The sequence below is a fragment of the Haliotis rubra genome, unplaced genomic scaffold (assembly GCF_003918875.1).
Source record: "Haliotis rubra isolate DU_JTF1 unplaced genomic scaffold, ASM391887v1 Scf48, whole genome shotgun sequence".
NCBI lineage: Eukaryota > Metazoa > Mollusca > Gastropoda > Lepetellida > Haliotidae > Haliotis > Haliotis rubra.
The window spans coordinates 95,132-234,440 of record NW_025767168.1 but is presented as its reverse complement, the minus strand read 5'-3'; the positions used below and the strand labels follow the sequence as shown (position 1 = coordinate 234,440).

Here is a 139,309-nt window from a genome sequence, read left to right as displayed (position 1 = left end):
CCATATGGGTTTGTATGTTAGCACAAATACATTACATATGTACTCGTCGTAGCTAACAGTAAACTGGTTATCCATAAAAGTGTTATGTCTGCAAACTGAATTGGTTTCTTTGGGTTTCCTTTTTGTTTCGGTTTGAACAACAAACTGACGATATGTGTAAATATTGGGTTTGTAGTTGGACATCGTCAGTATTAGTTTGCTAAATGACCAAAACGTAGCAACACAATATATCAATATATATATTGATATATCAGCATATTAAGATTTTTTACATCTGTCCCTAAGCGTTTCCTCGAAACATCTTTGATGCAAAAAATCCTCTCTATCAAAATCCATTTGGGCCGTATCCTTCTGACTCATACAATGACATATAGTGGTACCAGGTTGACTGATGTGTAAGTAATAACACTCGCAGTTCAGATAGGGTCAGACTCGGTGATTTCAGGAGATACGATGGACCTTATGAATTGATTAACTATTTGTCAGTGCCATTTAATAATCCGAGAAATACATCCGAGGTCTGATAAATTCAACACTCCAGCGCCAGAGAATCATCACTCTCGATTTGGTGCTGAAACAGATTCCTTTGGGTGCTTTTAGTGATGAAAATTATGCGAACAAATCACTCAATGATGGCACCAGGCGAAACTTGTAAGCACATGATATAAGACATTGGCGTTTTAAAGAATTTTGTGAAACAAAAATTGTTAGGACATAAATCTACATCGCTGTTTATATATACATGCCATGATTTGTATCAACCCTAGATATAAGCGTCTTCGTATAGAGGTGACGACAGTTATGAGCATGGGAATACCTAATTATCCTATAGGATGCCCAAAGAAACATATTTTCCCTAGGGGTGGGGGTGACGACCCCTGTGCGGAAGGTCAGGGATTCGAACCCATACCAAAATACATTAAAACATTGTACTTGCTGTTACCCTGCCTGGCGCTATGCGGATGCGGATAAAACAAGGACTGTTCGGAGTAAGTATATTGTGTATCATCTGGGTGTCCTTGTTAAACTGCGGCATGGTATTCCATTAAACCTGGCAGCCACACACGTGCATGCACGTCGTTGTAGAAGTGCATTGATCTTAAACCCAATTTCACAACCTCATCCAATCATTCACTCTTGGGACTCTTTCATGCATGATGCAAAAACTACCAACAGTTCACGGAAGAGGTTTTCAGAGGATGATTAGAAATTCCCATTTATGTAACACATACAATATTTACCGTTCATTTGCCTTTAAGTTTTCTATGACACGTGTTTTGTGTTATTCATGAACACCTGCTTACTCAGCAGCTGCCCAGTAACAGCTATTCGAGTTGATTCTCACATTTCCTCCTGTCTGTCAGATATACCGACACTAGTATTGATGCTTTCACAACCAGTTGTTCGGTGACAGGTGTTGTACTACAGTCGACACACATTAGCGAAATGATCCCTAGAGAATACAAAATACAAAGTTGTGTTTCTCTTATTAAAATTATCATTTATATATTTAGCATTCACTGGTGATCCGAAGTATATCTAGTCCTTCATTTTTACTACACGTACGAAAGCGAAAGCAATAAAACCAACCTGAGTCTTTTATGTCAACCGGGTCATTGTGACATGTCATTTAACAATCAGCGTCGTCTTTCAACATGTTTCGTGAGTTTACAGCAAGAGGGAAATAAACAAACTGTATGAAAAAGTATATTACAGACATAAAGTTGTAAACGATTTAGGTGTTTGTGTGACAGCATTGGCATGTCTCTCCATTTGACTGACTTGCTGAGAAATCTTGTAATATCAAAACGCGGCAAGTGGAGAATAAACTTGATTGGCGTGAGATCCTTCTGGAATTAATAGGAAATATGGATGTGATGTTCATCGACTGTTATGCTGGCATATACTGACATATAGCAGAAATACAGAACAGAAATCAATTTTGATGAAGCCAAGCGATATGCATTAATGTCTCTTGCGAACGTCAAAACACCAAACAGCAAAGCGAAAATGAAATCTAGGATGCTCTATTATCTGAGATTATTTTTTAAAAAGGACCTAAGAAAAGGCGTTTGAGAGGAAATATGGAGATAACTTGGAAATGGAATCCGCTTCAGTGGATAATCAAACCTGGATATTATCATGCGTTGACGTTTTATGTATGCAATTCGTGATGAAACATAGAAGAGACACAACCTTTCAATAATCATAAAACAAAACACCAACACCAGAGGACAATCAATTTGGATTATCTGACGAAATGGGCGTAAATGGAAAACTGTTGTGAACAGCATATGAATGGCTATATGACAATCTCTGATGACATCAAAGGATTCACAGAAAGGGATAACGTTTTCTGCGTTACAATGACTACCCAACCATCATGGTCGTTTCCCACTGTAACATATACATGCGTTATTGTATCACTATCTGAGAAAATGTACCTGGAGTTAACACATTGATAATGAATGACTTCTTCATTATTTACAAGGTCAGCTTTAGAATTGGTCTTCAGCAACCCATGCTTGTCGTAAGAGGCGACTAACGGGATCGGGTTGTCAGGCTCGCTGGCGTGGCTGACACATGTCATCGTATCCCAATTGCGTAAATCAATGCTCATGGTGGGCATCACTGGATTGTCTAGTCCAAACTCGATCATTTACAGTCCGTCGTCAACAAGCTAGAAAATTGCTGAGTACGACGTTAAAAAACAAACAAGTAAAACTTTGTCAGCTGAATACTGAATAACCTTATCTGAGTCCTGGCTTACAATTACTCATGATATACGATTCTATTTCAGATAAACGTAAAGACAATAGCTTTCCTATTGAAATTGTACCGATTTACAAATCTAAATGTACACAACATTCGTGCGTAATGAATGTAATTAGAATTTCGTTCTATATCTTGCGAATATCAGAATTGCATAAGTTAATGATAAAGTTAAGAAGTAAGTTATACTTCAACGATAGCAAAGGCAAAACTTGAAGATAAACTTGTTTAAATACACCTTGGAACAAATAATATCTCTGTAAAGATCGCACACGAATTTGAAATCAATTTCTGACATTTGTCTCAATGACACATCATCCTTTTACTTACTGGTCAGATCACATCCCGGATATCTTAAGTTGAAATTTTGTCTTAAAAAAGCCGACAGAAACTATTTCCATGGTTACTGCCACCCTACTCACACATCTATTAATTTTTAAAACATGACTACTTTGTCTGTGTGTAGGTGCCAAGTACACACCCTTGTAACGCTGACCTTCGGCATATAATCAATCATATGCAAACATAGCCCTCATTGCACCATGCTGACCAGACATATAGACCGCCAAGAATGATTACGCCATAAATGGCCTGACATAAAGACGGTTTTCTGAAGACATGCAGCACCATCGAGTCAACACTGATGGCTATGTACATATTTAGGACTGTGACGGCTTTATGTGACCTATCCCATTCCTGGATCCAGAATCAGGTTTTAGTGTCAGCGAATGTCCCTTTTATGTCATATAAAAACAGAATTATTGCATCATGCGCCCCTTTCATTCCCTTTGTGCCACTGTTTTTGGGCATGCCAATTTGTTCTCTCCGCATGATTAGGATGAGATTGCAGCGTTTGGTTACTTTCGTTACGTTTATGGGTTTAATTTGTGCAATATGTAATCATCTGTAGGTAGCAAATTTTGCCTGATCCCTTCATATTTAATGGTACCAGCTGACCAGATTAATTTTCCCACAGGGGTGTCTCCATCAAGCACAAACACATCAACAAGTTCCATGTATGTGGAAAACAACCATCATGCGAAATTTGGGGCACCGGATGACCAGATCCAGAGAGATCTACACTACCATTATTCCTTTTAGATATATCTGATGTGACAAGATAGTAATGTGGTCGATCCAACGCTTGAGTACATTAAACCCTATTTGTCATGGGTCTTTGATGGTGGAACAACGAGACTTCCCCTTCAAGTCGACGTTTTCCTCACCATCATACAACATGAACCTCGAGACTAATCCAACCAGATGCAACTACTAGGTGAATGAAGACATTCTTTTATGACCCTAGATGAAGATGTCAGGTGTTATCGTTGAAAATTTTACACAATTTGTTTACTTATTTCACCTGATGCGAGAAATGATAGCTTGATATCATACATTCAGAAAGGCAACAAAGGATTACAACATTTAGAAGTAGAAGCCACAAAACCCTTTCCACATTCATAAGAAATCTCTGCCAAAAGCAGAGTCGATTGGATTGTACAATTGTAGCTATATCATGAGCAGATATTTGTTTCAGCAGTATTACAGCTGTATGATGTTGTTTGTGAACAAATCGGGTCTGAACCAGACAATCAAATTATTGTCACCATGCGATACGATAACAGAGTATGTGTTTATGAATCATTATGAAATAGTGATGAAACCAGGTGTTCGCGAAAAGTTGAGCGTATTCTGCCCCATCGGTGGCATACGTCATAAACATATGCTAAGTCTAGTCATTTGTTCACCTGAAATAATTCGGGAACGTATGGTATAAGTCAAAATAGGGAATTGCATCGGACATTATTTTGTCACTGATGCATCAAATTTGGAAATTTCCTCCACATATCTACCATAAAACTTCTTGAAAGTTTTACTGTGGCCTTGAGGTATAGTATACACTACTCAAAAGTCGTCCCTGCATTCATTGGACTATAGTTAATCTGTCATGACATGACAAATTAACTAAAGAGATAATGAGTGTTCTGTAACTTGTTTTGAGTACTGGATTTTTAAAAATGATTGTATCAACATTTCAACAAATAATCTCAAGGAGTAAGATGTCGTTTTGATTTCTACAAGCCTCAGAGAGTATTCATTGTTTACGATATATTTCGAAAATGAATGCAAACCATTATCAAACAATCCAGAAAAAGAAGCCAAAGTATCAAAACAATACTCCATAAAGTTGTATCTATATGTTTGATGGGCTTGCACTTGGGTTCGTAATGGTTGTCAGTTGTTACTTGCTCATGCCAGCAATAATAACAACCATATCGATCAAACTTAAACCAGTCCATCTGACTCATACAATGATATATTGTTGTAAAACTTGTGATTGATATGGAAGTAATGATACATGTATTTCAGATAATGCCTGACATCGATATCTAATGACTTTGTAATGAGAATTGATGAACTCTTTGGTCAGTGCCACATGAACACAAAACATCTGACATCTACATCAGAACATATTCCAAAAATTGGTCACATTTAAGATACCTGACGCACTCTCCCCCTGCTCTCTCTCTCTCTCTCTCTCTCTCTCTCTCTCTCTCTCTCTCTCTCTCTCTCTCTCTCTCTCTCTCTCTCTCTCTCTCTCTCTCTCTCTTTCTCGGCTGAAGTGAATATATACTGAACAACATTGAAAAAAACGCACCACCTGTAAATTTTGAAATATGGTAATAGGATTGTTTTGAGAGTGAAAATGAACGTTGGAAATGTTGTTAATAGCACAAAAGACAATAAATAATGCTGTACAGTAAAGAACGGATTGCCCGAACACATCATGGAACACATCACATGACAACAACAAAATTCATGCACAACACACACGAAAAGCACAAATTGCATGCGTAAAACATGCTGATTAGGGGTATAAATGACCGTCGGCAAAAAACCGTTCTCATTTTAGCTGTACCTCCGCAAGTAAAGTTTAGTTTGCAATGCCAAGATTGTCACCAGAGGAACGAGAACGGTACCAACAAACAGGAACCACCAGGGACCGCCAACGTCCTGGCCAGGCACGTGTTACCACCCCTCGCCAAGATCGAGACATTGTTCGGCGCCATATTCGGGATCGTACGTTGCCGGCTGTCAGAACCGCCAACGCTGTTCAAGGCCGACGTGGTTTGATCAGTGCTTCCACCGTCCGACGCCGTCTCCGTGCGGCAGGATTACGGTGTCGACGCCCTTATGTTGGACCCATCCTGACTAATAGACATCGCCGTGAACGCCGACGATGGGCTGAACAGCATCGTTTGTGGTTGTTACGACGTTGGCATGGTGTTGTGTTCTCCGACGAGTCACGTTTTCACTTGCGAAATGCTGGCGGGCGTCAATGGGTATGGCGTCGACGGAAAGAACGTTACCATCAGGACTGTGTTGTGCAAACAGATCAGTGGGGTGGAGGAAGCATTATGGTGTGTGGTGTGGGGGTGGGGTGGGGATCAGTTATCATCACAAAACCGCTCTGGTAGTTTGTCGTGGCAGAGTGAATGCACTTTACTACCGTGACACCATTATTCAGAACAACGTCATTCCCTTCTTTAACCAACATCAAGAAGCAGGACATTGCTCAAGCGCACACTGCACGTGTTGCAACACAGTTTCTGGCAAACAACAACATTCCTCTACTTCCATGGCCTGCATTGTCACCAGATTTGTCTCCCATTGAACACTTGTGGGATTACATCGGCCAACGTCTCTCACGTCGCCCACAAATCAACAACCTTGGGGAACTTGAGAATGCCTTGCAACAAGAGTGGAATGCATTGCCTCAAAACATTATACAGAGACTTATCAGTTCAATGAGGAGACGTTGCACAGCTTGTGTTGCTGCTAACAGTGGTCAATACACTTTACTGACTTTCCAATTTGACTCCATCTTTCTTTCATGGTCAGCTGAATTAAAACTTCACTGTTTTGCTGGATTGGTTCTTGTTTCTTTTCTTTACCAATCATTGGACTACAAAAGTATGTAAGATTTACACCTATTGCTCATTTATGCTCTTGGAAATCCAAATTAATACAGGTGGTGCGTTTTCAATGATGTTCAATATATATAGTATGCCAACAAGAGACGACTTAAGCTGATTGGAATACCCGACTGTTGCTCGCAAATTCATCTAAAAATAGTTATGACGTCCTGAAGACCATATTGGGTTCTCTATGATTGAAGTAGAAGTTAAGCTCTATGGAAAAATAGTGAAGTGGAACACACTTAATTGAAGTGAGGTCCTACTAGAAATAATCTGAAATATTGACGTGACGTTCCACAACGGTTAAATTGATACCAGATAACAGACATACCGGAAAGCAATCAGTTTTAATGAAACAAAACGATGTGCATTCTAATCTACAGCCAATGCCAAAACACCAATCAGCAAAAGAGGAATGGTTTTCGAATTCATTATTACATGACAATAATTTTAATAAGTCAATAATACATAAATGTATGCATAGGCTGGGGGTTCATAACGCCATGAAAACAACACGTGTCAAAGATATACCTATGGTAGACTATAAAGCAACTGCAATGACACTGTACAGATGCCTTGAGATATCCTGCAACAGTCGCCAGGAACGCAATAGTTCCCGGCTTCACCGTACATGTGTATCATAATCTATGACAAGGAACATCTGTAATGGTATCTCTTTTGATAAACAAACACGATTTGCAAATCAGCTATACGCATGAATTAATAAGCAACAAAGGTTTGATCAGATGATGGCGCCAGCATATCATGGAACTTGAGGAAAGCATCTTGTGGATGGCATGGCCCATTATCGGAACATTAATGTACATTACAGGCACAGCAGTTGCAGATTTTTGTCTCATCCTTTGAAAACGTTCGAAACATAAAACATGAATTAATTTACTCACATCTCACGTTTCATTTATCCTGAAGATATTAAAATTAATTACGCCGATACATACTTTAATTCGTTCTGAAATCTGAGACAAATGACAAGCAAAACTCGGTTATCATTCGGCCATAAACCTCTCCACAGCTATTTGTTTCTCACTTATGAATAAACATAACAAACCGCTACTTGAGTAGTCTTTTCCTAATTATATAATAATTGTGTGTGGATTAAGTCGCATGTGTCGAGGGAGCAGTGTTACAAATTCTAACATAAAGTTAATTGGTCGATGACGTTATATGACCTAATACTTTAAAGGTTCAGGAAAATTCCTTTCAATGAGACTTTTCTCTCCATATTGTACGTACAGGTCAAGTTGACCTGAACCAAATCATTCGTAATTTGTGTCATGGACATGACAAGCCATTTGTCTTCATAATAAACTCTATTTGGTAATGTCATTTATCGAAGTCAGAAACAACCATTAACCTCCTCGTTAGTAATATATACCATTTACTACAGCTTGTTCAGCTTGAAGTGAATACTAATGAATTGCGTGACCGTGTCACAACTGGTTGGGTCTATTATTGTGGAGGGGTGCACCTTTGTCAGATGATTGCTGTAAACGAGTGGACTGATTGTTGCGCCCATGTTGAAAATTTGGAAAGCGACTACTGGGACAGAAATATTGCAATTGAACATGAAATAGAAAAAGTGCTAATTGAAATGGGTGTAGAGAGTGATAGCGAGAGTAAATCGGATTGTGAAAGTAACTGACGTCTGTAAGTTGTAAAGTTAGCAAACCAAACTAGATAGCATATGACTGTATAAACAATTCAATTTAAACATGACATGATTTTGGTTTTTTAAGAAGTGTTGTTTTCCGGGACAAGTTCTGTAACGAATCTATGTATGCATGCTTCGCACGAACGCAACATTAAGAACATTCACTGCACCCCTATTAAATGAAACTGACCCGATCTGCCGTTTGTGCCATTTGACCTTCCGGGTCATGCATATGTAGAGTAGCTCAGGTCAAGCTGAACAAGTTGTACTAGGGGCAATGCGTACTTTGTCCATGTCTGCTGGAGAGAGGCTCGCATAACCTGTGCCTGCGAAACACCTACATGATTACCCGTCACTTAAGGAAAGCGTTTCTTGGGAAATATCAATGAGATGGGTTTTGTTATTTTTTTTCAAGATGATTGATCGTTTAATACTACTTCACTGCGTCTCCCTCAGTACTACGAAGATGTGCCCAAAAGTAAATTAAATCGTCTGTTCACACAGAAACCACTTTAGTGCGCCATCGTCAGGCGCGATGTATCATTAGCTTGGCAGTTAAAAAAAAGGTATAACCGCCGACTAGGTATTGCTCTTACATTGCAAGCAAGTTTATGTGTATGATATGCCAAAATACTTTGGACAAAGTTCCATCAAAACAAACTACATTTTGAAGTAGACTTTGAAATGTCAAAAAGTACTTCTGATAGACTGAGTTCTGTAAGAAAGGTCATGCAAGTCGGTAGGATGACCTTGATATGTGGGAACATTAGAGTGTACGTAGTAACCGAAGCAATGTGTACATTTTATTCATATCAATTACATCATAGCACAAATTAATTGTTAATTTGCATGTAGTAGAATGTCTTTACTGACAATTAGCCCAGTTGTATGAGGTGTTGTAAGTAACTGTGAACAATTATCTCCTTGTGGCGCCAGAATCACGGGTTTAGTTGCCCAATTTGTCCTCATCATGATCAGCAGGTGATATTAGTTGTGGTTTCGAATTCAGTTCTGTAATAAACATCTTGCACAACATTGTGGGAAAAACCATGGTCGAAATGAAATACTGCCTGCGTTCAACACAACTAAATCACTGAGTTACTCACTCAAATACTATTGCGAATAAACATGCTGTTTGTAGAGACAATCTCATTTTGCATGTAATAAAGTTTCCGAAGATGGTGTCCAAATAGTGTTAACCTTCTGTGTGTATCGTACCGGTGTGTCAGATGTACTTTGTTGGCTGCTTGTTTTCAAGCACAAACCAGCTGCTTCTGCCTTTATGTTTAGCTGTACTTGGGACAATGTTAAAAGTTCAAGCGCCTGTAGTTAGTGAACCGAAACAGTGAGTCCACACACCAAAATTAAACAGCTTCTTAATAAAACTGTTCCTCGACAAAGGGCATAGAGGAATGACGTTCTTAACATGTGTCTCTGCTGGGATAAAAAAAATAATCTTTAGAACGTACATGATCAGATGATCAGATGGTCACTCTGGCTTTGATAAGGAATGTCATTGTTCTAAACTGTGTAGAGCATGAATTGTTTAGAGATTCCTTGGCATCCCCTGGTATTTTTGTGATTATTCGATCAATCACATCAACGTAACGGATTTACGCACACATACATGTATATGGGCCATACATTCGTGCAGATTCTGGGTGACACATGTTTGTAAGCAATGCTTGTCGTGTCAGATGACACGGATCGGATGGTCAGGGTCACTGATTCTGGATACAGGTCATCCATCGTGCCCCGATGGCGTTTTCAGTTGCAAATACACCTGGTGATAGGGAGGGCTGACACAGGTTGCCGAGACACATGGGGTTACATATCGACCCTACTTCCGTTATGTCTCCATATCATGTTTCCGACTGTAAGATACACCTATTTTCGTCACGGCGTGTATTGATTTGAACATGTAGGCGCCAGTGAAACTGACTGTGTTTTATGTCACAACAATGTATACAACGTCAGTGTATGGACAGTAATACCGCCTGGTGAGATCACCCAACCCAATCGAGTGCGTGGTCTTTAACCGATGGTCCCATATGTACCTTTACAACTGCCGACGCACAGATATCAATAGCGGGTATTTTATAAGGTCGCGACAACAAGATGTAGCCTCAATGGAGGTACGGTTAGTAAAGTAGTCGTAGGTTTTGTAATTGGACGCGAAGAGTTATGTGCCTTAGAGGAACAGGATTGAAAGATTATGCGCTCTAATATTTGGGTTCCTCTCGCATCTCTTGATAAAAATGCTATCCACCATTAACAATATGGTAGTAGAGTTACCTGTAAGCAAGGTACATGTACGATGAATTACTAGACAATCATCGGAACACCTCACATATTGTATTACGCTAAAGGTACGTATAATCATGCTTCCATGGGTGAGATAAGATGACTATAAATGTCAGCCTCAACTAATATGTTCACGGGGAAATTCATAAATGCGTTCCACCCACTGGCTCTGACAAGGCAATTATCATATTGGTTGGATGCGAGGTTTGAAATATGTTCTAATAAAACAGATTGAGGACAATTGATTTTTGGAACTTTGGGGAGTAGATTGAGTGAACACAGCTTACACAAGGTATCGCATGCATGTATATCACTCCCGGTGAGCTGGTTGTGGCAGTAACGTTTACCATTTCGTTAAGTATGGTAGTGTATAATAGCAAATGTGGGATTCAACCAACGACAAAGGAATCTCGGTACGATCGGAGGACGTAGCTGTGTCCCATGAGTCTCCGAGATGCCTATTACATGTTCTGAATTGTAACATATCATTAAAGTCATCATTACTTTGTATTAAGAATATAACAGTAATATTCGACGTTGATAAAGACACCGGCGCCTGCATCATTCTTATCGGATGGGGGGAGGTGGGGTAGCCTAATGGTTAAAGCGTTGGTTCGTCACGCCAAAGAACCCGGGTTCGAATCCCCACATGGGCACAATGTGTTAAGCCCATTTCTGGTGTCCCCCGCCGTGATGTTGCTTGAATATTGCTAAAAGCGGCGTAAAACCAAACTCAGTCAGTCTTATCGGATGGTTGGTTTGTTGTTTAACGTCGCACTCAGCAATAGTCCAGCTATCTGCAAATAATCAAGTCTGGAACAGACAATCAAGTGATCAACATCATGAGCATCGATCTACACAATTAGGATACAATGACATGTGTCAACCAAGTCAGCGAGCCTGACCACAGTATCCCTTTAGTCGCCTCTTACTACACGCATGGCTTGCTGAAGACCAATTCGCACCCCAATCTTCAAGGGTATCTTATCGTATGGAAATAGGATTTGGTAAACGGGTGTCATCATCTTGATAGATTCCTTTATTTTGAATTCACAAATACAATGATTTAATACCTATTGCTTCGGTACGTTCGGGTCTATGAGCACTGAATGATTGAACAGAGAAGCGCATTCAGTTAAATGTTTCTTAACAACAGGTACATGTTGCATATGTCTATTCTCCTGCTGACGTTAAAGTTACCATTGAAGTGTCAACCACAATACCGTTTGTTACTACAGAAAACACGAGCTTCAGATTTCCAAAATCTTTGTCTTGACATTGCGGTCCTGAATAGCGATAACAACGGTGTATTCAAGGACTTCTTTTACTATTAATGTAATATCATAGTTCAACATAGCTTATTAAGAATCTATCTTCCGATAATCTTCCGTCACAAACCGTCAAGCATATCAAGTTCTCATGACATAGCTCTACATACTATTTCCACATCCATTTCGTAGTGCATGGTATCGTGATATTGACAATGCGGCTCATCCCATCAAACAATTCATTATGTGTATGGAAGAGAGAGGGCGGTGACACTTCCTGTCTATGTTGGTATTGCGTAAAAAACACTTCAAAATTAGAATACAACGACAGTTTTCTGGAGCACTGTATTATGGGATTTGCAAAAATAAAAGGTTGGAATTATCACATCTTTTCATTTGATCGAAGCAAGATGAGGTGGTAGACCTTTTTTGAAACCAAAAGCAATGAAACCAACAATCTGCAATATGGGCATCACGCACTATATTAATACAATCGTACCATCTCTCATGCTAAAACGGTTGTAAGAAACCGGATAGCTCATCATTGTTAAGATACGAACTGCATTCAAAACTGAAACAAATAAAACAAACGGTAAAAGAAATGTACAAACTCCATTTGTCTTTCGTGGCAGCCTTTTATTTGATAAATAAGATCAAAACGGAAGAATTACTTTGAAATGTCCATATTTTGCGATCGGATCGGCGATTGCTCCATTATGATCACGTTGCATGATAGGTTTGTGACCACGACGTCCACAGAGCATGTGTATTTGTGGGAGTGTATATCTAGTGTCTGAGAGTGTACGAATGAGACGTTTGACACACAGTGAAACCGGGCAACTTTGAATGACCGTCAAAAGTTCGAAATGTCAGTGTACAGCTTCACACATTAAAAAATGATGCCAAACTCCCTGACAGTCTCTTAATGGTTTAGGCAGATGTGAATGTCAGTCAAGTCATAATGTCCATCAACTACACAGTCGATGTTTTGCAACTTTTCACACCGGCATCACTGTTACGTCGATGCACGTTGGCTATGTGTGGCAACAATAGCTTTTTATCCACTTTCCTGACGTTTCCGGTTCATTCTCTTACGCAGAACTGCTGGCACGGTATATGATATAGACTGGTGTGTATGTGCGCACTATGTCCACTACCATTCTATTCATACTACCGGTACAATACAGTTATATTGGAAATTGCATGTCATTGTCTTAAATACCACAAGTGTTCATTACCTCTCATCATCTCGACATACAACACAGTATGGGTAAACATACGGGTATCAGTGGTTCATGTTTAATGAAAGGGGTGGGGAGGTTATTCTGGTTCGTACTTAATGGGGGCGGGGACAGCCTAATGGTTCAAGCGACCGCTCGTCACGCTGAATACCCGGTTCGATTCCTCTCACTCACTCACTCACTCACTCACTCGTCCTTAATGGATATACGCATCGGGGCGTGTCCCGAACTCAGGACCGTCTCTACTAATGCTACATAAGTGAGTGAGTGAGTGAGTTTGCTTTTACGCCGCTTTTAGCAATATTCAAGCAATATCACGGCGGGGGACACCAGAAATGGGCTTAACACATTGTACCCATGTGGGGAATCGAACCAGGGTCTTCGGCGTGACGAGCGAACGCCTTAACCACTAGGCTACCCCACCGCCCCCGCTACATAAGAATTGTACTTATACTTGTACATGATATTCATGTTTATGTGTTCAGCTTATGTGATCAGTGGGTTGAACCATCCATAATAAGGCTGGCATCCGAAGATACGCTCAAAGGTTGACATAATTAAACGTACATTACTGTGCTACTGAGTTTCATAAATGTGTTCCCCGTTTGAATCTTTAACGGTAATTAAAGAGTGGAAAATTGAATATTTTTCAGGAGTTGCGAGACTGGTGTATTAAACACGCAATAGAATCCTCTACACAGTGACTGCAAGTATTCTTCAACAATATGTACCTCCACTCTCAAATCAGTTCCACAAATACGAATTTGTTTAGTGCATTGTATGACCCACAGGTGTGCTAACGTGCTATAGCTTGTTCACCATATACAGTTACGTACATGTGTGGTTACCCCCCTGAGTGCTGACAATACTGGTGTTTACCTGACCTTGTCGCCACTTGCCAGATTGGTTTCTCCAGTGTCGTCAAGGCTGATCGCCTCATTGTCAACAGGTAGTGAAGCACATGAGAGAGAGTAAAGACTTGGTATGTAGTTCGAAAGACATTGTGACTTCAAGCTAGCAATGATTCCTTTGGATTTAGAGGAGGTTGGTGGTTGCCCAGGGGTAAAATATGAGAGGGATTTAGGTAGGTAATAAACAATACTTGAATGTTATATACACCATTCGTTAAGAATACTTAGCTCCCCTATGAAGCAAGAACATGCATGCATGTATTTTACTCATTATCCAAACCACGTTGATTACATGTCCCTCTCAAACTCTCCTTGAGTGGCTGTTTCCATGGAGGTGCATTTAATACAGAACTTCAAGTTCATGTAGCAAAGTCTCTGTCACATTATGGCCAGAGAATTTGAATTATGTGCTCACTTAAGTGTGTGAAGTATCAGCACATACAGCAGCCAAATGTGTTCTCTTTGAATGCACATCAATCTCTCTTTATTCTGGTGTATGTAGGCCATCGGCCCGTAGTACAATATTACTTCATACAGCCAACAAACGGCTTGTACGCAGCTCATTCGCATAAAATAGATACATAGCTAGATTTCGTAACACAGTGGAATTGTCTACAGACATTAAAGTATTAAATTTGCATAATGATGGGTATGTATAATACTTCACAGGAATATAAGCTGTACGCAGATGATCATAGGCAGAACATATTAGGAGAAAATGATATTCATTTTCAATGTAAGCACCCGAACACATATGACATAATCTGAGATTCCTTGGCTTATTAATATATCTACCCGTCTCAATATTTAATTGATGAGAGCTGCAACGAAACTGTGCAAGAGCAATGCGGAATGTTTTCACATTTATACAACTTAAATATGTCTCGGGGGCAAATACATTTATACAATGAATAGGAATAGGTTTTAGAATTAGATGTTAATGATTCATGCCAACCCTGTACATACATATTCTGTGCCCTAGTAATGAATTCAAAAAGAAATGAGTCTAGATTGTTAATACACTGGCTCTCCCATACATTACCAAATCCCATGCTATTTAATAAAAACTTAAGTTTTGAAGCCCAATTAATTTTATCGTGGGAAACATCTAGCAACATTAAGTTATAACATTTTTTAGGAAAACGCGATGCCGGCATTTTCAACAACTTATACCAATATTTGACACAGCGTTTGTACGCATAAATATATATGAGATATCTGCCACATTCCCCACGAACAACCTTATTGGACGTAGATGATTTAACACCAAGTACATTATTACAGGCCAGCGTCTGAACCCTCTCCACATCAGATTTTGATATCACAATCTAGCCCCATGACTTCAGCGCCATAAAGCAAAATTGGCGTTATTTTCGAATAAAAAAATTTGAAAAATAAATGGCATTGCAAAATGGCATGAAAACCATCATTACCTTAATGTGAAAGACGTGTTTAACAGTTGCTGGAACACTTTGAAGGTTAAATTTCATATTTTGAAAATAAAACCTGCTACTTTTTCAGGCATAAACCGAGACGTTGTATTTACATAGTATCATTTAAACCTTCTGTTACTGAGCAAAGAACATCCCAAGTCAGATGAAGTTAAAATGGCAACGTATCACAGTGACTGGGTTTATTTGCACACACACAATTTGGTGCAACATTCGCCTTTATTGACCATCACGACGTCATGCTGGGACAACCACACTAGGCCTTTTCTGTCAAGTTCACCTTTATTACATGTTCGATTAGACAGCACGAGTTTGTGAAGATAGAGTTTACGACTATGTGAACAATGACGTGGATTACTCTCCCATACATTACCAAATCTCATGCTATTTAATAAAACCTAAGTTTTGAAGCCCAATTAATTTTATCGTGGGAAACATCTAGCAACATTAAGTTATAACATTTTTAGGAAAACGCGATGCCGGCATTTTCAACAACTTATACCAATATTTGACACAGCGTTTGTACGCACAAATATATATGAGATATCTGCCACATTCCCCACGAACAACCTTATTGGACGTAGATGATTTAACACCAAGTACATTATTACAGGCCAGCGTCTGAACCCTCTCCACATCAGATTTTGATATCACAATCTAGCCCCATGACTTCAGCGCCATAAAGCAAAATTGGCGTTATTAATAAAAAAAATTGAAAAATAAATGGCATTGCAAAATGGCATGAAAACCATCATTACCTTAATGTGAAAGACGTGTTTAACAGTTGCTGGAACACTTTGAAGGTTAAATTTCATATTTTGAAAATAAAACCTGCTACTTTTTCAGGCATAAACCGAGACGTTGTATTTACATAGTATCATTTAAACCTTCTGTTACTGAGCAAAGAACATCCCAAGTCAGATGAAGTTAAAATGGCAACGTATCACAGTGACTGGGTTTATTTGCACACACACAATTTGGTGCAACATTCGCCTTTATTGACCATCACGACGTCATGCTGGGACAACCACACTAGGCCTTTTCTGTCAAGTTCACCTTTATTACATGTTCGATAAGACAGCAGGAGTTTGTGAAGATAGAGTTTACGACTATGTGAACAATGACGTGGATTATTATTCATATCAATTCACAGTGAGCGAGCGTGTTTGGTTTAACATCACGTGGAACGGAATTTCATTTATATGTGTCAGCCCACTTTGGTGAACCCCGAAAACAATCGCAGTGACAAACCTTGATTAAAATCAGCAGAAGGAGGGATTCGAACCTACGATACTTGTATTTGGTATAAATTCTGTCAGCAGTTTAACATTTATGTTCATGTGCATTTACCATGAACCTAATCGTTGGTGAATGTTATTTTACACCTCAATAAACAATATTCCAGCTAACACATACTTGTATCAGGGGGTAATTGGAAAGTAATTGAATCTGGGTCAGGCAAACCAATGGCTGTACAACGAGGCCACAAGTTCATCATTATGTACTGCACCAGTCTGGACTCCATGTTGTTTGCCTCTACCCTTCAATATCCGCATCACATGTCCGCTCTCTATTGAGCTAAACAAACCAGAATATTATATGCTTCAACCTCCGTAGTACTGAATTGAGGGGCAGGAGTTCCATGTGGTTATAGCGTTCGTTCGTATCACCGAAGACCCGGGTTCGATTCCTAAAATGGGTTTAGTATGTGTACCCTTTTCTTTCGCCTGAATCTATTATTGAAACAAACCAGAATATTATATGCTTCAACCTCCGTAGTACTGAATTGAGGGGCAGGAGTTCCATGTGATTATAGCGTTCGCTCCTATCACCGAAGACCCGGGTTCGATTCCTCAAATGGGTTTAGTATGTGTACCCTTTTCTTTCGCCTGAATATATTATTTCTAAAATGCCATATTAAATTAGATTTTAGGATCAGATGTTTTGCTCATACCATCGTCACTGTAAAGGTTATCATATTAAATGTTTGAGTATGGTAATTCATCTTCTACTGGAACATGATCATATTTATGGCAATACTAATTCTCACAAGCGAAAGAGTTAAAGCTGAGAGCAAAGTCAACTGACGTATAAATAGAGGAACATGGTTCAGTGTCTAAATCTCCCTTGCCCTTCCAACTCTTAGCAGTTGTGTACATGTATTTGCAATCGATGACTAGCACATTTAAGACCTCACACACCGGCCATCATGTCAGATATTTCGGTCTATGCACGCCTTCCATCTGTCTAGACGTCAACAACTTCTGTACAGACCATTGAGCAAACGTTGAGCGGGGCAGGCTTTAAGGCCCTCGAAACATTCGCATCAGCTGCCACGGATAACGGTATGGTCTAACTGATCCCTCCTCGCCTTATGTTCAACGAAGCAATTTAATATTTAATGACGTGCCCTCCAGTTGTCATCACATCATACAGCTGTTTATAAACGTAATTCATCGCTTTCGTTACAAATATAAGTAACAAAATGAATGCAGCATTAGCATTTTCTTGCAACTTCAGTAATTAAAAAAATAGCACAATGTTGAATCTTGCATTAGTTTAATATTGTAAGAAATGGAATATAATAGACACTTCTTTAAAACTCCCAAATATAGGTTTTGAAACCCATTAAAATTAACTTTCCAATATGCCTGAAATTCCATATATGAAGGAGACAGATGAACGTATGAACACCTGTAATAATACTTATGTATATAATAATCTACGCCTTATTTGTGTGCCTTAACTCGTCTATAGTTGTTATGTAAGAATACACATTACATACCTGGCGTCTGTCCATTAAATGATGGCTCACGTACCGAAGATTTGAAATGGGATCCTGATATGCAATCAATTATATGATCCGTCTCTTCTTTTGAAGTATGTAAATTCCCTTGTCTGCACTTTGCCATTCCACCACGCGGGAGTCTAAATTTGCCCGTCTCAAATACAGTGTCTTGACAGACAATCCATCGTCAAACACCAGGGACAGTTGGCAAAGAAAAGGTTAGTTCTCGAGACTTTTGTTCATTTGGATTCTCTTTGTTGACGTGAATACGGGATAGAAATTTAATCTTTATTCTTCTCGCAGACGAAGCTAGTTCATTGATATGGACCAGACACTTCATTATGAGTGACAGTAAATAGATAATGGTGAATGTCCAGATTGATTATAGGAACGGGACATGAAATATGATCTCATCATAAATCACGTCTTGCTGATTGAGGGATCAGAACTGATTTCCATATGTTTATGTTTGTACATGTATTTACAATTTTCGCAAAACAGACTTTTGTATAATGGCATTTATACTTTTTTTCAATCTGGTTGACTTTGTGGTAATGTGTTGAGTTTTTATAGAGACGGCTCATTGATAATTGAAACGGATGGCGGTTTAATGTACCATATTATCACGTTTAATCGAGACATCCAAACAAAGACATGTCATGCTGGTTGGTGATTTCATAAATATCAAAACGTCAAATTTAAAAAGAAATGCACCATAATTTAAAAACATGCAGGGCGGGAGAATAAGCAGTCCCAAACTTCTAGCAAAACAGATTCTACCGGGCGTAACATATTAGTTGCGAACAATCTATGAATGGATTGGAGCACGCGTTTCTAATAATGCTATATATAATCGCACTTATCGATAATATTCGTTTCATCATCCTTTGCACTGTACATAATGTATTTTCACTCTTTCACAGCACAAGCATACCATGGACAGATACTGCTATTTTGAAGATTGAAACATATGCATACACCCTTACCTTCCATCCTTGTGGTGTATAGGCCAAACGTTGTCATTTCAACTCACGAATGTTGTATTTTTACAATTCCCAAAGACAACTACGTGACATGTTGTAAGGGCGTCAGCATATTGGGGAATGTGCTGGTAAACGACATTATCTCCAAAAAGCAATCCTTACCGTGAATAGATTTATTGTAACGCTATTGACGAACTTTCACAGCCTTCTCATGTTAAGTGCAAAACCGTCCAAAGTGCTTTAATTCCATTATTGGTAATATGTTTACCCTTGCTTTCTATTCCATACACGCTAACAGCTTAAGATTTTTACAGCAAACAGGACCGATCAGACGCTTTTGCCAGCTACCCAAATTAATGCAATTTGTCACAGAGAGCGACCATAACGTATGCAAGCATTACGCGACGCTGAGCTGGTATTGGGAGCACCCTCGGGTCACCCAAAACTACATCGTTTCACAAAGTTGCCTGGCTTCCAACATTTACATAAATAAACAGCTTCAGGGAAGAACGCCTAATGAAAGCAACCATACCTTAACCAACTGGATATGAATTTAACGGTATTTTTTGACAGACGGACACAATCATCTAAGCAGTCCACAATGTTGTAATATTCGCAGCTTATCGTGGAACTTTCTTTAAACTCCAGAAACACGTGCACCAGAACAGTTCTTCGAAGTTCAAAAACGTTTTCTTCTACATGTACAGGGATGTACTCACCTCATATTTTGGTGCATTTTACTGTATCTCGCTGACGGGTATTCTTTTGTAATTCTAAAACAATACAACCAAAATCCGAGACCTACAAAAGTGGAGATGAGGTGAAATATCGCATTTAAGATTATTTTGAGTGCTAACTAAGCTTCCTATTAGATACTTGTGAAGCCCATTTCTGGTGTCCCCCCGCCGTGATGTTGCTGGAATATTGCTAAAAGCGGCGTAAAACCAAACTCAGTCAGTCAGTCCTTTTAGATACTATGCCTTATATTGACTGAGAGCATACGAGCCTTAGTGATGAGCGCCAGGCGGGGTGACAACAAGCACCACGTTGCCACCAACCTTCTGTTCTCAAGGTAACGCTGTATACAATAAACGACAGAGACGGCCTAGCTTGGAAATGGAAGCGACAAATTCAGGAACCGTCAAATGTAACCGTGATCACGCTACATACTGCAGCCATCTTGCAATCATCCGCGTAATTACTTCACTGCTTCAATTTATCACGTCATTACCATATCATGTTGTTCATCGGGAAGAGACTGAATTTCATTTCGTTAAATCCTTTAAACTTAATAGCGTAATTACTAACATGGAAGTTGTTTGTTTTTCAAATTCCTGTTATTAAGGGAGAAAACAGTTCGATTACGATTGAATTCTTTTTAGCAGCGGGCAATTTAAATTAAATTGAAATTTAACAGTTAGTAAGTTCATTTATAAAATCTTCACTCAATTGGAGAGAGAAATTAATCTTGTCGTGTTGCGAAGAAGAGACATAAAGTACAAAATGTAAGAATAGATTTCCTGAAAGTTTTTACTCTTTTGCCCTGATTCCCCGGCAGCAAATTGCGGCCCAGTAGAGAATTCGATTCCTCTCTCGAGCGGGCAGAGGGTATTTGAACTTGATTACAAGGAATGTCTGAACATTCTAATACAATCTCAGTATGTCGCCTGTCACGCCACAGTAATTACAAGGCGTGTGTGCTCGGGGCAGTAAAATGATATGAGGTTTCTACGTTAAAACATTGAATTGCTATAGAGAAGTTCTGTCACGTCATGTTAACTTCGGGCAGTTGGCATATATTGGTCACGACACATTTTAAGTTTAACAGGTTTATAATTATATCATATTTTAGCTGCAGTGCAACGTGAAATATGATCACAAAATTACATCTGTTTATCCTTAATAGCCCACAAAGAGCGTTAAGAATGTCTTGTGTATATTTAAGACATTTTATTTCTTAAGAGAGTATTGATTCTCGGTTTCATATCATTTCATAATAGGGGCAGGTGGCTCAGTTGTTTGATGCGCCGTGATTCGATGTATACAGTTGCGCCCCTTTAGCACGACAGAAACCGTTCATGGATGGTTCGAATCCCGGTTATCAACCATCATGTATCCAGATATGCCAGAACCATAACCGTGCTGATGAATAGCCGTTGGAATGATCCAAAAAAGAACTGCGTTCTATGTACGTAATGTCCATTAGTTATTAATAGGAATAGTTATTAGGCTGACTGACAGAGGCTCGTGCGTGTCACCCTACCCCGAGAGTAAGGTATATTTATATGCCATTACAGAGTTGAACCATTGATAACAAAGGAGTAATCCTTCATATGCGTGTATCCTGCAGCGGTGTGTTCGATTTCATGGTGGACAAGGACAGTTCGCCGGAATTGGAAGAATACTCATGAATGAAGCATCGACCTCTGTGTTCATCTTGTGAAATCTTATTCCATTCCTTTCATCATGATTCCCATTGTTATTCAATGTCATATATTTATTTTATTTGTATTCATTTTATTGTAAATCAATTTGTCCTTTGTGGGGCCTATTGTTCAAACACAACAGCATTTCATAGAATTTCTCTTTAAAGATATAATATTAACCTACATTTACGTATTACAAATGGTACAGATATTCAACAATAAAATTGCACAGAAACATTCATTTTCGTCTGATATATTGTAGGAATGTGATCGTCTTTCAACAAATATCCATATGTCATTTAACAGTCGAATGGACCTTCACTGTGCCAGGGCTAATTATGCTCTCAACTCGATATAGAAGATATATGTCTTATGTGATGCCCAGACGGACATTGATCCCTATGATCCGATTATCCGTCTAGCACACTAAATAGAATGATTTACGTTTACAAGATTGGAATGGTTAACAGATAGTTCATTTATACTGAATGAAAAATTGGTGATTATTGGTATTTGGGGGATATTGTTGTAGGTACAGACAAACTCATATATTAATAAAACGGAAAACCCTTTCCACAACCATAATAAATCTCCGCTAACAGCAAAATCGATTACTGTCGATTGTACAATTCCGACTATATCATGAGCATGTGTTTATGATTCACTGTCCAATAGCGATGACACCAGGTGTTCGCGAAAAGGTGACCATATCCTGCCCCACCCACCGGAAATATTCACGATTCCTAACATTTTATGTTCCATTTTGATGAATGAGCAAGAACATCCTAACAGATCGTGGACAAATTGTCTGTTATGCATAAACATCAACCTAATGTACTGGCAGGTTATTTTGCTGTTTCTTAAGTGAACCGTTGCTAATGCGAAATGTTAAACATGCGTTTCTGATTTAAGGTAACTTACTTGAAGGTGTACATCTCCAACATTTCTTTTGGAGTTTTAAAAGAATTGCTTTCTGCTTTGTTTTACGTCTTAACACCAGCATGCACTTCATGCACGATGTTGTTTAACTAACTTTTTTGGACTAAATGGATTGCCTTCGTGTTTGCTGATGACATTGTTTACTTCTGAACCAAAAAGGGGTGTTATAAATGTCTGTAAACTCATTGTTTATGCTTCCTGTAACGGGGAAAACATGGAAATTTAATTATATTGAAAACATGTCACAATTTTGTATGCCCATCATAAACGCGTGTATGGTATATAGATGGTTGTATTCCACTTCTGTTAACAGAATACACATCAGTTATTTTTTCTTAAACATATTAATATTTTCTTACAGAAGAAACCCTGTTGACGATAACCATCTTCTTACAATTTGTTCGTGATGACCTTGCGCAGTCTCGTGCACAGGCCCTCCTGTCTTTGCTAGGATTAAAGATTAAAATAATGGGTTTTTGTTAGATGACCCCCCTAATCAAACTACTACACCGTACAATACATCATGAGGTATTGTACTGTGAAGCATTACGAGTCGGGGGTCATCTCAAAGGAGTCGAGGGCCTGTGGTGTCAAAAGGCTACATGATATATCCTTGTCTTAGCACAGTCAAACATGCTTCATTCATTTTTAGGACATTGTATGCTAAAACCACAACCGACCAATTATTATTTTTTCCGTGTGGCTGTGTTATATTTTATATATCTGTTCATGTTTGTACTATAGACATGGACTCTTTCGGTTTCATCAAGAAAACATCTATACATACGTGAATAGACGGGAATGTTTACGCATTGTCATACTCCCAGCTGATTGGGATGATGTTCATAATATCAACCCCTCGTTTAGTCTCACCCAGATTCTTTAACTTTCAGTAAACGTGTCAAGCAATACATTCATTCACGTGAAAACAGGTACACACGTATTTCCCTGCGATAGATGTCTCTGGTTATGACTGGTTAAAGGTGGTTAAAATCTTCATGTATTCTTTAGTTCATGGAGGATTACAACTGTCGCACGTATCCAAGGCATTGCAACCCTCTCCAGGGAGGATACTCTGCAGCGATACAGCAATATTGGATGGTGGACGGAAAGTCTACTCACTTGATAGCTGCGCCATGTATTCTGTTACCTCAAAAACCCAGACAGACATTAGTTTCGTACACAAGAATAGTGGTATCTTTGAATTCTATACTGCACCAAGGGTCTCCACAACAGCTGTGGACCGCCTCCGTGGTGTAGTGGTTAGAGCGTCCGCCCGGAGAGCGGAAGGTCGTGGGTTCGATCCCCGACCGCGTAATACCAAAAGACGTTAAAATATGGTACTTGTTGGTCCCTGCCTGGCGCTCGGCATTAATGGGTACAACAAGGACTGGTCGACTCGGAGTCAGTATAATGTGTCTGAGTGGGGTATTCATGCTTCACTGCGGCATGGTATCTGAGTGGGCTAGCACTATAAAACCAGCTTAAGTCTGGGCTAGTACAAGCAGCCGCACATACACATACACGCACATGCACGTCGTCATATGAGCGAAATATTCTCAAGTACGACGTTCAACCCAATTTCACCTCACCTCACAACAGCTGTGTTGCTTACTGAACCTCACTGACCTCAACACCAGCATGAGGCCTGTCTGGCAACCTGCTGTATAAGGTTGTGGTTCTGGGCCCCGTTCCTCAAAGCGATGGCAGCCCTACGACAGTCGTAAGTCTATGTTCAGGTATAGGCGTTACGATCGTCTTAGCGCTACGATGAGACTTCGAGGAACGGGGCCCTGGAGTCAGACACTCTTCCAGCACCTTCTGAAATAACAGTAACTAACCCCTTTACACGTCCATTAGAAACTTCTGCCGAAAACAGAGTCGACTGTAAAATTCCGACTGTATAATGAACATGTGTTCGCTCAGAAGTTGTTAGATCAAGGTTACAACATTCAAGGCCTCAGTAAAGCTTTCAAGACGTTTTATGGTAGACATGTGGAGGAAATTTCCAAATTTGATGCAGTGACAAAAATGATGTCCGATGCAATTCTCTATTTTGACTTATACCATATGTTCCCGAATTATTTCAGGTGAACAAATGACTAGACTTAGCATATGTTTATGACGGGTGACACCGGTGGGGCAGGATACGCTCACCTTTTCGCGAACACCTGGAATCATCACTATTTCATAATGATTCATAAACACATGCTATGTCATCGTATAGCATGATGACAATCATTAGATTGTCTGGTTCAGGCCCGATTTGCTTACAAACAACATCATACAGCTGTAATACTGCTGAAACAAATATCTGCTAATGATATAGTCACAATTGTACAATCGACTCTGCTTTTGGCGGAGATTTCTGGAAGGATTTTGTCGCTTCTATTTCCTTTTTTTTAACGCCGCACTCCTCATCATTACTGTTGAAGGGAGGAGGTCTGTAAATACTGATGTCTGGACCAGACAATCAAGTGGTTTACGTAATGAGATACGCTGACAGAGCATGTGCATATGATTTAGTAACACATAGTGATGATACCAGGTGAGCGTATCCTGATCCACCGGTGCCATTCGTCATAAACATATGTATAGGCTAGTCAGTATTCGGGGTCGTCACGCTGAAGATCCGGGTTCGATTCCCCACATGGGTACAATGTGTGAAGCCCGTTTGTGGTGTCCCCTGCCGTGATTTGCTGGAATATTGCTAAAAGCGGCGTAAACCTAAACTCACTCACTCAGTATTCAGGAACGCATGGTACATGTCAAAATAGGGAATTGCATAGGACAGCGTTCTTTAGACTGTCGGAACTGTATTCAGAAGTTATGATTGTTACAATATTACGTATGTAACACCTGTTATATCTGGCATTACACTCTCTCGATTAAGTATAGTTTCTATTCCTTTTTGGGGTGAACGAGTCCCGTCCGGGATTCTAGCCCACACTCTGGCATCTAATCGCCAGCACGCAAAGTCAGTGATCTAAACTACACAAATGAACTCGTAGTCAAAAGACAACTGGTAGTCTAGATCACGTACAAGAGTAAATTGGCAGAGAAAGTGAAATTCCCAAAATAACATATGTTACATTAGATCACTTTCTAAATGGCATTGTGGGTATATTTCTCATATATCGGAGTATGAAGAAAGAGAATAATAAGAATTTGTTTTCGAACAGTAGTCAAGGCGAGGCAACACATGATCAAATTGGGTATTGGCGTCACAACAATCTCAGTGACGATTTCTTCTCGACCTCACAGATGACAGAGTCGCGTTTGGAGGCGTGATCATTGGCGTTATCAGCAGAATACCATGACAGAGGAAGACCGACGTGGCTGTGGTTTAGTGCAGGTGTATCTACAGAAACTCGTCTGTCTTTATGGTTCATCCATGTTTCGTTATCGTAGTGAGCATGAGAGTTTTAGGCTTGTGGTACCCTGGTGTCCAATAGGATACCGTCTACCTACACATAAGTCGTGCATCTGCGATGAATTTCGACGGCAGTTGCTTCAATTTGCCCTGGCGCCTTAGCAGTGTGAACCAATTCATTGCTTCTTCACCAAATGAGTAACTTGGGATGGTTAGGGCTGCCATTTCACCCTAATCCATATAAATGGCAACGTGGGCTTCATATCGTGCATAAATTGGTGGAATGCATACGAGGGTTGATTGACGAGTTCTGAGCCTCACATCGAAGATATTGTGAAATAGTTTGTTGTGGACAGTGCAGTGATGTCATAGAGGCATATACCTAAATTTAGTTAGCTGGGCACAATGTTTCTCTGTGTCACTTCATTAAAATATGCAGGGTTCTGTGACCCGGAAACAACCTTCCTTGGATATAAGAGTTCAACACGTGGGACACATGCTTGTTGCAACTATTGGATAAGGACAAACTTGATGAACGTCCGACGAATGACTGAGTGTTATACTGACAGTTCATTAGGTATTTCCTCAAAGGGAATACATTCGATTATCACAGAAACCTTTGAAGAACGTATCAGCTCTTTGAGTTCCAAAGCCTCTGGCACCCGACCAAAAACGCACAAGACACAACAACACTGGTGATAATCAAGTGATATTTGAAGCTGATTCAGAAAGGTTCTTTTATCCATGTTAAACTATGGATGAAACCAGGATTCCCCACTTCCACTCTGGGTCAGACAGATTCCAAACGACAAATAGAAGTAATTGACGTATTCCACATCACGCCCACCAAGTATGACAAAGACTGTCGCATCAGCAAGAAAGGTTAAGGCCTCTGTGTCTCAGGATGCCAAGCGGGTCATCAAGAGGCTAGACAATAGAAGGATGGTGCACTTCAGAGGAATTTACGGGATGAAATTAGAATCATCTGAGAAGAAGTATGCTCTTCTATCAGGACAATGGGCAAGTGAACAAATCAGTCATTGTAATCGCTACAGTTCACGATTGTGACTTTTTCGGCACTCATCCTATTCTTTTGATCTGGAACCGTCAGATGTCCATCTGTTTCCAGAAATTTAGAAAGCTGAGTCTGTAAGCTATTTCGTCATAGCAACCTTGAAACCCTTTATGGCGAGCCAAGAGAAGTACTTCTCCAAAACTGGGATAACTGTCTCCAACATCGTGAGCTTACGTGTATATATGTAAAAGGGTACATGTTGGAAAATCTGCACGTTTTACGTTTGTATGTCAATTCTTTCTATGTGACTCACAGATAGATGAAATCTCTGCTATATTGGGAAAGAACATTGAGGCATTACCATTGCCCCACACCTTTGCACAACATGAAGTGTTGTCAGGACCTCGAAAGGTTTATTGTGACAGAGCGGTTATGTTTCATTAAAGGTTAACGTTAAACATAAAACACTACTTGTTCATTCGTTTGAATGCATAAAAGATATCTGTTTTCAAGACTATGCAAGTATGTACTGTAATCTACCTCTAACAGTCTGCCAACACAATACTGGGATTAATATGATCCTATGCTCGTCAGCACCATTGTCGCCCATGTTGGTTTCCTGTGCTTCTTAGCTTGTCCAGACACGCAATGTCTAACTGAAAATGGCTTTGTTCGAAAGATTGTTCTGTTCACCAAGACGTGGATGAGTACCAGGCTGGAAGAATGACTGTTAACCTTATAGCACCTCACGTGCATACTCTCTTGGAGCTGAAAATGCACACTGATCTTCACTTCTTTCGTCCACAAGAGCTGGATTGTCTGTGGAGAAGGCGGATTGCAAATATCCTGGACACAAGGCCAGTCTGGATTGTCTGTGGAGAAGGAGTGTGTACAAATGTCATGTCAAAACCAAGAACCATATTCTATATCTTATCTGAATATGTGCATAAATATTCAAACTGAGGGTCGGCTCTAGCAGAGTAATTTCGATTTTCTGTTCGTGAATTTCCCTCTCATGCTAAGGGATATACCTTAAAAGGCTCAGTCTGGACATGTTATGCCAGACATCCAGAATAATTAACTGAATACAAATGGCTTGTCAACAAGAGGCAGCCTAGGCAGAGACCTCAATATAGATAGACACCTGCATGCTAACTGGCACTAGTTTCATGAAAGTTTCTGAGTCGTGGTACCTACCAGCGCAGCAGAACACCCGGTGTCATCGCTGATTTCAGTGTTCCATACAGACATCTTTCATCACTATTTTGCCCTATGAAATCTGCTTCGGTAGAAAGTCGGGTATCTGATATTTCTCTGGCAAGAATTCTGTTGTATGTTACCAGTTGGTCTTTTACTTGAAAGTCTGCCAACAATGCCTGCTTTTCAATCGAAGGGAGATAAATCCAGTATAGCTTGGTAAATACTTTGAAACAGTGTGTACATTCATAAATCAAAACGTAAAATGCTTATACTAAAATGTATTGTCGTTGGATTACCAATGAGGTCACTTCGTTCATAGAAATACATTGAATTCCTCATGATGAACCAGTTATGTTTTGTGATACGTGTTTGTAGAAGCGTTTGTAAAATAATACTAATTACCAAACATTCTGACCTCTTATTGGACATAACACACGCAGTTCCTGGTACATGGTGCTCCAACTGTTGGTATGTTCGATCAGTTCCATCTATATACGCTATCTTTGCACCACTGCACCTTCTTTCCCACACGGAAATGGAATGTAAATGTATTTGGATACGACTGTGTGCAAGGCAAGCGCGTTTAAATAGCCTTTAACTTATCTGTGATTTATCCAGTGCACAATGCGGTCATATATCACCATGTATGCAGTCATAGGTTAATGGATATCGCTTCGGAACAGGCCATCAGAAATACATGGTTGTCGTGAGGGCGACGTACAGCACCGGGTTGCCAGGATAGGATCCCTGACGTGGTTGATGCATGCCATCGTATCCCATTGGCGATCTATGTTCATGACATCAATCCTTGGACTTTCTGGAAGACTTCCTGGAGGAGATACAGGTCGCTGACATGTAGCTACACTATTCCCGAATGTGGCCCTAAAAAAAGCAAACACAAATGTCTGCAAATTCATGTCTTCCTTGCATACCGAAAACGACGTACATATACACCTACAGTTCATACCGAATACAACATTAATCTCTTCCTTGCATAGAGAATACAACATACATACACATCTACAGTTCATACCGAATACAACATTTATGTTTTCCTTGCATAGAGAATACAACATAATATACACATCTACAGTTCATACCGAATACAACATTCATGTCTTCCTTGCATACCGAATACGACGTACATATACACCTACACTTAATACAGAATACAACATTAATCTCTTTCTTGCATACCAAATACAACATACATACACATCTACAGTTCATACCGAAAACAACATTCATGTCTTCCTTGCATACCGAATACGACATACATACACACCTACAGTTCATACCGAATACAACATTCATGTTGTCCTTGCATACCGAATACTACATACATACACCTACAGTTCATACCGAATACAGTTCATACCTTGCAACCGAATACGACAACATACACGCCTACAGTTCATGTTCTTGCATACCGAATCCTTGCATATGTCTTCCTTGCATACCGAATACGACATACATACACACCTACAGTTCATACCGAATACAACATTCATGTTGTCCTTGCATACCGAATACAACATACATACACGCCTACAGCTCATACCGAATACAACATTCATGTCTTCCTTGCATACCAAATACGACATACATTTTCACCTACAGTTCATACCGAATACAACATTCATGTTGTCCTTGCATAGAGAATACAACATACATACACGCCTACAGCTCATACCGAATACAACATTCATGTCTTCCTTGCATACCGAATACGACATACATAAACACCTACAGTTCATACCGAATACAACATTCATGTCTTCCTAGCGTAGAGAATACGACATACATACACACCTACAGTTCATACCGAATACAACATTCATGTCTTCCTTGCATACCGAATACGACATACATTTTCACCTACAGTTCATACCGAATACAACATTCATGTCTTCCTAGCGTAGAGAATACGACATACATAAACACCTACAGTTCATACCGAATACAACATTCATGTCTTCCTAGCGTAGAGAATACGACATACATAAACACCTACATTTCATACAAACGTCATCTTTGACAAGCAACAAGAAGACATGATTGCGTATTACCATGTGAAGCTTCAGTAAAATCCCTGCTAAACAGCGTTGATTGCAGAGCTATTGGTCCCCCTTTGTCTAATATTTACGTTACATAATTTCCAGACATAATGTCGGTAGACACCCTGAAGTGAATCATGTAACAACCGTTTAAACAATACACGCTAAATTGATAATTCACATTTCGGTATTCGCAAACATTATCCTGGCACGAATAAGTGAAGCAATTCAGTGTACATGTCTGCGGGGACTTCGATCACAGAATCGTTCGCATTGCTCGCTTTAACCCCTCTTTTGTATTACACACCAGACTGTCTTGCTTTCCGGGACATTCAGCGATTAACCGTAACCTGAATATACAGGTAGTCATAAACTTTGACAAGATAAAAACTATATGTGAAAAATGATTCCATAAATACTTAAGAGAATATGGGGTAATTAAGACAACATATTACAGATCAAAATAAGGAATTGTATCGGACATCAATATTGTCACTGATGCACCGAATTTGGAAATATCCTCTACCATGAACCGTTTTCAGTTGTTGTTTGGTTGGTTTTTTGTTTAACGCCGCACTCAGCAATATTCCAGTTATATGCCGGCGGTCTGTAAATAATCGAGTCTGGACCCGACGATCCAGTGATCAACATCATGAGCATCGATCTACGCAATAGGGATACGATGACATGTGTCAACCAAGTCAGCGAGCCTGGCCACCCGATGCCGTTAGTTGCCTTTTATGACAAGCATGGGTTACTGAAGACCAATTCTAACCCGGGTCTTCACGGGTCGTTTTCAATGCTTTACTGAGGCCTTGAATGTTGTAACTTTCATTTACTCGACTTCCCTGGCATATAATTCTCTTACCTTACATACACGTGAATAATCTGGTGAATAATGGTCTTCAGTAACCTTTGCTTCTCTTAAGAGGCGACTAACGGGATCGGGTGGTAAGGCAAATCTATAGATGGCACAGGAGTGCAACATGGATGCTTAAATTGCAACTTGTGATACTATCGTGACACTTTTTCTTAAATTACTACTTCCATTTCCAAAGCTAAATGCAAACAATAGTGGATATTAACAGTTCTGGTATTAACATGTGAAAACTCAACCCAAACCAGATGTTAGCCAATCTCAATACGCGGAAAAGCCACGATATGTCAAAAGTATAAAGGGGCATTAAGTTGCAATCACAAACAAAGTTTGTGGTTCCTAAATTCTAACTCACAAAATTTTGATATAAAAAATTTTTTTTTTCTGTGTATATTTTCTGTGAAAAACGAAATATTTAACATTTACCTGTCATACCAAGAATCAGTCTCCAAATACTATTATTAATGGCACAACGATTGTTGAACAGTGTCTACAACAGGAAGATGACTTCAGGGAATTCTCTGGCTTGTATCAGGGAACATATTTCAACCTCGGATGTGTTTTATTATGAACTGTGTTATCTGTAAAATATGTTCATTTCAAAGAATAGTTGTTAGTATATGGGAATCGAACATGGGCTTTAAGACACCACCTACATGTGCATGAAGAGTACATAAAATCACGAAATTCTTATGTCTTTTAAATAAAGGTTTGCTTCGTGTCGGCTTTTGATCAATGCAGATGGCGTTTCTGTGTGTATCGGATCCAGTCAGGGCTCAACGTTTCCCGAAGACCTGGTTGTAATTCATAAATACATGCTGATGATACGTTTAGAATCGTACAATACCATGAGACTTCTGAATATGGAAAGGGATTTGTCGTCATGTTTCCAACCGCCTAAGATCACTCACACCAGTATTACGTTCACAAATTGAGTCAAATTCAATTTTGAAATAGTCATAAGAAAAACCGTCTTGGCCATATCGGAATTTCGCACCGAGTCTTGGACCATTGTCAGTCTTCGTTAAAACACATTGATTGGTTTAGGGCACCATAGTCGTAACCCGTCATGAACAGGTTTTTAATACGTCTAAACAGAACTGTTTTTAAACATCGAACAAAAAGGATCGGTAATGCAATGCAAAGCTGAAAAGCTGTGAGAATGAAGTAGCTATTCATTATAAGCGGGGCGGTGGGGTAGCCTAGTGGTTAAAGCGTTGGCTCGTCACGCCGAAGACCCGGGTTCGAATCCCCACATGGGTACATTGTGTGAAGCCCATTTCTGGTACCCCCCGCCGTGATGTTGCTAAAATATTGTTTGCGGCGTAAAACCAAACTGTGAGAAAAAGTAGTCATTCATTATAAGCGTGAGTCAGCCACTCCACGTAAAGGCTGGTATTGCAATAAAGAGGCTTTCAAGATGGATCTTCATATTAAGAAGCATGCAAAGAGGCCCAGGTAGGAACCCAAGATCAGCGGATCCTGGTTATCTAAGGAATGCGTCTCTTCACACGTCATTGGACGACTGGGACACCAATGTCCATGGCACTGCACGGAAAGAACTATGTATCACCAACAAATGCTCAACGAGCCAGGTGTTATATTTGAACACATCATATGCAAGACAGTTAGTGACTACATGGGAAGGTGAAAAGTCCCGTCCAGTTCATGTCGAATTCTGTCTTAGAGATATGGCCATCATCTGTGAAAAGAAGAATGCATAAGTTCTTGTAGTTATACGATAATACGTTAACAGACCGATGTTTCCTAGAGTTTATTATAAACCATGTACCGGAGATAGCATGAGGTATTAGGGGACGTCCGTGGCTACACAGAGCTGCTTCTGTTATGCGCACAAGATACCTGTGACCGTAGTTAGACTGAATCTGTCACCTGTATCACTTATGGGGTTGGCTTTCACGTTGAGCTTGTAGTGGGTGATACACCTAGAACACTGTTAAAGGCGGCGTTAAACCCTACCTGATTCATTAAAACTATTTGTTTGAGAGGCATTCTAGAAGTTGGTGGTATAGAGATGACAAAACTAAATGGATGACCAACTTCTTTATATTCACAATAGCGACGTTTCGGTATAGATTCTTATACTGTTTTCAGGCATCCAAACCATGCTGTACTTAAGGCGATGTTAAAAGGCTTAATACGTTAATGTTATTATATTTAATATGTTAAAGTTATTATATTTATCTATTTCAGGACAAACGTCAATCTGAATCAATGTAATACCCAAATGAAGGTGACGAACGCGAGTGTATGGCGGTGTCGCAAATAATCGTACACAAATCCAGTAACTGACATTGTTTCTTTGTTTACCATGACACGCACTCAGCAAGTGTATGGACCTCGGTGTCGACTAAATAATCGCAAGGACACGACAATCCTACGTCAACTGACATAATGACCCCATCGATCTTAGCTACATCAAGCATGACACGCTGATCAACCAAATCGTCATGCCTGACAAGCTGACACCTTGATCGTCTCATACGTCAAGCCTGGTTTGCTGACGACCAGGTTGCAATACTGTGTATCGGACGTAAGCTACTGCACTATCCTGGGAGTAATGCCATCAGGGATTTTATACGAATTAATATGCAAACATGTTTATAGCATAGTGTGTTGCAGGTCAGTTAGAATAAATGATAAATGATACTATGTTTGAGGAGGAAGAGCGGATTTTCATATTTTGCTGTCTGTTTACAAAGTAGTCAACAGAAAATATTCATCTACATGCCAGGTTGCATTCATACTTAAACACACGCTACATCAGTGTCTTCGAGCAACCAATTACAATTTATCGAATACGTCACACAAACGCAATGAATATTGACATATCCTTTGGCCGAGGTGTTGCCGTTTTGTTCTTGTTATATGAAGAAAGATTCTTACCGAATTCTGTTACGAAGAATATATACGAAATTTAAATTTCTCTTTTTTAGTGATCGATACATGAAAAAGGGAAACACATTTTCCTGTGTTAAATTATACAACCTTTAAGAGACACATTTAAAACACCCAGCACGGTCTGTATTTCTAGTGGTCTAGTCGAGGTGAGGTAGGAAAGGGGTTTGACATCGAATCGCACTCATGTGCGTGCGTGCGTGTGGGCGTGGTGCGTGCGTGAGATACCATGCTACAACACTCCGAGCCAACCAATCCTTCTATCCCTTCCATGCTAAATGCCGGGCAGGGTCCCACCATGTTCATGGTGCTTTCTTTCAGCAAACTTACACTATGTTAGACAGGAATTTCATGTTCATGGAACAAATTGCAGAATCAGACCTACCGTCGTCGTCGAAGTAGTTACAGAAGCTGGTGAGCTCGCTTGAGTCAATCTGGCTGTCGACGTTGTTGTCAAGGTGGCGGAAGAACAGGGGAGTTTGGTGTGCAAAACGCAAATTCAGGAACGTCCATTTTAACTCGAACTCAAGTTTACTGATCACGTGGTCTCCTAAATTGAAGAAAATAATGAGCTCATTACGATTCACGAGATACATACATGTATGTCCACTATCGAACACATATTTGGACATATATTTCCATATGTGCTTATGAAAAATGTGTGTGCCTGTCTATACGTATTGTATTCTATATACACTTGAAACCAAAAAGAAACAGCCAAAATTGATGGCAGAGTTCTTAAAACAGTACCATTTGGTTTACGAGATATCTATTTATCTTAATGATGTTTTACTCGTGAAAATCTGGGTTAGAATTGGTTTACAGCAGCCCATGCTTGTCGTAAGAGGAGACTAACGGGATCGGATGGTCAGGCTCGTTGACTGTGTTGACACATGTCATCGTATCCCAGTTGCGCAGATCGATGCTCATGCTGTTGATGACTGGATTGTCTGTTCCAGACTCGATTATTTACAGACCGCCGCCATATAGCTGGAATATTGCTGAGTGCGGCGTAAAACAACAACCCAGCCCAACCCAACCTAATGATGTGGCACCAAAGTGGCAAACTTCCAACACCTTCATCACTTTAATCTTTAACTGACACACCATGATATAGATAAAACATTCTCAAAGCGGCGTTAAAACACACTCACTCACTCACTCACACGTTTTTAACATTAAATCGATAGAGACTATAATTTCTATAAGGGTATTGATATAGACGTGGCATTGCCATGATTGTGGGATTGTATGATATCTTAGGAATGCGACACAAATATTTGACATTTTAAATCAAAAGAAATGTTTCTTGCAGCGGTTCACCGACCATCGCCGTCGAAATGCAGCCAGAAGTTCCGACATTCTGAGTTGGTGAGCCTGGTGTCATTGTTTTTGTCATAGAAGCGGAACAGTTCGTCATGGGGTTCTTCCAGCTGACTGAAATGAGTGGAGAATTATAAAACAAGGTGACAAGTAGTTGGGAAATTACAGTAGTCAAATGTGCGTATACGTAATGGAGTCTACATTGTACACATGACCATTGAAATATAAGAACGTCTTCTGACTTCCGGGGCGGTGGGGTAGCCTAGTGGTTAAAGCGTTGGCTCGTCACGCCAAAAACCCGGGTTCGAATCCCCACATGGGTACAATGTGTGAAGCCCATTTCTGGTGTCCCCCGCCGTGATGTTGCTGGAATATTGCTAAAAGCGGAGTAAAACCATTCTCAGTCAGTCTTCTGACTTCCAACGAACAACACGTACATGAAGCTAAAGATGGTAGCCTGAGTACATACAGGCTACCAAAGCTGTACATATAGTGCTTCTTACGAACAACACGTACATGAAGCTATAGATGGTAGCCTGAGTACATACAGGCTACCAAAGCTGTACATATAGTGCTTCTTACGAACAACACGTACATGAAGCTATAGATGGTAGCCTGAGTACATACAGGCTACCAAAGCTGTACATATAGTGCTTCTTACGAACAGCACACATATGGACATAATGCTGGATAAATATAGCATACGTTAAACTAAAGTGGTACTTACGAAGTGTACACAGCAAAAAGCACAACTAAACAAACTATCTTCCACAACATACTGTTAGTTTCCTTGTATACCGTGTGTCTCCTACATAGAACAAGGTGAAATATTTATTGATAAGCTTTTGACCGGAATTATCTGATAAGGAAACCTGTAATAAAGATCGGGTCTATTTCTGTACTACGTTGTCTTGTATTGTAATCCTAATTTATAGGTTATAAATGTGTAACAAAAATGACACAAGCCCTTTGATGTATCTCTCTTGTTGAGAATAAACAATGACTGCATGGTTGAGTTGAGCAAATGTGTATTATTTCATGTACACAAATAGCAGTACAGCTGTATACGTATATAAGGAATGGGTGGGGAGTGAACGTTTTGTGCACTCTGCAGTCAACACTATTGCAGCTGTGTAACGAGGGTCTGTAATTCATCGGGTCTCGACCACACTAGTGGTTGACAGCATAAGCGACGGTCCCTGATGTCGTAAACGATGACACATTATCAGACTGTTTACATCCTGCATACAGCTTATTGTATTTATTCTCGCCAAATATGGAGTACTGGAAACCTCTCTCCCATAATGCATACGTTATATAAACATCACTCGGCTTAAAACATGAAAACACTACCACGATACTCGTATCAAATGCATCCCCGGTGAATAACTATACACAGAGAATTTAATTAAGCACCCCCTGTATCTTTGCAATGATACACGTACATCAACACGTACATTTAAAATCTCGTGGTGACCACGATGAAAGAACATGAGTTTTTCTGATCCGTATGATCCTTTGACTCATAAAAAAACCCGTCAGAATGTATTGGAATCAATGTTGATGTTATGATGGCAATTGCACATTGTAAGAAAAAAGCACTGAATTTAATACAAACCATACTTTTTTTGGTTTTATTTATTATTTAAAGGTCTACACTAAAATGAATTAAATTTGACAATCATGTATTCCTTTATTCCATAACATGAAGAAGTACGTGAAGCTGACATTTCAGCAACCGGAAATCAGTCTGTACAAGTCCTCGGAGTGAAAACAACACACAACAGAGCAATATGATATAACTAACCATTTATTCTAAAATGAACGATGCTTTCAGCTTAATATAAATCACTACAAAGGTATTACAGTGGCAGTACAAATTCAAAGACAGTATAGTATATAAGCAGATATTAGAGCAATAAAGACAGTGGTGGTAGTATTCACCCCATTGCAGCAAAGGTCAAGTTTCCAAAATAGGCTGAGTATCCAGGTTAAGAAAATCTCCACACAATTGCTGGTCTTCTTGTGAGGTGAGGTGAAATTGGGTTTAACGTCGTACTAGAGAATATTGCGCTCATATGACGACGTGCATGCGTGTGTATGTGTATGTGCGGCTGCTTGTACTAGCCCAGACTAAAGCTGGTTTTATAGTGCTAGCCCACTGAGATACCAAGCCGCAGTGAAGCATGAATATGCCACTCAGACACATTATACTGACTCCGAGCCGACCCGTCCTTGTTGTACCCATTAATGCCGAGCGCCAGGCAGGGACCAACAAGTACCATATTTTAACGTATTTTGGTATGTCGCGGTCGGGGATTCAACCCGCGACCTTCCGCTCTCCGGGGTCTTCTTTTAATTTTAGTTGTAATATTGAAGTAACCCAGTGGTTAAAACGTTCGCTCGTCACGCCAAAGACCCGGATTCGACTTCCCACATGTGCACAATGTGTGGAGCCCATTGTTGGTGTCCCCCGCCACGACATCGCGGGAATATTGCACAAAAGCGGCATAAAATTAAATTCACTCTTGTAATATGAGATGCGATTCAAGAATTAGCTACTCTTATATACCTACGAAACAGATGCCAGGAAATTCTCCAACTTACTGGATCAGAATATAATGGAAAGGCCCATGGGGTTGCAGCACCTTCTAAAACTTGGCCTAAATATAGCACACCAAATATACAGTGTATTACAACATTGTTACTTAAGGAATAACATTGCCACAGTCATGACACCATTAAGTTGGGTACTGATGTCTGGGTTAACTTATGTTTGTTTGGATAAAGACACGTGAAAATGTCCTGCCAGAACAAGAAACTTCACTGCGGCATGGTATCTCAGTGGGCTAGCACTATAAAACCAGCTTCAGTCTGGACTAGTACAAGCAGCCGCACATACACATACACACGCATGCACGTCGTCATATGAGCGAAATAATCTCTAGTACGACGTTAAACCCAATTTCACCTCAACTCACCTCACCTCATTTGCAATAATATGTAAGTATTAGTTTCCTGACTCCAGCAGTAGTACTATTGCCATGCTTCCCGGTTTGCGTTAACAAATCAACTTCTCAGCAGTAATACGATAGCGGATAAATCAACACTCCTTCACAATTGATGTCCGATCAATAACTATGTAAGCATAAAAACGGGTTGTAATTGTCCACAAGCAACAGTAATATTAACCATTGATTAACTCTTTCACAATCAATAAACCTACAACAGACAGTATATCACTTTAAAGTAATGATAAAGCTATAATACCTTTACCTCATTTATACCTAATCGGTAGCCATTATTAGGACGCCATGGTCAGTAGCAGTGGTTGAATTGGTGAATAATCAAACGTCAAACGGATCTGTTTCACAAAATCCCTGACGTTGAACATTATCCAGATATCACACAAAAGATGCCCCAAAATATTTTTCGTTGAGCTGATGCCAGACCCATACTTCCACTATGCCTGTTGTCACCTATACTCAAAGCACTGAAGGAGAAAAGAGTGTCTCAGAAGCTCGAGTACACAATTAAGAATTGAGTGAGTATGGAAGAAATCCACATACGTCATAAACGTTTTTCACACACATGGATAGTTCATGCAATACCATTTCATATAAACTGTAATTATTGTAGGCCAGCATTGTGATTCATGTGTAGGGCGTTGTAAAAATATGCATACTTTAACTATTGGCTACGTTTGGCATATACTGGCGGCTTTCTTGAAATATGTGACGTTGTGTTGTTATTCCTCGGTTATTGTTGGGTGTCCATTTGTATGGGCAAGTTAGGCCATGATTATGAGTGCAAATGACCTTCGAACACGCACACGACGTTTGTCTTGTGTACTGCACGGCCCCTTTATATGTCGCATGTTCTGTGGTAGGGAGCTTTGAAGTATTTCACAGCCTATAAAACACAACCGTAAAGTCTCATACAACAACCACTGAGGAAATGGTCATGAATGTTCACACACGTTTAGTGTAAGACTCCTGCCTATGGCATTCATGCTGACAAATGTTGGACTTCCGAGGTAGAGTAGATAACCCCGTAACTGTCAACACACGTAGTGACAAGAGTAGTTAACTCCGTAACTGTTAACACACGTAGTGACAAGAGTAGATAACTCCGTAAGCGTTGATACACGTAGTGACAAGAGTAGTTAACTCCGTAACTGTTAACACACGTAGTGAACACAGGCCCTTGTGTCTTTGCGAGGATTAAAGATGTTAAAAAAACATATAACATTTCAGATGACCCCCGACTCGAAATGCTTCACAGTGCAATACATTATGACAAGGCGGGACACATCGGTGTACCCTACCCGCCTGCTTTGCTGATCGCTACGCTACCTTTGCATGCAATCGATTAAAACCTAATATAGACATAATCATGGATGATTTGCCTATCGAGCACCACTCATGACACCTACCAATTCTTTATTGTTATTTCTGCAAGTCGATTGAAACCCGATTTTGACCACCAACTAAACGATCTTGACACAAATGGATGACTATGTGTCCGCACAAAACAGGGGTGTGGTCAAAGCAAGCCCTGTGGTTGGGTGATCCTTGTTTAGGAGACATTTACAACTGATGCTTTCTTTTGAGAAGCCATTGCTCGAAAAATATTCTTACATTAAGCAGTCGATGAAAGAAAATAGTCCCGCGAACTTATAAAGAATTGCAGATTTGCAAGCGTTGACCAATCAGAGGGCTTGCTTCGATCACACCCCCGTTTTGTGCGGAGATATCGTCATCCATTTGTGTCATGATCGTTTAGTTAAGAGTCAAAATCGGGTTTCAATCGACTTACAGAAATGACAACAAAGAATTGGTAGGTTTCCTGATTTGTGCTCGATAGACCAATCATCCATGATTATGTTTACATTAAGTTTTAATCGATTACATGCGATGGTAGCGTATCGATCGGCAAAGCAAGCGGATGGGGGTATACCGAAGTGTCCGGCCTTGTCACAATGTATTGTAGTGTGTAGCATTTCGAGTCGGGGGTCATCCCCCCAAAATATTCTTTTAATCGTTAATCTTCGCAAGGACACGAGGGCCTGTGGTAGTGACAAGAGCAGATAACTCCGTAACTGTAAACACACGTAGTGACAAGGTAGTTAACTCCGTAACTGTCAATACACGTAGTGACAAGAGTAGTTAACTCCGTAACTGTCAACACACGTAGTGACAAGAGCAGACAACTCCGTAACTGTTAACACACGTAGTGACAAGAGTAGATAACTCCGTAACCGTTAACACACGTAGTGACAAGAGTAGATAACTCCGTAACTGTTAACACACGTGGCGACAAGACGAGTTAACTCCGTAACTGTTAACACACGTAGTGACAAGAGTAGATAACTCCGTAACTGTTAACACACGTAGTGACAAGAGTAGATAACTCCGTAACTGTTAACACACGTAGTGACAAGAGTAGTTAAGCCCGTAACTGTTAACACACGTAGTGACAAGAGTAGATAACTCCGTAACTGTTAACACACGTAGTGACAAGAGTAGATAACTCCGTAACCGTTAACACACGTAGTGACAAGAGCAGATAACTCCTTAACTGTTAACACACGTGGCGACAAGACGAGTTAACTCCGTAACTGTTAACACACGTTGTGACAAGAGTAGATACCTCCGTAACTGTCAACACACGTAGTGACAAGAGTAGATACCTCCGTAACTGTTAACACACGTGGCGACAAGAGTAGTTAACTCCGTAACTGTTAACACGCGTAGTGACAAGAGTAGTTAACTCTGTAACTGTTAACAGACGTGGTGACAAGAGAAGATAACTCCGTAACTGTTAACACGCGTAGTGACAAAAGTAGATAACTCCGTAACTGTTAACACACGTAGTGACAAGAGTAGTTAACTCCGTAACTGTTAACACACGTAGCGACAAGAGTAGTTAACTCCGTAACTGTTAACACGCGTAGTGACAAGAGTAGTTAACTCTGTAACTGTTAACAGACGTGGTGACAAGAGAAGATAACTCCGTAACTGTTAACACGCGTAGTGACAAAGTAGATAACTCCGTAACTGTTAACACACGTAGTGACAAGAGTAGTTAACTGTTAACCGTAACTGTTAACACACGTAGTGACAAGAGTAGTTAACCCCGTAACTGTTAACACACGTAGTGACAAGAGTAGTTAACTCCGTAACTGTTAACACACGTAGTGACAAGAGTAGATAACTCCGTAACTGTTAACACACGTAGTGACAAGAGTAGTTAACTCCGTAACTGTTAACACACGTAGTGACAAGAGTAGTTAACCCCGTAACTGTTAACACACGTAGTGACAAGAGTAGTTAACCCCGTAACTGTTAACACACGTAGTGACAAGAGTAGATAACTCCGTAACTGTAGTGACAAAGATAACGTAGTAACACACAAGAACTGTTAACTCCGTAACTGTTAACACGCGTAGTGACAAGAGTAGTTAACTCCGTAACTGTTAACACACGTAGTGACAAGAGTAGATAACTCCGTAACTGTTAACACACGTAGTGACAAGAGTAGTTAACTCCGTAACTGTTAACACACGTAGTGACAAGAGTAGTTAACCCCGTAACTGTTAACACACGTGGTGACAAGAGAAGATAACTCCGTAACTGTTAACACACGTAGTGACAAGAGTAGATACCTCCGTAACTATTAACACGCTTCGTGACAAGAGAAGATAACTCCGTAACTGTTAACACGCGTAGTGACAAGAGTAGTTAACTACGTAACTGTTAACACACGTAGTGACACTGGAAAGAGCTGCAACGGGATCGTCCATACTACTCGTCCGCTAGGACTATTTAAGTAAGTTTCATTATGGAACGAATAAAGCCTGTCAATGCAAATAATAATCGCCGAACTCCTCATGTTGTCGTAACACAGGCATACTTTTCCAACTCATGTTCAACATGCAGTTCACGAACCACAAACTTAATGCATTCAGAGCACTGAATGTCGACGCTACCGGTAAATGTAACACTCGTTCCTCTTATACTATGTATACAATACGGTACTGTCGATACTATCGACTGCCTTGATTCAATACCAGCCTAGGCTCCGTTTAGCGACATATCTCTACGATCAATCCCTGTATAAGAGGGAGGTGTGTGGGTCGCTGAACAGAACGTCAACTAATCGGGACAATGTTAGACCGATCAAGTATCTATATACTTCTCTTACCAGCCCCAAAGGATAATTACACTGTGGTAAGTAGGCAGCAATCCATGTTGTTTTGTTATGTAGTAGTGTTACTGAGGTTTAGCATATTACGTGTTAATGGTGCTGCACAAACGGTTGCTATTTGCCTGTGTGGTTGTGTAAGGGAAGAATTAGGGTACCTATCCTTAAACACACATTGGAATGATAATGACTTTATTTTGATACAAGTATATACACTTTTTGTATTTGATCTTGTCATGCTTGGTGGTGTAGTATTCAAGTTATTGTCTCATAATATGTCATAAATTCAAAATACCGGTAACTGTATACAAACAGTATGTTACACAATACTTGAAACTTTGCCCTGAAGTTGTCGAGACACACACACACACGCATACAGAGAGAGAGAGAGAGAGTGTGAGAGAGAGAGAGTGTGTGTGTGTGTGAGAGAGAGAGAGAGAGAGAGAGAGAGAGAGAGAGATTACTTCTATGAAGTGGTTACTGATTGGCAAGTTTTGAAACTAATCACAGATTCCTCCTTATCATGACATAGTTTGTCAGAACCACACCAGTGGGCTATGATTATATACTGGTGCATTATAAAGTCCTCAATAGACAATGCAGTGGTTAATACTATGAGCAAAGGTTTAACCTATGTCGCCATGTGGCCAAACCATACCACCCGATCCGTTAAGTCGCTTCCTCCTGAAGATTATGTTGCTGAGATGCAAGTCTCACCCTGCATACTAGAATAACAACTAGTCTCTGAAATGAACATATTTTACTGAAAAAAGTTCATAGTAAAAGAATATAAAATATAATGAAAAGGAGCCCTGAGACCTTCTTCAAGCTGAGGAAATCTAGACTTGCCACATTTTCTAGACTTGTGTGGGCTTTCTTGGATATATTTGCTTCAGGGTCTGTACGAGAGACTACCGGCATACTAACAGGTCGTTCCACATCAGGTTGGCGCACTATAACATTACTGCAATACTGTTTACTGACATCATTCGCTAATGGTCTCTACAGAGGTACATGTATCACTGGGTGAGTAAATACAGTTTTACGCCACATATAGCAACATTCAAATAAGGACACCAGAATGGGCGTCACGCATTATAACGGTGCGGGGATTCGAGCTCGGCCTTGATGTGATGAGGAAAAGCTTTAACCACTAGGCTACCCCACCGCCCGACTTATGAATGAAAACGCGCTGCAAGGTCATTGCGTTATAAATAATACCATGATATGAATATCTGTCAGTATTGATGTCAAATTGCTTCTGATGTAAGGCTTGGTGCTTCTGAAATCAGTGTTTTCATGAACCGATCGCAAGGTGTCAATTCGCTCTACAAGCCTAAATACATAGCCACGGTGTCTGCATACACTTGTAAATTCATCATTGATGTAAACATGTCATAAAATCAGTCGTACATAGTAATGAAGTACAAGGGAGACCATAAAGATTCAATGGAGGTGTAAATGATAGTCGTGAGCTGTATCGACCGCGCCTGTTTGTAGTCATAACCGAGTATCATCGTTTGAAATATGAGCGTTATTCAGATCCATATTTTGTCCGCGTTGGTCTGTCTGATATGTTAACCTGTCATACAGAGGCGGAGAGACCCATTGCGGGTATGGATATACAGTAGGCATGTAACACAAAGCATACAATGCATATTGCAAGGCAGTTAGACAAATCTTAGTATATGAATCTAGTGCCTATAGTGTAACTATCGACACTAATTGCTGAGATACAAAGACTGAGTGAGTGAGTGAGTTTAGTTTTACGCCGCACTCACCAATATTCCAGCTATATGGCGGTGGTCTGTAAATAATCGAGTCTGGACCAGACAATCCAGTGATCAACATGATCATCGATGTACGCATTTGGGATACGATGACATGTGTCAAACAAATCAGCGAGCCTGAACACCCGATCCCGTTAGTCGCCTCTTACGACAAGCTTGACCAATTCTAACCCGGATCTTCACGGGTTCAGATACAAAGAGCACCTGGCGTGTAGAGTATTTTCTACTGAACAGGAATTTGTTCTGTTGATGTATTAATGAGCAAATTATGTTAACTAACGCTTGATAGCCTGTAATACATTTGGTAAAACACTTCCTCATCGTACAACCAGCTGACACGTGGTCCATCCCGATTGTCGCAAGAACTGCTGCATACAGGAATCGGATGATAAACCTCAGAATTGCGTGTTGCCATACCCTGACAGTCTTGGAGCGTTAATGATGTTTCAGACACTGCTTACCTGCTCCAGAGTCGATTAGACCCAGGTCGTCTTGACATAGGTGGAACATTGTTGTGTTGAACAACATTTGTTCACTTAATTTCCATGTTTTGTGGTGTTGGTGGGGGTGGCGGTGGGGGTGAGGGGTGGTGGTGTTGGGGTGGCGGTGGGGGTGAGGGTGGAGGGGGGTGAGGGTGGCGGTGGTGGTGGTGGTGGTGGTGGGTGAGGGTGGGGGTGGGGTGAGGGTGGGGGGTGGGGGTGAGGGGTGGTGGTGGGTGAGGATGGCAGGGGTGGGGGTGAGGGTGGAGGGGTGAGGGTGGCGGTGGTGGTGGTGGGTGAGGGTGGAGGGGGTGAGGGTGGCGGTGGGGGTGAGGGTGGTGGTGGGTGAGGATGGCAGGGGTGAGGGTGGAGGGGGTGGGGTGGCGGTGGGGGGTGAGGGTGGTGGTGGGTGAGGATGGCAGGGCTGGGGTGGCGGTGAGGGTGGGGGGGTGAGGGTGGTGGTGGGTGAGGATGGCAGGGTTGGGGGGTGGCGGTGGGGGTGAGGGGAGGGTGGCAGGTGGGTGAGGATGGCAGGGGTGGGGTGCCGGTGGGGGTGAGTGTGCTGGTGGGTGAGGGTGGCAGGGGTGAGGATGTTGGTAAGTGAGGATGGCAGGGGTGGGGGTGGCGGTGGTGGTGGGGGTGAGGATGGCAGGGGTGGGGTTGGGGATGGTGGTTAGGGTGTTGGTGGGTGAGGATGGCAGGGGGTGGGGGTGAGGGGGTGTTGGTGGGTGAGGATGGCAGGGGGGTGGGGGTGGCGGTGGGGGTAAAGGTGCTGGTTTCGTGTACCACATGCATGAATATGTTAACTAAATAAACTATTAGGTTCGACCAATATAACATTCAAGGCCTGAGTAAAACATTCAAAACATTTTATAGTACACAAGTGGAAAAAAATTCCTGATTTGACGGGAAAAAACAGTGACAAAAATGATGTCTGGTGCAATACACTATTTTGACTTTCACCATGTTTGTTTGTTCAAGTGGACAGTTGACTTGTCTTTGCGTGTGTTTATAACGGTACCACGGGTGGGGAGTACGTTCAACTTATCGAGAATATCTCGAATCATCATTATTTGATAGTGATTCGAAAATTCATGTTTAGGATAACTGTCGGATCATACAATGGACTGGGCTTTTATCAGAGCTTTCACTTCAATATGGAAATGTTTTATCGCATATATTTCACATGTTGTTTTAGTGGAATGGACCAGCCTGTAGGGCCGACAACCAGTATGTATTTATCAGATCAAGCTCCGCTAAATTCAGACAGGATTAATATGAATCCGCACACTCTGAGAGTAAGTACGTGTTAAAAAACTAACCTTATATCCCCGTCAGCGCTAACTCTACTTTACCACATTTCAACAATGCCTTTGTCCCCACGAAACAATAAACGTAGAAATGGCCTCATGTTGACCCCTATATAAACAGTTTAAATTGTTACAATAGTGAGATACGAACTCTAGTGTGTGTAATCCTACGTAAAGCCTGTATACATATGGTAGGTGGTGTAGCGTATTGTGTGAGCTCTGTGTCTGGAACAGCTCGCTGGTTAACACGGCGACGCTCCAGTAGCTGGAGAGGGGCTTGACATACACTTGCTCTGGGCCAACGAGGTGAGGATTGCAATGGGACGTCAGAGGTCAACGGGGAGATTATCAAACAAAGGTACTTAGTTATGCTTTACTGACAATGTATGCATGTTCATTTATGTTTACAAGCTAGGGCAATACTACAAACCACAACACTGTTCAACGGCTGTTGTATACAACATCATATTGACGATATTTTAAAATACTTTGTATTATTGTGAAGAGAGATAGAAGCAAGGAGAGAGAGAGAGAGAGAGAGAGAGAGAGAGAGAGAGAGAGAGAGAGGGGAGGGAGAGAGCTTATTAGTCAAAATATTCTTATCTTTATGAAGTTTAACACGTACTTTATCCCTAACCTTTTCGTACTTAGCCTAGGTATTACAAAATCTTCATTTCATATAAGTGGTGATAAGTAATTATAGTATATTCATTATATATACCACGAATACGATGGTGGTATGTGGGCGTAATAAGTAATACAAAAATACATATCTATTATATACATAAATGCCTTTAATACAGACTCAAACATTTCTTCTTCCCGAGAAACGGGTAATTTTTAAATGATGAGCTAAACAACTTATCACATTTACATTCCTTTGGGGACAGCTAGATTCTGTCTTGATGGATACTGATGAATGTATCGAGGTATGAAACTATTTCTTCTTTCTTGTAATATGGGCAAACTAAGACATTCATCCTCTGTTTCCAAGTAGTCACAACTATCACCGGGCACAGATAAGGCAATGATTCCACTTTTGTAAAATGTTTGCTGAGCTCCTCTTTTTGTGCTTTTAAAGCATGTGCTAAGCATCAAAATTCATCAAGTGCCGGTATAAGTAAGTTATGTTTTATTGCATTTTGATGTAGGCGTCACCGGTTTCAGTTTGTTTATTTATTTGCAATACACATTGAGAACTAATAGCTACTCGATGAAGTGCATATACGATATAGGCAAACACATAACCTGCCATGTGCGACAGTGACGATAATAATATGTTGTGTCCTGTAGTTACTTATCTTGTAAGTCATTTCGTGGCCTCCCTCGCCAGTGTCCAGTGGGTTTCATGCATATGGCAAACATGGCATAGGTTTATTTTATCAAACAAATTTGGTAAGAGTTTATTCGTAAGCAACCTCCGTCCCGTATTGTGAGTGAGTTGGATCTAGCATCGTTGGGAATAATATAATATTGAACATCATATTAATTGAAAGTGGAGGGACCTTTGAGAGTTGAGAACACATATTCTTATGTGATATGATATAAAAGCACTGTTTCCGTAATCATTAAAGTTATGCTTAAATCAGAATCCGTTGTAAGATTCTGAATATATTTACTAAGCATGATCAAATTTCAAATTTTCAATTTTTGTTTTGCATGCTTTGAGACAACAATAGCTCTGCCATTGCATTAATACACCCCTGGCTTCCATTAAACTTCCTTGCATTGCTAATGTAAACACTGTGTAGGTTTGTTTTGAAGATGAGTATGTCTCTGCATGGGTACGTGTTGAATGCAGGCTGTAATGAGAGGGTAGCGAGGTAATCCTGTATTTTGCCTGCAACTCACGTTCAACCTGAACCAGAGACTGGCCAAGCGTGTCAGTTGGTATGAATGGGACTTGGTGTGTATGGGTGCAAAAAACTATATGCATATATTCCCATGAATCTTACCATATACATGGGCTTTGGTGCGTTGAATTTGACGTATTGCGTGATTCGTAGTAACTTATAAAACATTAGCATTGTCATAAATGGGGCTTGGGGCAGCGAACTTATAAAGCGATGCACATGCAGTGGATGTGAGTGTGTATGAGTGTCGGTGTGAGTGTTGCCGTGTGTGTGTTGGTGTGTGTATGTGTGTGCGTTCGTGCGTGCGTGTGTGCGTGCGTGTGTGTGTGTGTGTGTGTGTGATCTATCATTATTGCTTTTAGTCTGTCCTCACAACAATATGTTGGCTGTGAAGGCATAGTTGGTGTTAACCACACGTTTAAATGTTTCATGTCTTTAATGAAACACACAATCCCCTGCCGCTCCCGGATCAAGGTATAAATCGCTGCATGAAGCCGAACGCGGGGCAGACTTCATTAACCAGAACCTTTTTCTGCTGTGCTTGATTTCGTCGTTCAAAACATTCAAGTGTAACAAAAAGTGTGACAAAAGTGTAACAACAAGTGTGACAAAAGCTTGATGTCAACCAAAGGACTTTTTCAACGATTATATCTATCGATATTTCAATGTATGATACAGATTTGACGTTTCCGGGGGATGATTAAAGACCATTATCACCTCAGTGTTTAGTTGTAGTGTTGTTGCGTGATCCAATACCTGCCATTTCACAAAGTATACCCGTCCGCGCTGGTGTTCAGCCAAACCTGTTGGCGACACGAACCACCATTCAGAAAGTTGTTCTCATTCCTTTAGCGTCCACTTTGCCGGGTCTCAGTACTACCCAATTATTCTGTATCCATTACTGACTGCTATAAACAGATGAAACCTAGATTCGTTTGTCTGATAAATCGTTCGCATTTATTTTTCAAAGACCGTAGTCTTTATAGATCCCATAAATCTTTTTTATTGTGAACATTTTTATTCCTGTATCCAGGATTATTGGTATTGATCAAATAATTGGAAAGTCGGGAAGTGCAGTAACTATTTCCGTCCCACGAATGCGGGGCAAAATGGCGTACTCTTGGCCTCAATAGCCGAACCCTGGATTGGTGCATCCCTTCTATCAATCAATCGTAAGGGAAATCAATTGGCGGTCTATTCACGGGAGATGTCAGGTCGTTACAACCTGTGGGGTTTTAAAATATTGAAGTAATACATTTATTGGCTTTCGCAAGCGATCAGTTGTTTCTTTTTGTTATAAATTTAATTCAGAGATTGATGTGGGTCTTATCTCGGGTCATAACGATGCTCCTTTTTCACATGAGACAGAAATAGTAAACATTAGAAGGAGATGTCTAGTCTCAGACAGTCACCCAATACATGCTGTATTTGCAACAATACTCATCACTCATCCCGCCTTGATGCTTACATCGACCAATCTTTTAGATTTCAGCATTCAGACACCATAATAACTTCTTGTTGCAGACCGCCTCCGTGGTGTAGTGGTTAGAGCGTCCGCCAGGAGAGCGGAAGGTCGCGGGTTCGATCCCCCGACCGCGTCATACCAAAAGACGTTAAAATGTGGAACTTGTTGGTCTCTGCCTGGCGCTCGGCATTATGGGTACAACAAGGACTGGTCGGCTCGGAGTCAGTATACTGTGTCTGAGTGGGGTATTCATGCTTCACTGCGGCATGGTATCTCAGTGGGCTAGCACTATAAACCAGCTTTAGTCTGGGCTAGTACAAGCAGCCGCACATACACACGCATGCACGTCGTCATATGAGCGAAATATTCTCAAGCACGACGTTAAACCCAATTTCACCTCACCTCACCTCACCTCACCTCACCTCACTTCTTGTTGCTGTCAGATTTCATTCCCGAAACTCACCAAACCATTGCGAAGCGTGTATACAGAAATGCATTTGACTGAAAATATATATCTTAATAGTTTATGTGAATAGCGAAAGTCGTATTACAACAGAGATTCTATCTCAGTGCACATACCGAAGAATAAAGACATCTCACTCAAGATGACAGCCGTATTCATATACAGCCCTAGCTATTAGGGAATGTAACCTTTCAGGTGTCAATACTTTATAAGTGTTCGGCGAGTAATTGACAGATTCACCAATATCTACAACACGGAGAACAGGGCCATAGCTGTACCGTATACAGAAATATAATATTTCTAGTATATGGGGAAGATATATATTTATATATGTACATTTACACATTAGGATTTGTATTTTCGAACCGAACTAAGCAGGAAATCTAATATCTGACTATTAACATAAGGGATACATCCGATTGTTTAGTAACAGAGCAGGCCCTTGTGCTCTATGGACAATCACAATGCTTAAACACAGAAATGAGCTTCGCACGTTGTTGAAGCATTCTAAGACTTGAAGCTGAGTTCACATGCAGTGACATATGAAAATGTAAGGAAGAAAGTTTGATGGATATCAAGAACACAACGTTTCGGAGTATATACTTACTCCTTCATCAGGTGAATAATGAAAATGTGTTCAAAGCATACATGTACGTGCACGACAGAGAGATCCATTTTCTAAGGCAATGTGTAAAGTACTATGGCACTACGGTGTGCGTACGTGGTCGTATTTACGGTAAATAAGTAATGAGGGAACATGGGTGGTAAGGGTGTGTGAATTAGTTGACTAATCAATAGATATAAGCCTGTTGATATCACACTCTACCTGGATATAGAGGAATCACACCTCAATGTAACGGGATAGGTCACGCTTCAGAGACGGTAAACTGCTTGTTGTTCATTTCAAAGACTTGTCATTGAATATAGGTATTGAGAGGAAGCAACTTACATATCAATATTTAGGTCGTGTTTATAAACAAACAAATAAATAATGCGATCAACTTTGGTTAATTAATTAACACGGAGTTTGCAAGGTCCATGAGGTAGTATGACATTATAACAGGTTAACGTTATGAAGGCTTTTTAAAACAAATTGTATGCTTTCTATTTCCAGGGTGAGACTTAAAAGATGGATTGCGGTGGTAACATCTGGCTGTGATCTCCGTGGAGGGGATGTGCTGTTAATTCTGTATAAGGATACGTCACTGAGCTGATTATATTAAGAGGATGTAGTATGGTTGATTGGATCGTGGAAGTATTGTACAAACTTATTTTGACACCAGAGCTGATCCTTTTGGAATATATCCAAGGTCAGAAACTGAAAAATAGGAAACAGGTGTTAAGGTTCATTAGAAAGTAACCGATTAATCAGTATCACTTATTGGGACCATCGAGACGGGATCTCCAAGGCTGAAGTACTTCAAGACAGAATGCAGAGAAGACACGTTTGGTTCTGTGCACCCTGAGAAGCTTTGGAAGAACTTCAGCAAGGATCAATCCTTCAGCCAGATTAAAACTCAAACTATGAGCTCTGACTTCAGAGGCCTACAAGAGAACGCTTGTATACTGTAATGTGACCTCCTGGACAGTTAGTGTCATACATAATGCATCGTCATGCCAGTTGAGATCAAGGTGGTCATCCCAGACGTTGCTTCAGTCGAGGAGGATGAAAGCGACGATGTTGTCAACGACATCAGCGAGACGCAGTCAGAAATCATCAGACGCGTCAGAAAAAGCTCTGTCCAATCTAGACAGCGCCAGTTACGTCCATCATCGGTAAGTGTGAACGTAGGTACTTACAGCTGAAGGTGAGGAGCATGGGGTTTCAATTTGACGATATAAAACTCATTGGTTATGCATAGCAATAATATAGAGTGAGTGGGTATAGTTTTACGGCGTTTTCAGCAATGTCACACTAGGGGTCACTTATAAATTGTACGCGTAAAGGAATCGAACCCAGGTCCTCGCCGTGAAGAGAGGACACCTAGATTACCTCTGTAGCCGTCTTTTGAGTGAACAGGGGTTGCATGCAATTTATAGCAAGACACAAACTTTGTCATAAATGAGGTCTCCTTGTCGAAAGCCCTATCCAATAGTAAATTACATACTTAAGAAAAAACATTCTGAAATAATGATATGTCATAAGAATCTTTAATGTTAACCGAGTTGTTTACCGTGACGCTTGGTATTAAAGAACGGGGTATAACATTTTATATATATATAGTTATCTCTCATGAAGATTGCAAGCAATTGATGTCTGTGAATGTCTCAGGGAATATATTTCTAACGGTTTAAAGTTCTTCACTATATTAGGTGCTTCGAATGAAACCCATATTCATATTATAACATTCATACAGGAAATCTGGTTCAGATTTGCCCTAGTTTGCCAAAGTACATCTCCTGTGACATGAGTGTGTTTCGTCTACAATCTGCATTCATGGCATAGCGCCACTAATTAACCTAGCAAGAGTTTTAGTCCTACAACCGTTGAATAAACACAAAACCTCTCAACCTATTTTACACGGCCTTGAGGTGCACTCCTTCCCCGCTCAAGCAGCAAATATATAATAGTTTCATGTAACACATCCATAAACACATAAAATCAAATGTAAATGCAGAGAAACATTATAAAGAGTACAACTAACATTCAAGCATACCGATTCTTAGGCAAAGATATTCTTCTATTCAAGATTGACACCAGGTGAAATATGTCAATTGGTAAAAAGCAATTAAATGGAATAGTGACATAGGTTCTCGCTATTAATGCCCTGATGTCTGTCTGCCTGCCCTCCTTCTTTTGAAAACCGTGACGTACTAAGTGTTAATTGAATGGGATCTACAATAGGGGACGGGGTACGGCTTGTCGGGTGAAGGGGCAGAAATCTGAAACCAAGCCACACACAGTTCTGGGGAAACAGTCTATGAAACCTAATTTGCTACCGTATGTATGTATTTTCAAGTATGTCAATTTGTCTGTATGTGTTTAATGTGTAATGTATTTGTTTGGGTGCGTGGTCTTTACGCCAAATGCTAGCGATTTTCGAACCACAGCAAAGGGAGGGCCACAAGACCTGTTCACTTACCGATTCAAGGAGCCCCAGCGTGATCCAGGTATCAAACTGAATAATTGCAATATGTGCAGTGTAAATTAAGTGCAGTCTTTACATAGTTCGGTTAGTTTGGATTATGTTTCTGAAATGTATTTGGAATTCATCTATTGAAAAAGTGATTGTGACCAGCTGCCGGAAAACAGAAACGAAATTGGATTTGATCACGAAATTACCAACGTTGTCAAAACGTTACTGAATCCAGTCGTGGAAACACTGGTAACATACGATCAATAAACACATGTGTGATATCGAATAGAAATCCCCATAGAGTAACCATTTCCTATTTAGTGCAATTTTAGCTACCACAAGAAACATGGGTATATACTTTCTTTTTTTCCGCTAGTTTAGCTCATTCGTTTGTATATGAAAATGTGTATTTGTTGTCTTCTTGGAAACTAAAGATATATTTTTCCTTTGATGATAACAAATAATTACAACACACAGGAATATATGTCTAGACATCTCGAGGATTAATCATTTTTTGAAATGCCCAAAATATAAATGTAAGCAGAAAATGTCCCATCACCACCACGGTGGTTGTAAACGTTGACTGAAATAAGCTGCTGACCTGACCACGCGGTTGTATGATCTGATTGGCCAAGCCGTTATTACACTGAGAGTGCGTTTATTTGTGACTACGGAGTAAAACGAAATTCACATGCTCACTCAGCATCTGAAACACACAAACGCCGTTTTCCTATGCTATTGACAGCACAAACTAAAGAGCACATTCTCTGGATTGATATGAAAGGTTTTGTATTTTCATTTGAAATGATAATCAGTTTAAATTAAAAGTTTGAACAACTATATGACTGTATTATTCTTAAACTAAAGCTACGACCGCCGTGGTATAGCGGATAGTGCAACTGCCTGAAGAGCGGATGTTGGGTCGATTCCGGGCCGCATATGCATCTTACTAAAAGTCGCTTAAAATGGTACTTTTTATTACCCTGCCTGGCGTTACCGTGATTATTTAGCCACCTGCATTATTAACAGCCTTGTTAGAGGACCCTAGGGTAGGTATGGGTGGTCGCTAAATCTGAGGTGTCTGTGATGTCCACTGCCATGAGGCACCTGTGTCAGGAGCCGAAATACGTTGGCTCGAGATTCGACCAGATTGTTGTTTGGTTTTGTCACCATCACGCTCGTACTTGTAGGATTCATAAAATGGGGCCTGTAAATTACTCGATGAAACTTTTATAACATGGGGCACAGGTGGCCAACTCGCCTAAAGAGCCACGATTCGCTGTACAGAGTTGCGTCCGGTAGGCGCGCCAGGAACCCGTGACCGTGGGTTCGAATACCAGCGCCCTCCGATTACCTTCCTATAGCACCATGACCTGGCTCGCAGCTTTCAGCAAAATGGTAAACGTCTAACAGCACAATGCTGGTGGTTTCTTTGCACACACACTGGGAATCGAACCCGAGTCTTTGGAAGTACATCTTTAACAACTGACCTACCCAACAGCCCCCTCAATAGCAAGCTACTATAATAAGGTAAACGACGCAGCATATTTTATGTAGAAACAGGTATGTCACAATTCAACACAGAATTATACAGTAAGCGATAATAGTACAAAAAAGTAACCGTCCGTCTCAGTGCCCGTTATGATAACATCACTACCCCTATCTTGTTGAAATGATCACAAAGTGACTAGTTCGGCGTGACGTTGCTCTCCGTTCTGCCGTTACGACATTGGATCGATATCGATTCGGCCCATCTGGTGTGGATACAATTGAAGCGATCGTTGTCCGGATTACGACCGTTAGGGGTCTTTTACCCGATGTGCTTGGCCTTTTACCAGAATATGTTTACGTGCCGCTTGCAGTTAGGGTCGGAGATAACATCAAACATTTATCAAGCAGAAAGTCAGAGGACTTAGAATGCTGACTGCGCCTAGAAGAGACCATGGAGTCCACAACATTCTTTATAACAATCAGCTTAAGTCTGTCCGTCAGTCGAAGAAAAAAGTCAGATAGCAAACACTTTGTCTAGGTGGTGGTCGATCGCGAAGCATATCGTGGAAATATCGCTGGGGATTTTCTTATGTGTGACGACGCAGCTATTCTGGAAATTACAACAGGCTTTGTTGACAGCAGACGACTTCCGGTGAACGCTGTCTCCCAGAAGCGCTCCCCGTGTGCCGTCGAGGGACAATACAGTGTTATTTAATCAGACCCCGTATACAAGACTCAGTCTGAGATAGGACTTCTTTCTATAAAAACGACTTTCCATTAATCTGGATTGACATTTTGTAAAATGTACACCTCGACATGCTTACAAGTGCGTTGGTGATATCTAGGCTGTTGGCAAGCGTTAAAGGGTATTAAGCCACGGTATCGCGTTCCCGTTGACAGACGACATCTGTAAGGTGATCCATTGTTTTGCGATTACTAGTCCACATGGATGGAAGAGACTTATACATATTATCCATTGTTGGTTTTACGACTCGGCTCCATATCGCACGCCGTCGTAGTTTCCCGCCAAATCCCTAAATCTCCTTGTGGAGTTGTCGTCTGCTTACACCTGACATTAATCTTCGTGCCATTCAGAGAGGAATATTGGACTATATCGTTAAGGGATTCCCACGGATACAGTTTTGTGATATGAACAGATACCATTTGTTTGTCCGAATCAACTGGAAGATTGATACTCCTAGTTCCTTTGTGCTGAATGAGCAACTCAGACATGAAGAATTTCTCTATCGAACTCCCCGAGCCGATAGCAGTAAATGGGGTAAGTGTTCGAGCTGAAAGTACTCCTGAAAATACCTGTTGATAATGATTTCAAATGAAAGATAAGGAGAATGTACTCCACAATTTTTCTTTCATTGCTTTCTCCTTTCTTCCAATGCCCTGTCCCGACTAAAATTACTAAAAGATGGTACTTGTTGTTGCCCTGTGCTCAGCATTAACGTTGTACAACAAGCAGTGTTCGGACCCGTAAAGATCCGGGTTAGAATTCAGCAACCCACGCTTGTCGTAAGAGGCCACTAACGGGATCGGGTGGTCAGACTTGCTGACTTGGTTGACACATGTCATCGTATCCCAATCGGGTAGATCCATGCTTATGCTGTTGATAACTGGATTGTCTTGTGAATACGCGATTATTTACAGACTGCCGCCATATAGCTGGAATATTGCTGAGTGTGCCGTTAAACAACAAACAAACAAGCTAAGAAAACAAAAACAGTGTTCGGCTCAGAGCAGCGCTGAGTCCTGATCAACGGAGCGGTATTTAGGCTCACGTATTCGTAGGTCACTGCACTAAGACCCATACCCTACTTGTACATGGTTGAACTTAGAGTCCAGTTATTAGTCGTCGTAGAAAGGCCATCGAGCCCCACCTAAAGGGGTCGGGTGTGTAAAGAGCAAAGCGTTGACACAACCATAACACATTGTTCACAGGCACACACTGATACATTCATACTAAATTATCAATCAAGCAAGCTGTACCCAGACACATGATAGGATACAACGCACACTTTGTGCACAGGCCCATGCAGTAACAACAATACGCCGTTGAAACACACACACACACACACACACACACGCACGAGAGCACACACACAGTAACTTTAACACAATTGTACTTCATACGGGCCATAAACAAGTATTCTGTGCATAACGCAACCATTGTACTCTCAAAAGTTGTACTCTCACACACACTGTAACACAGCCGTACAACAAACTGCGGCAAGCTTAGTGCTTAAAGCTTTCGTTCGTCACGCCGAAGACCCGTGTTCGTTCCTCCAGTGAGTACAACGTGTGAAGGCCATTCCTGGTGTCCCCGTCGTGATGTTGCTGAATTATTGCCTCATGTAGCGTAAAACGCCCTCACCATAACCCTCTACATTGTCAATCTTGCACTGCTCTACAGGTGTATTCCCACCTGTTTTCTGGTTCTACTGGAAGCATGGAATTAAACGACTGGTCATGATAGGACAACACCTCCCTTTTGATTTCAGCAGTCTTTATTTATTGATTTTACTGTTAATTCTTTTATTGACAAAAGTAGAATAACCAGAGTCGGAATTAGAAAATTCGAAGTCAGAATCGGAATTTCAAGCGTCGATATTAGAAGATCTAGAGTCAGTATTAGTAGATCCAAAGTCAGAATATGAACATCCAGAGTCAGATTCAGTCCATCCACAAGCGCCACATGTTGTAAATGTTTACCTACAGGTAGGATGCAGAGTAACCATGAATCAGTATCGGAGCTGATCGGGGTCAGATGTAGAGCTGATAGACACCACTCTGTAGAGAATTTTAACTGCTTACAGTGGTAATAATGATTTTGTATCACGTCAAGAAATGCGGTTCAATTATTATGTAACATGCCAAAGATATTGACATTTCCTTCTAGAAGCATGATGCCAATCCAACACGAAATATTTCAAAAGTTAGCGCAAAATGCCAAATCTGATAATGTTGGTTTTTCGTGTGTGTTTTAATCTTTGACATCACAGGAAGCATTAAGTGCTTTAAAGTATGTGGAATTATCATACAAATCTGACATGATTCCTTTCCGTGTCCAACCCTGAAATTAGACTTATCTCAACTGATCTTCAATGGAGCGACCGGGAGATGTGTTGAAAGTGCTTTAATGTGTAGCCCACGAAGGCTATTGATGGTCCACTTAGTCCTGTTGACTAACATCCAGATAACAAACAGTTAGATTCGTACAGGTTTAGTGTCATATTACACCCAGTGGAACACGCGTAACCTAGTGCAGCTGAGTGTAATGTGTGACGTATACCTACAGCCTAAGGAAACAACGGAGTAGCCCTGTGGTTTAAGCCATGGTTCGTCTCGTCCAACACACAGGTTTGATTCGCTATATGAATACAACGTGTGACACCTACCCATGACGTCCGTGCTCTGATACGCCCGAAATTTGCTTCAAAGAACGTAACCTAAAGTCGCTGACTAATCCTTACAAGGTCTTTGCCCAGTCAGTTTCTACATGGTGCCAACTGACACATCATGCTTACATGTAAGTTGATCTATGTCCAACTCACTCGTGGGATGTTCGATGCAGAAGATTACCAGGCCCTGGATTTTCAAAGCTCTCTTAGCGCTAAGATAGTCGTAAGTTAATGTTAATGTATGGCACTTACGACTATCTTAGCGCTAAGAGAGCTTCGATAATCTAGGCCCAGGATCGTAACGGTCGACACAACCGCTAACCGAGTAATTAAACTTCTTGAATCTCGGTAGCAAGTCTGTGAGTTGAAGTGGCTAGACCCGCTATTCAGTCCTCCACACAGATACTAGATACTGTGTGGTTTACCACAATTACTATAAGCCCTTTGGCTCGATATTATAGTGATATTTCTATAAGTGGCTATACAGGTATTGTCAGGTGACCAGGCTAGTATCGTCTGTTATTATCTAAAAAGCATGGATCAGTGTTCATTTCTAATTGGTATCCTATACGATAGGCTACGGTAATACATTTATGTTTGTGCTAAGGATGGATAAGAAATCCTTTCGTTGCTGGTCTTTATACACTTTCTAAACAACCCATTTTTCGTAGAACAAGTTTGATCCCCATCGGTTGCACTGAAATCGTTTTCGTTAAACACATGTACGAATTACTTCATGGTAATATTCGTTAAGTGTCCGCTACTGTCAGTGAACGTATATGTAGTTAGAGCAGGTTACTTATGATGTCCGGATAGAAGAGGTTTCACTATGATGTGAGTGTCCAGTGCAAGTTGATCGCGAGGCAAGGGTTTGACATTCAACGAATAATACCCTTCCAAATGACCAAATGTACACGTGAATGCACAATAACATACCCTATCCGTCCTTTAGCTCAATGGTTAAACATCGCGATTCCTCCACCCAACCCGACCCTTTTTTCAGCTCGTGGACTTTAATTAGACTGAAAGAAAGTATACACTGTTTTAGGGGGAATATTTTAGTTGTTGGATTCTGTTAAAGAATCCCAAGGCACCAAGTGTGTAGACTGTATGACATTATGACAGTCCAAACTGCTTCCTGCGTATACATGTCAACATCCTGATCTCGCGAGATCGAGTCTACGTTTTCGCGCTGTGTCCGTATTGGTAGGTGGCCCAGTTGTTTACACTTTGCATCTATATTGCTGCGGGTCAGGATCGATTCCGATCATATATTGGCAGTGTGTGACGCCCATCCTTGGTGTCTCACCTTCCCATATATGGCTCAGTTATTCAGGAGAGGTAAAGCCATACCCACTCTATCAACATAACTTCCAAGTGCCAATATCCCAGCCATATAACGGTGGCCCGCAAATCCAGCACCAGGACACGTATTTGGGGTACGATGCCATACATAATAGCCTCTTACGACCACAGTATTTGGCGGGAACGTATAATCTAGAATCCCCTGTTCTAGGCGTCTTCAATACATAATACTGTCTACTTCACTCTAAAATAAATGTGCCAATGGATATCCTCATCTGATAAAACACATGAGACATGATAAACTATTGATATGGTCTTTATATCCTGAACTTATATATGTGTTTCATGAACCCAGAAAAGTCTCTATGTTCATCAAATAGCATCTTCTAAAATGATATATTTATATGAATAATTTACATTTTTTCATTGACCAGTGATAACTGGACACAATATGACTTAGTTTTAAATGACTAACAGCTATTCTTTAACTCGCTCATCCTTAAATCCTTCAACTTTAAATTTCTTTTCGTCTTCCGTGACTCAACCATTGCATTAGAAACATAAAAAAATCCCTGGCATTAATCCAAACCGATAAAACGCGGCCTTACCTATCCCAGCGTGACATAAAATATACATGCAATCTACCGTGTCTATTTCAAATATCCCGCACGATTCCCCACTGGGACTGTATGCCAACATACATCCATGAGCTATCAACAACTAATACACATTGCGTCCAGTCTTACCAATATCTCTGTTCGATTTGACAACGATAAAGGAAATCTACAGACCGTAGTTTGTTCTCAGAGGAAACCCTGCAATGTAAATTTAATGACTTGTTAGTGGTTTGAAATTAAATACAAGCTATATACATCTGGTAGCTTTATCAGCTCCCCCGTGTCCCCTCCCCTTGTAGAAAAACATGGTGTCCGGCACCGTGAGGGTTTGCTTGTAGGTAGGGTTTACTATTCATGTCGTGAAATGGGATTGTAAACATCACAACACAACTTCCAGGTAGGTTCCAGTTTACTACTCTGTAGCTTTTTTATCAATTAGGTTTTTTTTCCGAAACTGCAGAACTCACAACAATTATACATTTTAAAAGTAAATTTTGAAAAAATAAAAACCAAAAAATGTTACTTAGCCGAAAAAAGACGCCGAAACACTGCAACTTTTGTACCCGTTTCAAATACAAATGTATATCACCAACATACAACAAATTGTAGAGGCACATGGTTGTCCCTTCACAGTCATTCGGAATACCGTACTAATGTAAACATATATTTATCTTGCTAAAGACCAGAATGGACATATTAGAGACAATAACATTGTCTTGGACTTATTGATGTGACGGCAAACACGACCAAGGGTGTGAACAAATATGGTTATGAATGTCATACACAGTAATTAACGAAAGTGACAGAGTGGTATGGGTTGGCTAAGAAGTGTACAATGCGGGGATGATGAGGATTGAGAATGGAGATCAGCGTCATATATAAATAATTGCAATTACGTTATTCATGTCTTGGCGACATTCTCTTGGCTTTTCGAATTATTTGACAATGGCAGTCCTTAATCAGTTTTCTATGAAACCTGTGATAACCAAAACTTAAAAAAGATTTCTTATATCTTGTGTTTTGTGACATCTAGACATGTCTAGCATAAGCAGCACATTCATGACGCGTCAAGTAACAGTTCTTTTAGCCAACAAGCCACAAAGTAAATGTACATCATTGTGTTGTGATTGACAGTTAGCCATATTCTACCGTTCGCATAATATAGAGAATCTCACCCAAGTGTCTTCTGGCCCCGATTTCTCGAAACAAACTTAAGTTTTAACTCAAATTTCAAACTGAGTTTGACAATTTGGAACAGCTAAATTTTTAACTCGACTGCATTTTTTAAATAGAAAAATCCCAATCAACTTAAGTAATCTATCCACCAAACTCAAATTGTCTACTAAGTTTGAGTTTAATATTGATTTCAGTTTATTCTGGAAAAAGCATTTTACCTGCGTTTTCTCAAATTTGAGTAAAAACTCTGACTTAAGTTTGTTTCGAGAAATCGGGGCCACCCAGGTGTCAATTATATATTATAACACGAGTTGATAAAGTTACAAATATCCGAGCCTTGCCGAGGATATGTTTACTTTTATCAACGAGTGTTGATTTTATTTGATGTCAGAAGACACGAGGGTGAGATTCTATTTATCATCCCAAATCACTCTTCATTAGTTTTCAATGAAAAATGTACATCTCTGAACACAGTACTGCCATTAGACTTGCAGTGCAGTGATGTCACAGCATTGTGACGTCATCAAGTTCATGACGTCATAGCATTGTCAGGGCATTGTTCAAAATCTACTGTCAAAACGTTATTTCCTAGGAGATATCGTTTGATTTTACTCAAGCAATATCTTCTGTGGAACATAGTTTGTGATGATAAAAATATTTATACCTATACTAGGCAGCAAAACTAAGGCAACTGAGTGATGAGGACTCTGACAAGAAACCTATCATGATATTATGCTAGAGCCACCATCTGACTACCATTGACCGACATCAGTTCATCGCTATTCTGGGGTTTAGGTGCAACATCTTGGCCAAATTCCCTTGTCTTACATGTCTCATGTTTTATAACGAAAACAAATAAAATCGTCTGTGTCAGTGTCTTCATCAACTGAGGACCAAGACATCGACATGATTTGTCACAATAATCACTTGATCGTGAGCGCTTGTCCAATCTAGTCTGTTGTGTATCACATTTCTCCATATCTAATCTAGTCTTTTGTGTATCACATTTCTCCATATCTAATCTAGTGTGTTGTGTATCACATTTCTCCATATCTAATCTAGTCTGTTGTGTATCACTTGCTCCGCATCTAATCTAGTCTGCTGTGTATCACATTTCTCCATATCTAATCTAGTCTGTTGTGTATCACATTTCTCCATATTTAATCTAGCCTGTTGTGTATCACATTTCTCCATATTTAATCTAGTCTGTTGTGTATCAAGTTTCTCCATATTTAATCTAGTCTGTTGTGTATCACATTTCTCCATATCTAATCTAGTCTGTTGTGTATCACATTTCTCCATATTTAATCTAGTCTGTTGTGTATCACATTTCTCCATATTTAATCCTGTTGTGTATCATCCATATTTAATCTAGTCTGTTGTGTATCTGTTCACATTGCTCCATATTTAATCTAGCCTGTTGTGTATCACATTGCTCCATATTTAATCTAGTCTGTTGTGTATCACATTTCTCCATATTTAATCTAGTCTGTTGTGTATCACATTTCTCCATATCTAGTCTGTTGTGTATCACATTGCTCCATATTTAATCTAGTCTGTTGTGTATCACATTTCTCCATATTTAATCTAGTCTGTTGTGTATCACATTTCTCCATATTTAATCTAGTCTGTTGTGTATCACATTTCTCCATATTTAATCTAGTCTGTTGTGTATCACATTTCTCCATATTTAATAACAATTTGTCTGTTTGCTGCAGGCCCCGCCTCAACAGAGCATGTCGCTCCGCCTACCAGTTGCCACCAACTATGGTAAGTTAACACACCAAGCGTCATACATCCCCAACTTTAACAACAATAACCCTGCCCCAAGCGCATTTGTGTACTAGAACCTGGGATTACGAGGCAGTTGGTTAATAAACAATCATCAGATTATGAGGCTGTACCCATGCCAAAAGCGGCGTGAGACTTTACTCACTCACTAGTGGGATCTTCAGTAATACTTTTGCGTGTAGATCTTAAATTTGTTTTGTTGAATTCAGATGTCTTAATTTCAGTTACGGTTACCATATAAAGCATACCGTTATTATTTAAAGTCAATCTACCGTGCAACGTGCTAAACTATGGTGGCTGATTAGGGCCATCGCTTTCTCGCCTTAAAATTCGGAGGCGAGAAAGCGAGATATGGCCCTAATCAGTTACCATACTAAACGCGTATTCCTAAGTGATTCTTACTGCGTTTTGTGTTTGTGGCACAAGATAAAATATAACAAAAACAAAAACATTGGCAGTGCAAAAATGTTAAAGAGATTCTAGACGATATTTCAATTGTAGTTTCTCTGATCGATTACGTAAACAGTCGCCAAATTACGCTCCATGTGAAATGCATTGATACCCATTATAACAAATGTGTACATCGAACTATTTTTCTATGTTAAATACCATTCATCCACAATGGTGGATATTTCTGGTCGGGCTATCAATCATGGAAAGGACTGGAAAACAACATGGAAATGTGCTACGGATATCCCGTAATAACAACCCTGCGTTCTTTTCAGTATCCTTGTCACCGCGAGATCGATACATCGATTAGCGCTAAATCAAACATACATTAGGCAAATCACCGTTGTAATGATCCCCACAACGAATGGCCTATATCACGCCTCGCTTGGAAACGGGAGACCAAACCATGAATTATTCACCAACGTTATTTAAGCACCCGAGTTCCTATGTTACTATACGTAAGGAGAGAGGTCTGTGGTGTGTAATAAAGACGGGCAGAGGAGATCGCCCTGGTTGTGTCATTGTTGAGGGCGGATATTGGGAGTTCGCGAAACCACACTGTGTAAACTGACGAATGATTTCGCGGTTAGCGCTTGGCGATGAAAGATGTGTGATGGCGACAAGCTGTCAACATCTGCAGACAATGGTGAGTAGATTTTTTCAGGGCTGTGTTTATATATAATATTTCAACATTTGTTCATGCGGAAAAAGTTATATGAATAGTTGTTGTTCTTCCAGTTTATGTTTGCTGCCCGTCTATAGACATATGTTGTGTGAAATCTTGTTGTTGTGTTTGTTTTTTGCTTCTGACGTTGTAATAATCTTGATAATCACACAAATATTCATTAGGGCATAAGCCATTGCAGTTGATTAACTCTATGTATATGTTGGTTGTTAAACGCCGCGGCGGTCTGTAAAGTCTAGACCAGACAATCCAGTGGTCAATATCATCAGCATCGATCTACGCAACTGGGAGCCGATGACATGTGTCAACCAAGTCAGCGAGCCTGACCACCCGATCCCGTTAGTCGCCTCTTACGAGAAGTATGAGTTACTGAAGACCAGTTCTATTTAAACCGGATCTTAAGGGTTTATTTAGTTGTAATGTTGACGACCTCAGCGTGGGACATTCACTCTCACTCTCACTCTCACTTTCACTCTCATCGTAATGAATGTGTTTTTACGTGGACATAATTGTCTTCATTCACAGAATAATGCAGGTTTCAAATAATCTAAATGTTCATGCAACAAAAGTGTTCTTAAAATCTTCACTGAACAGGAAAGTTTACACACACACAGGTGAAACAACCAGCAAAACGCAAAGCAGATGAAACGCTCGTAAAATATCCCTTTAGTGACCGTTCAGCTGCAACACTATTTCTTTCATGTTTCTAATTTTGACATTTTGACGTACACGCACTGTTTATTATTAACATACATACATGCAAAAATAATACTACATGTAGCAGGTACTATAGCCTAACCTGTATAAATATAAACCATGCTGGACTTCTGGAAGCAACTACTCGTCAGTCGTTTTGAGCTAGCGAAAGTAATAAAATATATAAAATGTGCATGTATATAATGCACCACCAACTCCTCACCTTTCAGCAGAGTGGTGAACGCGGTCACCCATCCACGTAATTTCTGCAATCAAAGTTGATCTGTGAGCTATGGGCTCCATAGAAACACGTGACACCACAAGCACAATGAATACGTATAGTTACATGTGTATCATCAAATATGTTAATCTTAGGTTTTCGTTTGTACAGTACAAGTATAATGCTACCGTATTCATAGCGATTAACTGAAACCCTTATCACTATTTCATGATGGTGTTCACTTACCCCCCTGTATCTTTGTATCCGTGTTCATTGTTTCCGTTATTTCAAGAGTCTTCACCATATTAGTTATTTTATAAAATCAGTGGTCACTTTCCCAATTATTTCATTATATCACGTATTTCTATATATATAGAGGATACTAAACGACCTTCCGTGTAATACCATGTTTACTAAACGAGTTAATGATTTGGTATCAAACGAGCGAAAGCGAGTTTGATACTAAATCTTTCACGAGTTTAATGAAAATGGTATTTGACGGGAGCGAGTTTAGTATTCTGTTAATTACTCTCCCACACAAACTGATAGAAACTGCCTATACAGTGTGGTGACTCGCAGCTCTCCGTGAGTCAAGCAAGATCTAATAACATTGTGACAGAGGTATTAGCATTATGACGTAATAAATGTAAACCATTTTGACGTCATACGTCTGGTGTCATACGTACTAGTGTATCAATATTTTATGACTCATTTTGACACAGTTGTTCATTTTATCATTTTTGATATAGGTGTTTGCTATGTCCTTTCTTTGATTATATCAATATACATTATATCTGTTACTTCAAAACATCGGTGTTCATTATAGTCAGTATTTCGTTATGTCAGCGTTCAGCATCTCGGTTTTTAAGAAAAATTTATATCCATTATTTTTACATTATATCTGCTATTTCACGAAATAGGTGTTCACAATATTCTTTATAACATTATATCGGTGTTCAATAAATCCTCTAAGACAACATCTATCTGTCTGTGTGTGTTCACTATATCTGTCATGTCTTTGTATCGGCTCTTACTATATCCATCATTTAATAATATTGGTGTTCGTCGCGGAATAGCTGTAGCTGTTCTATATTCTGTCGGTCTACAGAGATGATCACTATATCATTTCGACTCGGCAGTTAGTGAGCATGAATGGCACAGGGACGTCAGTTGACAAAGCTCGTGAAATTGACTTTGACAAAACACATCAAATATAAATGCGTGTATTATTTGTAGGATTACGAGTGGAAAAGTAATATAAAAAGAATATTTATTGAATATTTTATTATCCTGAAATCAATTAATGAATGCTATAAGCGCACTACCGGGGACGTATCACACAAAGCGTTCTATTGTTGTAAATGAAGCCTGCGTTTCACGTTGCAGGACAATTACGTAGTTCAAATATGAGGAAAACCGGGCGTGCATTATGTTCCAACTATATCAGCCAAATGTACATCCCTGCTCTCGGTATTACCGTAATGTCTTTACTAAGTGTTCGCTATGAGCATATAAAATGTTCTTGCAAGGAATGCTGTCAGACTGAGTGAGTGAGTTAGTTTTACGCCGCACTCAGCATTATTCCAGCTATATGGCGGCTGTCTGTAAATAATCGAGTCTGGATCAGACAATCCAGTGATCGACAGCATGAGCATCAATCTGCACAATTGGGAACCGATGACATGTGTCAACCAAGCCAGCGAGCCTGACCACCCGATCCCGTTAGTCGCCTCTTACGACAAGCATGGGTTACTGAAGGCCAATATTCTAACCCGGACCTTCACGGGTCGCTGTCAGACTGAAGTACACAAATTTTATCTTCATATACTTAAATCGGGACCGTTGCTACGGGTAGTATACTTTGTTCAAAATCACCCTAGAGATAAACAAGAAAATAATACACAAGTTACACAAGTTATATAATAACAAGTTCCGGCAGTAAATACGGCTATCACGAATACATCTAAACCGTAAGAGCCAGTCGAGATATCCGTGTTTTAATTTGAGTATTAAGTACCTTATTTTCAGACTGTACGAAATTGTGGTTATTTCCCTTATATATATACGTGGTTGTATTATTTTTATGATTTTTGTTTTAAGAGGATTAGCTGTGATACTCCCTGAGCTTAATATTGTAAATCTGGTAAATGGTGCGAACTGGCCTACTGTATATATGATATTCATATAATATGACACTATGGCTCACAAACAGTTGACAAAGTACAGAATACAGAAAATGTGTCAGTAACTTCCCCAAACATCAATCCTGTATTGATTGACGTTTACAACAGCAGCCACGAGTGAAAAGTGCGATAGGTCACGTGCGAATTAATTATGAAAATCGATACCGAACCACTGCCATCCCATTGATCGATATCCTCCATGAATCCTTGACCAAAATGGCGGCGGTCTGATGCGAGAACGAATTAACGAAGAAATGCCAGTTTTGTGAAGCGCATCCATATCCCAACCGTCCAGTTTAGGTACGTATACTTCATCCTCTCTCTCCTTTTGCAGATGTGGACAATGAATACAACTACATCATGGATAAAGCGCTCAATGCGTATAAGAAGCATTGCGAGAAGGAGAAAGCAGACGCACGCCAGTCCCAGCTCCGCTCGTCCTACAAGAGGCGGATGTTTCTATCCCAGGGCCCGAGATCCCCCAGACATCCTCCCGGGGGTCGACCACGCCCTTGGTCCGCCCTACCGTCTAAATTTGACGCTATCAAAGAGGTCGATCAGGCGAACAATGAATCTCGAGACAGGTAATGTAAACAAGATGGACGCCATGACATATATCTGACTAGGAGTACCCATATTGATTTCTGTACAAGCGCTTCGTCAGGATTATAGTATGGCATGTGAGGGGATGCGAGTGAGATTTGTGTAATGTGGGGATTTACATAGTGGTTGGAGACTTGCTCTCGCTGATAATATCATATTGCAACACGTTGCAGACATAGCATCACATTCCTGACTATTAATAATTGATCACATTGATATCAAGATCAATGGATGCATCATAACTGGTTTTCTGTTTACTCAGTTAATGGTCGGTGACGCAAGATACACAGTGTACAATGCACTGTATTGATATTATTAGAATACATGCGTGTTATGTCCAACTCAGTAATATTTCTCCATTGTCAAGTCCGTAGGGTTTGTATTTAACTATGAAAATAAGAACGGGAGTGTTTGAAGTGACGTCAGTTGGTAATGTAGTGCATATGTGACGTGACTTGTCACATATTGATTAATCGCTTCAGACTTCAATGCTTTTGTGTTCCTTTAGGAAAAACATTTCTCACGTTATAGTTAAAGTTTTACACTTCGCATAACTAGGTCCGCGAACGTCTGTAGCCTTCGGGGGACACTTGTCGTAATACCTGTCAGGGATTAGATCAAAGTGTATTCTTCATACTTTTTATTATACTGTACAACGTCACTTAAGATACGTTTGAGATCTCAAAGATAAAAACAATGCTAGAGAAGTTATATACGAGAAAAGAGAAGCCGAAGTGTCGATTATATAGTACGAGTGATGATGATTGCCACCTTTCTGTTGTCAATCCATTCACCGCCGTATAATTAGAATTCTATTTAGTTATTATGGCAAACATATAGTGATAGTGATTGGGTATTGTTTTATGCCGCTTTTAGAGCTATGCTACTGCATTATCACAACGGGGGAGACAGGATATTGGCATCGTACATAGTACACGTGTGGGGGATTAAACCTGGGTCTTGGATGAGTTAACAATTATACACAACTAGGGTACCTCACCAATATACATTGTTAAATGTTAATATTGATTCTACTTTTACAACCTTACTATACGACTGCCTGGCGCTCAGGATTACGGAGACCGCAGCATGACTAGTCGGCTGGGAGTTAATCTCTGTTGAGCATGGTATATCAGAAGGCTATCACTACAAGGCCGGCACTTATTTTGTTCAAGCAGCCACATACACGTAAAGGTGCAAACAAACACTACAGTACACTACTCTTCCACCCAACGTTAAACCTGTGCATTCTGTACAAGTGCATTTTCATAAAATGACACATTCGTCTCATGACAAAGATATGATTACCACGTGTAATGACTGAATCATCTGATATTATTCATGATCCTTTACTAACCCCGATTCGCTGCGTGGCACACTATGATTTGTATCCCTTCTATTGGCAGACGGGTAGCCACACTTCTCTTTTCTACCGTCTCCCACTGTCACTTTGTTAGAAGGTTGGTAAGAGGCAGAATTGGATGGTGGATTCTCAACATCCATTCCCATCAAAGCAACCCCCTTGTAGAATTATGTTAGCTACACAACACACAATTACAAGTGGAATGACCGAATTCTTTGTTTAGGGTACGTACGGTAAATGTAAACTGGTTTGAAGTGAGAACAAACTGAGATGCATCCTGTCATCAAGCCACGTCACTCTGCTCCACGCTCTCCAGCATAGAGCAGCAGGCTCCCGCTATTCTCCCAGTGTAATGTCAGATGTAAAAGGTTCAGTAATTACTGCTGCTACATCCGACTGTGCAGTCAGCCACAGGACACGGTATGACGAGGTAACGATACAGAGTGCTGGTAAATCCTTGTGACGGTCCTTAAACAGTAGGACTACACTTACTCTGACACTATGAGGAAGAGCTACAGCTCGTTGTCGCTGTCTTCGAACGGGATGACGGAGTATAGGTCTCGATATACGAGGTATGTGATGATGTAGTCTTCTTTATCAGATAGGAGGCACAGTGGTTAGGCATTCGCTCGTAAACCTGGAGTGGGGGGTCGATTCCCTTCATTTCTACATGATGGAAGCTTCTTCGGGAAACTGTTTGATTATGGCAAAATTCCGAGCAAAATCTACACCTCGTCTTGAACAACTAAATGCCCTTCAGAAGATGTAACCCAGAAAAATCTACACCTCGTCTTCAACAACTAAATGCCCTTGGTTCTGCAACATCGGTTAAAGCTGGAAGCTGGACATTAAGCGCCCTACGATTCAGGATGATAGCAACAGTTTGCCCCAAATTACCTCAGGGAAACCATTTTCCTGAACGAGTGCTACCTGTGGGCTGATATACATCTACTGTTACACTGAGTCGCATTTCACTCCCATTTGTTTGAGCCTTTTCTTGTGAGAGTGAGGCCCTAGAAGACACTAAGTTCTTACCTGAACCCCTTGAACCCAAAGGTTGGTAATGCATTTCATTAGGTAGGTGTCCATACTTACCTATAACAGTAATAGATACTGTTTCGTATGTGTTACTTTCTTAATCATTCAGTTCACTGTCTTTCCCAGACTATGGATGCAAGCTGGAAAATGTATGTATTTTGTGTGAGATAAGATCTGAAGGTCTGATTTGTGATCAATCTGTCAAACTGGCGTTATATTCAACCCATGATTCATAAATGGATTCAGTATTGAAATCTCTACAAACCATAGGTGCGTCTAACGTGGTAATCTTTACATGAAGGGTCGTGTTACATGTCGCTACATACAGGACATACTTGTGTGGCATGTAGTATTGACTGAATCTCCACAGCTGACTCCTGACGCCCGTGTTACGGGACAGCTTGTTCAATACGAAGCTCATGTGCTCCTGACATTGTCAAAATTGGTTCCTAATCGACCAGCTCAGTTTGCTTGGGCTGGGTATGATTTGATTACGGAGAAACAGACTTTCGTGATGAACTTGCTGCAAGTAATCGGTGAGTTGGGTTTTAAGCCGGTTTGAACAGCAGTTATGTCCCGGTGTGTCTGCTTAATGTGTGAGGAAGCCAATAGAAGGGTACCCGTCTGCCAATAGAAGGGCAGATGCGAGTTTTTCATTCTTTTTGCCATCCTTGCCCTTAGGTTTAGGCTTGGGCTTTGGCGTGGGGTTTGGCTTGCCTTTCGGCGGCGGTTTGTTATTTTCAACGAATGCATTTTCGCAAAGAAGCCCAGTTTTTCATGCGGAATCGGGAGGCTCGTCTGAATGCGTTGCACACGCGTATGACCGACACAAGGAAGTGCACATGTCATAGAGTTTGATGTTTGGCCAAAACCACGATACCTGGTATGGTGCTGGCAAACAGAGACGTAGTCGAGGTATTATAACATTCTGGAGATATTTCCGTGTACTAATACAGCTAAGCCCGGAAGGTCAATATCAAATATTCTCTTTTAACTCAACTTGGACAAAGTAGCTCAAATAGTGTCATTAGAAGTTCACATTGAACAATGAACGATCAAATCCGGGCATCTCCATCCCAAAGTCCCCGTGAGCTTCCTTCAAGATGTGTAACGTAATAATGATTCCCTGATTTCATGGACTTACATTCGTGATGAGCTACCATTCCAGTTTACTCGATTTCCTCAAGTTCGGACAAAAAGCTACAGCATGATTCTGTTTCATTACCGTGTCCGATGTCGGTTTGTTTGAAGAGGCTAGTAATTAAGCCATGTTGCTGGTGCCCGATCAATGGGTCTAGAATCTGCTGCAAGTGCGTTTTCTTAACCTAACTCTAGCCTCGTGAGCTTCAGATACTGCACGTATTTCTATAGCATCGGCCTGTGTATTCCCAGGAGTGCTGAAATATTATAGAGACTTTATGGTTTTAGACCAACCGACACCCTTGGCCGACCCACTTGGGTTCTCTCATGGCAATCCATTTGTGTCCATACGCGATGTGAATACTGATTAGCTTCTGTGATTAAACATCTGCGAGAATCTGAGCAGCCTCTGTAAAATTAGATTTAACGAGACTCTTTGCGATAGACTCGCTTTCAAGGGAATCCGTTTATATCAACAAGGAATAATGACCTATATTAGTGATACCATTGCTTGCGTATTAATTTAATATCGTTCTATACATAATGCTCAACAAGAGTGTTCCCCGAGTACATAGAGGTTGTTATGGACTTGAAGTGGACGATCCACTCAATCACCTTACACAGCACGTTATTAAAGGCAGTTCCAGCTGGTTTAAACCAGTCTTTTAAACGGAACTTTACTCGTCTGCTTACTGAAGTTCAGTTGATTGATTTTGATGTACTAGACAAGGAGGCATATTTTAGAAGGGAGCAGTAAAGCGTCATTTAATAACTATCGAGTGAGTGAGTGAGAAACTAATTCAAGCCTTTTCACTGAGAGTGGCAGAGTAGGGTTACACGCCCCGTCAGTAACAACCCAGCTATGAATACCGACCACACAAACAGGTGGTTGATATATTGAATAACGCTCCATAACATTACTATTAACAAAACAGGTAAAATCTTGATAAAAATTGATATCTTCATACGGCTGGGAGAGATCCCAAAAGTAGGTTACAGATACTTTCTGGAGTGTCACAGGTCTCGTTCTCATAAACAAGGGTTTTAACTCGTTCTTTGTTGCGTTTGTACTTTTTGTAACCGCAAATGCACCGCTTATATTCAACGTGATTGACAACGATGCATTCATCAATTATCTTTCTTGCTATTATGTCTTCACGCATTCAGGCTGATCCCCTCGTTGTAGTAACACATAAAATATGTGAATTGGCAAGAAAAGAGAAGTGTGATTATAAAGGACGAGTGACGATAATCGCCACCTTTCTGTTGGCATATCATAATTGCCAGAGCCCCGAGTAATTGTGATATTGATCACGGAACTAGAACTGTTTTCAACACCTCATGCAGCCAATCTCCGCCAGATGGCGCGCGTGTCGATTTCAAAGTAGTGTGGCGGGAACATTAGGTGTTTATTACAAGACAGCAGACACTAAAACTGACCAGAATAGAAAATCAATGCCCCTTAATGTGTGCTATTTGTGGTGGAGAAGACAATTCAGAATCCTGTTGTTTTTCAGTATTCACATCTAAACTGGCACATCGTATGGATCAATGTTTCAACACATTGTCACCTAACGTTTGTCATTGGCGTATTGATATATTGAACTTTAGGAAACATCTTGGGGGGATTTTCTTTCGTTAGAATGAGCTTTGGATTCAAAGTTGGACAAAAACCCATCTGAGTCTTAATGGTGTTCGTGTTTGGGGTGATGTAAAACAGTTGCTCGAGATGATTGGTTCTGGAGGGAGGAGTGTTGAGTGTTTCAGGTACACATGGTGATTGATTAACCATGCGTTCTGCTACTTCCTTAATTTACACCAGGTCTAAGATGACTGCATAAATGTATCAGTATATGCATTTCATTTGACGTTTGGAGTCGGTCCCTCTGTAAGTGGAACCCCATTAACCTGGACGGACACACTTTACATACTCCGGACTAAAGAGGCAAGCAATTACGAAATAATGCTCTGTGTGTGTGATTGTGTAGCAGCCTAAACTGGCGAGTTCGTTTGTCCTTTTTTTAATGAAATTATTGTCATGTCATTTCTAACACAAGGAATCATTCTCTTTCAGCACCCCTCGGAAGGTTTTGAACGTACGAACGATAACGCTAGGATCAGGCACGATGGACGTACCAACGAAGAAGACGACGAGCTACCAACGACGGAACCAAACCTCACATTCCTGGTACAGCCAGAGTTTCCCGTCGGCTAGTTTCCTCCAACAGCCCATACAAGGACTCACCATTTCTAAAAGCAGATCGCTAAATACTTCCCCGGTTAAAGCTGAAGAAAAAAAGAAACGGCCGTCAACGACATATGAATACGACGGCGGTGTATTTGCCCCAACGACACCACGGAGAGACTTTTTCGTAATACACCCAGACTGGGTGTCGGAGTCGGTAACAGTCCAGAAACTGTCCTTGAACGAGCGGACCAAAAAATCCTCGACGTGGCCTGGCAGACGATGTAGAAGTGCTCCTCCGCCCAAATTCAGAAATCCAATTACATGGGACTGATATCACATGCTGCAATCCCATTGGTGCTTTATTCCCGGAAGTGAATTGGAGGTTGTACTCGCACGTGGTTGTGGGACCTAACCGTGGCTTGGTTGGAGCTGTCTGTTATAGTGGCCTTGTCCCGAGTGTACACTCAACTGCATCTTGCAGACCGCCATGTTCTTACAATGGATACCTGTGTTTAGTGCGGGGATCGAGGTACGGGAAGGCACAAAGTGGCTTTGTGTATGACTACTGGCATTAGTTGTTGTTTACTATCGGTGTTTCAGTCCTCGCAGAACTTTCTCAGGAAGAAGCACGTGCATGTCCGCTTGACTGTGCACAGGAGGAGTGCCCGGGGATATTGCATAATTCGTATTTTATACCTTAATTGCACACCTTTCGCTAATCTTTCGCCATCATTTCAGATAATGCATGTAATAAGGTCAGGCTAAGTAAGGCAATCATCCGAGAACGAAAGTTATTCTTTGTGAAAGACATACACATCCACGTTAGAAACGTCCTTAAGGGGAGACTACTCGGTAACAGTTACAGTTTACGTTGCGTCAAAAATCTAAATAGTTGCTCCAGATATGTTTCTATTGTAGAATAGTATTCATTAACAACTAGAACCAATGTCTAGACGCTTTTTGACGTTTTCGGCAGCTATACACATCGACTGATTTTCATACTTATATCATGCAATGAGTAATCTCCCTTTACACTTGACAGGAATGTGGTCCTTGGACAAGATACTTGCATAATAACGGGTGACGGGTGATACAAAATGGAAGAATATTTATGTTACAATTTTACTTAAGGGATGATATTATTCGTTTAATACTGAACGAATATACTTAAGACTGGTATGACGGAATATAACGTTTTGTTATTTTGTAATGTAATCAATTATAGTATTTCAAACACTATTATAAACTGGATCATATTTGTGAGAATATACTTGCAATATCGCCTTTACCCTAAACGTAAAGACATATTATTAAGATGTTACTCTTGATCAGGGTTACGATGATTCCGTGAAATGTGCATTTTCAGTTTTACTAAATGTAAACTGTTGCATGAGAACTTTTGAGAGAAGTACATCCTAACAAACAGACCAGACCAGTTCACATAATGCTTGTGCAAGCAGAAACTAACCAATCACGACCTTGACCTCAACATTCGTGACATTCTTGTGGTGAAGAACCGGTCAAGGTCAACGGTCCATTTTAACTAACATGTGATAAACTAACATCTTTCAACATGGCAGCACGAGATTCAAGGGTGGACAATTCCTGCAGAAAAAGAATCGGCTCGACACCACACTGCCATGATGTTCTCGCTTGTGTAGTTGAGATTTGTTAAACCCGTTATTGTTGGAAAAGGTGGTGAAGAACCCTCGCAGTCCCAAGCAATATACCTGTAATGTAATGGACAGAGGGAGGGTTGCGCTGTGATAAGGGGACCCTAGTTCCAGACTAAGCGGGAAATGGTTAACTGGTAAACGCATATTGATTTGTTTTGGGGTATGTGCATTGCATATATACGCCACTGTAATCACAAATGTGTTGCTTAAGTATTGTTGCGTGAATGGGAGCTTGTTCTTAAGAAACAGCAGAAATAAAGGAGGTTGTTCCAAAGCCGTGTGGAAATGATCAAAACGAACAGCGCATTCAGACTAACGGACCACAATTCTCACTTGGGTAAAACGTGGCGACAGTTTGTCGTAATTTCTGTTATCTCGTCATTATGCTCATTTGTCATACATCTGAAAATTCAATATTGGGACAGTGCGCCGTTTAAAAATCAAGCATGATTGTAAAATGCGTTTATCATGAAATGCATGTGCAATATTGTAAACCTGTGATTCTTATTTCTTAAGAGCTTGTTCAAATGAAACCAAAATAATGCTATGGAAGTAATTGGTATTAAAGATACTGTAATTGTATGAAATAATCTCAGACCACCGAAAATATGCTTAGTTGCTGATCCCGTTCAATTCTACCTGTGGCCCATGTGAACATTTTGGAACATTTAGTTAAATACTTGCACAAAGTCAGCTTTTCAAAATCGTTGCCGAGTACGTTCCGAGTTACCGGTGCAAAGGCGACTGGCTTTCATAATGCTCTCTATTCTTCACACAGTTCAGTGAAGCATAAAAGGATATCTGTCAATATGCAAACTGATTTTGTCAAATAAATTCGATGTAGCGCTGCATCGAGCTGAGATAATGCATGTTCTGTAATACTTTATCATCGATCCTTTGACAAGGATATTACGTGAACAGAATGAAGAATTGCTTGCCTGAAGATACCCTCAGAGCAGTCATCTTATCTTACGAAACACCACCCTTCGCCTAACGCGTTTTCTTATCACTTGAGGTGAATATATACTGGACAAAATAAGTTAGGAATATTGGTATGTTTATGATTGATATTTTATCAGTGTGTCAATGAATAAATAGATCATTATTCATAATTTAAAAATTTACATATATCCCCTAACTATTTTTGTCCAGTATAGATTGCTGCCAAGACATGTCGCTCTGAGAAATGGCCTATCTGAAAACTGGTACGGACTGTGGTGAGCTTGTCCGAAAGTGAAATAGTGAGAGAAAGTGGGGTGAATATAATATTACAGATGTGCTCAGATATTACAGTCGGTGGCCTGTGCGAAACTTGAGTAGACGGGTCGGAGCAGATAGTATTGAGTGAGTGAGGTTTTACACAGATTTTTAGCAATATTCCAGCAGTATCACAGAAACAAGAAACAGGCGTCACATACTACACATGTCGGGGATCGAACCCGGGTCTTTGGCAAGATGAGCGAACGCTTAACACTGCTACTCCACCGGCTGTGACGCTTAAGCAACGAATCACATAATATACGAGTAAATGCAAGGGTGCGCAAACATTTCTTCCAGCGGACAATGTTAATTCAAAACCAAGCTTTGTTCACATCGTCCAGATAAGACATATGAGTTGTCTCCCTTGAATAGCTTGACAAGTTGAACACAGTAAGGCGTTCACCTACATCACTGGACTACGGAAGGTGACAATGTTGTATACCAATACATAGCTGAGAGCAGAGACTAAAGAATTACCAGTTATTACTACCTCACATGTTTGTTGTCTAAGCAACACTGAGCATATTTCGCTTTAACCACTAGGCTACCCGTCAACACCCTGGCAGGCTGGAAATATTACAGACATGCCCAGACAGACTCCAAATGATGGCCCATTAAATCTTACTGAATCTGATGACATCTATCCAAATAAACATCAAACACGAATTATGATTTTGCTAAAACTTTAATACAAATAGTTTAGGCTGTAGAAAACATCCTCTGGTAGTAGAAGCTGTGGTGGAGTTGTCGGCTCCATGCTGGTATCAAGAGATCAACATTCTTAATATACAAAACATTACTCTACATGGTTTAATATTGCATCTGGATAATAATAATAATGATACTAATCAACATACATCCCTACACTATATACACTAATTAATTCTCTATAAATTATACATCCTCGATCTTTGGATTTCTGGCGAAAAATATAATTGCATAAATTATATTAAATTTCTGCTTAAACAACAACAGATATGTATAAATGCAACATAAATTAACCCCAGAATAATTGATAGCTGTCCTAATCAGCAAAGTCAAGTTGTACTCTAAACTTTCATAGTCATCAGCCTATTCTACCCTGTATCTCATGAGCCAGGGTGTCCTTGTACAAAGCAATCTTAGCACTGAGATGATTATAACACGCATACCTTAACATGGGCTTACAATAGTTGTTGCCTTAAGGTTGCTTTGTACAACGGCACCCAGGGCTACACCAGCATAACACTGACAACGAAGTATGGCACATGAGGATCTGACATATACACAATAATCAGTGTAGGAAAGATGTAGAAAATCTAGCCTGTCCACAGGACAGGCAGGTCAAATTTTTTACCAGTCCTGCCAAAATCTAGCCTGTCCTCCAAATATAAATAAAACACCTTCGGCAGTAAATATTCAAAAAGGTTATAATCATTTTATATATGTCATTGGTTTGCTAAAATTGACCCGACATGAGGACGGGCTAGATATTTTTTTAACCCGTCCTCCACAAAATTCACCAGTCTCGGACGTTGGGACGGGCTATCTTTCCTACACTGCAATAATGCCGTTTTGTCATGACTTAGATACATTATCAAATAGGTCCTTACCCTGTACAACGTACAAATTTCACTTAATATTATCTATATATGTCATGTCAACCTGTGTCATTGGTTGTAGACGTTTAAATAATGGTGTATATTCCTAAATAACTTTACACTGAAACCATCTACTGGTACTTTCTTAGGTTTGTGCAAAATATTACATCATTTATTTATGTTATTACTTCACATTTCAAGGAATACAGAACAAATCAAAGAAGTAATCAAAACAGGAATAGAACCCAAAACAAAAAATAGCTGCAATCCATTACGAAAGTTGATATCTGTGAGTCACACCACGACCTGTCAGTTTGTGAACAGTTCATCTTCAGCCACAGATATGCTCATAGAAATATACAAAGAATTCTCACAGTGAGTGTCAGTCAGCTAAATATATGCGGTATGTTTTTTACAATGTTTAGAAAGCGTTATCCATCTTAATCATTTGTGGGCTATAATCATAACCTTTATCACACATGTCTTCGAATTGTAAGTTCTGTGTGTTTGGTACCCTTGTGATCAACACATCTTACAATATAGTGAAGCCATACAAGAGCTGATGCACTCTTTGGGTCATTTTACAAGGGGAGGTAACTGATGAAGAGTTTGGAGATATGGAATGCTGTGATAAATGAACATGGAAACTCTGGGGGTAAAACAATCCATACACCCACAATGATAACAACACTGGTATAATTGTTTGTTCGAATGTTAACGCTGGAAATGAAAATGCAAAATCAATGGGTTTTTTATCAGTGATTAAAGCATAGTATAGTTGAAGTCCTGTACATTATAAATCATTCTGGATCCACCAGTTCAATACTAAGCCAAAACACACCAGCATTTGCATACTAATGCTCTGATTACAATGAGATTGAAATGACCAATGGAAAGGACACACAAATGGTGTTATTCAAATACACCAACTGCTCCCTCAACATAGCCATAAAATATTCCAAAACTTTCCTGTCATGTGGATGACAAGTGGATGAAATGTTCTGGTGCTGACTTCATCACTGGGCAGACCAAGTCCCTGGATATGATCATCTGAAACAAGTATAAGCACAATGTACCTAAACCACTGAAATAACAATGGTATGTTCTGAGATAAAAAAAACCCCACACAACCTGATGACCTTTTGACATTGGGATTCCGAAATCGGTATGATCGGTATTCTTTATTGCAATAAATGTGAAGTTTCTGTGCAGATATCAAACGTTAGTACATCAAAATGTTGTCTTCACTGCAATAAAGATGATGTATGTCCACAGAATTATTTCACTTGTTCATAAACATGACGGTTGTATGAAGATGCAGTAAGATCACATCTGAATCATGATGGCCTGAAAATGTATCCTGCCCTGGAATGATCATCTGTTTAAGTTCAGGGACTCAGTCCTCAACAATCCCTGCTGAGAAGCCCCACGCCTTCCAGTCCTGTCTATTTAATACCCCAAACCCATGCCACAGAATACCCTTAGTCCAGTCATACAGTCCCCTCAGCAATTCCTGCCACTGAGTCCCTCAGCAATTCCTGCCAACAATAGAATCCCCTCAGTCCCCAACAATAGAATCCCCAGTCCCAACAATAGAATCCCCTCAGTCCCCAAGAATAGAATCCCCAGTCCCTCGGTCCCCAAGAATAGAATCCCCTCGGTCCCCAAGAATAGAATCCCCTCAGTCCCCAAGAATAGAATCCCCTCAGTCCCCAACAATAGAATCCATTCAGTCCCCAACAACCGAATCCTCAGAGCTCCAGATAAGATTTAGCTCATGTGGGTACTGTACCCACTGTAATTTTTTGGATTGGGTATTATGAATGTTGAGTGGGTATTTCATTTTCCGTTACCCACTGCTTTCAAATATGTGCGTATTTCAGTCATCTTACTCACCTAAGTTTTATGTCATTGAGTAAGTTTACTAAGCAGGTATGTCCTGCCTTATATCATACCTAATCAAAACCAACTTAAATATAATGGAAATGATTTCATAAAAAAAATCACTTATCCAATACTGACAGTACAACACTAGTCCTATACTAACAGTACAACTTGATAGCAATCGATGTCGTTTTCATTACGCAAGCGATTTTTATAATATATTCCATACGCATTTGTTTTAAACTTTTTGTGTATCTAACATTTTAAATGCGTAATTGGTACGTAACAATTATTTTTCAATGCGTAATTCGAAATTTTCTATGCGTATTTTACCCGGATACGCAGCTTATCTGGGCCTATGGAATCCTCTAGGTCCCCAACAACAGAATCCCCTCGGTCCCCAACAACAGAATCCCCTCAGTCCCCAACAACAGAATCCTCTCGGACCCCAACAACAGAATCCTCTCAGACCCCAACAATAGAACCAACCAGTTCCAACAACAGAATCCCCTCAGACCCCAATTATTTTTCAATGCGTAATTCGAAATTTTCTATGTATTTTACGCGTATTTTACCCGGATACGCAGCTTATCTGGGCCTCTGGAATCCTCTCGGTCCCCAACAACAGAATCCCTGCAGTCCCCAACAACAGAATCCCCTCGGACCCCAACAACACAATCCCCTCAGACCCCAATAATAGAATCCTCTCGGTCCCCAACAATAGAATCAACCAGTCCCAACAATAGAATCCCCTCAGACCCCTGAAATCCCTGCCACTGAGTCCCCACAGTCCCTTAATGGAGACTTCAGTACACCTGAGATGACCTTCCTTTAATGTACTTCTACGCATAATGGTGGTATTTATAAAAAAGATTTACTTTTTCTGAAACATCAATTACAAGCATTACTGTCCAAAACAAAATCAAGAGACAATATCATATATACTCACTTTAGCTTGCCTTTACTTTGGAGTTTCCGATATACTGTCTCAACATCTGGTACACACGATAAAAGTTCTGCAAACGGGAGAAAGTAACACTGACATATCTTGTAGTTGCATGAATTGAGTGAGTTTGTGAGTTTGTGAGCAAGTGAGTGAGTGTTTTAGTCGTGTCACGTCTGCCTAACGCCAGAGGAAATGCTCACTGCATCATCAACTGCTTATTGGTCTAAGGAAACCCAGAGAGAGAGAGAAAGAGAAAGTGTGTGCGTGCATGTTCTGAACAACAATCATCAGATTCGAGTTTCAAAAGTGACGTGAAATGAGGTTTAGTGTTGAATATAAGGTTATTTCATCCCCGAAACAGCATGCAGGAGTCACTGCTTATGCTTGTCTAAACCAGCCCACTGACAGACCAACATGCAGCTTTACATGGTCCACCAACTCAGGCTACGTATACTCTGAGCTGGAGAATCGGTTATATATCCTATTTGCTATAACTATAACAAGCGAGAATCAAACCACTGACATTCCCTTCCCCAGGCTCTCACTAGACCAGAGATTTTAGGGTTCAGCTATACTGACCTGAGCAAAGATGTAGACAACTGCGAGGTAGGACCCAATGGCTCCAGCCAGGAACAGGTCAAATACTGCTGGTTTCACACTGAAGGTGGAAATGTAACATCATAATAGGGAACGCTCCCTTCAGTTACTATGGATATAAAAAAGAGTATGCATTAACACTATCTAACCTTCTCTATTTCTGGTCGAGTGTGAGTCTAACAAAGTTACAGTAATACACCATGATATGAAGATGTTTTCTTCATTTTTGAGCCAGTTTATTAGATTATAGTACTTGTCATTGTGAATCAACAGTTACATGACTGCTACCAAGTTTACACAGCAAATAAAGAAAGGTATAATATTGAAAATATTCAGCTAAAAACTTACTTGTAAGCATTCATTATATATACAGCACCATTGTAGAAGAGAAACTCTGGATCTCTGACAAAAAGACACATATCATATTGATTAGATGTACTCTGGCAAGATACATGTACACAAGACTTGTCTTTATATGCTTTACAAATCCCAAAATACAAAAATATATTGAAGACAACATATATTGACAACTCAAACCATCAATACGATACAAAAACAAACAAATGTTTAGTTGCTCCTATTCAACTGATAGAAAAGCACAATTTTTTCCATAGTTGCTTTTCTTGTCAATGTTTTAAGTAACAAATGGCATTGCTTTTTTTCTTAGAAAATTAGGTCATATTTCTTTAAATATTCACAAAAACGTCTAAAATATATTGTGGATCTCTATCCATAACTGGTATCAACTGGAATTATTCCTACCTCTTGTCAGCCTTGACAAGGGTCTTCTTGACGTCCTTCAGGTACCTGGAGAACGTCTCTTCCAAGGTGGCCAGGACTGGATTTTCTTTGGACAAAAGCTGTGCAGCACGGGACTGGTTGGTCAAGAAGTCCATCCACGCAGTATGGACACTCTCCTGGACATTCTAAACACACCACACTGACTGTTAACAGGCTTTGTAGTGAGTGGGTCAGTGAGTGAGTTTAGTGTTACGCCACACTCAGCAATATTCCAGCTATATGGGGGCGGTCTGTAAATAATCGAGTCTGGATCAGACAATCCAGTGATCAACAGCATGAGCATCGATCTGCGCAATTGGGAACCGATGACATGTGTCAACAAAGCCAGCGAGCCTGATCACCCGATCCCATTAGTCGCCTCTTACGACAAGCATGGGTTACTGAAGGTTCATTCTAACCCTGACCTTCACGGGTGAGTGAGTCAGTAAGGTTGTATGCCCTTATAGCAATAGCATGAAACACAAGAAACAGGCTTCACACATTGTACATGTACATATGTGGAGAATCAAACCCGGGGCTTCAGCGTGAGGAGCGAAGGCTTTAACCTCTAGGCTACCCCACTGCCCCTAACAGTATCATGTTATATTTGGGATTACACTTTCTTAGTAAAGTACAGATTCTAGTACTTTTTGTTGGGTTTTGTCCCACCCAGGATTCGAACCCACATCCTCAGAGTCAGGCACCTCATCACCAGCACACAACATCAGGCACCTAATCACCAGCACACAACATCAGGCACCTAATCACCAGCACACAACATCAGGCACCTAATCACCAGCACACAACATCAGGCACCTAATCACCTGCACACAACATCAGGCACCTAATCACCAGCACACAACATCAGGCACCTAACCACCAGCACACAACATCAGGCACCTAATCACCTGCACACAACATCAGGCACCTAATCACCTGCACACAACATCAGGCACCTAATCACCAGCACACAACATCAGGCACCTAATCACCTGCACACAACATCAGGCACCTAATCACCTGCACACAACATCAGGCACCTAATCACCTGCACACAACATCAGGCACCTAATCACCAGCACACAACATCACCCAGCACACAACATCAGGCACCTAATCACCTGCACACAACATCAGGCACCTAACCACCTGCACACAACATCAGGCACCTAACCACCAGCACACAACATCAGGCACCTAATCACCAGCACACAACATCAGGCACCTAATCACCAGCACACAACATCAGGCACCTAATCACCAGCACACAACATCAGGCACCTAATCACCAGCACACAACATCAGGCACCTAATCACCAGCACACAACATCAGGCACCTAATCACCAGCACACAAAGCCGCCTAAACCGCTCAGCCACCACGACTTCCACTTCCATACCCTCTGGGTTCGAATCCCGGATGGGACTCAACCCGAAAAAAAGGTACTACTGTCCAACCAACATTAGAATGAGGCGCGCGAAAGACGCGTTTGTGAAAGGAGAGGGGGGAACGTGCCGTGAACTGATCCACTACCAACTAGAAGGGGGAACAGGTGTGAAAACTTCGCGCACATGATTTTTGTGATCCTTGCAGTAATCACTTTCTACGCAATGATTCGGAAGCGTCGTGTTTCTGCTCGAGCATTTGTATACTAGCATCTTGCAAAGTGGACTGTTAAAAGGGTATTAAACTCTGCAGGTATTTGAAACTTATCATGTCGCACTCTAAATTGGGTAAACAGGGTCAAGTCATTCATTCACAAACACGTGAGGTTGCCTACAATATCATTCAGTACATGTGTACTATTTCCGACAGCACACAGAGTGCACCCAAAAAAGCCAGCGATGCTACTGGTATATCTGTCAGTACCTTGCGCAAAATAAATGACAAAGGTAAATGAGTTCCCGCGATGGGTACCAGTAAGTTCACAAGCCCAGGGAAAGTGCGTACTCGTACCAAAGGGAAAATTGAATTTGATGATTTTGATAAATGCGCAATTCGCCAGTACATTCAACACTGCTACACAGTAACCAAGACAATGCCAACACTGACAAGCATTATGAAAATGGCTACTGATGATTTGGGATATACAGGGAGTAAAGAAACAATGCGTAAATGTTTCAGAAAATCGGTTTCAAACGGCGGAAAACTCGTTCAGACAGACAGGTCCTAATGGCGCGAAAAGACATTGTTGCATGGCGTTTGAGATATCTCGGAATGATTTGCCAGTACCGTAAAGAAAACCGTCCAATCGTGTATATCTCGAAACATGGGTACCGCCCATCACACACAGTATCAATATGTTGGCAAACTGATGAGGGAGGGAGCAGTTGGTGGTATATCTGGTACCATCGCGGACAGGTCCAAAATTAATTATTGTCCATGCTGGGTACATGCTGGTTCATTACATGTGAGGGGTTACCATGACGAAATGAATTTCAACAATTTCTCTAAGTGGTTGCAAGAAAAACTTATTCCTAATCTGCCCCAAAACTCAGTAGTTGTAATGGACAATGCCCCTTACCATAGCAAACAAATAGACAAAGCTCCAACTGATGAGGAAAGATGAAATCAAATCGTGGGTACAAAGGCATGATATACCTTTTACACATTCAATGTTGAAGGCTAACTTGCTTGCACTTGTGAAATCCGTCCACGCGGCCCCGTATATCATGTCGATGAAATTCTGAAAACCCATGGGCATACTGTTCTCCGATTACTTCCCTATCACGCCGATTTCAATGTCATAAAATTAATTTGGGCGAATTTGAAAAATTGGATTGGGTCCCTGAATTTAGACTTCAAAATGGCTTCTGTACAGAGGGCTTGCGAAGAACAATTGTCATCTATTGGCCAGAAGGAATGGTCAGACTGCTGCAGACATGTGATGGAAATTGAGGATCGTTACTGGCATCGAGAAATTGCCCTAAAAGATGAAATCGAAAAACTTGTCATCGAAATTGGCATCGATACTGATGACCGTGATATAAGTCATATTGATGATGAGTAGCAGATTCAAGAGACTAACATGTAGCAAATAGCAGATCAACTACCACTGAGCAATCAAAGAACTAAGTTTTGTTTGTTTTATTTATTAGTACCCTGTTTTGAATTTACATAGCGTTATTTCATTCCCTCGAGGACAGCACAAACTTATTATCCATAAAATATTCACACACACAGAACCTATAGTTTGGCATGAAATGCATGTGGACCCGTTTTTTTGTAAATATCTCTTCATCCAATGACCCAATCGATCTCAAACTGTGCAAGTGGATGTTTTGTCACAACTAAACCTAATCACATTGTAAATCAATGTCATGCAGAGGGAGGAGCCAAAAAGTAAATGCGTGCAGTTCATGATAGTTACCTGTGCACTGCACAGTGATAGACCGTTTGGATCATTCACAGTGACTACTTCTAGCTGTCATCATGAAAGCTTATTCAGATGATACTAAACGTTTAATTAAAAATGTGTTAAATATTTTTTAAAAAGAGAGCAAACGTAGCAAACCGATTTATAAGGTGTCGGATTACATGAAACGTACAACTTTTGCTCTTGGCATGAAAAAGAACATCGTGCTAAAAATTGTGAAAAATAAACCAACGACCAATAAACAAAACCTTGTACAAAAAGGTAGGCATCCAAAGTTGGATTCTTTTGACATCAGGGTCATCAGAGATGACATTCGCCGGCTATTTTCTAGAAATGAACACCTCTTCATACCTGTCACGTGCATAGCTGACCTACATTGACGAACGTTGACCTTTATGACCCAACACTGTCGCTGTTACAGGTCATTGGCTCCCTCCCTCTGCAAGCATTCTGCGGTCTGCTGTTTATTTTGTTGACAGTTACATAGACAGATTCTTTAATACAAATGCATAAAATCGGTGATTTACAATGTGATTAGGTTGTCTGACAAAACATCCACTTGCAGTTTGAGATCGATTGGGTCATTGGATGAAGAGATATTTACAAAAAAACGGGTCCACATGCATTTCATGCCAAACTATAGGCTAGGACAGAAATTAACCTTTGGTATTATTTTTTTTATCGTTAAACACACAAAAAATTCGAGTGTTGTATTGGGTTGTGTATGGAAATCGTCAACCGCAAAATGGCAAATAGAACCCGTTCCCAGAAGAGCGAGAGTACACTGACACGCTTCACAGCAGTTTATCGCTTTACATACCCTCGGCCCCTTAATGGTAAAATGAACTGCACCGCTATTCAGATTCACAGGTTCAAATGACAGGTAAGCATTATTCTTAAGTTCGTCTCACAGTAGAATCTGTACTTTACAAAGAAAGTGTAATTCCAAATATAACATATGTTACATTTGACCACTTTTCTAAATGGCATTGTGTAATCATGTCCTTAACAGGCTTTGTAGCAATCAATATACTCCATAATTACTGTGTAATATGGTCACTGTCCATCAGAATCTACACTCTACACTTGCTAGGTACACTTTGTCAAACCCGATGCAGTCTCAGGAGTGGTGAAATGTATTCAAGATATTGGCACTTAGACAGTGACTGGTTCACAACCCTGGCTTGAAGTGCCATCCCACTGAGATGTAATGCAGCAGTGTAACATGGATACTCCACTCAGACAAACTTGTCTAATTCTGCTGCATTCAGTCCTTGTTTTATCTAAGTAATGCCGAGCGATAGACATGGCAACAAAAAGTAGCATATCATTCAACACGGAAACTTGATGTAAGTAAATATGCTCGGTGAGAGTCTACATGACGTAATATCTAATGTGCCTACCAGTCCTTCTGTGAACAGCTTGAAGCTGCCTTGGCTCGACAGATTGTAGATATGGCGGGCCAGACTTTCTGCGATGACTTGGATGTTAAGACTAAGACGGGCAACATCAACACTGCCCCTGAAACAGACACGCTGGATTTACAATTGGGAATATGAAGCAATCAGAAATCATCTCAAAACTAATGGTGAACAGCATGCTTCACAGGCCATAGAATTTAGCTAATCCTGTAGAGGTTTCCAATTCTTTGAAGAGAATCGTCCTTGGGGTACATATATGCATTTTCTGTGGCTGAAAATGTCATGTGACAGTTGTATCAATGTTTTAATAAAAATATTGTACAATAAATAAAAATCTTTTTTATCTATTATATGGCCCCCACCACGTGGAGTTACCTCCCTTCTACGCATGCGCAGCCAACCGGGTAAGCACCTAGGCCCGTATCATCATTCCTTATGCTGAATAAAACAGGGAACAAAATGGCGGGGAGGTGGGTGGCTCTACCCAAAGGACGATTCTCTTCAAAGAATTGGAAACCTCTACAGGTTTAGCTAATTCTTTTTCATAGAGATCGTCCTTGGGGTACATATATGCATTAACTCAGACTCCCAAAGACCGGAGGCTAGGGAGGAGGGAATACTGTCAAAGTAAATATAAAGAGTGATCGTTAGGAAGAATGTAACAGACGCCACAACACTCACCTGTCACGTGTCCCGAAGCTTCCGCAAGAGGCATGAGGGGAGGGTAACCGACAGGGAGGAAAGTACTGAGACCCGACCTCACAGGTTAAGCAAAGCAAAGCACACACAGTGCGAAAGTAAAAAAAACCCGCCCACATCGTGAATCTATTAAAGAGCACTGAAAAGGGGAAAACCAACTCACAACCGACCATAATCTCAAGAGAGAAAATCAAAAGTAGTTAGATATGATAACAGCTGATATATCAATGATATATCAATTGAAAGCAGCGTCAACTGTCCAGATAACCAAGACTCACTCGGTCAGGGTGGCAGGACACTGTCCACTGGAGAGAACAGAACGGACAAAACGCGCACGATCACGATAATGTGTATCAAGCTGATAGTGCCTGATAAAAGTGCTAGGCCTGCTCCAAATACCGACAGAGCATATCTCTTCAATGGGCAGTGCCGATGCAAAAGCCTTTGACGTGGCCACTGCCCTGACCAAGTGAGCCTTCAACCCTTCAGGGGGAGGCTTGCCCTTAGCCTGATAAGCAGCACAAATGACGGATAAAGCCAGCGTGATAGGGTCTGTTTGCTAGCCTGCATGCCAGCCTTCCCGCCACCGTAACAGCAGAACAGATGGGTACCCGTACGGATCCCTTGTGTTCATTTGATATAGACCTTGAGAGTATTATGGACATCTAACGGGTGAGTGCTCGTTGCAGAGGTCCCCGATGTGGAAGGCTGGGTAAGAGTAGGAAGTTGGTTGGCAGCAATATGATCAAGGAAACACTGTTCTTGTGTACTAGGAGGCTACCTGTACTGTACTGCACTACTGAGGCAAAATCTGTAAACACTCATATACATGCTTAGTTTGACCATTTTACACATTTATGTACTATGAGGTTACCTGTATTGTACTGTACTGTACTACTGAGATAAAGTCTGTAAACATGTAATACTTCACGTACATGCTTAGTTAGACCATTTTTTACATATTTGTGAACAGCATGATGTTACAGTGAATGACAAAGGAAACACTGTTCTTGTGTACAATGAAACTATTTGTACTGTACTGTGTACTACCGAGGTAAAATCTGTAAACCTGTAAACACTTCATATACATGCTTAGTTTTGACCGCTTTTTACATATATGTGAACAGCATGTTATTTGACAATGAGATCAAAGAAACACTGTACTTGCATACTAAGAAGCTACCTGTACTGTACTACTGAGGTAAAGTCTGTAAACATAATTCTGGGAATAAAAACATAAAAAAAAAAAATTAAAAAAAAGTTGTGGGCTGGTTAGCATGACAGCAGGTCGAACCCGATCCACGCCAGCTAAAAAGCGCTGCATAAGAGGGTGCTGCCCCGGAAGAGCACCATTGACAGGGGTGTGGAAAGTGAAAATAGCGGTGGAGTAGCCACGAATGGTCAAAGCCGCCAAGCCTTCTTCCAAACGAGCTTGCAAAAACTCCAATACTCGGACTAAATCCACAGAAAAGGGATCTGCAATCCCCCTATCTGAACACCAGCACGCATAGCGGGACCACCTATCCTCATATTTAACGTTTGTCGAATCCCGCCTTGAAGCCAGAATTGTGTCTGCAACTGCTGCAGGAATTCCGCGTGCTTCGAGGCTAGACCTGACAGAGGCCAAGCCACCCACTGAATGCTTGGATTGGGGTATGGCGCGCCGTTCTGAGTGAGAATGTCCGGTCGCAAAGGTAATAGAACAGGAGGCTGAGCCAGAAACCTGAGAATAACCGGAAACCAGCTCTGTGACGGCCATAGCGGTACCAGTAGCACAAGTATCCGAGCTGGCTGGGTGGACAGCTGGGAGAGGACCCGGAGAATTAGTGGTAGAGGCGGAAACGCCCACAGCACCTTGCCCGTTCAATCCAGCAGGAAGGCATCGGAAGCCAACGCCCTCTGGTCCGGTATTCGAGAGCAGAACACGGGTATCTGATTCGTCCCGCCGAACGCAAACAGATCCACCTGGAACGATCCGTACAACTGGGAGATAACTCCGAATATCTGCCGGGGGAGCATCCACAGGTGCGGGGCCAGGATCCGGCGAGAGAGAGCGTCTGCTCGCACGCTCTCCAGCCCGGGGAGATAAACGGAAGCACCTGACAGCCGCGACTGGTCGCACCATAGGAGAAATTCCCGCCTCCTGAAGGGCGCTAGGGACACCATGCGCCTTGCTTCAGGATGTGCGCCATGGCTGTACGGTTGTCCAACTGAAGACGAACCACCTGGCCCTGAACATGCTCCCGGAAGCGTTCGAAATCCAACCGCATAGCTCTGTTCTAAGACATTGATGTGTATGCGGGCTTCGGCTTCGGACCAGAGTCCTGACACCAACGGACTGCCCAGAACACCCCCCCAGCCCGTGAGGGACGCATCGGTTTGAACTGTAAGAGCTAGCGTCGGGATTTCCAAAGGGACACCCCTTGGAGAGATTCCCGACATTGGTCCACCACTGAAGGTGAGGAGACAACCACCAAGGGACTGTGAGACACTTCTCCAGATCCTCCGAGTGAGCCCACAGACTCGCCAAAGCTTGCTGTATAGGGCGCATCCTCAACCGCTCCCGCCACACTACAGAGATTGTTGCCACCATATGACCCATTAGACGGAGCCAAGTCCGCGCTGGTGCCTGGGGCTGGGAGAGGAACGAAGACACCACCTCCCGTACTCTGGTGACCTGGTCGGGCGACAAAGAGACAAAACCCTTGTGAGTTGTGAACCGCGCTCCGAGAAAAAACCAAGTCCTGGGTGGGTACCAGGTCAGCACTAACATGAGTTTGGTGAACACCCTGGGGGCAGTGGATATGCCGAAGGGGAGCACTGTGAATTGGTAATACATCCCGTCGTAAGAGAACCGGAGGTACTGCTTGAAGGATGGATGAATTGGCACATGTAGATACGCATCCTTTAGGTCGATCGACGTAAGCCAATCGCCTGGCTGAACAGAAGAGATCACTGAGCGGAGTGTCTCCATCTGGAAGGATCGAACCTCTAGCATGCGATTCAACCCCTTGAGGTTGAGAATGGGACGGAACCCACCGTCCGAGGAAGTACGTGGAATAAAACCCCGCTTGTTCCTCGCGCGGTGGTATGCGCTCTATTGCGGACTTGTCCAGCAAGGCCTGAACTTCGTCTCGCAGTATACTCGCCTTGACCGGACATGACGGCACCGGAGTACGACGTATGCCGGTAGCCTTCTCCCACTCCGGCAGGAATAGAGTGAGGCAGCCTCCCACTGGGACGTTTGGTAAGAGGGCGTGAGTGGTCCCCTGCAGATGAACTGACTGGGACGGACCCACGGCGACAGCCTGTAGGTTTAACGGGAGGTCGAGGCAGACCCCCGCGACCGCGAAAAGGCTGCTGGGAGCTCCTCCTCCTACCTCTACCCAGCAGCCGAAGCCAGCTGGCAGACTCGGGCGAAGGCTGCGCCCCGGAGGAAGAACTCACTATGGGAGCGTAGGAGCGAGAAACCCGCGGTTGCTCCAACAAGGCCTTGAAGGAGGTAGCTGCTACAGCAGCCTCCCGAATGACCTGCTGCGCCCCCAGAAACAATGTCGCTCCCAGCCGAAACGTAAGGGCCAGCATGGTTTGCTGTGTTACTGCCCAATAATGGAACGTAAACAGCCACAGCTTGCGCATCCCCATGACTGCGCACATCACCGTAGACGCGGCAGACCGCAAAGAGTCTTGCGTCAGGTGGGCCTGCACTTTGGATAATTGGCGAAGCAGAACAACATTTGGTGAAACGTCCCCAGTGCTCCCTTCCGCCTCCAGAGCCGACCTTTGGATAGACTGACTGACTGACTGAGTTTGGTTTAAAGCCGCTTTTAGCAATATTCCAGCAACATCACGGCGGGGGACACCAGAAATGGGCTTCACACATTGTACCCATGTGGGGATTCGAACCCGGGTCTTCGGCGTGACGAGCCAACGCTTTAACCATTAGGCTACCCCACCGCCCCCCTTTAGATAGAGGAAAGGTAGGCCTCGTGGAACACTACCCGCACCTGCTGCATGGCATTCCGGTAGACTTCCTCATAAGTCCGGTATGCTTGCTGCAGGGGGGCGCCTGCTAGGGCAAACAGTGGAACTAACCGCCCTTGCTTAGCAGCCGGGGCTGCACCTGAGGAAGCCGAGCCTCCCCCGAGGGTGACCGAAGTGAACACGCACTCGTCAACCACCGGCACAAAGAACAGAGAATCATCCCCCAGCTGGTACCTCTTAACAAGTTCAGGTAAATCAAACCGGAGGCGTGACCCAACCAGGAGGGGATCCATCACGTCCTGCACCAGGAAAGGCAAGATACGGAGCTGTGTCTGCGAGGGTTGCCTATGGGCAAACGCCTCACCTGGCAGGCGGAACTCAGTCGAGTCCGAGCGACATGTCGGCACCGCGGCTTGGGGTATATACTCGGGAATACGTTGCCTAACCTCCCGGGAGCCGACAAGAAACGGAAAGTACCCTCTGACTCCTCGACCTCCCCAACCTCCATAGACTTGGCACCCGAGCCCGCGTCAGAATTTGGGTCTCCACGTGAAGAGGAGCCGAACCCGGACCCGGTGGGAGGCTGAGCCACAGACGCCGTGGGAAGGGAAGAGCCGAGGGAACTCTCCGCTCCGGCAACCGACACAACACTCGAACCCCGGTCCTGAGACAAAGGAGGAAGCCCAGACAGAACCGGCTCCTCCGCTCTCATGGGGCTGGTTGGCGCAGGGACCGGAACCCCAGGAATCCTCAACGGACCCTGCACCAGCACCGAGATGGGATCCCACCCCCGGACTGTTGGCGAGGAACTCCTGGCAGAGACCTCCAACGGACTCATGAACAAAGGACTTCACGGAGTCCATAAGCTGCTGAAACAATTGAGTGATGATTGACATATCAAAACCACTAGATTGGGATTGAGATTGGGAATGTGACTTAGGGTTTGGCTTGTTTAGCCTTTTTGGCTTTGGACAGGGGAACCTCCTGGGTCAGTTCCCCTCCCGCTTTCCGCAATTCCTTATAAAAAAGGAAATCAGCCGCCCGTCTCTTCTGGGCCCGGGGGGAAAAGGCCATACACAGTTCGCAGATTTCAGGGTTATGCCCTGCTTTCTCCAAACAGCACAAGCATTTGTCATGCTTATCAGCTCTTGGGATATTCTGCCCGCAGACAGTACACCCAGTAAACGCCTGAAAGCTAACACGCAAACATGTAGCTAACGGCCGAACACAGCAGCATAAATATACATGTACAAAACATTGAAAATTACGTGAATGCGACCACGCGACATGAAATACTTGGTTAATAACGTAATATTTCAACCACGTGGCACGCTAAACTTCCCGCCATGGAATAGCAACACATGCATAAACCACAGCAAAGCTAGCGTAAAATTTAATACAAAGTCACATAAATGAGATATAACAGCCTGCAAAGTCAATAAAACTGTTCTTTTTCTTTTACAAGAACAAATAAAGACCATACATACAGTTGTTGAAGTCTCAGACATTCTTCACAAGAGAAGTAAATCAGCTAGTAACTCGGAACACGTGTGAACGCTTGAGAAACAGCAGAAGGAATGATGATATGGGCCTAGGTGCTTACCCGGTTGGCTGCGCATGCGTAGAAGGGAGGTAACTCCACGTGGTGGGGGCCGTATAATAGATAAAAAAGATTTTTATTTATTGTACAATATTTTTATTAAAACATTGATACAACTGTCACATGACATTTTCAGCCGCAGAAAATGCATATATGTACCCCAAGGACGATCTCTGTGAAAAAGAATTTCAAATTCTGTATTGATGAAACAGTGTTTCCGGTGATTTTCAAATTTCCAGTCCCAAGCCTCAAATAAACCAGTCCCTTATTAATTTCACCAGTTCACTTCTTCCATTTTAATAAAGATAAAAACATGACTATGTGTGTGTTTGTGTTTCATTTCATAAAAGCAAGCATTGTCAATAAGGTGACATAATCTCCTGCCGCAAATTATCATATAAAACTTAATTAATGAAAGTGAAGGTCTTGTTTAAGATGAAGTTAAATGTCAACAAAAACATGACCAGTCAACCTCTCTTGATATCTTGCTCTTTAGTTGTTCAAACACACAAATATTTTCAAGACTCACTTTGACCTGAACATGAATGTCATGGTGTATGAAATATGCTAAAATAGTAATTAAGAAATTGCTTATCAAAAAACGTTCATGAGAAGTCTTGAAAGTCTATGAAGAAAATCCAGCGAACCGTTCTCGAGATATCCTGCTGATAATCTTAACATACAGGATAGCATGCTGAAATCTTCAAAGTGTCACCGTGACCTTAAAAATTATGTGAAGGTCACCAAACTCAACTGGGCCCTGTGCCTTCTCTAGATGACGCTTGGTGTCAAATATGAAGAAAGTCCAGTGAATGGTTCTTGAGATATCTCGCTGACAAACTTAACATGCAGGTTAACAAGCCAAAATCTTTAAAGTGTCACTATGACCTTGAAAATTAACAGTTCTTGAGATATCTCACTGACAAGGGTAACACATTAAAGTCTCTTTGTGACCTTGAAATGAAGGTCAAGGTTACCAAATCTGACTGGGACCTTTCGCATACTGTGATGAACCATGGCACCAAATATGAAAAGAATCTAGTCAACAGTTCTTAAGATATTCCAATTTGTAAGTATGTACGGAAAGAGCCTAACACTCTATCCCCTGCTTTGCGCTAAACGCGCAGCTTGGTATAATAAATGTATTAAATTGCAATCGAACATGAAATATGAAATGACAGTACATTGTTGCATGTCAATCAACATGTTACCAAAACTAAATCACAACACACCCACCCCCGAATGTACATGATGGTCATAGCGTAGCCATGGAAATTCCTCTTTCCACTCATTGAATTTTCTGGATTTTTTGTATTTTGTTTAACGCATTGTTTGGCTGGAATCTGAAGTTGATTCTTTCTCGATAACATCTAATTTTCGTTTAGAACCTAAAAAAACGTACAGCGTCTGCTGCTTTGAAGATGCCATTTTCAAACGGTAAACTTGATTATCCATTTCCCTTCCCTAAATGTTTTACTACCGGCCCCAATAGGGCTTTTCTCTCTGATACATTATAGCCTCAAGCCAAAATGCCTCTCACATAATAAACATCTGGGTCGAGGTTAAACAAGGTGTCTAGCCAATCACAACAATTGTCAGGGGTTGTTACTTAAAACAGACAGGGAATTCCATGCACGTATCGCATATGGTGCAGATCGCTAACATTTACTTGGCAGTTTCCTGAACAGTTGCTGGTAATTCTCATTGCCTATTTAGTGGAAATAATTTAACCAGGAAAATATTTTGCTGGTCCAAAGGACTTGTTTGCCAGAAAGATACTATAGCTGCTAGATATGATGCCTGATATCATCCAAGAGTTGAGTATACCTGCCCTGTTGTGTACACATCTAGTCTTGTATAGTTGTCTTGTCAGGTGTCGCTCACTCACCTCGTGTCTAGTATAGTTCCTCTATCGGATGTCTTGTATGTGTCCAAGCGAGACATGGTGAATGCTGGAAGACGCTTGATGCTGAACCGCTCGTGTTCCCATGCCAACATCTCATCAGCCAAGTTGATCTTCTTGTGGACCATCTTGAACTGAACATCTGGGAAGTGTTCCTTCGTCACCTCTTCCAAGTTCTAAAGAGGGACACCAAAACAGGCTCATTACTTTTTTTCTTCTAATACCACATGTAGCTAACCCGATTTTGGGAGGGTGTAATTTTTAACTTCACGATTTCATGTTGTTCAATCCCCTAGTAGTATGTTTGTCTTTTGCTTAATGCCATACTTAGCAGTGTTCTAGCTGGTCTATAGTCTATATATAGTCGAGTCTGGACTAGACTGTCCTGTGATTGATATCATGAACATTAAACTACATGATTGTGGTATGATGACATGCATGAACCAAGTCAGCAAGCCTGACCACCGAGTACTGTTAGTTGCCTCTTACAACAAAAAGATCATCCCCTGCCACTGTGTTCCGTTCCTATTTGGTACTCCACCACAACATTCATGTTCCTGAAAACACATACCACATTTGGTTTCCCTATCTATAACGGATACTGAGAAAATCTGTCCCCATTGGGGTTACTGTGCACTAAGTCAAGAAACGCACAACAAGGGCAATAACTCTGTTACAAATTGTAACAGTTTCTGTTTTCCAACTCCATCCAGTCTAAGTAAACTTGGCCTCAGTATTATTCGTTACACTGCCATACTGAGTACAACAAAACTTTGTGGAAGGTCGCGTCAGGTAACCTTTGAGCGACCTATGACCATCCAATCAAACGCAAGATCGCTGAACGGATTTAACCAATCAGACAACGACTACTTGTTAGGGTTCGCAGGACTTACAAAACGGTTTGTAATTTTTCTCTTCCCTGGTCGCTGACACTGACCTATCAATAAACGAAAATCCGCATAAAACACAGATATTTGACCTACAGTATATACGCTTATGGGTTTCTAATGACATGGTTACTATTAGCTTATATTTTCGCAAGATGACATCCTTGATTATTGACAAAACTGCTATTTTCAGCAACTGTTTACTCATTGCGTGTATCACTAGGAAGCGATCGTGTGGAAAAAAAGCATTCGGAATCGTTCGTGTTTTTTAGGTAAAAGTTCAAACGGTATGTGTGAATGTTAACTTTCGTGATTTGGTAAGCTGTGTTCTGATTGGTCAGTCCAAAAGGTTAGCTGACGCGACCTTCTACAAGGTTTTGTTAGACTCAGTATAGCAGTGTAACGAATAATACTGAGCCTAAGTTTACTTAGACTGAACTCCATCAAGACATTCATGTCCTGAAAACACAAAATTTGGTTTCATTATCTGTAACGGTTTCTGAGAAAATCTGTCCCCCATCATCTCAGACAGACAGACGGACTGACTGAGCTCAAACTAATATCCCCCTCTCTCTTCGTGTCAGGGGATAATAAACGTGTCACTGAAGACCGGTTCAAGCCTTGAACTTCACAGTGCACACCCCATTAGTAATACTGTTGCTACTGGATCAACATCGTTGCCTATGATCGATGACAGCCTCTTGTACCTCTAAGAATGCTGCCCCTGCACTGTCATCCCGGGGAGGTTTGGACACGTGGAGATTGAGTGTGTCTCCGTTTCCAATTGTATCCAGGCACATCACATAAGCCACATCCAACAGCAGGTTGCCGTCTGTAATGTAAAGGTAACATAAGTCATAAGGACAGGATTTGGTTCAAAAGTTTCATCAAATTCCAATGAATCCAAACACTCAAACTATGTCTTTATGCCTTCAACATACAATCAAATATCAAATTTCAATAGTGGCTCTAGAGAAAACTTTGTAGGTCTTTATGCTCATGTGATATGAGTTATAATGTCACCTTCATGGGATGAAAGTAGGGATAGATGAGCACAACATGAGAGAATGAGTTTATGCTGCTTTTAGCATTATGTAAGCAATGTAACAGCAGGGGACACAAGACATGGGCTTTACACATTGTACCCATGAAGGGAATTGAACTTGGGTCTGCGTGTCGGATCTTGCGTGACGAGCAAACACTTTAACCACAAGACTACCCCGCCGCATAAAATGAAGGCTTGCTGAATGAAAAATGTTGTTCGCCCATCAGAATCTGATAGGGTACCTGTAGCCTCCATATTGTCTTCTATCCACTTCTTGGTTCCCTGGTAGTTAAACTTGCCACCTCCAGACATCAGAAACACAAGGTTGTATCTTTATTTGTCAAGGAGCATACAAAATTTTTTGCACAACAAACTGCATGATTCAAACTCTACTTTATCTTAAACTTGAGGCAAAAGCAGCCAATTTGCTGTCATTTCGTCAAAGCTTAAAATCTAAATATATTACCATGTGCTTCCAGTAACAAACTTTACTTCCAGGTCTGGCCTAAATCAAGACAAATCTTTCAGGCCGTTCCAGAAGATACACCACATTAACTGAGAAACCATGACACTGCACTGTCTCACAACAACCTCAAAGATGACCTTGATGTGTGATGACATTACCTGAGATAGGATTTGTGAAAGATTTTATTCCTAATAAGTTAGCCATGCTTAAGAATGAGACATTCATGAAAGAGTATGGAACGCTTTTAGCAATACTCCAGCAATATCAACAAAGGGGGACACCAGAAATGGGCTTGACACATTGTACCCATGTGGGTACATGTGGAGTCATTAGCGTAACACCATGAGCCTCATCCAAGAGGTGGCAAATACAAGTTTAATGATGCATGCATTAATTCTTTTTGAGAAACTGCAACCACAAGTTTTATTAGGAACATTATTGCATTTTATGATTGAGTGAGTGAGTTTTGTTTTACGCCACACTCAGCAATATTCCAGCTATATGGTGGCGGTCTGTAAATAATCGAGTCTGGAAAAGACAATCCAGTGATCAACAGCATGAGCATCGATCTGCGCAATTGGGAATCGATGACATGTGTCAACCAAGTCAGCGAGCCTGGCCACCTGATTCCATTAGTCGCCTCTTACGACAAGCATGGGTTACTGAAGATCAATATTCTAATCTGGACCTCCATGGGTATATTGCATTTTATGACTGTGACCATGCAGGGGACACCAGAAATGGGTTTCACACATAGTGCCCATGTGGGGAATTGAACCCGGGTCTTCGGCGTGACGAGCCAACGCTGTAACTACTAGGCTACCCCACCGCCCCATGCTACTATGACAGTAATTACACTACACAATGACATTCCTCCACAATAAAACACTCAAGTAGGTCTATGCTTCGAAGATCACAACAGGCAAGGATACTTGGCATGAGTTCTGGAGTTGGTGTACAGCTTTGCAAATAGTCTTGCCAGCTCCATCAGTGCTATCACACCACTTCCATTGGAGTCCGCTCCAAACGCTATAGCCTACAACCAGGTAAATGAGAAATCACATATGCAAATATTGAGCATAAATAATAGCTATGGACACTTTCAATCTGCACAGCAACATTTTAGGGTATTCAATACTTATACTATGCACAGATTCCTGTAACTTTAATCATGCCATGTTTATCCTATAATTCTCTTAAATATTGTACAACCCTTTTGTTTCATCAGTTTCATATGTTAAGAATTGAAGTCCTGGCTTAGAGTGAGTGAGTTTAGCTTTACGCCGCACTCAGCAATATCCCAGCTATATGGCGGCGGTCTGTAAATAATCGAGTCTGGACCAGACAATCCAGTGATCAACAGCATGAGCATCGATCTGCGCAATTGGGAACCGATGACATGTGTCAACCAAGTCAGCGAAACTGACCACCGATCCAGATAGTCGCCTCTTACGACAAGCATAGTCGCCTTTTATGGCAAGCACATGGGTTGCTGAAGACCTATTCTACCCCGGATATTCACGGGTCTCCTGGCTTAGAGTCTAAAGCAACAACACTAGCATGTTGCCACAATGGTTTTAGAAACAGTGCACTGTGCTTGATAAAGAGTGGCTGGAAACTCTGGATGGTGTGATCTCTGAAGAACACTTACCGGAGCCACGCCAGTTGCATCATAATGTGCAACAATGACAACAGTAGGCAGCTGCTCTTCAATGCCTTTCCCTGACAAACGTCCCTGGAAATAACAAGGCAAACTATAAGGCTTGAACAGGGAAATTACTTTACTATTTTTATTTTCTACCCGATCACCTGTTGTTAAACACTGCACTCAGCAGTATTCCAGTCATATTACAGCAGTCTGTAAATAATAGACTGAACCAGATATTCCAGTGATTGATACTGTGAGAATGGTCCTTTCCATCATGGTACAATGACTGAAAGAATGCAATCAAACAATTCATTGAGCCTGACCAACTTATCAATTTAGTTGCCTCTTGAGACCCAAATGGGATGCTAAGGAACAATTCTAACAAAGAATGAGTGAGTGAGTGAGTTTAGCTTTACGCCACACTCAGCCATAATTTTTTATATGGCGTCGGTCTGTAAACAATTGGGTCTGAACCAGACAATCCAGTGATCAACATCATGAACATTGTTCCCTAACAAGGAAGTCGCTTAGGTATATTAAATATATTGACATGGTAGACTAAATATATTGACAATCTAATCTTTAATGTTCAATTGAAAACTAGCTGGACAGTAATGACAGTGTACTGGTTACAGAATCTTCAAAGTTACAAACCTTACCCATGCTGTACTTATTTTCTATGAACCAATTCAAGACGAGTGAGTTTAGTTTTACACAGCTTTTTGCAATATTCAAGCAATATCACGACGGGGGACACCAGATATGGGCTTCACACATTGTACCCAGGTGGGGAATCGAACGCTTCAAGTGACAAGTGAACGCTTTAACCACTAGGCTACACCACCACTCCTAATATTCAACATGATCACTGTAATTCAATCAGTCACACACCTGTATGTTAGTGACCTGGAAGTCCGGCAAAGACTTTGACTGTGCTCCAGTAACAGACATCTGGAAGCCATTTGCTGTGGCTGCTCCCAGCAGGGCTGAAAACAAAACCCAGTCAGGATGCATCACCAAGGACAAAACACTAATTTTCAATCTCAGGGATTTACATGGAGTCCTGTATTTTAGGGTCCCTGGGACTCATACTCTTAATTTTCAGGGCTCCTGGACAACAAAATGGGGGTCCAAGACACTAAAATATTATTATTGATACAGTACAACCAGAAATTATTGAGAATTTAAAGATTGTAATTTTTTTTTTAAAATTTCACTCATTACTCACGTATTAAATGTGAATATTAGCAGAACATAACTCCAGAATCAAAGACAGGTGAAGTTAGTATTTTGTCAAGTCACCATGGGCAGCAATGCAGGCAGCAATGAAGACTTCAATGCGGCAGGGCATACTACTGATCAAAGAAGTTAGAAAGTTGTGGTCCATGCTGTCCCAATATCAGACCACCTCTTCTTTCATTTCAGCAATATTTGTCAGATTTTTCTTATTGACACTTTCCTTCATAAGTCCCCAAACATTTTCTATTGGATTTAAGTCAGGGCTATAGCTTGGCCAATCTAATAATGTCATATTTTGGGTCTGAAACCAGGACTGTGAATGCTTTGAATGATGTTTTGGGTCGTTGTCCTGCTGGAAAATCCAAAAATTTCCATAGAACATGTGAGCAGATGGAAGTAAATGTCCCTCAAGAATATCTGTGTACCGCTCACTGTTCATATTCCCTTCAAATACACAGAGGGGCGTTGCCCCTAACACAGATATGCCACCCCACACATTAAATTTCGGACTGTACTTTGGGCGCTGATACAAAGGTTTTTCAGTTTGATTGGTCCAGAATTTCAGTGTATTAGGAAACAGCCACACAGAACTTTCATCTGAGAAATATCACATTGTCCCAGTTAAAATATCTATGCTGTAAGCACCAGTTCAACCTTTCTCCTCCTTTGTTCAGGTTTCATGATCGGTGATGGAATTCCTCGACTTTTCTGCCAACCCATTGCATGCAGCTCAGTTCAAATTGTCTCCTTACAGACAGCCACAGTTCCTCTATCAATCATATCCAGCCTTAAGTTTTCTAAACTCCTTCGTTTGTTTTTAGAAACAAGAATACCAAGTCGCCTTCTGTCACTGACAGTCAATTTTCTGGGCCTACCTGCGCCTCCCTGGTGCTCAATGCCATATCCATTTGCAATATTTTTCAAAACACGATAAACAGTGGACAAAGGGATGCCTGTTCTACTTGAAATCACTTTAGCTGATCTGATGTCCTTGTTATAATACTCTAAAATCAACTTCCTCTTCTCTAAATCATCGATAATGAGGATCACTGAAAATGTCGTCTGCTAGCAAGTAAACAAAGGGGGATAACTCTTCACAAACTAATGAAAAAGGATTAACGGAGTTGTCTCTCTTGACTGAAACCAAGCACTTGATAGCTGGTCAAGGTTGTTTATACTAGAAATCCAATTAAACATATTCCTAAAATTCTCAATAATTTCTGGTCATACTATACTGTTATTGTATTGTGTATCATGATCATCACATTGTTACAGTAACTGAGTAATTAAATTGCAAATAATACCATAACCCAGCTAGAAGCAAACTTGGTGATAACTTATTGTCACTTGATTGAAATTTTTGCAAAAAGTAATTGGACTTTTTCTGTGTCCCTGTGGACGCTAATAAATTTTATTGTGTCCATTGTCAATTTTTATGCATACAGGACACAGATATTCACGTCCTGTAAATCCCTGAATCTATAAAAATAATGACAAATACTCATTACCATAGTGTGCCAAATTCTCTTGGGTGTATGTGTATAGTGCAACAATACTATAACCCAAATCAACATATCAGTTGGTTTATATTCTCAGCTCCCTATGGAGGATACAACACAAACTGCTCATGAGGGTGCACTGCTGGTAGAACAGGCACATCTCACAAAGTAACTTGCCTAATGAGAAATGCGTTGCCAATAATCAAAGTTTAAGATGCTGACATTAATACATTACTGAAACAACTGAGCATACATAAATGAAGAGTGATTTATCATCAGCAAAAAAAATATCTATCACTGCTAAGCATATAACTGGCAAGCAATCTTGTATGAGGAATGCACAATCTGTTACCATTATCTGGACACATCAACAATAATGACAATATATAGATGATATTATATGAGTGCCCATGTCATACTATGTTTACGACACGAGTGCCTAAATGTTGGTATTTCCCGAGCGAGATCGAGGGATATGCCAATATTTAGGCACGCGTGTCGCATGATACACATATTCTATGATATGAAGTCGCAAATTGAGGAAAATAAACCCAATTCTGTTTATTACTGAAAAGTCCGCCGTCAAATTGAGGCATCGTATGAAAAATATGAACCCGATATGTTCGCCATCGTAGGTAATAAAGCTGGGTAACAACCAAAACAAGTAAAATCTTCACCCGCTTGCAGCAATAATCCAGCAATATGGCGGCAGTCTGTAAATAATCAAGTCTGGACCAGACAATCCAGTGATCAACAATATCAGCATTGCTAGTATAAGATGACACCAGTCAACGAAGTCTGCAAGCCTGACCACCCAATCCCGTTAGTCGCCTCTTACGACAATCATGGGTTGCTGAAGACCAATTCTAACACAGACCTTCACAGGTAATTGAAGTTAGTGCAACTACATTATGATTTTGACTACTGATACAACAGACAAAATGTGCACATAAAAACAAACTTAGCCTGCAAGTTCAAGGGAACATACCTTCCCATGCAGTCGGAGCCTGATCCCCTGAGTTTCCACGCCTGATGTCGTCATATATCTCCCCAAGTTCAGGCGTCTCATACGCAAAGTACACAGGAAGGACTGTTTCCTCTGATAATAAGTCCCTCTCTAAACCCTTCAGATGCTGAATCAACAGGATGTAAATCAATAATTAAACATGTTAAAAGACGCTGCATGAAAAAAGTTGCTTTTAAGGAAATTAATGTTCTGATATTGCAATCACTGTCACTAAGCTATTGTTATAACAGGATTCGTACGGATTATGAAAGTTAAGGACTTTCTCGGGGATTTTCAAGGCCCCATCAACAATTTCAAGGAACTAAAGCAACACATACATAGTTGAATATGCAAGGTTGGTCAAATGTCGGACCGACTATCAGAGGAAAATAACCCTTAACTACATCGCTGCACTAGGAAAGTTTTCCTTCATGATGGTGCTTAATTAACACCCACTATCAGTGTCACTGCAAGGAATTTTTATTATATGTTGGTTTCTTGTAAAATCAGAACTTGACAAGTTTTGCTAAATATAGGGTGTTTTTAGAGCAAATAACTAGGGACTTTTCAGGGTTAAAACAAATCAAGGGTCATTTTAAGGTAAAATGTCTGAATTTCAGGCTTTTCAAGCCTGTGCGAACATTGTATTACCATTATTAGACATTTAAGCATGTAATAAATCAAGACATAGCTAGACAGACCAATCATTGAACATTGGTTCAGTTCAGTTTTAAATCAAATTTAGAGCTACTATAATTTTGTTATATACCTCTGGTCTTCCAACAATGTAAGTTTTTCTCCATTCTACCATAACTGCGTTAAGATTTTAACAAAATACATACTGTGTTGGAAAATCAGTGGCATATAACGTAATTATATATGTTACAGTCAATGTCTACAATCAGGCAATGTGTACAATGACTGAAATAACCAGTCAATGTGTACATTGCCTGATCCACTCAGTCATTGTGCACATTGTCTAAAATTTCCAGGTATTGTGTACATTGCCTGATTAATTAGCCCAGTTATTGTACAGATTGACTGATTGTTGAACAGGGATTATTGAGAAGACAAGATTAGCAAGGGTTTCGTTCTGTTTGAATGAATAAGTGGCAAATATCTTAAAAATTCATTAATTGAAGCACAAATGACTTTATTAAATACAAATCAATATTGAAGCAATTTACATGATTCAAAAGTCAATATGGAATACTTTTTCTCCACACTGTTTCCAAATGACATTGAGTGAAAAAATATCACTAAAAACATACCACTTTCTCTTCTTCTGTAAGAGAGTTAAAATCTTCAGGTAGAAGTATGACAAGCCCTCCAGCATTCTGTGTGAGCAAGTCACGGAACTTGGGCATGGTGACTTCACGCAAACGAGCAACCACACAGCGCCTGGTTAACATTTTGGCATCAATGGGGCGGGCTTCCATGTTGATTAGAGAGTTTTTGCTTCCTGGGGAAAAACATCAACATGAAAAATAGTGAGTAAAATTATCATTATAATGAATTAGCAGGCAACAAGTTAAATTGAATCTTAATGTTGCTGCCACTGTTTTGGGTGGACATGGTTACTCAGGATAGGATTTGGGTCTACCTAACCCATACCCTGATTTGATTTGTATTTATTTCACTTTTATATCATATTGCTTGTTACATATAGTATCTGTTAACAATTAATATAAATAACATAAATGTTTATTAAGAGGATGGCATGATAGAAAGCCCTGCTAAGTTACATTTATAGGCAGTAATCAATTTCATCTGAATGTATTTCTCGATCACATCAGTAGTAATAAGGGACCGTTCATAATTTATGGCTAGGGGTGTGTGTGTGTGATGATGATTTTTATGGAGAAGCATGTACAATGTGACCTACTAGCTCGCCAGAACAAAATGGGTCCCTAACTACCAACTTTCAGAAAACAGAAACCATTGGTGAGTTCTGAACATTTACCCAAACGTGACTTCATGTGCATGGATTTTATGGTATGTGCTTTCCATAGTTTGGCCAAAGGATGAGGCTGTGCAAAGGGTACAACAAACATGGCTGTCCGATATGTTTGTTTTAAATGTTTACCCATTCCTTTGGAGAATACAAACAAAATGAACTTACAGGATGCAAATTTTGCTCATCACACATTCAGTCCTGTATACGTGGCATGTCGGTACATAAATAATCACCATATCACTACAAAAGACAAAGTACACGCATCATTACCGTAGGAAACACCTTGTAGATCGTACTGCTGCATCCTGAAAACCGAAAATTCCTGTGCTGCATTCGCTGGACTCACAGGTGATAGAATGATTAAAATTGGAACGAAAAACAGAAATGAAAGCGGGAAACTGCTCCTAAACATTTCTAGTACTTCTCCGGCCTCATCAAACCACATCTTGATGTCTTATAAAGCCAATAATAGGATTACAGAGACAAGATACCGGCACACACGCAACCTTTCTGGATTTTACGCATGGACCGCATAATACTACTTGCCTGTGACCTATAATATTAGATGTACTTCCCTCGCACAATATTCCAACATTCTATACAATTCTACATAAAGACTTCTCACAATGCCTAGATAAAGTTTTATTTATTACGTTTGTAGTCATAAATCGTAATCAGCTTCATAAAACAGTATATATTAAACTTCTTTCATAACGGAAGATGCATATATATAGCTAGTTGTGTAGAAAATAAGCTTAGCCGCGATTGCGAGTTCTATAAAAGTAGCATCGGTTTTAGCGAAAAACGAAATAATGTCAGCTGTTTGAATGTTCAAATATGCAAGGAGTGAATTTACAAAAACAACAAAAAACAACTTTCATAGCCACAGTAGCAATGCGTCACCGAAAGCATAGTTATGTGAATAAAATGTGACATAAAATGGGCGTGGCAGTAAAACATAATGCAGCCGTGAGAACAATTTCACCCAGCCCTCCAAACCCAGCCCTGCCCAGTAATTATTGATTAGTCCCTACCATTTGCCCCCACGCCGAGCAAGGGATATTTATGTGAAAATTATATCAGAAAATATCTTCTAGATAAAATAACAATGTTGAATATGTTCAATAACTAAAACGATAGAGTACTTAAGATAAATACAAACGGTAGATTGTCATATGTACATCTACGTGTTTACATAATTTAGTATAGTTTGATATACTTGAGAAAGATTAATGCCTCTTTCAGGTTCCTTATAACACGCGTAGCAGTTATGAAAGTGAAACGCTAATTACAGCAAGATGTGAATCATCCAGCGTCACGCCTGACCGGAATATGTATCGCGGTCCTATTTCCGTAAGTTGAGAGATACAACTGGTGGTCTACAATACAGAAAATAAATAGACTCTTCATTTTGGCCTTAAATATTTATAATATATAACTGTCTGTCTGTATGGTGGATGATTTCGAGGAGCATAGCGAGTATGTTGGGTTGACTGTATAAGTTCAGTCCTCACTCGGGGCGGTGGGGTAGCATCGTGGTTAGAGCGTTTGCTCGTCCCACCGAAGACGCGGGTTCGATTTCCCACATGGGTACAATATGTGTGAAGCCCATTTCTGGTGTACCCCGCCGTGATATTGCTGGAATATTGCTGAAAGGAATATTGATAAACTCACTCATTTACTCACTCGGCGAGTGTGTGAGTTTGGGATTAACGCAGCTTCGACTAATCCCAATAATTATAACCTGTGTGGCAGTATTCATATAAGGAACGTTCAAGTAGTTATTTAATTTTAAACTTTATCGGGCTTATGCACGGACCAAAAATTAAAGGGTTTACGGGAACACTCTTTAAGAGAAATCCTGTTCAAGATATCTGAACCTGTGTAGCGACGCGGTGTTTGTTTGTTTGCTTGTCTTGTGTGTGCGCATATATGGAATTGTTTGTACTAACCCGGACTAATGCTGTTATAGTGTTATATATTCACCCATCCCTCCAAACCCAACCCTGCCCAGTAATTATTGATTAGTCCCTATTATTTGCCCCCACGCCGAGCAAGGTCTAATTATGTGAAAATTATATCAGAAAATATCTTCTAGATTATGTTTGACTCTAAGCTGAACTGGAACTCTAACACTGAAGCCCTATACAAAAAGTGTCAACAACGTCTTCTTCTCATGCGTAAACTGAGATCTTTTAATGTTAACCCATCTATGATGTCATCTTTTTATGTAGCATTTATTCAGAGTATTTTAACATTTTCCTTCCATTGTTGGTACGCGTCTCTCTCAGTTCATCTCAAATCTAAACTAGACAAAATTGTTAACACTGCAAGTAAAATCGCTGGAGTCAGATTTGAATGTTTATCATCAATATATGAGCAGCAAATCGTGAATCAAGCTGTCCAAATCATATCTGACCGTACTCACTACTTAAATTCGTAATACAACCTCCTCCCTTCAGGCCGCCGCTACAAAGTTCCTATTGTGAAAACTAAGAGAGCCCGTACATCCTTTATTCCAAGTACCATATCTCTCTTAAACAAATGTGAAGATACCTAAATCAAAGAATTTATGTAAATATGTTTGGTGTCTCTCTAATGTGTCAGTAGCTCTGCTGATGTAACACAAATTCCTGAAAAGGCATTAAAGTGCTGTTCTATTCTATTCTATTCTATTCTATTCTATTCTATTCTATTCTATTCTATTCTATTCTATTCTATTCTATTCTATTCTATTCTATTCTATTCTATTCTATTCTATATGCCACTGAGATATCATTCCGCAGTTTTAATAAGGAGCGTCAATAAGACACGGCATACTGACTCCGAGCCGATCTCATTAAAAGCACCAGGCAGGTCTCTTGGTACGACGAGGCAGGGGATCGAACCGCCATCCTTCCGTTGTACCGGCAGACACTCTATCCTCTAGACCACGGTTCGAGGAGGTCGACAAACCTTTTTGTATACAGATAAAAACATAAACCTGGCGTAATATAGATGTAAATTTTATATTTCGAAAAGTTTAATATACACCCAAGTTTATATATACTACTCAATAACTTATTGGTATTGATTTTCTGAGAGTCTATATCTAGGATAAATTTCATTATTTTTGGGGGGATAAGATGCGATTTGGGCTATAGGTATTACGCACCCGAGCTTCATGTCAATGGATAAACAAACAAACAAACCAAAGTTGTTTGTATCTGTGTAAACCGATTTAAATCATACCGTAAACTTTTCTCTAAACTGTCTGAGAGTGAACTGACGATAAATACCGAATGATGTCAAGGCCAAAAAATATTCAATATTAGAATCCAACACACTCGCCATCTAGCTGATTAAGTCGCCGGAATTCCTTCACTAACTTTCAGTACGCTCAAGGCGTGCAACCCGTGTTACGAAAGGGAGGGGCGGTGAGGTAGTCTAATGGTTAAAGCGTTCGCTCGTCTTACCGAAGGCCCCGTGTTCGATTTCCCACATGGGCACAATGTGTGAAGCCCATTTCTGGTGTTACCAGCTGTGATATTTCGAGAATATTGGTTAAGCTAACTCACTCACTCACTCACGTTACGAAATGAAAATATCATGAAATTTCTAATTGTGAGAACATGTCCTGACCGACATTTTGCCCACTGTCTGATGATCACCACGGTGGCTGTATAACCAGAGATTATTTTGTCTATTTGTCTATATCACTGTGTGTGTTGCCTCAAGTGATAATGTTATCTAATCACATCACCAGATGTGTACTTTCTTTTGTACATCGGTTTACTTCACATATATTGTTTAGCATGGGATTACCGGGTGCTGGAGCAACATCTGCACATCAGGAAGAAGTGTGAGTGAGTGAGTGCGAGAATGCGTGAGTAATTCATTGATATATCAAGTGTGAGTGCGTTAAATTTATTGTTACACCATCTGTCAGTTTATTTTTTTTAATTTGAGTGAGTGAGTGAGTGAATTTGGTTTTACGCCGCCTTTAGCAATATTCCAGCAATATCACGGCGGGGGACACCAGAACTGGGCTTCACTCATTCTTCCCATGTGGGGAATCGAACCCGGGTCTTCGGCGTCACGAGCGAACGCTTTAACCACTAGGCTACCACACTGCTATTGTCTATTGTCTTATATCACGACGTGTTAGTAGTATAGGCAAGGGGGATTATGGGTAAACCCGAAATAACGCCAGTCATTGATTTGTGACACAGTGGTTACTAGGGGTGGGTATTGCAGAGAATTTTCATATTGCGATATATTGCGATGCGGTAGCATATATTGCGATATGTATTGCAATATATTGCAAGGATTATTTTGTTAACAAAAACTACTTATAATCGAGTTAATGCTTGATTATAAAGCAAAAACACAACAAACTCACTATGATTGATTAACCTTTTTTATAAAACCTTTAATCATGACAAAATAAAAATGTAAGTAACATTTGGCACTAATGAAACAGGGAAAAGAACAATTAAAAACGGAAATATCCGAAGATTTCCGAGTGTTACGAAGTTTTCCGAATGCATGTCAAAATACCGGTTTTCGATCAGCGTATCGCAATACGTATCGTTTTCATGTCTGAACCGGTAAATACCGGTAAACCGGTTATATTGCGCAGCCCTAGTGGTTACGATCGTGCAAACTGAACAAACATGGGACACAACCCTGCTTGGTGTCCCACATCACGAAACATGGACACTTCACGTAACAAAACTTGTTTCCCCACATACTCAAAATGAACGCCGACGGTACAGCCTAAGGCACATGATAGGTTTGATTGCAAGGAGGACCTGCTCGTTACATGCATAGCTTGAACCCTTACATAAGAACTATGCACATTTTCGTTCAGAATGCAAAATAGATTCAGGACAGACAATATTGACTGTATTATGTCAAGAGGAAAAAGATTGTCCATTAGAAAAGTACTTATAAATATGTTTCTCTTGTTACTGTGACAAGATATATGATATATAGTTCAAGTATTCACTCTGAGAACTAAAGGAGAAACAGCTTCAGCCACTTGGACAAGTCCTGCATTTGAGAAACGGAAACTGACACTTTTTCCCAAATCGAGAAAAACAGTAAGTGAGTAAACCTATAACCATTCTAGCCTTTATGGAAGCAACTGTGCAGTGTGGTGGTTTGGATTTTTTTTACAGTGAAGTGCAAGCCATTAAATCCCGACGTGTGAGTGGTTTTGTGTGGCTTACGCATCTTTTAGCACTATTCCAGCAGTAGCCTATCAGACATGGGCTCCACACATCGCTAGTGTTAGGAACAGATCCCGAAGATTGGTGACTTGAAACTTGACTCACCGACCCTAAAGGTAATGATACACAGGCAGTAATTTACACCTTTTACTCAAATGCTTCACAGTATCCATCCATACACCAATGCGATGGCTCAGACTGATAACACCGTCAAATGATATTGATTGTTTCTGTGTTTTATGAAACACTATAAAAAACACACAACATATTCTAAGCGTTGCCGTATTTCTAATTGATGTTGTGAAACCAAAACCTCCCAGAAGTCCTTTTTTCATATAATTTCAGTTTAACACATTACTGCTGTTTCTTTTTCCCCATCACATCTTAAGGGTATTGTAGGATTGATGATGGTCGATCAGACACTTGCTGGTCATAATCCGGTGACATGGCAACACACTGCGTCTTTCCCTGGTTACCGTATCTCTCAACTCGAAGACCGGCAGATGGACGACTTGGGTCTTTATACTCGACTCTAACAGAGTCACGTGACTGAGAAGAGGGGCATTCTGGGAAATAATTGTAGGGAAGAAGGGAAAAGCCCAGATGAGAGCCAGCTGTAGGGGTGACAGGTAGATCCTCTGTGTGTGGAATGTGATGGGTACCCATTGGGATCCAGAGCACGAGGTCCTGAAAGCAACATACACTCACAGTTAAAATTTAAATATCAATTATAGGATGACAACGGACGAACCACAAAGTTGAACGCTTACGTGAACACTGGTCAGTGGTCGCCGGCCTTTGTATGAAAAGTGTGTGGTCGAAGTACAAAACCAAACATCATTGTAACCTGAATTTTACTTCTACCTTGTAGTGTTGAAAATGAATATTATTGTCCAAAGTGTTTTTTCACTATTTACGACTAGCTATTCCATACCAGCATTAATTCCCAGATTTGGATTTCCTTTGAAATATGTTCAAATGGGCCTGGGAGATATATTGCAGAGCAGCGGTTGAGCATTAGCAACGGTTGACTAAGTATATCAAATCATTATGGCTGTTATGTGGTTTCGGTGTTGTAAGTAAGGATCATGTACATCTATTTCTTTGGTGGTTGCTTGGGTTGACACCGCTCTGAACCGTTTTTCATTTTAATGTGAACTTAAAGCAAGACGAGACGTTGGTTTTAGACGATTGGAAGTTTGGTACAAACAATAGAGCTGGGTGCAATACCTTGCATAATCAAAGCAACATTTGACGCCAGAGTCACCTATTATTACCCTTTTATGTTCAAGCAAAGTAAGCCCCTTTGATACTATTCGATCCTTTGATCCTTAGTCTTTGTCTAATTCCAGAAGCATCATCGAAAATTATATCAACCATAATTGTGTTTTAAAAATACCATATGGACTTCATCTGTATATGAGCGTCTCACCTGGTCGATTATACTCTCATCATCAGCCAGAAACGACGTGAAGTTGACAGTGGGCTCCAAGCTGTCGAACATACCATACGGAGAACTTCCGTCTCTCTCATCGTCCTTGAACTTTGTAACCAGCAGCTGGTGACGAGCCCAGGAAACAACGATCTCATTCCCTTCATCTTCAGGCAGGAGCTGTTTGGCCATCCCGCTCAGCTGAATCCTGACGGAATAAAACGTTTTTGGAACAAGCATTTTTAAACTTCTCTTTTATTTAATTGTCCGGATTCTAAAGTGCCAAATACAAGAGAAAACAAATTAGAATGAATTCCAAATTGAACTTTTCTGTGGAAAAAACCAACTCTTATGCAGTTACTCTCCCTTGCTTCCCGCACGCTCACAATGTAATTCTCATTATTTTATACCTGATAAGTAGTAACCTTTGAGCAGATAAGCAATATCAGGCTAAATTACTCGGACCCCAAGTCATGTTACATACTTAATAACAAAGTTCGCACCACTGTCGACCTAATCGCGATACGAGCCACAATGAAAGCTGACTTCCGGTTTCGCGCTGTAACCTCCAGTACACCCGCGCCAAATAACGAGACAATTTGAGCTGTGTCTCCCATTAGAATAACAGTCAGTGTACACACACTACTATGATTTGTTTGAGTGGCATTCTAGAAGTTGGTGGTATAGAGATGACACAACTTTATGAATGATCATTTCTAAAGTTTTGTCATCTCTACACACTACTATGTCGTCACTACTCCACTGAGGTGAGGTGAGGTGAAATTGGGTTTAACGTCGTGCTTGAGAATATTTCGCCCATATGACGACGTGCATGCGTGTGAATGTGTATGTGCGGCTGCTTGTACTAGCCCAGACTGAAGCTGGTTTTATAGTGCTAGCTCACTGAGATACCATGCCGCAGTGAAGCATGAATACCCCACTCGAGACACTCCGAGCCGACCAGTCCTTGTTGTACCCATTAATGCCGAGCGCCCTCGCAGGGACCAACAAGTACCATATTTTAACGTCTTTTGGTATGACGCGGTAGGGATCGAACCGCGACCTTCTGCTCTCCGGGCAGACGCTCTAACCACGAAACCACCCAGGCGGTCACTCCATTGAGTCATTAACAGACAATTCCATGTGTTACCTGACATTAACTGCCACGTTAATCCAGGCCCTTTCATTTTCTACTTATGAGGGATTCATGGTATCTCCTCACGTTAATCACTGGATCATCAGGTCCATACTTTATTATTTACAGACTGTCGTCATAGACCAAACAAACGAACACGCGCCCATAATGAAGATTGGACTATACAATCGACACCGCTTTCGATATCTTATGGATGGGGAACGGCTTTAGTGACTTTTATTCTGTTTGGAAAGTTATCCTTACTGAATGGTGTTTTTGGATGTCTATGTGAAGAATGTCCATTACCAAAGCAATCTTAGTACAATTCATCGCTATATGTCGTGTATTAAGTCACAAGTGTGGATATATGGCTGGTAAGTCTTTAAATGAATAACATACATGGTTTACCCTGTAAAGGTCTGATCAGTTTGACTGACTAATCAAGTACCCTTGAAGATCCGTGTTGGTCTTTAGTAACCCATGCTTGTCGTAAAAGGCGACTAACCGGATGTGATCAGTGAGTTGAGATTTTAAGTCACATCGGCAGTATTTCAGCCATATCGTGAGGATGTGGTCAGACTAGCTGACTTGGTTGACACATGTCATCGCATCCCAATTGTGTAGATCGATATATGACCGCTTACATATAGCTGGATTATTGCTGAGTGCGGCGTTTGACATAAACAAACAATCTAATCAAGAAACATACCTGTAGGCCTTCATCTCCCCCTGGGTACTGTTACGTAGCTCATTGTGTATGACATGGTACATTGGGTTATCAAAGTTGAATTTGTAGGCAGCTGCCATCTCTCTCTCCTTCAGCCGTCTGTCAAACCGAATCTGGTTGTACCTTGAGCTGGGGTCATTTGTCGTCTGCTCGTTTTGGACTTCTTCGGCCGAGATGTCCAGGGTTTCATATCTGTTGCTGGTGCCGTGAATGTCAACATCTGCCTTGAAGAGGAACATGTGGTGATGGATAGGTCCAAAGATGTTGTCCTGGAGTTTAAATCCATAAGGGGCTTCATCTGGTGTATGGAAAGCTGCGAAAATGTACCCTGTAGACATAACTCGAACCTCCAGCGCTCCACTCTGGTGGAAGATAAAGTCAGAAACGTAATCATAGTTGTCGATGGTGAAAATACTCCGAAGGATAAGGACGTTGTCTGTCATCCCAGAGTAGAAAGCACCCGCATATTTAGAATAGGAAAGATGGCGTCTGAGGGGTACACCACTATTCAATTCGAATAGGCAAAAAGCCTGCTCCAGAACTACTGGTCCATCACTGGCTCCTTCGCCAATGTAGGCCGTATTGATGAACGTGCTTGTTTCCGGGCAGTCGGTTCCTGGAACAAGAGACTGGGAGTGGGTGCCAATCAAAACACCACTGTCGATGAAGTCACTGTTTTGGACGGCTGCGTTGTGAGCTCCGTAGAAGACTGCTATTTCTTGCATCCCGACTTCATAGGCAATTCTTTCATTATTGAACCGGATATTGTAAATCTGTGGCCCGGACAAGGTAGACATTCTGAAGTCGAATTTCCACTGCATGTATTCGACACTGCGATGCCTCACAGAGTACCGTTTACCATCTGGTTCGACCATTCTTGGAGATCTTTTAGGCTCTGTAGGAACTGGTGTACCTCTTCTGTTCATTGATGAGAACAGATTCCTGTCATTGTTAGGAAATGGTATTCTGGTTTTAGGTATGGATGTGGTATTGTACTGTAGGGCGAGGGTATCAAGACTTAGATATTCCCTACCAGCGTAAAGAACTTTCTCGACGCTGACAGATGAGTCTGAAGAATCAATATTGAAAAGAAACATGAGATCAAGGTTGTTGAGACTATGGTATTCTACCGAATGGCTGGTAATGATCCACATCTTTCGTACAGGCTGTTGTATGATCCCACTCCCGATTGGGACAGCGTGAAAGGTTAGGCATCTATTCCCACAGGCGGTAAATGTTCCCCCATAGCTTTCTCTCAAAAGAACACCCAGCTTGTTTTCAATCTCTGGGAATATGTTGTCATAAAAAGAATCATATTCAACTAGTCCCAGAGGTCTATAGGCGTACTGGACAGGGTTTGTACGGCGTGAGTTTGCGTACAGTACGTGTCGTGTAGGGTTAGGAAGAGGTCCAACAATGTATTCCTCTACGACTCGAAGACGTGCATCTCCTCTGAATATAACAAGTCGAGCATTTCTCTCTGGCCTTGGACCCGTGCCAACCAAATAGGCCAAAGCTTCTGACTTCCTTGGTGGATGGAGATCAGATACGAAGATGTAGCTGTTGTTCACCGTCGCCTGGGATGGCCTTACAATCGTCATAGTTCTTAGTCCATACATGTAGCTCTGAATGGCACTCAGCTCACTCACGGTCAAGTCGTCATACAAGCCAGGATATACTGCTTCAGTTGTGTTGATGATGTTCCTGGTGTTCCTGGAGCCGCTGGAGCTGCTGGTGCTGCTCTTAGTCTGTCCACATACAAGGTAAGGACCATTATTTCCCGTGGAATCAGCACCATCCTTGAATCTATGTCGGTTGTTGATTTCAAGTTCTCTGATCCACAGATAGAGCAGTACGGCAGATGAACAAACAAATACCCCTGTGAGTATCTTCCATCCTCCACCACTGCCTGCCGCCATTCCAAAGCCTGGAAAAGGAAAATGCAAGTTCATTAAATAGTTAGGTGTTAACGCCACCTTTTAAAGTATTTCACTTATATTACAACGTTTTAACTTAATGTGACCCTAAAGCCCGAAATGATGCTGGTCTCAGGCGTTAATGACTTTGGTGAGACCCACGAACACTTGTATTGTGTTGACAAACCTGAAACATGACCGAGGTGAACCGAGAACCCAACCCAAGATCACAGGTTTCTCGAATGTATATGGAGCGCAACATTTCACAGTACATTGCGATGCTATCCGTGCCCCTTAAGGAGATGAAATTAGTACAGTTTTGACAACTTCATGAACAATTCTAAGATGAGGAATTTTGTGAATAACTAACACCGAGCACAGCGAACCAGGACACTAAACTGCCTGGGCAAAATATTGACAGTAGTCTGAAAGTGTTAAATATAAATTATCCTACTATTTCTAATGGTTGAAAGCAGCAAATGAGTAATTCAGAGTTACTTCTGAGCATAACGACCCGTGAAGGTCCGGTTTAGAGTGAACTTCAGTAACCCGCCCATGCTTGTCGTAAGAGGCGACTAACGGGATCGGGTGGTCAGGCTCGCTGGCTTGGTTGACACATGTCATCGGTTCCCAGTTGCGCAGAGCGATGATAATGCTGTTGATCACTGGATTGTCTGGTCCAGACTCGATTATTTACAGACCACCGCCATATAGCTGGAATATTGTTGAGCGCGGCGTCAACTAAACATACTGACTCACTCTGACCATAACCAAAAAGAAGGGAAATACAAAACGCTGAAGAAGATGGAGTTAAGCGCCGCGCCCAAGATTATTGCGCTACATGAACGTGCATGCACGTGTACATGTGTGTTTGTGTGGCTGCATGTTCACAGCAGGACGAAAGCCTGGTCTTATGTGCTGGCCCATATCGCACTTTAACATAGAAACCCAGCTAAGATTCTTATATTAACTCCAGGACGACCAGCCTGTGTTGTCTTCCCTTAATGCCGTCTTTTTTGAAGCGACTTGGAATCGAACAACCAAAATTTCGTTACCGGGCGAACACTATCCACCTGTCCACGGGGCGGGTGAAGCACCAGAATTTTGGGCATACATCCTAACACGTATGTACGACAGCAAGTCTCATTTCTCTTAATAGGGGCGGTGGTATATCATTGTGGTTACATCTTAATAACATAGAATTCAAATATGAAAGCACGGAATCAGACCAAGTGCATAGGAACACCAAGAGTCCATGCCGGAACTACTTGTCTCTTCTGGCTGGGTTAGCCGGTGTTCGGGATGGAAACGCGATGTTTCTTAAACATGCTTCACCTAAATGAAATTTTTGAACGAAAATGTTCCAAGAATAACCTAACTGTGTGTCGTTACAAGAGGCATAGGAGGTGAGGTGAAATCGGGTTTAACGTTGTACTTAAGAATATTTCGCTCATATGACGACGTGCATACGAGTGTATGTGTGGTTGCTTGTACTAGCCCAGTCATAAGCTGGTTTTATAGTGCTAGCCCACTGAGATACCATGCCGCTGTTAAACATGAACACCCCACTCAGTCACATTATACTGACTCCGAGCCGACCAGTCCTTGTTGTACCCATTAATGCCGAGCGCCAGGCAGGGACCAACAAGTACCATATTTTAACGTCTTTTGGGATCGAACCCGCGACCTTCCGCTCTCCGGGCGAACGCTCTGACCACTACACCACGGAGGCGGTTCCAAGAGGCATAGGGTAGGAACTTCCTAAATGTAAAAGTCATTCTACCATGAATCAAGAAAATACGCGTTCGGTTCCAACTGAAATTTAGTCGCCATCAATTCAGTAAAGCATGTCTCTGATTTTCAAACACACTAGGTTTATCTCCTAATTATTCCACTCTTGTCGAATGGGGCTGGAACTTTCAGTACAGTATTTCGGTTATTACAAAAGTAGTATGAAGAATGATCTAGCACTGTAAAATTTACAGACTACACGTGAAGTATTGCTCCGTTTATTCACATAGAACAATATGTAGCACAATATGGCACTCTGCTCGGTGGAGCAGAATGCACTAACCGTTTCACCAACAGACAGGTAGTCATGTATAAAGACAAACACGTGATATAGTTTAAGCTGTAGAACGCTCTTGCTTTCAGAAGATATTTCTTATCCATAACCGTGATGGTTTTGTCGCTTTTATTACGAATAAAGATAAATGAATTCGGCTTAAATGGATTTTCACGCGATCCCGTTTTATTTACCCTCTATAGAATTATAACACAGCGTTACCTACAATTCAGATCAACGGTGAACTGTTCATTCAGGTATAAGCAAAATGATCAACGTGTCTTTATGTTTGCTACCCCGATACCGTGCATCATGAGTGCGTGTGTGCTTTAGTGACTGCTGTTCTAATCAGGTTTTTATTTTGGCCCACTGACATATCGCAGTTTTAACATAGGTAAGATTCATATATTGACTCCAGGGCAACCAGTTCGTGTTTTATGCCCTTAATGTCGACGGTACCAATACAGGTTAGCAAGAAGTGGCATCACTTAACGTCTTTTGGCATGACGCGACAAGGAGTCGACCCACCAACTATCCGCTATCCGGGCGGACACTATCCACCCCACCACGGGGCGGCTAAGCACCTGGGCCCTTATTCTCGAAACGTTCGTAGCCCTTAGAATTCTTAACTTTGATTGTGGCCAATGTGTTAAGAATGGGTTTAAGAAATTCTTTGGGCTACGAACGTTTCGAGAATTGCTACCAGAATTTAAAACATGCATCTTAGCACGGATGCACGACAGCAAGTGTCATTTCTCTTAACAGGTGCGTTGAATATACACCAGTATAGACTGGAGTGTATGTAAACATGATCCACACAATGCATTTAAAACTTATACCGACAAAATTACAAAATTTAAAGTTAAAATTTAAATACAAAGTTTAAAAGAAATTGAACTACTGTCCTAGATGTTTTCAAGCATTCGGAACAGCCCAAATAAGAGGAAGAAAAACAATGGTTCAGGGTTTTTAAGAAAAATACTTTGTTTTCGAAACATGGACAGCTTTCAGTGAAATCCAATGCCGAGTTAAGGTAGAGACATTTTGATAAATTCTTCTTAAACAAGTCACAATTCTTTCAGACAGTTCTACCTTATATCTGGTTTACCCAATCTGTCAATACCGATTTTCAAAGATCCATTGATCGCATTTTCATTCATTGATTATAATTTGAATTCTTCTCGTGCTACACCCACGTCCTTTGAATACATCCTACAATTGAATCGCATTTTCACAGAAAACAGGCTATCTCTTGTCCTTTCTACAAACTACGGTAGTGTTAGTATATCACTTTTCAAAATCATACAGTTTACAGCGTTGTGTCGAACTTACTGTCAGTGGTCTACCAGGTTCATGAACATATTTCGGCACCGGTCGCTATGGTACTCACCTCGACCACGGTGGCGTCCCAGTCAGTGCGTGACAGTGAACTGCTGGTCGTACCCAACATGGCGAATCCCGTCATTGTTGGTTTGTTGTGGTAACACAAGCGAAGGTATTTCTCGATCTTTTGTATGAGGACATTCATTGCGGCTATGTACGGCCACACAAGAAAGGTGTTATGGCAGGGTCGTTTGACTAATATTATATGTATGCAGGTTAGCCAATACAAATGAACTCAATGACAGTTTTGTTGGTTGTATTAATACCCTAAACGTAGAGTTGTTCTCTGCATATCTTCTTTCACAAGAGAGAGGGCGGTGGGATAGACTTGTGGTCCAAGCTTGTCGCTTGGGTGTGATTCCTTACAATGGTACAATGTGTGAAGCTCATGTTTGGTGTCCCCCGTTGTGTTGCCGCGAAATAGAGCTAAATGTGGCGTTATACAATGCCTCACTCACGCGCGCATACACGTACTCACTCACAGAAGTGATACTGCTGCGAACACAAACTTGAATCGACTGAAATGCCAGTTGCCTCATACAACACACTTGATATGGATGTGCAACTTCTTTATTATTTACACACGACGTTTCTGGGCTAATACTTGCCCCTCCATTCACCTGTTGAAGGGGCATCATTCACCTCATGAAGGGGCAAGTATTAGCCCAGAAACGTTGTGTGTAAATAATAAAGAAGTTGCACATCCATATCAAGCGTGTTGTATTACCCTACCAACTTCTAAATGCCTATCAAACATCAGTTGACTCATGTTACCACATGCAACTTATCAACACAAATAAGGTTGTGTTTTAGGGTAAAGAAGTGAATAAGGGTAATGATGTGTTGACATGCGGAACTGTTCTAGTCAGATTATGTTCAGACGTCTAAATGGTGTCGGATAATTTAAGCTTATAACTCTCCTGATCAAATAATTCATTATGTTTCGTGAACGGACTGTTATTTGCCATGTATACATTATCTTGAGTGAGTGAATGAGTGAGTTAATATGGTTTTACGCCGCTTTTAGCAATATTCCAGCAATATCACGGCGAGGGACACCAGAAATAGGCTTCACACTTTGTACCCATGTACGGAATCGAACCCGGGTCTTTGGCGTGACGAGCGAACGCTTTAACCACAAGGCTACCTCACCGCCCCACATTATGTTGAACCCCAGTTAATGTATCAGTTACCTGAATCAGTTTATGTACAATAGGAATTCACCCGGTTTCCATCACGTTCGGCTTTCAAACACATGCCTACGATACGCCTTGGTGTAACTGGAATACAGCTCTAAGCGGCATTGCCCACAACTCACTCATCCTTGTCTATCGGCTCTAGGTCTAGGTCCTAAAGTACTTCAGGATGTTTTCCCGCAAAAATCACACCTTATAACAAACCGATATTTACACCACACAAAGTCCCATTTTTGTATAGGTTCGAATCCCACTCTCGCAATAATGGTAGAGTTTGTCAGCACTATGTCTGTGGATCTCACTGACGTGGTAAACCTCTAAGATATTGATGTCCAAGATATTTTTATGGATTAAACTTCTTTGTAATTTAAAAAAAATATAAAAATATCTTGGACATCAATGTACAACTTCTAAATGTCACTGAAAGACATCTAAGATATTGTTGAACATGAAGCTGACACACCCTCATATTGCTGAAACACTTCCAAAGCTGTTCATTAAACTATTCTAATGGCGACTACATTACATCTTTCATATTTCAGGTTTTGAAAACACAAATAAGCTTTGTTCTACAGAACTTGTTGGCGGCATCATTTTGACTGGCATAGTCGAAGTTGTATAGTGGCGTTACCTCCGGCTCCTTCTCTCACTAACAACTCACTCAAACCCATAAGGAGGACACATGCTTTTATTCAGATATTCAGGATGATGAAAATGCACCTTTATCTGCATTGATAGAGGACAATAACGATACAGATATTCCCAAAGAGGTTTTGAATGTTTTTACATAAAGTTCCACTGTATAAAGCATCGTAGGGACTCGGTAGGGGTCTATGAAGAAGAGTCAACCAAGTTTTAAATCAATATTCGAAAGTCATGCATTGAATTTATATACCGATTGCCATTTCTAGTTGAAGCAAAAGTTCTGTTGATATCACTTAAGAATCCCGTCTCACGTTTGATCCTGATTCAAATTCATACAAATCAGATTCATTTTTTTCTGCTGCCGTGGCCATACTTGAAGTTTTATTTGCCAAACATCATGCTGCTCATGCCTCCTCCCATCCCGCTGCTCCTCCCTCCCCCCATCCTGCTGCTCCTCCCTCCTCCCATCCTGCTACTCCCCCCTCCACCCATCCTGCTGCTCATGCCTCCTCCCATCCTGCTGCTCATGCCTCCTCCCATCCTGCTGCTCCTCCCTCCACCCATCCTGCTGCTCCCCTCCACCCATCCTCCCTCCACCCATCCTGCTGCTCCCCCTCCACCCATCCTGCTGCTCATGCCTCCTCCCATCCTGCTGCTCATGCCTCCTCCGATCCTGCTGCTCCCCCCTCCACCCATCCTATGGTCCATCCCCCACCCATCCTGCTGCTCCCCCTCCACCCATCCTGCTGCCCATCCCTCCACCCATCCTATGGTCCATCCCCCCACCCATCCTGCTGCTCCCCCTCCACCCATCCTGCTGCCCATCCCTCCACCCATCCTATGGTCCATCCCTCCACCCATCCTGCTGCTCCTCCCTCCACCCATCCTGCTGCTCCTCCGACCACCCATCCTATGGTCCATCCCCCCACCCATCCTGCTGCCCATTCCTCCACCCATCATTTTGCTCATACGGCCACCCATCATGCCACTTCCCCGATGGTGACTTCCCATACGACCGTGACTGCTGCCAAATTGACCGCCGTGACTTCCACCGTGACTTCCACCGAAGTGACCGCTTGGACTTCCACCAGGACTTCCACCAGGACTTTCACCAGGACTTCCGCCGGGACTTCCGCCGAAGTTACCTTGAGTTCGAATAGTATTTTGCTACACGTACTTATCACGCTGTAAGTGCATCTTTGAATGAGTACAGACCAATAACAATACATAAACTACCGGGCAAAAGAAAGTTATCACTTTTAAATTAATTGGATAAAAAACAAAAACGCTGGAACAGGTTTGAAGCCAAGCAGAAAACGCAACATTGTCCCGTTAACATCGCAGCTGTCCAAAAACTTCACGAATTGTGTATTTTTCAAAACATGAAAAACGTAATTGTGGGACATTGGTCCAAATGCACGTGCATGATTTTGGCATTTATACCGATGTTGGACAGAGCCAGCTTGCAGTGACCAACCAACAAAGAAAAAACAACCATGAATATGCCAAGACCTAAGCAAGCGCAACGAGACAGGGCGATCGGTATGGCCAATATGGTGGCTTCACAAATAAACTGCCACCAGCAAACAGACCAGACCCAAGACCGCCCCAAATCGGGAAGTCCAATAGTCAGGACACCGGCCGAAGACCGCTACATTCGGCAGATCCACCTCCGGAACAGATTCCTGACGGCGAAGTCAATGGCGGCAACTGCACTAGGAGACATCATTTGCAGACGAACAGTGCTTCGACGACTTGCTATGGTATACGAGCCTATCGCCTCTTCCGTGGAATGGCCTCGACCCGTCTACACCGTCAACGCCGACTGCAACGGGCAGATGAAAGTCGGTTCAGTCTGTTCAGAAACGATGGCAGAGTTCGAGTTTTTCAAATTAGATGAGAGAGACTGGCGCCAAACTGCGTTCAAGAAGTTCATCCGTTCGATGTAGGGGGCGTCATGGTATGGGGCGACATTTGTGGCCAGAGAACAACAAGACTGTTAGCCCCGAGGAAATCTGAATGACCTGCAGTACAGGGATACCCTTTATTCGACAACAGCCAAGAGGAGTCATTTTGCAGCACGACAACGCGAGGCTTCACACTGCCAGATCACGTGTATCATCTCCAGCAAACCTACGGGAACATGAACAGACTTATGGAACAATGAGGGAACATTATGGTCAATGAGGAGACGTTAGTTGGGGTGTATGGACTGACTGACTGAGTTTAGTTTACGCCGCTTTTAGCAATATTCCAGCAATATCACGGCGGGGGACACCAGAAATGGGCTTCACATATTGTGCCCATGTGGGGAATCGAACCTGGGTCTTCGGCGTGACGAGCCAACGCTTTAACCACTAGGCTACCCCACCGCCCCTGGGGTGTATGGATGCCCAGGGGGTCACACTCGCTATTGATGACGTGTCCCATGACTCCTGTTTCATTATGTGATTCTTTATGCACTTTTTGAATGAAATTTGATTTGTTTATTTTTCAATTTTGACCCCTTGACCCTTTCTTAATGAATTGCGACAAATACAAGAACAACATTACAATGAATTTTCAGTCAAATTATTGGAAAATGACTTCTGTTTGTAAAATAATTACCATAAATCTCACATATGCCTTTGTTTTTATTTTGTCTGCAAGTGATGTCTGTGATGACTTTCGTTGGCCCGGTAGTTTATATTCTCAAAGAGTTAAGCCTTAAAAATACACACTCTTCAAAAAAGGAAACGCATGGGCGTTTTCAGCAGTTCATTTCGATATATTTTGACATCAGTTGTCATTAAGAAAATTCCTATGTTTGAATAGCGTTGATCATGTCGTGGTTGTTGTATACTGCGCGCAAACGCATCCCAAAATGTGATTTGTAAGCGTTTGTCATACAAAATGAAAATTACACATGAAAAGTGCATGCAGAAAAAGTTTTCCACGTAATGCACGTGCAATGTGTCGGACACATGAGTAGAGACATCGACTATAAAAGACCAAACCATTCATTACATTAAGAAATTTACGACGTCAACGAAGATAAAAAATGCCACTATTGAATGCTACTGACCGAAATATTGCCATTGGACGTTTGGAAGCAGGAGAGTCCCAGTCTGCCGTTGCAAGACACTTCAACGTCCACCACACCCGTGATGGTTCGGGTTAGAATACCTTCAGTAACTCATGCTTGTCCTAAGACCGCCGCCATATAGCTGGAATATTGCTGAATGTGGCGTATAACAAAGCTCACTCACTTATTCGTCTATTCAAAAACATTGACTAATTTAAAAATCATGATTTCTTCACACAACCTATCTTCATACTGCATGTTTAACTTTAAGCTTACTTTTGACTATTAGCAGGTATTGTTGAGTGGTCGATGGAAGTTTTAACATTTGAGCCCCAGTGCTGAAACTAACATACATCAAACCTGTTTTGAAATTGTAAGTAGCTAACTGCAGAAATCTTCTTATTGTACTTTGGAACCTATCGCTTTACCATGATACCAACAGACCTTTACCATGACAAGAGCACTTGTAGACACTTGGAACATACAGTTATACATGCATAAATAGTTCACCTGTTAAAATATTTCAAAAACGGGTCACAGGTGAGAAAAATGCGTATAAAATGTATTCAAATCGATGCGTTTCATTTTTTCAAGAGTGTACAACATGTAAAGTTTCACACATAAAACATCATAAAAATGAGTCACTTGACTTTTGAAACCTTTTAATTTTCGAAAGTTTTGCATATTCTATTGCCAACTGACATTACTTGGGAATCTCGTGTGATTCGTGGTCTTCATTTAAGAATTCTAGTGCAAATGTTGCTTCGCTTGCCACTATCATGTCCGTACTTGGGGTTTCACTTCCCGCCTGTGAGGCCGCTCATCAGACCACTCAACATGCCGCTCATTTGTTTTCCACCATTATTTGAACCCCCCCATCACCCCACCAAAAATGTCTCCCAACTGTCTTCCACGACTAGTTGCACCACCCATCACCCTACCCAATATGCTGCTTCCCATACCGTCAGATTGGCCGAGACTTCCACCGTGTCCTCCAAAGAGGAAACCTTGATTTCCTCCCTGACCGCCGTCACGCCCACCCCCTTCCATCATCGAATTAAACAATCCTCTTTTGCTTCGTGTGTTTTTTTTTTCTCTCGTCATCCTTATTTCGTTTTGCCGGTTTGGTTTTGTCATCATCAGCTTCATCTGCATTTTCCTCCGCATCCTCACTGTCAGACCCTTTCTTATCTCGCTCGCCTGTTGAGTTAAACAGAATGTTCTCAAAATACATTCAATCCAAGAGATCCCATTCTTACCTAAATAAACATAGGTTTGGATTTATTCCGAAACTTGATTTTGTTAGTTTCAGACATTTCAGACAACCTACCCATGATTTATTACTGACCGTGGGCCAGATGTATTGGGGGGTCCTAGGTCACTGCGCAGTGTATCATTACTAGGGCAATAGGGCACGTCAAAAACCTGTGATCGTGGGTTCGAATCCCTGTCCGCCCCGATTTTTCTCCAGTTTTGTCAACAACACGTTCCAAGTAGGTAAACGTCTAGGTCCTGCATGCCCCACCCCACCCATGCCGCGATGTTAAACCCATCTCAGTCCACTGATTGTGGTCAACAGGTCAATACTGAAGCTACACTCTAGAACATTCATGGTAGAACAGAACAAGTTCTATGGATATTTTATGCCCTGATAATGGTACAGGATTTATTTATTCAGCAAATGGGTTTATTGACGAAGTAGATTGTAAGGTTAGACCTTAAACTCTGTGATGCAACTAATACCACGGTTTGTTTGAGATCGAAACTTGGCAATTTTTTGTCAGGCACCTCCAAGCCTCTTGTGGCCATCTTTCCATTAACAATACGGAGATACCGATGTTTAGCGTTTTTCAGTTTTCTACATCATCCATAATAAGCAATATCACTACAATCTGACCTCTACCGCTAAACTATTTAATACTGAGGATATCGAATTCAGAACTGGTATCGGTATACCCAGAAGACTGATTTAAAAGGATGTGTTGCACTGTAAGATGTATTCCACATATACCGATGCACACGATGTCCAGTGATGTACTGAAATAAATTAGTTCACAATATGTTTAAACAAATTATACAAACACGTTCTGGAATTGATTTCCCATAAACTTTCCAAGTTTGTTTGAAAAACAGCCATGGGCTGTCAACATTCTTTAAAACTTTAAAAAGAAAAACACGAAAAGACTACACTGTAGAGTGGCATACTACTTTTTAGAGCATTTAAGGAACCTGGACACAGTTTTTGTTTTGTCCAGTGAATGTATATTTGGATGGGAACGTTATCAAATATCCAATCGTTCATTTCCGTAACCTCCAAGAAGATATTCGGCTTGTCGCGGAAAAACAGGAGTGGGCGACGAACGCATGTATAGTATGACCAGAAATTATTGAGAATTTTAGGAATATATTTAATTGGATTTCTTGTATAAACCACCTTGACCAGCTATCAAGTGCTTGGTTTCAGTCAAGAGAGACAACTCGGTTAATCCGTTTTCATTAGTTTGTGAAGAGTTATCCCTCTTTGTTTACTTGCTAGCAGACGACATTTTCAGTGATCCTCAGTATGGATGATTTAGAGAAGTGGAAGTTGATTTTAGAGTATTATAACAAGGACATCAGATCAGCTAAAGTGATATCAAGTAGACCAGGCATCCCTTTGTCCACTGTTTATCGTGTTTTGAAAAATATTGCAAATGGATATGGCATTGAGCACCAGGGAGGCGCAGGTAGGCCCAGAAAATTGACTGTCGGTGACAGGAGGCGACTTCGTATTCTTGTTTCTAAAAACCAACGAAGGAGTTTAGAAAACTTAAGGCTGGATGTGATTGATAGGGGAACTGTCTGTAAGGAGACAATTAGAACTGGGAATTCCATCACCGATCATGAAACCTGAACAAAAGTAGCGAAGGTTGAACTAGTGCTTACAGCATAGAAATTTTAACTGGGACGATGTGATTTTCTCAGATGAAAGTTCTGTGTGGCTGTTTCCTAATACGCTGAAATTCTGGACCAAACAAACTGAAAACCTTTGTATCAGCGCCCAAATAACAGTCCGAAATTTAACGTGTGGTGTGGCATATCTGTGTTAGGGGCAACGTCCCTCTGTGTATTTGAAGGGAATATGAAGAGTGAGCAGTACACAGATATTCTCGAGGGACATTTACTTCCATCTGCTCACGTGTTCTATGGAAATTGTTGGATTTTCCAGCAGGACAACGACCCAAAACATCGTTCAAACCATTCACAGGCCTGGTTTCAGACTCAAAATATGACATTATTAGATTGGCCAAGCTATAGCCCTGACCTAAATCCAATAGAAAATGTTTGGGGACTTATGAAGGAAAGTTTCAATAAGAAAAATCTGACAAATACTGCTGAAATGAAAGAAGAGGTGGTCCGATATTGGGACAGCATGGACCACGACTTTCTAACTTCTTTGATCAGTAGTATGCCCGACCGCATTGAAGCCTGCATTGCTGCCCATGGTGACTTGACAAAATACTAACTGTTCACCTGTCTTTGAATCTGGAGTTATGTTCTGCGAATATTCACATTTAATACGTGAGTAATGAGTGAAAAAAATAACATAATTACAATCTTTAAATTCTCAATAATTTCTGGTTGTACTGTAATACTTACTGAGTTTTCTCCCTTGTAGCTGTGGGATATTTACCAACAGCACTCCAAACAACGCCAACAAAACCCATGTGCTCATGGTGCCTGGAATCATAACAAATGAGCGTCTTGGGCATGGAACGATGTTGTCATTGAAATATTGTTAATGAACTCAAAATAAAGCTGTTTGAAACAGTCGTGTATGACCATCAGAAACTGTAATCACTATCTATATAGATGGATGAGTTCACCTATACAAATTCAAACTCCTTGACCTCAAAATGAGTACCTCCCAATTGAGCTCTTCTAAACCTTGATGGGACAACATCATTTTGGTGGATGTCGAATTGAATGTTTTAAATGAGAATGAACAATGCAACATTTTGATAACCTACGGAGTAGACTCGGATTTGAAGAATCAGTTTATGACTAAAATTCTGTTCTGGGAATCTTTAGATATAAACACGATTTTGTTTCGTCTATTCAAGATCCGGGTTAGAATTGATCTTCAGTAACTCGTAACGTGATCGGGTGGTCAGGCTTGCTGACTTGGTTGACACATGTCATCATATCCCAAGTACGTAGATCGATGTTAATGCTGTTGATCACTGGATTGTCTAGTCCAGACCCGATGATTTACAGACCGCCGCCATATAGCTGGAATATTGCTGAGTCCGGCGTATAAGCACAATCACATCAAGCACAAAATATCAACACTGCTATAACCACCAAAGTTATACGGATTAGCACACCCACTTCTTTCCATGTAAATTCAGTGCAGTATTCTAAGGCACATTTGGATGACGTTTGCATCTCCAGGATATAACAGTAAACAAATACATGTACAAGACTAAATATATTATCTGTAATATTCATTAAAGGGTAGATATAACATAATCGTTTGTTAATACTTTGGTTTTTTTCCAATGAACTGTTGGAAAAGAGACGATTCAGACCGTCCTTCCCTGTGACTGCTGGTTATTTTTCCCTTTTCTGATTCTCGCTGTTTGGAGACAGATATACGAGTCTGATCGATGCTAATGCTATTGATCACTGGATTTTCTAGTCCAGACCCGATTATTTACAGACCGCCGCCATATAGCTGGAATATTGCTGAGTGCGGCGTAAAACTAAGCTCACTCACTTATTCGTCTATTCAAAAACATTGACACAATCTATCTTCATACTGGATGTTTAACTTTAAGCTTACTTTTGACTATTAGCAGGTATTGTTGAGTGGTCGATGGAAGTTTTAACATTTGAGCCCCAGTGCTGAAACTAACATACATCAAACCTGTTTTGAAATTGTAAGTAGCTAACTGCACGAATCTTCTTATTGTACTTTGGAACCTATCGCTTTACCATGATACCAACAGACCTTTACCATGACAAGAGCACTTGTAGACTCTTGGAACATACAATTATACATGCATAAATAGTTCACCTGTTAAAATATTTCAAAAACGGGTCACAGGTGAGAAAATGAGTATAAAATGTATTCAAATCAACAAAATTAATTTATATTCATGACTTGATAGAGGTGATGATATAATATGCAGTTAGTGATATAACATGCAGTTAATAAACTACGAATAATCAAATACATATTGACTTATATTAAATGTTTTTGTAACATATGGCACTGCTTGGACCAAGTTGGTTTTTGAACGGCAAGATGTGTCACTGTAACAGGGGTAGCTAGTTGCGAAATTGGTGACAACAAGACACGTAGACATAAATTATTTCTTAAATATCAAAGTATATATTTCAGATATAACATGAGCAAAAAACAAGGCGGCTCTTCACCGACTGTTTTACACACCTTTGAGCAATATTCCAGCAATATCACGACGGGGGTCACCAGAAATGGGTTTCACACATTGCACCCATGTGGGAATCGAACCCGGGTTTTCGGCGGGACGAGCGAACGCTCTAACCACTAGGCTATCTATCCCACCGCCCCCCCCGACTGTGTGTGACAATCACTGACATACAAAATCAAACATAGAAAATAAGAAAGAAAATGTAAAATGAATGAGATAATGCAGTTATCATTAGATGTAGAGCAAAACCTGAAGTATGAAGACGCAGATCAAAAGACGATTCATGAAAATGCATAGATCGATATATTCTAATTATTGTAAACAGTCTTACCAGCAGTTCCGGATGATTAAAACTTGTGCGTAAAATGTTATCCTCGGAATATATACTCTTCGTATGAGATAGAAAAACATCATGGAAAAGACATGGCCGACGCTGATTGGTTAACGGCTGCATTATTAATCATGTTTATGTGCAACGAGTAAACATTCGAAAATAAACGGGGCGGTTTGGTAACCTAGTGGTTAAAGCGTTCGCTCGTCACGCCGATGACCCGGGTTCCATTCCCAACATGGGTGTACTGTGTGAAGACCATTTCTGGTGTCCCCGGTCGTGATATTGCTGGAATATAGCTGAAAGCGGCGTAAAACTAAACTCACTCACTAACATTATGAAGCTGGTTTGTATACATGGGATGAATGCACAGTGCAAATCTTCGGAAACTTAAATGCACGTTTACGTTCGAAAGTGCCAACATGCATGAAAATGTCATGGGGGAAAAGTGGTTCGCAACATGCACCTGAAGTTCCCAGGAATCGCGAGCCTGGACATTGCCTATAAAAGGTCGTTTTTCATTTAGACATTGGCATTTAGCTAATGAAAGAATATGCCGAGAGTCACTGCTGAAAATCGAAACCTTGCCATTGGACGCCAGGAGATTGGGGAGTCTTATGTCACCTCAATGTTCACCAGTTTACCATCAGCCGTTTGTGGGACCGATGTCAACAAACCAGTTCTAAGCAAGATTGGCCTCGAAGTGGTAGACCTCGGATTACCACAGCAGCGCAGGATCCGGGTACTTCCTTTGCGGAATCTAACTGTCACAGTAACTTTAGCTGCAAGAGCAGTGCCTAGTTAGAGGAGAGTGTCGACGCAAACCATTCGTAATCGTTTATGTAAAATGTTAAGTATTCGGATGGTTCCGATCATTGACTGCCAGAGGGAGTTGTTCCAGTAAGATAAGGCCAGTCCTCACACATCACATGCCACTATTCAGTATCTTCAGAATGAGAACATTACAGTGCTTCCATGGCCTTCCAAATCGCCCGACCTCAACCCCATCGAGCATTTGTGGGATGACCTCAGCCGACCTCAACCCCATCGAGCATTTGTTGGATGATCTCTGCCGACGCGTACATGAACGTCAACCGGCGCCCCAGACGTTAGATCAAGTGTCGCACTCATTGCACGAGGAATGGTTTTTGGGGCTCATGGTAGCCACAACAGATACTGAAGACAGCACCCAACTGGGAACGGATGCTTATTGAACTTTGTATAAGTATGTTAACAGACATTTGATCTTTTATATTGTGAAATTTGGTTGCAACTGATCCAGAATTACATGTGTCATCATATTTTTAAGTTAGTAGTTTAAATTCGTGCAATTACACATATGCGTTTCTTTTTTGGAGAGTATATCATCTTTGCATTGAATGTGAACAGCTTACGTTGCTTGTTTGAAATATTACTTGTGTGAGTATTTAACAAGTGATGTTCATTTGCAACCACATTATAATAAAACTGTTAATATACCTTTTGAAATCATATAAAATATTTGGGCCTTATTGTCAGTCAATATGATGTGGATACTCCTGACAAGCACTCCCTCTGCAAGTGCCAGTAGTTGGTGTAAGTAAGCATGACATTTACAGCATTCCTGCCTTTAGCGTAAGAAGTCCAGATCTCCAGTCGGTTAATCTCTTGTTGGATTAACTGTGCTGCAGTATGAGAGCCAGAAATCCACCTAGTCAACAGTACAGGAACGTGGCCTTTCTGAGGACTGAAACAAAATACCTATGGTGTGAAATCAGTATGTGGTAAATCCCCATTGATAGATGTAAGCGTCATCAATGTAAGTGAAAAAAATAGTTTCCCGTGTCGCCAGCGGGCTTCGATACCGTGAAATCCGCAACAAAGGCTAACGAATCTAATATTCCCACACGAGGACATGAACGAAACTTAATTACTGAACACATATTTTCAAACAAACAGCACCTGGACAGATCCGGAGTTAGAACTGGTTTTCAGTAACCCATGCTTGTCGCGACTAACGGGATCGGGTGGTCAGGATCGCTGACTTGGCTGACACATGTCAACGGTTCCCAATTGTGTAGATCGATGCTCATGCTGTTGATCACTGGATTGCCTGGTCCAGACTCGATTGTTTTACAGACAATTGCTGAGTGCGGCGTAAAACTAGGCTCACTTACACACTCAATGAAACGGTTCTAGTTGAAATATTTACAATACATTAATATATGTTTTCAAGGCATTGTGTGTTCGATTGATTTGGTAGATAGAACAGAAATTGCTATTCTTCTTATCAGGACCATGTTTGCTCATACTAAGCAAATACAAACTGGCAAGTATTATGTAGGTGAATTCTAAATGTGCTAATAAATGGTTCTCTGTGAATGGTATATCTTTGCCAGTCCATGTCCTGAGTCGGCAAAATTGTGTTTGTTTATTATTTAATAAGCAATATTCCAGCTATATGGCGTGGTCTGTAAATAATGGAATATGGGCCAGACAATTCAGTAACCAACAGGTGAGGTGAGGTGAGGTGAAATTGGGTTTAACGTCGTGCTTGAGAATATTTCGCTCATATGACGACGTGCATGCGTGTGTATATGTATGTGCGACTGCTTGTACTAGCCCAGACTGAAGCTGGCTTTATAGTGCTAGCCCACTGAGATACCATGCCGCAGTGAAGCATGAATACCCCACTCAGACACAGTATACTGACTCCGAGCCGACCAGTCCTTGTTGTACCCATTAATGCCGAGCGCCAGGCAGGGACCAACCAGTACCATATTTTAGTCTTTTGGTATGACGCGGTCGTGGATCGAACCCACGACCTTCCGCTCTCTGGGCGGACGCTCTAACCACTACACCACGGAGGCGGTCGGTAACCAACAGCATGAACATCGATATAAGCAATTGGGATGCGATGACTTGTGCCAACCAAGTCAGAGATCCTGACCAACAGATCCAGTATATTATCCACAGGATTCGTTCTTATAATTTTTACACTGTACTCCATCCCCATTCCCACATAAACGCAAAACATACTGAATTTAATTCATCAATAAAACTTAATTTCATATTTCGCGTGCTCGGATATGAAAAACGGGCGATTCCAGTAAGTGTGTAATTGTGATTCGAGGGCATTGTCAGGGGCTCCTGACACGACTAAGGGCCACAACTCTGCAAGTAACATGTGTACGGTCTCCTGTTCCTTGTGAACATCAGGAAGAACAAAAACTTGCTAATGCAAGATAATTAGCGGCAAGTACTCGTACGCATGTCAACGTACTTTTCCATTCTTTTTAATCAGTTTATGCTTCGCAAACGTTAAATAATAAATATTCAAACTCATCATTTAGTAATGTAAACTAATGGACCTACTTTAACCCTGTTTGTTTTGGTGTTTATATATACATGATGATGTTGTCATGGCGTCCAGGTATGTATACCTCAGGACGTGGCACTGATCAGTAAATACGTAAGTATGTTAAATGAGCCATACTCCACAAGTATTACGGCAGCGAACACCTGGCTGTACACAGTTTACCTTTCCAAACCGGACCTCCGGTGTGACGGGCGAAACCGTCACCACAAGGCCATTGAACTGATCCCTTATGTTTCGTCTTCGTATTCATTCTGAACTAATCCGTACATGTCTCTGTGAGTGAGTTTAGTTTTACTCCGCATTTAGCATATTCCAGCAATATCACGGCGGGGGACACCACCGATGGGCTTCACACATTGTACCCATGTGGGGAATCGAACCCGGGTCTTCGGGATGACGAGTGAACGCTTTAACCACTAGACAAGCTACCCCGCTGTCCCTACATGTCTCTGTACAACAGCATCGAACACATTCAAGCAACACCGACGGGGAACAGTATAAAGCAAACACTTTCCAACACAGATGAGCAGCCACACCCTAGAATTTTAATACATATTTTAATATTAACGAAATGAATATTCATTACATGTTTTCAAAAGTAACACATTACTAGAAGGACTAACATGTCGATATAGATGACACATAGCAGCTTGACACAATAATGTAATCTGTTGGTATAAACACTGATATAAACCTCAGTTAGGACAAACACATAAACCTCAGTTAATACAATCGCACCTCGGTATTAAAAAAAACTTTGAAACATCAGTTTGAACACACGCATACCTGATAGTTGGTATAAAACAAATGTATAATCCCTATTCTAAACTCACAAGGGGCAGTGGGGTAGCCTAATGGTTAAAACGCTGGCTCGTCACGCCGAAGACCCGGGTTCGAATCCCCACATGGGTACAATGTGTGAAGCCCATTTCTGGTGTCCCCCGCCGTGATGTTGCTGGAATATTGCTAAAAGCGGCGTAAAAACCAAACTCAGTCAGTCAGTCAGTCTTAACTCACAAACATTACCTATGTTAGTAGATATAACCTCAGTTAGTACAAGCATAAACGTAAAGCCTCAGTTAGAACAAACACACGTTCACCAACCCCTGCTGTTACACGGACATACCAATGTATAAAACACTGTTACTATTACCACAAACATATTACTTACAGACCCTGTTATATACATCGTATAAGCACAATCGTATCAAGCACAAAAATATCAACACGGCTATAACCACCAAAGTTATACAGATTGGCACACACACTTCTTTCCATGTAAATTCAGTGCAGTATTCTAAGGCACATTTGGATGACGTTTGCATCTCCAGGATATAACAGTTAACAAATACATGTACAAGACTAAATATATTATCTGTAATATTCATTAAAGGGTAGATATAACATAATCGTTTGTTTAATACTGTTTTTTTTCCCGATGAACTGTTGGAAAAGAGACGATTCAGACCGTCCTTCACGGTGACTGCTGGTTAATTTCCCCTTTTCTGATTCTCGCTGTTTTGAGACAGATATACGAGTCTCATCTTGTTGATATTTGTTCGATGATCTTTTCACTCACAATTGTAGAAGAAAACATGTTCTGTCTGTGCGGTCAACATACAGAATTTTATCATAATTTATGCATAATTTGTGCACAGCCACAGAAACGTTCGAGGTTTCAGCAAATGGTTTGATTAGTACTAAACAACGCTGACAGTGACGGCGTGGCAGAGACTTTGACAGAGGCTACGGTCTGTTTCAGGTGGTGACCAGTGTGACCCGAGCTCGTCCGTCCCAGAGTTAAGCCGTTTGATTGTCGTTGTTGGTCTTCTAAGACGGCTTTTCTGGACTGCTATCAATCAATCAATCAAATGTTTATTAACGTCTCACCTGTGTACATAAAATCATGCTCATAAACCATCATATAGTACAAAAGTTAAAACAGAGGTACACAGCCAATCGCCCAGCGATTTATGAGAGACGATGAAAGACAGGTATAATGATTCATGATATTATATGTACATATATTAAAGTAGACGGTATATACAGAAATTAACTATATAAAAGCTCTTTCGGTTTGTAGTTTATGATCAATGGACTAAGAACACTTGCTTTACCACAAGCACACACAAATACACCAGTACATGCAGTATAACTCCTGTCACCACCCCTAGATAATACAAGCCACCAATGCCACCCTCATTTGACGTATCAAAGTGATTGTTGCCATCCTGATGCCCTCTGCCGCGAAGGAAACCTCTTCACTCACTGGTTATCCTGCCCACCTCGTCTTATCAACAACGCCCTCAGGAATTCCAAACCAAGACCACGACTACGGCCCATCTGAATCACCAGCGCTATATAAATATCCTATAATATCATATATCATATCATTCGCTACCTGGGCCCTGTCAGCCATCAGATTTATCAGCCTCATAATGAACAAAACTTACATAGATGTCACCTCTTAGAGCGGTAAGTTCGCCACGATATGGCTGAGATATTGCCGATGTGACGTTAAATATTAACTCACGCACTCACCAGAGCGGTAAGACTACCAGCAACATCTTGCACGCCACTGGAAGAGGCACCATTAGCTCGAGTCCCAATCCCCGATCATGTATATACCAGATACCCTGCAATTGTGGCAACACATACATATTGGCCCCTCAACACCACCCTCAAAGAACCCCAGACATCTGTCAACAAACTCTACCAGAAATCCGCCATCCAAACACACAATCAAGAACCAGACAGACAGACAGACATATATACATGTAAAAGAATATCAGAATATAACGTACGAGTACGAGTTATGAGAGACTTGTGTATACAATGTATAAACTATGTACACCTCATGAAATACAAGGTTATAATAAATTAAGGGTATTGTAATATATGTGCAGATGCATTACCTACATGATAGGTACTTACGTCTCCAGAGACTATTAAAACAGTGTTTTTGCACATTTAAACATGAGCTAATTATTGGTAAAGAGAGCTTGTCACTATGTGACCGCGTTTGGAAATATGGCACAGGCTTCTTGGCTTAAATCAGATGTTAGGTTTCATACACCATACACCATACACCGTGGCAAAGCATGCATCTCGTCTTGAGGGCTTGAGTACATACACAGAGGCACACACGATTTTCATGTCGGCCTGTTTTGAGTCTTATTGGTGCTACACCACACCGGAACATGGCTTAGGCACCACCGTGGTAACACACAGGTAGTCTGGTTGCCACATATACCTCAGTACTGTGGGTGCTTTCAAGAGTACGATGTGCGGAGTCATGTGTGTCCATGCACGTGTATACGCGTCTTCCAGGCTATCGATAACTGTGGAACGTGATCTTGTGGATATAGATGATCACCATTGTTCTCGGAGAACAGACGATGGACTCTAAAAGTCCAGTTTTTGTAGTGGGGGGTGAAAGGTTGCCATCCCATTTGAAAATCTTCTTATTTAGTCTCTGGTCATTCGAGTTTTTGAACCTACACCATTGTCACAGTTAGGCACTGATTTATGCCTACAGGGAGCCATTCCAAGTCTCAAGGTACTGCATCAGTGAGTGCGCATCTTCCAACTACCAGAAGGAAACCGGCTGCTCGATTCTGAACAGCTTCGATGAACGAAAACTCTCTTTGACCCCAGACTGCTGGTCCATTTGTTACTGCAGTCTAAGTAAACTTAGTAAACTAAGTAAACACTGCTATACTGAGTCTATAATCCAAGTTAACATTGACTGGTTATTACTGGTAGAACCAGACATTCCGCTTCTGCTGGGTTGTGTCTGGGGTATTGATGACCACCCCTGGGTATCTGCCCTGGGTTTTCTTGTTGTGTCGGACACCACAGTCATATCGGCATTCAAGGATCATTGATATCCTTTGCCACCAGCCTTATACTAATTAAACAACAGATAAAGCAGTGGAGCATCTTACATGACCTCCGGAGAAGAAGCAAAGGGATGGCTGTGGTTTTCTGAAATTAAAAAGGAATCATACTGCTGGACCGCCTCCAAAAAACAAGGAATCAATGTCAAACAGTATGTTAATATGCTTAGACAACTGCCCGAGACTGTCAAGTCTAAACGTCGTTGATGCCCATCAACACCTGTCAGTTGGACAATGCGCTCATGTTCAAGTCATTTTGACATGACAGCAATGAAGGAATGAAGTCTCGAACTGACTGAACTTTCTTGCTCACCAGATTTGGCACAGCCAGCCTCTCACCTCTTCCCAAACAAAAGAAGAGTAGGTCTGGAAAATGCAAATGATGATGACGTCGTTTCTGTTGTGAAGGAGCACATCACTAGCAATAATCCAATATCTCGGAAGGGGACGTCGGAAGTTATTACGCCGAAAAAATATTGGCAACAATCTGCATCAGCGTGGATATCATTAAGATCATAACGTTCCAGCCTCTCCTCATTGGTTGACTAAGAATTTATGATAAATAAAGAAATACGAGACAACATATCCAGATATAATGCCTCACCAAATTAATGTGAGCAAAGCTTTTCGCACTGGCCTAGGCACCGATAAAAAACACGTTCTACGGTCGTAGTGGAAAGACTTCAGTACTTTAGACAGATCTTCGACAATCTATCGCTTTTGTAGAATGGGGTCTATCTTTAATTTCTCAAATATTACAAACGTTTATTCTCCTTGCCTTTACGGACCAGAACACCGAAACCTTGTGAGTGAAACTGTCTGACGATAAACATGTCTTCAGTTTTACACACACAGTTTTACAGACATATTAAGACTTGTACAAACACTAATAGTGAGTGAGTGAGTTTAGTTTTATTCCGCACTCAGCAATATTCCAGCTATATGGCGGCGGTCTGTAAATAATCGAGTCTGGACCAAACAATCCAGTGGTCAACAGCATGAGCATCGATCTACGCAACTGTGAACCTATGACATGTGTGCAAACACTTATAGTACTTACGGGTACGTGCAAACACGCCCCGTGTAATAGTCGGTTTAGCGCGCAGTTCGAGATAAACGGAGCTGGACAGTCAATCAGTTGTGTGTTCTGTCCCACTGTTATCGTCCTCTTGTCCCCATCCAGGATACAGGATCATGCCCTTTATGTTTAAACTCGTGACTGAGGTCCTTGTTATTTCATTTTAACAAGTATGCAGCTTTACTCTACGATGTTTTGAGCGCTATGATTGAATGTATGGCAGAATTCTCATCTTCAAATGAATAATTTACTACGTTACTTACATGTGAAGAAATCTGCTATAAGCTTTCTAAATCAATTAATCATAGGTTCCAAAGGTGTTTGATACACACTTAATATGTGTGGGCTCTTACACATGTGTGTTATTTCAGTGGGGAATATAAGTGTTTCTTCCTCTGGTAGATAATATAATATGTAATGCGTTTTTAGAGTGACGGTGAGGAGCAGTGTACTATGTGTGCGAGTGCTATGTGTGTGCGCGCGCGTGTGTGTAGGGTGGGAGTAGGGGGTAAGTCGGGACTGGGGTGGGTGAGGTGTTCTTTGGCTGGTTGTATGTACAATCTATACATTTTTGTGCATGAATGTAAACTATGTATAGTAGACTATAGCAAGGGGAGGGTTAATGTATGAAGGGGATGGGTATAAATCTGCTGGCAGTGTTTGTGATTGTTCGTATGTCTCGGCGTGCATGTGTGAGCATGATTGTCTATGTAATTTGGCGCGCATGTGTATGCATGATTGTCTATGTAATTTGGCGCGCATGTGTATGCATGATTGTCTATGTAATTTGGCGTGCATGTGTGAGCATAATTGTCTATGTAATATTGGGGCGCATGTGTATGCATGATTGTCTATGTAATTTGGCGGGCATGTGTATGCATGATTGTCTATGTAATTTGGCGCGCATGTGTATGCATGATTGTCTATGTAACTTGGCGCGCATGTGTATGCATGATTGTCTATGTAACTTGGCGCGCATGTGTATGCATGATTGTCTATGTAACTTGGCGTGTGTGTGGAGATCATACTAACGAATTTCTTACTCCACTTAACATCCATCATTGTGCAGGTGTATGTCTTCATTCACCTTATCCAGACATGATTTTACATAAATGGTTTAATGATTAGTGTCTCGTAGGCCATATCTGGCCGGATGTAATATTTTATTGCTTTATATACGTGTTTCAGCATGAAGTGTACATAACATTTCACACTTTAATAAACATCATTCTATCGCCTATATAAAAGAATGACTGGGAAGAACAATATCATGATGGCACAAGATTATTCTTAACTGTATAACGATCCAATCTTTTTCATGACGTTGGTTCAGTACACCGAATCACACCAGAATTTAAAGGTCCTGTTGAGTTAGATCTTTGCCTATGATACATATACCCTCTAAGAGACTCTCCCATCTTGAGAATAATCAGCTCAATAATTCATAACAGTCAGTATATACAATACACAATAAATTAC

The 139,309-nt window shown here is 41.1% G+C and overlaps 5 protein-coding genes across 6 annotated transcripts; 2 read left to right on the top strand and 3 right to left on the bottom strand.

Moving 5' to 3' along the window:
- Nucleotides 1–32,837: 32,837 nt before the first annotated feature.
- LOC124291051 lies at nt 32,838–36,327 on the bottom strand. Its single transcript, XM_046727948.1, has 4 exons — nt 36,227–36,327; nt 35,504–35,613; nt 34,562–34,726; nt 32,838–32,959 (listed from the first exon to the last, which is right to left on the bottom strand). The coding sequence occupies exons 1-4, from the start codon at nt 36,274–36,276 to the stop codon at nt 32,886–32,888; spliced, it is 399 nt and encodes a 132-aa protein (XP_046583904.1). The 5' UTR covers nt 36,277–36,327; the 3' UTR covers nt 32,838–32,885.
- A 15,337-nt stretch (nt 36,328–51,664) lies between these two features.
- Nucleotides 51,665–76,039, top strand: LOC124291008. Of its 2 annotated transcripts, XM_046727909.1 has the most exons (4): nt 51,665–51,841; nt 62,860–62,911; nt 67,501–67,750; nt 73,385–76,039. In XM_046727909.1, the coding sequence occupies exons 1-4, from the start codon at nt 51,680–51,682 to the stop codon at nt 73,827–73,829; spliced, it is 909 nt and encodes a 302-aa protein (XP_046583865.1). In that variant the 5' UTR covers nt 51,665–51,679; the 3' UTR covers nt 73,830–76,039. The 2 variants fall into 2 exon arrangements, with proteins under 2 accessions (XP_046583865.1, XP_046583867.1); XM_046727911.1 differs by lacking the exons at nt 51,665–51,841; nt 62,860–62,911 and adding an exon at nt 63,896–64,028.
- A 2,419-nt stretch (nt 76,040–78,458) lies between these two features.
- Nucleotides 78,459–105,486, bottom strand: LOC124291003 (nicalin-1-like). The gene is made up of 15 exons (XM_046727867.1): nt 105,221–105,486; nt 104,265–104,455; nt 102,976–103,120; nt 100,141–100,235; nt 99,253–99,336; nt 98,534–98,637; nt 97,378–97,466; nt 96,798–96,922; nt 95,189–95,379; nt 87,000–87,117; nt 82,204–82,367; nt 81,790–81,843; nt 81,424–81,502; nt 80,848–80,914; nt 78,459–79,064 (listed from the first exon to the last, which is right to left on the bottom strand). Exons 1-14 carry the CDS (start codon nt 105,393–105,395, stop codon nt 80,849–80,851), a joined length of 1,680 nt encoding a protein of 559 aa, XP_046583823.1. The 5' UTR covers nt 105,396–105,486; the 3' UTR covers nt 78,459–79,064; nt 80,848.
- A 4,838-nt stretch (nt 105,487–110,324) lies between these two features.
- On the bottom strand, nt 110,325–118,966 carry LOC124290976 (putative amine oxidase [copper-containing]). Its single transcript, XM_046727836.1, has 5 exons — nt 118,829–118,966; nt 117,633–117,660; nt 113,440–115,384; nt 111,596–111,803; nt 110,325–110,850 (listed from the first exon to the last, which is right to left on the bottom strand). The coding sequence occupies exons 1-5, from the start codon at nt 118,964–118,966 to the stop codon at nt 110,548–110,550; spliced, it is 2,622 nt and encodes an 873-aa protein (XP_046583792.1). The 3' UTR covers nt 110,325–110,547.
- Nucleotides 118,967–121,059: 2,093 nt separating this feature from the next.
- On the top strand, nt 121,060–121,665 carry LOC124290975 (extensin-1-like). Its single transcript, XM_046727835.1, has one exon. It carries the CDS (start codon nt 121,060–121,062, stop codon nt 121,663–121,665), a length of 606 nt encoding a protein of 201 aa, XP_046583791.1.
- The last annotated feature ends 17,644 nt before the right edge of the window (nt 121,666–139,309 follow it).

Coding starts and splice junctions, on each gene's coding strand:
- LOC124291051 (XM_046727948.1), bottom strand. CDS start 36,276: ATGTTGTGGAAGATAGTTTGTTTAGTTGTGCTTTTTGCTGTGTACACT. Junction 34,727..35,503: donor GCTGCATTTCGACGGCGATG/GTCGGTGAACCG, acceptor TCTTCAATTTAG/GAGACCACGTGATCAGTAAA. Junction 32,960..34,561: donor TAACTACTTCGACGACGACG/GTAGGTCTGATT, acceptor TTCTTTTCACAG/ATGATGGCCATATCTCTAAG.
- LOC124291008 (XM_046727909.1), top strand. CDS start 51,680: ATGCCAGTTGAGATCAAGGTGGTCATCCCAGACGTTGCTTCAGTCGAG. Junction 51,842..62,859: donor GCCAGTTACGTCCATCATCG/GTAAGTGTGAAC, acceptor TGTTTGCTGCAG/GCCCCGCCTCAACAGAGCAT. Junction 67,751..73,384: donor AACAATGAATCTCGAGACAG/GTAATGTAAACA, acceptor ATTCTCTTTCAG/CACCCCTCGGAAGGTTTTGA.
- LOC124291003 (XM_046727867.1), bottom strand. CDS start 105,395: ATGTGGTTTGATGAGGCCGGAGAAGTACTAGAAATGTTTAGGAGCAGT. Junction 87,118..95,188: donor GGAACTATACTAGACACGAG/GTGAGTGAGCGA, acceptor TGTCTGTTTCAG/GGGCAGTGTTGATGTTGCCC. Junction 82,368..86,999: donor AGCTGTTCACAGAAGGACTG/GTAGGCACATTA, acceptor TGGTGTGTTTAG/AATGTCCAGGAGAGTGTCCA.
- LOC124290976 (XM_046727836.1), bottom strand. CDS start 118,966: ATGAATGTCCTCATACAAAAGATCGAGAAATACCTTCGCTTGTGTTAC. Junction 111,804..113,439: donor GGGGAGATGAAGGCCTACAG/GTATGTTTCTTG, acceptor TTATTCCGTCAG/GATTCAGCTGAGCGGGATGG. Junction 110,851..111,595: donor ATGAGAGTATAATCGACCAG/GTGAGACGCTCA, acceptor TGTTGCTTTCAG/GACCTCGTGCTCTGGATCCC.
- LOC124290975 (XM_046727835.1), top strand. CDS start 121,060: ATGCTGCTCATGCCTCCTCCCATCCCGCTGCTCCTCCCTCCCCCCATC.